The sequence below is a fragment of the Oncorhynchus clarkii genome, chromosome 3 (genome assembly GCF_045791955.1).
Source record: "Oncorhynchus clarkii lewisi isolate Uvic-CL-2024 chromosome 3, UVic_Ocla_1.0, whole genome shotgun sequence".
Lineage (NCBI taxonomy): Eukaryota > Metazoa > Chordata > Actinopteri > Salmoniformes > Salmonidae > Oncorhynchus > Oncorhynchus clarkii.
The window spans coordinates 65,266,146-65,410,324 of NC_092149.1; the positions used below are offsets into that span (position 1 = coordinate 65,266,146).

Consider the following 144,179-nt stretch of genomic DNA (forward strand, 5'->3'; position numbering starts at 1 on the left):
ACGGAGTTACAGAGACAAAGAGGGAGAGGCACGGAGGTACAGAGACAAAGAGGGAGAGGCACGGAGGGACAGAGACAAAGAGGGAGAGGCACGGAGGGACAGAGACAAAGAGGGAGAGGCACGGAGGGACAGAGACAAAGAGGGAGAGGCACGGAGGGACAGAGACAAAGAGGGAGAGGCACGGAGGGACAGAGACAAAGAGGGAGAGGCACGGAGGTACAGAGACAAAGAGGGAGAGGCACGGAGGGACAGAGACAAAGAGGGAGAGGCACGGAGGGACAGAGACAAAGAGGGAGAGGCACGGAGGAACAGAGACAAAGAGGGAGAGGCATTAAGGTACAGAGACAAAGAGGGAGAGGCACAAAGGGACAGAGACAGAGGGAGAGGCACAAAGGGACAGAGACAAAGAGGGAGAGGCACGGAGGGACAGAGACAAAGAGGGAGAGGCACGGAGGTACAGAGACAAAGAGGGAGAGGCACGGAGGGACAGAGACAAAGAGGGAGAGGCACGGAGGGACAGAGACAAAGAGGGAGAGGCACGGAGGTACAGAGACAAAGAGGGAGAGGCACGGAGGTACAGAGACAAAGAGGGAGAGGCACGGAGGGACAGAGACAAAGAGGGAGAGGCATGGAGGGACAGAGACAAAGAGGGAGAGGCACGGAGGGACAGAGACAAAGAGGGAGAGGCACGGAGGTACAGAGACAAAGAGGGAGAGGCACGGAGGGACAGAGACAAAGAGGGAGAGGCACGGAGGGACCTAGACAAAGAGGGAGAGGCACGGAGGGACAGAGACAAAGAGGGAGAGGCACGGAGGGACAGAGACAAAGAGGGAGAGGCATTAAGGTACAGAGACAAAGAGGGAGAGGCACAAAGGGACAGAGACAGAGGGAGAGGCACAAAGGGACAGAAACAAAGAGGGAGAGGCACAAAGGGACAGAGACAAAGAGGGAGAGGCACAAAGGGACAGAGACAAAGAGGGAGAGGCACAAAGGGACAGAGACAAAGAGGGAGAGGCACGGAGGGACAGAGACAAAGAGGGAGAGGCACGAAGGGACATAGACAAAGAGGGAGAGGCACGGAGGGACAGAGACAAAGAGGGAGAGGCACGGAGGGACAGAGACAAAGAGGGAGAGGCACGGAGGGACAGAGACAAAGAGGGAGAGGCACGGAGGGACAGAGACAAAGAGGGAGAGGCACAAAGGGACAGAGACAAAGAGGGAGAGGCACGGAGGGACAGAGACAAAGAGGGAGAGGCACAAAGGGACAGAGACAAAGAGGGAGAGGCACAAAGGGACAGAGACAAAGAGGGAGAGGCACAAAGGGACAGAGACAAAGAGGGAGAGGCACAAAGGGACAGAGACAAAGGGGGAGAGGCACGGAGGTACAGAGACAAAGAGGGAGAGGCACGGAGGTACAGAGACAAAGAGGGAGAGGCACGGAGGGACAGAGACAAAGAGGGAGAGGCACGGAGGGACAGAGACAAAGAGGGAGAGGCACGGAGGGACAGAGACAAAGAGGGAGAGGCACGGAGGTACAGAGACAAAGAGGGAGAGGCACGGAGGGACAGAGACAAAGAGGGAGAGGCACGGAGGGACAGAGACAAAGAGGGAGAGGCACGGAGGGACAGAGACAAAGAGGGAGAGGCACGGAGGGACAGAGACAAAGAGGGAGAGGCACGAAGGTACAGAGACAAAGAGGGAGAGGCACAAAGGGACAGAGACAAAGAGGGAGAGGCACAAAGGGACAGAGACAAAGAGGGAGAGGCACGGAGGGACAGAGACAAAGAGGGAGAGGCACAGAGGGACAGAGACAAAGAGGGAGAGGCACGGAGGGACAGATCAGACAACAGTATCCTATGGTCGGTAAAATAGTTACTTGTCCTGGATTCATATCTAATGAGTAAAAAAAGAAAAATGCTTACTTTTGCCAGTTACGTAAGTGGGATCCTGTTGAATATTTAATATGATCTGGTGTTGTTCTAAACTCAGCACTGGCGCTGAAAGTAGTATTACACAAAGTAGTATTTTCTGCATATGAGCTCATTCCACACATTCTCCCAATGATGACATTATCACCCATTTGCCCTCTAGTCTCCTGTAAGATGTAGATTTTACAAAGGCGTCAAGAGACTGGTTGGGTTTTAGATTGTCATCAATAAATGTATTCTAAATGAGCTTCTCAGCCATGGAACTGATTCCCACGATTGTATCATTATTGTAATTTCAAGACAATGAGTCCTCAATCTACCTACATAGTACCTCTCGAAACATACACAGATCTGTACAGCAATAACTTAAAGATGATCCTCACTACCATCAAAATTAGAGCTAGTACAACCCAAGTGTACTGGGTCGTGAGATGGCAGCAAGAGAAATAAAGAACTTAACCAGTGAGCAGGACAGCAGGCTTTTTTAGACTTAAATTTATCTAGACATTAAAATCATGTCATGTCGGCCGGTAATAACCTTCATCAGAATCAATAGAACTACCGCAGTTTTACCAGATGAAATGTAACTATTTTACACAGTACCGGCCCTCATTGCTAGAATTAAGAACAGAGAATACAGGCTTGAGGTAAGGCCTTACAGGAGTGTGCAGGGAAATCTCTCTCTCCATAGTCATCTGAATACTAAAAAAAAACTGTCTCTATTATGTGTAATTGCACTTTATCCAGCTAAACAAGGGACTTGATCAAACCCCAGCATTGTTTTGTTATGCAAATTGCAAAATTCGCAAAAAAATAAATAACTCCCCTTGAAACTTTAAAAAGGGAAATGGCTGAACGCATCGTCTCCCTTTTCTCTGCAAAGTATAGCTAATTAGAATGGAACGTAAACACAAAGACTGTCATTTGAAAAGACAAGTAGTTTAAGTGTTCAAGTCAAGCATGCTAAAGAACATGGTAGTTAGGTATGATGATTCAGAGGTAATTACAGTAACATGTGAACAAAGAGTGTGGGCATCCCAAACGGCACCCCATTCTCTAAATAGTGCACTACTTTATGGTCAAAAGTAGTGCACTATATAGGGAACATGGTGCCATTTGGGATGAAGCCAGATTACCGAATTCGAGGGATGTTGTATATGGATCTGGATGGGCTGAGTTCAGCTCAGTAGCAGAAAGGATACACATGGAACAGGCAGCTGTGGTCTATTACAAAGGTTCACCCATTCGCCCTCTAGTCTCCTGTAAGATGTAGATTTTACAAAGGCGTCAAGAGACTGGTTGGGTTTTAGACTGTCATAAATAAATGTAGCCTCAATGAGCTTCCCACCATGGTTCTGATTCCCATAATCGTAGCTTGGGAGAAAAAAAAGACCCAGCAACTTCCCAATTGCACCCTATTCCTTATGCAGTGCACTACTTTCGACCAGGGCCAATAGGACCCATATACTTAAGACAAACAGGAATGTATTCAGATGAATTGAATTCCAACACATACAGATGTTCTTATCATACATGTACACTATGGTTTATGTTAGATCTTAGCTCAGTATTATTATTTGCAGAGCTTAGGGTCAGTGTGTGTGTGTGTGTGTTATTAACGATGGCAGGAAACGTAAGTTTGAGCTCAATATAACCTGTCAAACAGCAGGTGGCTGTGCTGTTACAGCAGAGACAGGCATATGGCAAACCTCCCTTTGCGTAGGTAAATGTGATGGAAAGTCTAACCCTATGGCAGCTGGGGAAACGTCTACATTCCAAATGGCACCCTATTCCCTTTATAGTGCACTACTTAACCATAGGGCCCTGGTCAAAAATAGTGCACAATATAGGGAATAGAGTGCCATTCGGAACACACTATAAACGTGCAATCATCATTGCTGGGGTAAAAGCATCAAAGCTCATGGCTAGCGTCTGAAGTCAGTGTGACTAGCGTCTGAAGTCAGTGTGACTAGCGTCTGAAGTCAGTGTGGCTAGCGTCTGAAGTCAGTGTGGCTAGCGTCTGAAGTCAGTGTGGCTAGCGTCTGAAGTCAGTGTGGCTAGCGTCTGAAGTCAGCGTGACTAGCGTCTGAAGTCAGCGTGACTAGCGTCTGAAGTCAGCGTGACTAGCGTCTGAAGTCAGTGTGACTAGCGTCTGAAGTCAGTGTGACTAGCGTCTGAAGTCAGTGTGACTAGCGTCCGTCAGTAAAAGAGGTATTTACTGAGAGCATAACAAGACTCACACAGGGACTGACAACAAAAGCCACATGGAACACTACAGGCAATGTAATCTTCATGCTGTTGTATTAAATTGTCATTAAGGCCTGAGTGTGTGTGACTAACCTGCTAATGAAGAGGTCAGAGGTTGTTCTCCACTGTATCTAGTCATTTGTACCCTCACACAAATAGCTTACATGTATCTAATTTCCTCTTAATATGTTTTAATTCATAATGAGTATAGCATGCAACAGATCTGCAAAAAGCAGAGACCATCTCTGTGGCTGGCCCCGGCAAGGCTCCATGTACAGTACGTTCCCCTCCCCCCTCCCCCCCTGTCCTACTCTCCTGTGATTGGTCAAAAGACTTGGGCTGCCTGTCTAAAAGCAGCTAAAGTGATAGTGATCTCCTCCAAGCCCCAGGCAAAGCCCGAGGCAAAGCCCCAGGCAAAGTACAGTCATTTACATGTGGTAAACAAAAGTGTTTGAAAGACACTTTGTCTTTGAAAAACATCTGAAAGCCAAACAAAACAAATCAATAAATATTGGTGGGGGATAAGGTGTTTCCCACTTAGCGCTTTGTGCAACTGAAAAAGTGCTACTTAAACCCAATCAATCAATCAAACATGTACTCACCTGATTAGTAGTGTTAATTCCAGGTCAGGGGAGGGAGACTATAACAGCCCTCTATGGTCCTGCAAAACCTGATTCCCTAGGGCACTGAAACTGTCTAACTTCTATACAGCAGGGTAAACCCAGGGATACAGTCAAATAAACATAGACTGCAGCTAAAACATGGTGAATATTGCTTTTATTACATTTGTATGTATGCAGAATGCAGATGTTTAGAAAAGGGAGAGTACTTTGTAATGTAAGCTCATGTTATTTATAAACATGGACACACAAATACATGTAAAATATAACTAATCAGCTGTTAGGATCGTTAACTAAAATTGTCCCCAAAATAACTAAAAACTTTCAGATAGTTTTTTTTTAAAGACAGAAGCACTTTGGATACATTCATAACTTGATATCGGCCTCAAAATATCAAGAATGTAGAAGCTATCTCGAAGGGTGCCTAGTAAAACACACTCAACACACACACACTCAACCAGTGGTGCAAAGTATTTCAGTAAAATACGTTAAAGTACTACTTAAGAAGTTTTTGTTGGGGGTATCTGTACTTTACTTTGCTATTTATATTTTTGACAAATTTTACTACATTTTACTACATTCCTAAAGAAAATAATGTACATTTTACCTGACACCCAAAAGTACTCGTTACATTTTGAATGCTTAGCAGAACAGGAAAATTGTCCCATTCACGGACTTATCAAGAGAACACGTGGTCATCCCTGCTGCCTCTGATCTGGTGGAATCACTAAACAAAAATGCATATTTTCAAAATGATGTCTGAGTGTTGGAGTGTGCCCCTAGTTATCTGTACATTTTTAATACAAGACAATGATGCCGTCTGCTTTGCTTAATATAAGGAATTTGAAATGATTTCTACCTTAATTTTAGACACTTAAGAACCAAATACTTTTAGACTTTTACTTAAGGGGGGTGACTCACTTGTACTTGAGTAACTTTCTAAGTATCTATAGTTTTACTCAAGTATGACAATTGGGTACTTTTCCCAACACTGCACTCAACACACACATACAATCCTAGTTGGGTCCATAGCACCATCTTTAGTCCATAACCAAAATGCATGAAGCAGTAGTGTGGGTCACTGGCCAAACTGAGTCCTTTAATGTAGCAGGCATTACTACGTACAAATCACACCGTGCCGACCAACGGCTGAAAGCAGCGGCTGGCCGCAGTGGGATAGTTAGAGACGATCAGTGGTGAGTCAACATGTAGTCACTGGAACAGAAAATGATGCCCGGTGTTCTGGTCAGAGATAATAGGATGGCCACCCGCTGCTTTTAAAAGTTTGTCAGCAAGGTCTGTTTTAGACTTTAAAATGTTGAAGGCTTCTGAACTGGAGAACAAAATATCAAAGGTGTTTTATGTGTTTTCAGTATGAGGAAAATACAGCCATACTATGATAAAGAAAATGTGTTTGTGGAGTGTAAACAGGAAAGATACTGCCCTTGGATGTGGTTAAATGAGATCACAAACAAACATACTATGTCCTCTATCCCTAGATGAGAAATGTCTTTAAAACACATGTATAAAGATTTGGCATATAATTATGGGCTACATTTACAGGTGTCAATAACAATGGTTTACCCCCTTTAACTTCTGGTACAGTAACTATCTTTGCTACAGTAACTATCTATGCTACAGTATCCGCCAGACATCACAGAGGAAAAGAGACAGGCAGCAACAGTTGTCATGGAAGACGAGCCCTGTGTCCAAATCTCTGTCCTTTCTCCTAAAGTGTTTGCTTCCCTTCAAGGATTTCAGAGGAGTTGACTGATGTAAGAAATATGGTGGAAACTCCCTCTGGCCCAACATTCTTACACCAATCCAACACTTTAAAATCAATGGGGAGGAGTGTGTGAGTGCACACTTCAGGGGAAAGGGGACAAATACACCTCTACTCTGTAAAGAAGCATGTCACGTGAAAGGTCAAGGGTCATCATGGTCTTTCCTGGTGTTGGAGGACCCTGATGGAGTGGGCTGTGCTGTACTGTGCTGTGTCTGGGCCCTGTGGGGGAGGGATGGGGGGAGGAGGATGAGGGATAGAGGGAGGGTCAGAGATAGCGGAAGAGATGAGAAGGGGGGGGGGGGGGGGTACAGCTCTAGCTCGGCAGTCTGGTGGCAGTGTCCCTAAGGCGGTCAGCTTCCTTTTCGAGGTCAGCGTCCCGTTGGCGATCAGCGTCCCGTTGGCGGTAGTGGAACAGGCTGGTGGTGTCCAACTCGCTGGCATACTTTATGGCCTCAGCAAACAGCTTGACCACCTGACGGGACCACAGGGAAAGGTTCAGTGATGGGGTCAATTCAATTCGGGAAGTACTCCAATTCCAAATAATGCTTTTCTATGAGTAAAACTTGGAATTGCAGTTAACTTCCTGAATTGAAACTGACCCTGGAAAGGTGTCTCAATCTGTTTAAGACATGATTGTCAGTTCAATTCTTGAAAGTACTGTAAGTTGCGTTGGATGTGTGTGTGTGTGTGTTTGAGTGTGAGAGCTTGCATGTGTCTCTGTGTGTGTGTCCCTGCGTGTGTGTGTCTGTATGGCGTGGAGTATGCATGTTTGTGTACCTGCATTTGTCCCTCTGAGTGTGTGTGTGTGTGTGTGTGTGTGTGTCTTGTCACTGTGTCTGTGTACCTGGTGGTTGGTGATGAGAGGCACCCCGTGGTCCACAGCCATCCTGCGAATCAGGAAATTGTCCCTGAGGAACTTGCTGTTGTTGTTAGGAAGGTTTATCACCAGGTCAATGTGGCCCTCATTGATCAGCCTACACACATACACAGAGAAAGGTTACAGTGAACCGAGGAGAAGAGAGAAAGGGAGAGGAGAAGAGAGGAAGAAGAGAGAAGAGAGGGCTGTGGATAAACAGACGAGGTAAAGCATCTAAAGATACATTTATATCTGAAGCCTTTCAGATGACAACCACATTAAAACAAAGGTGACATCAAATCCTGTCCACAATCACACACACATCACGTGCCTCTCCTGAGGCTAACAGCAGCACTGTGTAAGGAGGAGTAGTGTGTGCACTCCTTGTTGTTATATTTCATAATTCCTTATAATGCTGTGTAATTGGACTGTGTGTTCTGAGACATTATTCAGAGTTTAATCACACACCAAATATATTATAGTGATGAAGCACCAAGAGCTGTAAGGAGTGAGATGTTATCAAAATACTAGGGATGTGCATCTTTCCCTTTCAAGACAATTCCATACGCATCTAGATACTGTACATGGGCTCCGATACGATACAGGATTGATACGTTTTTAGCTTGAAACGATTTGTGGGATTCGTTTTGATTAGAGAACGAATCGTTGCGATTCAGTTTGATGCACTAACATTCGTTGCATAAACACATTAAATTTCCAAATCCTCTGCTGATTAGCTCATGAGTTGGGCCTCTCTGATCCGGATCTGTCTGAACTGACTTCTGCGTGTGTGTGTGTGTAAATGATGCATGTCTAGGGTGTATCTACTATTTTGGCACCTGAGCTGAGCCATAAGGGAAACTAGGCACCACCTCACTACCAATATGAGATTAGTGGGGGCAACATGTTTTTAGTCCCCCCACTTCGGTTCTGAAATCACCATCACCCACTAAATTAACTTGTCATTTTTGCAGATTAAGTGTTTGAGCTAGTATTGTATCAATACTTACCGTTTACAAATGAGCTATGACATAGCCAATTAATATATAGCCAACTTTGGATTTAACCCCCCCACCCACCTCAAAATCGAATGGTTATGACCGTTGACGTTTTTACGGAGTAACCTTATTTTTCCTCCTGCATCGGCCATGCAGCGTGCCTCACAAAACTTGATTGTTGTTCTTGTTATGAAAATATGAACTTTACCCTGTATATCTAAAAATGACCATATACACTGATTGTTTAAAACCAAACTACCTAAAAAACTATTGCTGTTGGTGAACCTGAACAAGCTAAGTAAAATCTATACTAAGCCTGTTCATCAGGTACAGTGCCTTGCGAAAGTATTCGGCCCCCTTGAACTTTGCGACCTTTTGCCACATTTCAGGCTTCAAACATAAAGATATAAAACTGTATTTTTTTGTGAAGAATCAACAACAAGTGGGACACAATCATGAAGTGGAACGACATTTATTTGATATTTCAAACTTTTTTAACAAATCAAAAACTGAAAAATTGGGCGTGCAAAATTATTCAGCCCCTTTACTTTCAGTGCAGCAAACTCTCTCCAGAAGTTCAGTGAGGATCTCTGAATGATCCAATGTTGACCTAAATTACTAATGATGATAAATACAATACACCTGTGTGTAATCAAGTCTCCGTATAAATGCACCTGCACTGTGATAGTCTCAGAGGTCCGTTAAAAGCGCAGAGAGCATCATGAAGAACGAGGAACTCACCAGGCAGGTCCGAGATACTGTTGTGAAGAAGTTTAAAGCCGGATTTGGATACAAAAAGATTTCCCAAGCTTTAAACATCCCAAGGAGCACTGTGCAAGCGATAATATTGAAATGGAAGGAGTATCAGACCACTGCAAATCTACCAAGACCTGGCCGTCCCTCTAAACTTTCAGCTCATACAAGGAGAAGACTGATCAGAGATGCAGCCAAGAGGCCCATGATCACTCTGGATGAACTGCAGAGATCTACAGCTGAGGTGGGAGACTCTGTCCATAGGACAACAATCAGTCGTATATTGCACAAATCTGGCCTTTATGGAAGAGTGGCAAGAAGAAAGCCATTTCTTAAAGATATCCATAAAAAGTGTCGTTTAAAGTTTGCCACAAGCCACATGGGAGACACACCAAACATGTGGAAGAAGGTGCTCTGGTCAGATGAAACCAAAATTTAACTTTTTGGCAACAATGCAAAATGTTATGTTTGGCGTAAAAGCAACACAGCTGAACACACCATCCCCACTGTCAAACATGGTGGTGGCAGCATCATGGTTTGGGCCTGCTTTTCTTCAGCAGGGACAGGGAAGATGGTTAAAATTGATGGGATGGAGCCAAATACAGGACCATTCTGGAAGAAAACCTGATGGAGTCTGCAAAAGACCTGAGACTGGGACGGAGATTTGTCTACCAACAAGACAATGATCCAAAACATAAAGCAAAATCTACAATGGAATGGTTCAAAAATAAACATATCCAGGTGTTAGAATGGCCAAGTCAAAGTCCAGACCTGAATCCAATCGAGAATCTGTGGAAAGAACTGAAAACTGCTGTTCACAAATGCTCTCCATCCAACCTCACTGAGCTCGAGCTGTTTTGCAAGGAGGAATGGGAAAAAATGTCAGTCTCTCGATGTGCAAAACTGATAGAGACATACCCCAAGCGACTTACAGCTGTAATCGCAGCAAAAGGTGGCGCTACAAAGTATTAACTTAAGGGGGCTGAATAATTTTGCACGCCCAATTTTTCAGTTTTTGATTTGTTAAAAAAGTTAGAAATATCCAATAAATGTCGTTCCACTTCATGATTATGTCCCACTTGTTGTTGATTCTTCACAAAAAAATACAGTTTTATATCTTTATGTTTGAAGCCTGAAATGTGGCAAAAGGTCGCAAAGTTCAAGGGGGCCGAATACTTTCGCAAGGCACTGTATAGCCAAATGTCTCCAATAGTTTACATTTATTCCGGTAACATACAATACAACACATACAACTGCACATAGATAACAATAACAACCTAGCAGATTTCCTAGGTTGTCACTAAACTAATAAAGCAGAATATCGCGCAAGCCAATTTAGCATTTGAATGCTGAAGGTGCCGTGCAGATGTTCAAGATCAGGCCGCCTACCTCGCGTTGGTCAGTGTGTGAAGCTGGGCACAGTGCACAGTTTTACTACAGTAGGCTACTGATATTCATTGACTACAGCTCAGCATTCAACACCATAGTACCCTCCAAGCTCGAGGCCCTGGGTCTGAACCCCACCCTGTACAACTGGGACCTGGACTTTGTGACGGGATGCCCCCAGGTGGTGAAGGTTGGAAACAACACCTCCACTTCGTTGATCTTCACAACTGGGGCACCACAAGGGTGCGTGCTCAGCCCTCTCCTGTACTCCCTGTTCACCCATGACTGCGTGGCCACGCACGCCTCCAACTCAATCATCAAGTTTGCAAACAACACAGTAGTAGGCCTGATTACAAACAATGACGAGACAGCCTACAGGGCGGAGGTGTGGGCCCTGGGAGTGTGGTGCCAGGAAAATAACTCACCTGACGTCAACAAAACAAAGCTGATCGTGGACTTCAGGAAACAGCAGAGGAAGTACCCCCCTATCCACATCAACGGGACCGCAGTGGAGAAGGTGGAAAGCTTCAAGTTCCTCTGCTTACACATCACAGACAAACTGAAATGGTCCACCCACACAGACAGTGTGGTGAAGAAGGCGCAACAGCGCCTCTTCAACCTCAGGAGGCTGAAGAAATTTGTCTTGGCACCTAAAACCCTCACAAACTTTTACAGATGCACAATTGAGAGCATCCTGTCAGGCTGGTACGGCAACTGCACTGCCCACAACTGCAGGGCTCTCCAGAGGGTGGTGAGGTCTGCCCATCGAATCACAGGGGGCAAACTACCTGCCCTCCAGAACACCTACAGCCCCCGATGTCACAGGAAGGCCATAAAGATTATCAGGGACAACAACCACCCGAGTCCCTGCCTGTTTACCCCGCTTTCATCCAGAAGGCGAGGTCAGTACAGGTGCATCAAAGCCGGGACCGAGAGACTTAAAAACAGCTTCTATCTCAAGGCCATCAGACTGTTAAATAGCCATCACTAGCACATTAGAGGCTGCTGCCCCATATACATAGACTTGACATCATTGGCCACTTTAATAATGGAACACTAGTCAATTTAATAATGTTTACATATTTTGTATTACTCATCTCATATGTATATTAGTGGGGCGGCAGGTAGCGCAGAGGTGGTTACAGCGTTGGACTAGTAACCGGAAGGTTGTAAGATCGAATCCCCCGACCTGACAAGGTAAAAATCTGTCGTTCTGGCCCTGAACAAGGCAGTTAACCCACTGTTCCTAGGCCATCATTGGAAATAAGAATTTGTTCTTAACTGACTTGCCTAGTTAAATAAAGATTAAAAAATAAAATAATAATACACTGTATCTACTATATCTTAGTCTATGCCCCTCTTGTCACGACTCCCGCCGAAGTCGGCTCCTCTCCTTGTTCGGGCGGCGCTCGGCGGTCGACGTCACCGGTCTTCTAGCCATCGCCGCTCCACCTTTCATTTTCCATTTGTTTTGTCTTGTTCATCCGCACACCTGTTTTACATCCCCTCATTCTCTACGCATATATTATCCTCTGTTCCCCCCCATGTGTGTGTGTGTAATTGTTTGTTACGTGTCATGTCTGACGCTTCATGCTGGATTTTTGCCGGGTCTTGTTTGGAACCCGTAGAATTATATGCTGTACATTATTTGTGTGACGACTGCGCTATTCGCCTTTTGCCTTTAGCGGGAGTGTCGTTACGCAGTTGCGTCCGACTGTTTTCCTTCTGCCAAATAAAGTGTGCCTGTTCACTCATCTCTGCTCTCCTGCACCCGACTTCAGTTAACCAGTTGCGCACACTTTTGACAGCCCTGACATGGCTCGTCCAAATATTTATATATTCTTAATTCTATTCCTTTACTTTAGATTTGTGCGTATTGTGTGTATTGTTGTGAAATTGTTAGATATTACTTGTTAGATATTACTGCATTGTAGGAGCAAGAAACAAGCATTTCGCTACACCCACAATAACATCTGCTAAACACCAATAACGTTTGATTTAATTGCCTGGGGTTGTTCGGGATGCAAAATGACTTGTTGATCAATGACTGTCAACACAGTTACATGCTTAATTCCACACTGAAGGAGAGGACGCATCAGTTGTCACAAAAGATGAGAGGTATTTTCGGAAGGTAGATTAATAACGTTTGAAAGGAGGGTGCTCCGATCCACATCAAACTAGAATGCAGTAGAGAGAGTCACAAGTTTTAAGTTATTCAGTGTCCACATCACAGAGAACTTGTCATGTACCAACAATACCACCACTCTTGACAAGATGGTGCACCAGTGTCTCTACTTCCTAAGACGGCTAAGGAAATTTGGCATGCTGCCCCGGGTGTTCTCCAAATACTCCCGCTTCATCATCGAGAGCGTCCTGACCGGTTTCATCATGGCCTGGTACGGGAATTGCTCCGTTCACGACCGCAAGGCCCTCCAGTGGGTGGTGAAGATGGCCCAGTCCATCACTGAGACCGTGCTCCCACCCATCCAGGACATCTACTCAAAACAGTGCCTGAGGAAGGCACGTAGCATCATCAAGGACCCCACACACCCCAGAAACAAGCTGTTCTCCATAATGATGACGGTACTGGAGAATGAGGTCTGATACCAACAGGCTCAGAGACAGTTTCTATCTACAAGTCATCAGACTACTTGAATTGGACTGATCACCTGCTCTGTTACTACACACCTTAGCACACACCCACACAGACATACACATATACATTCATACTACACACCCACATAGACATACAAACACAGACATACATTCATACTACACACCCACACACATTTATACTACACACACACAGACATACACATCCATACTACACACACACACACACACATATACATTCATACTACACACCCACCCACACAGACATACACACACATATTCATTCATACTACACACCCACACAGACATATACACACACATATGCATTCATACTACACACACACACACATTCATACTACACACACACACAGCCATACACACACACATATACATTCATGCACACAACCACACAGACATACACACACATATTCATTCATACTACACACCCACACATCACAACTGCTGCTACCAGACTCAGTTTATACACTGGCCCCCTATCCCCCTCTTCCCCAATACACATGTTAATATTGGACTAGAAATTGTACCATCCTGTATTATAATTATGCAAAATGTTTATTCTATTGAAACATTTACTTCATGTTCGTATTTTTATCTTTTATTATTTCTTATTGCTGTTGCTTTGTTGAGAACTTGCAAGAAAGCATTTCATTGGACGATGTATACCATGCGTATCCTGTACATACGACTAATAGAACTTACTCTTTATCCCTCCCTCTCTTCATCCCTCTATTCCAGACAGTCGCCCCTTGCCCTTATCCCCTCACCTGATAATACTGGGCAAGCTGGCGTCTCCTCCCTCCTGGCTGGGCCATGCCACAGGGGTGGCGGGCACGTCATTGGCAGAGAGCCAGGCCGAGGTGGCCTCTGTAGCAAAGAGCTGGAGGAGAGACCACACACACACACACACACACACAGAGGGGGAGAGAAGCAAATGTCAGTTTGTTCTCTTTCTCTTCAGTGTTTTGGTGAGTTGTTTTGGGTTGTGCATAGACTATCAGGTCGACTAGCAGTCTAACTCATGACTGAACTTCCAATAGGAGAGAAGAATTTTGCTAGACCCGCAATAGCATCTGCTAAACACGTGTATGTGACCAATAACATTTCATTTGAAGAGTAGTAATTGAGAACGAACAGTAGTACTCACCTTAAAGCCTTCTTCATTCAGCTGGTGTGCTGTGGCTAAGAAGTTGGGCCGGAACGAATGCTGAGGGAGGTAAAAATCTAATCAGAATCACAAACTAAGCCCTGGTCAAAAAGTAGTGCACTACATAGGGAATAGGGTGCCATTTGGGACGCATATGGGTCTCTGTCCCTTGGTAGCGTTTGCTTTTGAACATCAATAGAGGAGAAACAGAAGAAACACCTCTCTTAAGATTAAATCTGTACATTCTTTCCTCCTCTTCTCCCCTGTGAGCCAGATCAACAACCTAGTTGTGTCATCACACTGTGTTAAACAGGACCAAGTAATCAGGTTTGTAAAGGCGTGTCAGATTCACAGCCATGTAGGCTGGTCATTAGGAGGGAAAGGTAGAAGAGAAACACAGCCTCGGTCGCTAATTCTGATTTCACACCACCCTCCGCTCTGTCCCTAGTACCTGCAGACACACACACACACACAGATATTCCGATTTCACACTAGTGTCCACCCTTTGTTGAAGTCTTATTAGAAACGGACATGGACAATGACCCTATAACAACCTCTCTCTTCATTCCTCTCTCTCCCTTCATTCTTCCATCTCTCGCAGGGTTTCCGTAAGCCGGTAATTGACGGCTTTTGGCCGATAAAATAAATGAAAAGTCGATAAATAAAATTGTAGCTGGCCAAATTGTCCATAGCAGCATATCATACATCCCGATTTCGTGCTTCAGCACCATTTTCTCACTGTCTTCTGCGCTGCCTTATGCGCCTGCTGCTGATGATGGAGCGAGAGAGCAAGAGAGGAGCCTCGGGCTACTGTTTCTTGTGAAGATGGATGCCTTTTTCATTGAAGTAAAACAAAAACGGTTTAAACCAGTTTGCAAGTGTTTTGTTTCATTTTGTTCTCTTGGAAAATGTTTTCCAAATGTAATGTTGTGTTTGTTGCAATATAATATCCTGCAGCCGTTTTATAGGCGCAAGACACTAATCTGGACGCTTATAAGAAATCCCACTACGCCCTCTGAGGAACCATCAAACCGTCTATTCAGGACCAAGATCGACACTTAATACACCGGCTCTGAAGCTCGTCAAATGTGGCAGGGTTTGCAAACTATCACGGATTACATAGTGAAATCCAGTCGCGAGCTGCCCAGTGACACGAGCCTACCAGACGAGCTAAATGCCTTCGATGATCGCTTTGAGGCAAGCAACACTGAACCAACCATGCATGAGAGCACCAGCTGTTCCGGATGACTGTGTGATCACACTCTCCGTTGCCAATGTGAGTAAGACTTTTAAACAGGTTCACCAGCTGGCAAGTGTCTTCACTGATATTTTCAACCTCTCCCTGACAGAGTCTGTAATACCTACATGTTTCAAGAAGACCACCATAGTCCCTGTGCCCAAGAATGCTAAGATAACCTGTCTAAATGACTATTGCCCCGTAGCACTCACATCTGTAGCCATGCAAGGCTTTGAAAGGCTGGTCATTGCTCACATCAACACCATCATCCCAGACACCCTGGGCCCACTCTAATTCAGATATCGCCGCAACAGACCCACTGATGACGCAATCTCTATTGCACTCCACAGTGACCTTTCCCACCTGGACAAAAGGAACACCTACAGCTTCTACCCCCAAGCCTTAAGACCGCTGAACAGATAATTAAATGGCTACTCTGACTATTTGCATTGACCCCCCCCCCCCCCCTTATACATTTTTCTGCACTGGTTCTACGTATACTCACTGGACTAACCACACACTGACACTCCAACACACACACACACACAGTCTACTGTCCCCTGGGCGCCGAAGACGTGGATATCAATTAAGGCAGCCCCCCGCACCTCTCTGATTCAGAGGGGTTGGGTTAAATGCGGAGGAAACATTTCAGTTGAATACATTGTTGGACAAATGACTAGGTATCCCCCTTTCCTTTACACTGCTGCTACTCTGTTTATTATCGATCCTGATTGCCTAGTCAGTTTTACTCCAGCCTATCATACAGTGGAGTAGCGTGGCACGGTATACTGAAACTTCGGTACTTCTTCGATACTAGAAAGGTTGTTACTTTCGGTAATTCTGAATGTGTCTGACGGATCATGCCGGTCAATCAGCACAGTGGACCCCTTATTATAGCGTGCGCTGTGCCTGCTCCACTTACTCACTGCCAGTCTGCACTGGGAGGCTGCATCATGTTAGGTCCACTTACTCACTGCTAGCCTGCACTGGGAGGCTGCATCATGTTAGGTCCACTTACTCATTGCTAGCCTGCACTGGGAGGCTGGTATGTCACCGGTAATGCTGCACAGAAGTTAACACAGTCTGGAATAATGCGACATGCCATGTAGAAATGTTGAAACTGTTCATTAAAAAGTTCGGAAAACTATGTTCATTCAGGCTTTACAACGGAAGATGATACCGGTGACTTCCAGCTTGTAGACTAACTTTCCTTGCTAGCTGACAGCTAAAGCTAACATCAATTCACTACCCTAGTACTTTGTTTGTGATAATATACAAACAATAACGCAAAACATGTTGATTTCTATTCATTCCCTTATTTGGTCACTCTCTCACGTTTCTCCCAAAGATGATCCTATTATCATTATTTTGATTGAACCTTTATTTAACAAGACAATTGTGCGCCGCCCTGTGGGACTCCCAACCACGGCCGGTTGTGATACAGCCTAGAATCGAACTAGGGTCTGTAGTGACGCCTCTAGCACTGAGATTGAGTGCCTTAGAACGCTGCGCCCCTCGGGAGCCCTAAATATTAGCCTCAGCGAATAGACTGCCTTGTGAATGACGTCATTACTGGTTTTATCTGAAAACAATCTCAGACTGCGATGTCTTCCTAGCAGCAGACGGTTGCAGCAAACTCAAACTAACATTGAAAAACAATGTAGAGTGTGAAGTAAATGATATACAGTGCCCTCCGTAATTATTGGGACGGTAAAGCATTTTTTCTACTTTTTGTTCTAAGTTACAGATGCACAAATATCATAACCTCAAGACATGCTAACCTCTCACCTTTACAATAACAGGGGAGGATAGCATGTTTTTGGGGGGTATGATACACTACATGACCAAAAGTATGTAGACACCTGCTTGTCAAACATCACATTCCAAAATCAGGGGCATTATATGGAGTTGGTCCCCCCTTTGCTCCACTCTTCTGGGAAGGTTTTCCACTAGATGTTGGCACATTGCTGCGGGGACTTGCCTCAATTCATCCACAAGAGCATTAGTGAGGTCGGGCACTGATGTTGGGCGATTAGGCCTGGCTCACTGTCGGAGTTCCAATTCATCCCAAAGGTGTTCAATGGGGTTGAGGTCAGGGCTCAGTACAGGCCAGTCAAGTTCTTCCACACCAATCTCGACAAACCATTTATGTATGGACCTCACTTTGTGCACGGGGGCATTGTCATGCTGAAACAGGAAAGGGCCTTCCCTAAACTGTTGCCACAAAGTTGGAAGCACCGAACTGCGTTAAAATTTCCCTTCAATGGAACTAAGGGACCTAGACAGAACCATGAAAAACAGCCCCAGACCATTATTCCTCCTCCACCAAATTTTACAGTTTGCACTATGCATTGGGGCAGGTAGCGTTCTACTGGCATCTGCCAAACCCAGATTAGTCTGTCGGACTGCCAGATGGTGAAGAGTGATTCATCACTCCAGAGATCACATTTCCACTGCTCCAGAGTCCAATGGCGGTGAGCTTTACACCACTCCAGCTGACTCTTGACATTGCGCATTGTATTCTTAGGCTTGTGTGCGGCTGCTCGGTCATGGAAACCCATTTCACCAATCTCCCAACGGCCAGTTATTGTGTGGACGTTGCTTCCAGACGCAGTTTGGAACTCGGTAGTGAGTGTTGCAACCAAGGACAGATTATTTTTAGGCTCTACGCACTTCAGCGGTCAGGTTCTGTGAGCTTGTGTGGCCTACCACTTCGCGGCTGAGCCGTTGTTGCTCCTAGACGTTTCTACTTCACAATAACAGCAATTACAGGTGACCGGGGCAGCTCTAGCAGGGCAGAAATTTAACTAACTGACTTTTTGAAAAGGTGGCATCCTATGACGGTGCCACGTTGAAAGTCACTGAGCTCTTCAGTAAGGCCCTTCCACTGCCAATGTTTGTTTATGGAGATTGCATGGCTGTGTGCTCAATTCTATACACCTGTCAGCAATAGGTGTTGTTGAAATAGCCAAATCTACAAATTTGAAGGAGTGTCCACATACTTTTGTATATATAATGTATTTGTGCATCTAACTTTCTCAGTAATCCTTATTCACGATTCATTCAGAATTATCCGTAATCATAGTAGCATCCACATTCATGTAGAAGTATTTAGAAACATATTACATGCCTATTTACAATAAAAGTGACTCCAAAATGACATGAATTTCTACTGAGAACAAAATAATCTGAAACACAACCAAAACAAACAGCAAATACATCCAACAAGTTTGTACAGTCACAAGCGTAATGTGGTCATTGCGTGCTAGGAATATGGGACCAAATAGCTAACTTTTTACTACTTTAATTCACATCAGCACATTTTTCCCAATACTTTTGCTCCTCTAAAATGGTTCACCTGATATGAATGAAAATTCTAATTAAAGCTGACAGTCTGCACTTTAACCTCATAGTTATTCTTTGAATTCAAATCAAAACTTTTGAAGTATAGAGTAAAAATAAGAAAAAATGCTTTACTGTCCCAATAACTACGGAGGGCACTGTATCTGGCCAAGAAACACGAGGACAAAGCCACACTTTAGTAGCCTTTCTAGTCAATTTGACCAAACCTCTACATGTGGCCTTGCTCTGTGTGACCACCCAACTGGTGGCTGGTGAAATAGACATTCTTACCCGCCAATGTAAAAATATACCCAATTTGGCGGGTGTTAATTTCTAACCCTGACTATAGTGGATCACTAAGCCTATAGGCCTATGCATGCAATGTGCTGATGCATTTAGTGCTCAAATCTCCGACAGCTGAACTGTGAGGTGGACAATTATTGTTTTAGGAAAGTAATATCCCTGGTTTATTGATGCTGTTGGCTGCATGGATGGACACCCTAATGGGTTACAAACCCAACACATATGGATGACCGGTCCATTTCTCAACTGTCCGGCCCCAAATTCTCCTAATGGAAACCCTGCTCTCCGGGTGGGTGAAGAGAATCCAGTGGTCATTTGGACATCAGTAAGTTCCATAGTGGCGAGGCGGAGGAGAGGAGGATAAAAGGATGGGACATGACATTGGTACTGTCAGATCTTTAAGCAGTAACAAGGCAATTCTATATTGTGATTGAATACTGTGATTTTAGTGCAATTCGCTGTTCAAAACATAGTGCTCACCATTTCTGCTGCAGAAGGACAAGACAGAGACATGAGACAAATGTTGATCAGTAATGGAAATAAAAGTACTGAAAAGTATCTAAGTGTGCGTTCTCTAATTCTCTCCTTCTCTCTTTCTTTCTCTCTCTCGGAGGACCTGAGCCCTAGGACCATGCCCCAGGACTACCTGACATGATGACTCCTTGCTGTCCCCAGTCCACCTGGCCGTGCTGCTGCTCCAGTTTCAACTGACCTGAGCCCTAGGACCATGCCCCAGGACTACCTGACATGATGACTCCTTACTGTCCCCAGTCCACCTGACCGTGCTGCTGCTCCAGTTTTAACTGTTCTGCCTTATTATTATTCGACCATGCTGGTCATTTATGAACATTTGAACATCTTGGCCATGTTCTGTTATAATCTCCACCCGGCACAGCCAGAAGAGGACTGGCCACCCCACATAGCCTGGTTCCTCTCTAGGTTTCTTCCTAGGTTTTGGCCTTTCTAGGGAGTTTTTCCTAGCCACCGTGCTTCTACACCTGCATTGCTTGCTGTTTGGGGTTTTAGGCTGGGTTTCTGTACAGCACTTTGAGATATCAGCTGATGTACGAAGGGCTATATAAATAAATTTGATTTGGAAAACAAATTGGCTCCCTATTTAGAAAGAGGATGGGAAACAAGCTATGAAGAAAATACTGTTTCAGTGCAGGTGCAGCCAACTAGCACAAAAATAATATTGCGATAGTCAAAACTATACGATATATCATCAATAAGAATATCCTGATATGTAACTGTATCGATTTTTTCCCCCATTACTAGGTACTAGGCCTTCATAACGCAACACATATTCTCCTGGTGGGTAGCAGGCCTTCATAGTGCTAGACATATTCTCCCATCAGACCTGCACTGAGCACTTGTGACATGTGGAGCTGAATGCCATGATGAGAAATAACCACTGTCAACTTTCATCTGGCCCTCAAAGGACTTCCTCACACACAGACAGTCTGTCACTGGAGACAGGAAGAACGAGTGAGAGGAGAGGGGGGAGAGGGGAAGAGAAGGGAGGAGGAAGAAAGGGAGGGAAAAGAGAAGGAGAGAGTGAAAGGAAGTAGAAAGATGGAGAGAAGAGTCTGTCACCAGAGAGAGGGAGAAGACAGGGAGGAAGAGAGAGAGGACAGGGGGAGGGTAAGAGAGGGGAGGAGACAGGGAGGAAGAGAGAGAGGACAGGGGGAGGGTAAGAGAGGGGAGGAGACAGGGAGGAAGAGAGAGAGGACAGGGGGAGGTTAGGAGAGGGGAGGAGACAGGGAGGAAGAGAGAGGACAGGGGGAGGGTAAGAGAGGGGAGGGGACAGGGAGGAAGAGAGAGAGGACAGGGGGAGGTTAGGAGAGGGGAGGAGACAGGGAGGAAGAGAGAGGACAGGGGGAGGGTAAGAGGGAAGGAGGGAGAGAGGGAAAAGAGAAGGAGAGTGAAAGGAGAGGAGGAAGAAAGAGGGGAAGAGCGAGAGGGGGAAACATTTAGAGGGAGGATGTGGGAACTCTACAGAGAGCTCATAATGCCCTGTTTATCCATATCTCTCTCTACCCAATGAAAACATAGACACAGAAGACTTTATAAACAAGACCTTCCTCTCTCAATTTCAAGACATCTATGTAAGTATCTGATGTACACACAGGCACAGACATACACGCACACACTTTTAACTTTCCATCAGAAGTGCTGTCGTAGCCATGGGAGACCAGTCCGTGGATCGATGATCATTTATGATATGAATGCATCAGCCTTTTACAGATCCTGCTATTCAGCTTTAGTGTGGCTAGCTAGGAGCAGGCCTGAGGCACTCATTCATAACCCCACTGACTGGCTCGTTGAAGAGCGCTAGCTACGTATTACACATGAACACTACATTAATCTTACTAGCTGCACACGCATGGCTGTTTCTGACACACACATGAGAAACAGCAACCTTTTTAAGCTGCGTCCCACATTGCACCCTATTTCATATATGGTGCACTTCTTTTGACCAGGATAATAGGGCTCTGGTCGAAAGTAGTGCACTATATAAGGAATAGGGTGTCAACCGCTTTTGTCTACTCTGTTTTAGTATCTGACATGTACCTGAAAACAGCTTTTTACAGAGCAAAGCACTTTGGCAAGAGACTTGGGAAGAAAAAACAAATCCTGACAATTGTGAGATTATGGATTAAACAATTTGAGAGTGTTTGAAAAAGGGAAGTGTCAGTGGACTGAGGCTTGTTAACCCTGATGTGTACTCTCTTGAACCACACACACACACAGACCTGGATCCCGATGAGGATTCCTTTTGTAGGCAGCTTGAAGCCAGTGGATAGCATAGCCTTGAGGAAGGCAGAGTAGATGTTTGGTCCAAAACAAGCCACCTGCAAGGAGGGACACAGACACCTGTTAAGTGTATATATGTGCGTGTGTGTGCATGTACATACATGTGTGTGCGAGCACGTCTGTGTGCGTACATTTGTCATCTGTGTGTGTGTCTGTGTAATGTATGTGTATGCGTGTTAGTGCCTATATATGTGTGTGTTTGTTTATTCACAGTTGTTTGTGTGTGTGTGTGTCCGCACGCACACACACCTCTCCTGTGGAAGCCATTTCACAGCGCAGGACTGGGTCGGCATCACGAAGGCGAGGCCAGGAGAACATAGGAGCCTATCACAGAGAAGATACAAACAGACAGACCATTTTGGTATTTTAACCTGTGGAGCTCAGTGGTGGAGACCTCCCCCAACCCTGATCTTAACCATCAGTGGGGGAAATGCTAAACTGACCCAGAATCAGTGTTTAGGGGCAACGTCACCCTATATTGTGGCTGGAAGAATGGAATGGATGGAAAGGTATCAAATGTGTTTAGTGTAACCTAAAGTATAGGCATTACTGAAAAAAGCAGTGCAAACTTTTCTTCTGCAATCACATATGTTCTGGTGATTTAAATCCTTATATCAGCATTATAATACCTTTTTAATGGTGTTAAAGGATGTGTCTACAGAAAGCTATTGATAAAAAGACATGGGACTACCTGTGAGTAAGAAATGTTGCTTTGGTTGGAAATTCAATCACACTTTGCTACACTCAACAACCGAGAGGAAATGGAGCATCAGGACTAGTGCTTCAAATCAAACAGGTTGTGACAAGGCTGCCATCTAGAGGTGGAAAATCTCTCAAACCCCCGGATCAACCATGTTGATCTAAAATCCAGCCTCCCGCTCGTGATGTCAACATCTTTACCACTTGGCCAAGAGGGTATTCCCCATCAACCCGTGTCAACTGATGGTTATTCAAAGTTACGGTTGCTGAATCTTTGTAGTGACTGCACCAAAAAGAGAGTCAGAAAGAGAGACAGAGGGACAGAGAGAGCGAGAGAGAGATAGAAAGAGAGAAAAAGTGTTAGAGAGAGAGCAACACAGAATTGTCATACCCTCAACTCTGATGTAAATGTAAGAAGTTAGAGCTTGGCTCACGTATAGACAGCAGACGAGACTAGACTATTCACTACTGTTTAATATTCTCTTCTACGCAAGCCTGGATATTGAGAAGTTAGAGAGGAGACAGGGATTATACCTAGCCCATTGCCCCCTCCCCCAACCACAGCTATTGTGCTGCCTCTCCTTTGTAATTACAACAGGAAATTACTTTGGGAGAAAACAGCGTTCAAGCACCAGCTGGCTGGCTGACTCCACACTCCACTCACACATTTCAATCTACCAGTAACAGTTTAGTTAGTCACTGCCATAACCAGGGCCTAAAATTAAGACCAGCCAAATGCGGGTATATTTTTGCCACTGGCGGGTAAGAATGTCTAATTCACCAGCCACGTTGGCGGGTGGTCAGACTCAGGGCTTAACAGTGCGAGCATTTCATAAAAAGTCAATAGCAACATTTCTGGGATTTTTTATTTCAGCTCATGAAACATGGGACCAACACTTTACATGGTTGTGTTGATATTTTTGTTCAGTATTCTAAAGTTAAGACTTTATCCTTGGCTTTCTTGGCTATTTACATTGTTTTTGTTTACAAGTTAGGTTGTTTTTAAATGTTTGAGTTTGCTTCCACTGCTATCGAAGAGATGTCGTCGGCCTCAACTAGTCAAGATTCTCAAAGGCACAGTGACCACTCGAGTGGCCCCGTTACCACGTTGCCGTGACGTGACTATCATTATACTGATGACTGTTATTTATTGAATCAAACTAACTATGTTTAATTGTTACTCAATTAAATTAATCATGTAACAATTAACTCATTAGGAATTTGGGGCACCATGGGAAAAGTTGTTTAACGAGTTACTATCTCCCGACTTAAACTCTAAAGATATCTGTATATCTCTTTTATCTCTTTCTATAGTCCATTATTAATTATTACCTCAGTCTTATTCTGAATGTCGCATAATCCGTGGACCCGCAAGAACCCCAGCCCTTTTGAATATTCAGTACTACACAAATCGATTTAATTATTTATTTATTAACTAACTAACTAACAACACAATACAATACACACTTACATGAGATAAAAGTCCCTAGTGGACTGACACGATATGACGGCTTGTTTCACAATGGAAGGGCGGTGGGGAAAGATACATTTGAAAACTACGGTCAGAGTAACCAGAATACTTAGCCCCCTAAAGACTGCTCATTCAGATTAGAAATGCAATATATATTTACGCATAGACGTCTTTCTCTGTCGTCTCTGTTGAAACCAATCGATCCGTCTATGGGTAGTGGCTCAATATAAGGTTCTGGTTGTCTACCAGAGGTCACAATGTCTTTCTTAGTTGTAGAGCTTCTCTGGTCTTGGAGTGTTCGTTAGAAAAGATTGTTCAGACGTACCAACAGTTGTATCAGTGGGGATTGTCTTCCTTCCTCGTGTCTTTAGTCAAAGTTCTAGGAGCACTTTTTCATGCACAGCTGCAGACTGTGAATGTTCTGGTCTAGTCTACCTTCTTCACTTGTGTTGAGAGTTTGTAACCATTTCGTAAAGTTCAGCTTGCGCTGTACGTCGGCTGGTCTGTAGAGTTTAAACCATTTTCAGCCATGTAGCCACTGCTCCACGTTGTCTGGTGTCAGTACAATGTTTCTAACCATTTCGTAACGTTCAGCACGCGCTGTACGTTGGCTGGTCTGTAGTGTTTAAACCATTTTCAGCTGTGTAGCCACTGCTCCACGCAGTCTGGCGTCAGTACAACATTTCTAACTATTTCAACGTGTAGCCACCTCCCTACGCTTTCTGGTCTGTATGTTAATTCTTAGCGAGTCCTTTAAAGCACTCTGGCCAAAGGGACATTCTGAACTCTGAGCTCACTTGGGCGTGGCTACAGACTTGACACAAGTTTATATAAAAAAAACTCATTTAGAAGGCTAAAATCACATTTCTGTCTTCACAAAAGTATTCTCATATCTAATCATATCATTTTTACAACATTTAGATGTAAACCTGATACATAGAAAGCGTACACTTTCAGAGTTACCGTTACTTTGATATACCATCCTTAATGACATCACAAAATAATAAACAACGTGACATGATTATTATTTAAGTCCCCACCAACCATTCCAAACATTTGGATTTCAGAAATAATGTTCCAATGTCTAATCTTTTGATTTTAGAGTTTTTAGGTTGGCCACACTCTCTGTAACAAAGGAGTTTCAGTCCTCCAATACTGCGGTGCAAGAAAGAGAACATTTCTGCAAACTATTTATGGTCGGCTGTTAACTTCTTATGGATGGGGGGCAGTATTGAGTAGCTTGGATGAATAAGGTGCCCAGAGTAAACTGCCTGCTACTCAGGCCCAGAAGATATGCATATTATTTGTAGATTTGGATAGAAAGCACTCTGAAGTTTCTAAAACTGAGAAAAAATCCAACCAGGAAGTGGGAAATCTGAGGTTGTAGGTTTTCAAGTCTTTGCCTATCCAATATACAGTAGAAATTTGGTCCGATTGCACTTCCTAAGGCTTCCACTAGATGTCAACAGTCTTCAGAACCATGTTTCAGGCTTCTACTGTGAAGGGGGGTGAATAAGAGCTGTTTGAGTCAGGTGTCTGGCAGAATCCCATGAGTTCAGTCTCGTGCATGCCCGTGAGAGTTAGCAGCGTTCCTTTTCCTTTCTAAAGACAAAGGAATTGTCCGTTTGGAATATTATTGAAGATTTATGTTAAAAACCTCCTAAAGATTGATACTATACATCGTTTGACATGTTTCTACGAACTGTAATATAACTTTTTTGACTTTTCGTCTGTACTAAGTGTGCCTGTGCCTCATGAATTTGGATTTGTGAACTAAACGTGCGAACAAAAAGGAGGTATTTGGACATAAATGATGGACATTATCGAACAAAACAAACATTTATTGTGGAACTGGGATTCCTTGGAGTGCATTCTGATGAAGATCACCAAAGGTAAGTGAATATTTATAATGCTATTTCTGACTTCTGTTGACTCCACAACATGGCGGGTATCTGTATGGCTGGTTTCTGTGTCTGAGCGCTGTACTCAGATTATTGCATGGTGTGCTTTTTCCGTAAAGCTGACACAGCGGTTGCATTAAGGAGAAGTATATCTTTAATTCCATGTATAACACTTGTATTTTCATCAACATTTATGATGAGTATTTCTGTAAATTGACGTGGCTCTCTGCAAAATCACCAGATGTTTTGGAAGCAAAACATCACTGAACATAACGCGCCAATGTAAACTGAGATTTTTGGATATAAATATGAACTTTATGGAACAAAACACACATGTATTGTGTAACATGAAGTCCTATGAGTGTCATCTGATGAAGATCAAAAGTTAGTGATGAATTTTATCTCTATTTCTGCTTTTTGTGATTCCTCTCTTTGGCTGTGTTTTTCTGTGACTAGGTGCTGACCTCAGATAATCGCAATGTATGCTTTCGCTGTAAAGCCTTTTTGAAGAAAAAAAACTGTGGTGGGATTAACAACAAGTATATCTTTAAAATGGTGTATAATACTTGTATTTTTGAGGAATTTTAATTATGAGATTTCTGTTGTTTGAATTTGGTGCCCTGCACTTTCACTGGCTGTTGTCAAATCAATCCCGTTAACGTGATTTCATCCGTAAGAAGTTAAGTCATAAAACCAGCCCCCTCCTATCTGTCAGCCATGTGCCAAGCTGATATGGCACCTTTGATCCTCATCAAGGAGAGAGAGTCATGACAACGGTAATGTTAAATGGGCAGCTGAACATTGTTGTCTCATTTGTGATATTTTGGTTAAAAGACTCAGGTCACAAGATATTACATTAAATTGAGCAATGTGTGACTCGTTTCAGGAAACTAGGCGTATGTCGCACGTCATTACTTCACAGGAGCAGCATTTAAACGTAAATATAATTTAAGCCATGATTGGCTGAGATAATGTATGGTCTGGACATTCCAGGAGATGAGTTTGGATTGAACTGAGATGCAGCGCGCTTCTGTCTATAACGTGAGCTTTTCAGTACGTGTTGACAGCCCTTTCTACCTTGCCGTTTTTGAAAGATATAACGTTAGCCATCGAGAACTACAAACGTTTTGCTACTTTTCTCAACAACATTTGATGCCCTGAATTTAGCAGGTGCTATCGACAGAGCAGTAGGATAAAGTGATGGGCTACTTTCTGCACACGCCACGGTCAGTGTGAACCGGAGTGACTTGACACAAAGCTGGCCAAACAAGAGGTAGCTACAAACAAAATGGAGTTAAATGGTTCCAGTCTGCAGTGAAGCGTTCATCCATGTATACGAGTAAGAGTACATGTCTAGACAATAGTGACACATCCACTTGTGGGTGAGGGGTGGTTATAGCATTTCCTCCGCATGAAGGAAACACAAGTGTGTCAGGTAAGCGTCATCTAATAACGATCAAATATTTATAAAATATTTTTATCTGGACACACTGTTTTTGATATCGCTACTATGCAAGTACTATCGCTGCAACGTTTAACACCTTCTGTATCCTGTGCATGTGACAAATAAACAGATTTAATTTGATATAGCGTGTTTACCACATGGCCTCACATGTGAATCCTTAAAGAGATGGTTGGGGCTAAGGCTTAAGCGGGTGTGAACGATGCTGAATGGGTGTAGACAAAGAAGAGCTCTCCAGTCGGTTTACCAAAACATTCAAGGGCCATTTTCTCAAAAGTGGGGTTACAAGTTTATCAACTTTCAAAGCAAAATTACTTTCCCATTGTTCCTCAACTGCAGTGTATGATATAGAGTCTAGCTCTGAGTCTCTACTTTTATCCAATGTAAAAAACACAATTTCAAATATCACTTTACTTCTTACTAGTAATACATTACTTGTTTGAGAAACATTACTAAGCATTCTCATCCACTTTGTTTTGTGTTTTTTGGTGTAATTAATGAGAAAATATTTTGGCTGGTAAAAAATCTGAGTGGCCCCTGGATTATTGTATCTACCTGCTACAGTGGCTGGTAGACAAACAAATGTAGTTTTAGGTCCTTGCCATAACACTTAACAAGTCTTAAATAGCACCCTATTACATATATTACATATCTATTTTTAACCATGTCCCTGGCAGCTTAAGTGCACTACTTTTGAACAGAGCCCATTGTGTCCACTATACAGGGAATAGGCTGAGTGCCATTTGGGAAGCATCCTTAGGGTCTAGGCAATTCAGCACTAAACTACAGAGATGTATTTAGCTTAATTTTGATTTACATTTTTTTATTTAACCTTTATTTAACTAGGCAAGTCAGTTAAGAACAAATTATTATTTACAATGATGGCCTACCCCGGCCAAACCCAGACAACGCTTGGAAAATTGTGTGCCGCTCTATGGGACTTCCAATCACAGCCGGATGTGATACAGGCTGGATTCGATTCGGGGACTGTAGTGACACCTCTTGCACCGAGATGCAGTGCTTTAGACCGCTGCGCCACTCGAGAGCGAGTGTCACCTTTCCACCCCATATTCATTGGAAGGTCCCTGTGTTTAGGTTGTCACATGACCTGGATTTAAACTTTATTTTAAGCCTTTCCCGAAATTAGAATTAGACAAAAAATAAAAGCAATTGTCATGAAAAGAAAATGAGACTGTTTGGTGAAAAATCTCTATAAATAAAGGTTAAACTCCAGGTCATGTGACATGATTAACCAAAACACAGGGCCTAAATAATAGGCTTCATATGGCTAATCATACTTATTGTACATATATCACCCTCCTCCCTGTGTGGGCCGGGACTGTTCTACCATGCCTAAAGCAGTACAATAGTCCCCCCACAGTTTACTGCAGGCCAGGCCACAGAAGATATGGTCATTATTAAGACTATTATGGAGGGTATAATAGGTGAAAATGGCAATAGGAGAGGTTGGTGCTATTACTACTTTTAAATCAGGGTCCCTCTGCTACTCTTTAGTCTATTGCATAGTAAGACACCTATGATAGCAACAAAAAAAAATTGATTTATTGCTTCATTCTAAGTAGTGTGCTAGTGTGGATATTGGGACAAAGCACTGTAGTCACAGAGCCTCACCTTGATTCCCACATAGTCAACGGGGATGATGGGGTTCTCCAGAGAGGGCAGAGCAGCCTCATCCTGGGGTTCACCCACCATGACCCGTGTAGCCACACTAATGAAGTCCACACCGATGGTCTTAGATACGAAGGGGAAGGAGCGTGATGCTCGCAGGTTACACTCTATCACCTGGCGGGGAGGAACACACACACACATTGTCATTCTAAACCAGTACAGTTGGAGGAGGATGGGCCGAGTTACTATTACCATTAAGCACTTAGTGGCAACTGTAAAAAAAAAAACAATTTCATTGATTAATTGAATGATGTGTCCTAACTATTTCCACACATCAAGCTTTGATTATTTGAATCAACTGTGTAGTGCTAGGGTAAAACCCAAAATGTGCGCCCAGCGGGGGCCCCAGTAGTTTGGGAAAAACTGCTCTAGTGTGCTGTGAAAAGAGTATTACGTCACCTCTTACCTTAACATTTTATTTTTGTTGCTTTTACATGTTTATCGAATTCCTAAAATAACATTTCAAGAAAGAAACTATGATCTCAATCTGGGATTTTTCTGCCATTTTAATTCGCCTAAGCTTTTTTTCCCAAATCGCCTAAGTCCAAACAGTGTAAAAAATAAAATACATAAATAAATCATTTTTGGGATGGAAAAATGCTTTTGGTGTAAACCAAATACAGTGCATTCAGAAAGTATTCAGCCTTATTCTAATTGATTAAATAAATACAAATCCTTATCTACACACAATACCCCATAATGACAAAGCGAAAACAGGTTTTTAGAAAAAATAATGGACCTATTTATTTTTTATAATATAATCTCTGATAACCAAAATAAAAGCTAGACAGTCAAGGAGAATTGAAAACCCATAAAGCAATGGAATTTGTGGTTAAGAGCAGTTAAGAGTGTTGGGGCAGTAACCGAAATGTTGCTGGTTCAAATTCTCAAGCCGACTAGGTAAAAACATCTGTCGATGTGCCCTTGAGCGAGGCACTAATTGCTCCTGTAAGTCGCTCTGGATAAGGGTGTCTGCTAAATTACTAATATTTTTATGTTGAACACCAGTTTTAATTTTGTTAATATATTTGAGCAAAATAACACAACATTAGCCATGTTAAAACACACAGAATTGCAGGAAACTAGCTTAAAACAGCTCCATGGCAACTAACAGGAATTGTGCTTCAAAACTACAACATTATTTCTCAGCTGCATGAGAAAAATGTCTAGATTTGCAGGAAATGTGGTTTAAACTGATAAAAATTCTCAGCTCCATGGTGAAGTGTGTAAATTGCAGGAAATTGGCTTAAAAATGCAACAAACAAACAAAAATCTACATTAGCAAGACGAAACCTCTAAAAAATTTTCTAAAATTTTGACTTCACTCATTGCTATGACCTCTGCCACGCCAACCACCGAAAGCACTTTTTGATCAAGAAAACAGACACATTTGACAAATTAAATTGAAGAACAGTATTCATAATGAAATCTACATGCGTCTTCAAAAATTATTCACACCCTTTAGATGGCAAAAAAAAAACGTAAAAAAAAAGCAGACATTGAATATGGTTTGAGCATGGTGAAGTTACAAATTACCCTTTGGATTGTGCATCAATACACCCAGTCACTACAAAGACACAGGTTTACTTCCTAACTCAGTTGCCAGAGAGGAAGGAAACCGCTCAGGGATTTAACCATGAGGCTTAAGGTGACTTTAAAACAGTTACAAAGTTCAATGGCTGTGAGAGGAGAAAACTGAGGATACTCAGTGTAAGATACTGTAGTTACTCCACATTACTAACCTAAATGACAGAGTGAAAAGAAGGAAGCCTGTGCAGAATACAAATATTCCAAAACATGCATCCTGTTTGCAATAAGGCAAAAAGATCTGTCAGAGAAATGCACTTTATGTCCTGAATACAAAGCCTTATGTTTGGTCCAAATCAAACACCACCATATTTTCAAGCATGGTGGTCCTGCATCATTTTATGGGTATGCGTGTCATCGGCAAGAACTAGGGAGTTTTTTAAGGATAAAAAGAAACAGAATAGAGCTAAGTACAGGCAACATTCTAGAGGAAAACCTGGTTCAGTCTGCTTTCCAACAGACACTGGGAGATAAATTCACCTTTCAGTAGGACAATAACCTAAAACACAAGGCCAAATATACACTGGAGTTGCTTACCAAGATGACATTGAATGTTCCTGAGTGGCCTAGTCACAGTTTTTTTTGTTTGTTTGTTTTGATTTTTTTTAACCATTTTTCTCCCCAATTTCGTGGTATCCAATTGTTTTAGTAGCTATTATCTTGTCTCATCGCTACAACCCGTACGGGCTCGGGAGAGACGAAGGTTGAAAGTCATGCGTCCTCCGATACACAACCCAACCAAGCCGCACTGCTTAACACAGCGCGCATCCAACCCGGAAGCCAGCCGCACCAATGTGTCGGAGGAAACACCGTGCACCTGGCAACCTTGGTTAGCGCGCACTGCGCCCGGCCCGCCACAGGAGTCGCTGGTGCGCGATGAGTCAAGGATATCCCTACCGGCCAAGCCCTCCCTAACCCAGACGACGCTGGGCCAATTGTGCCTGGCGCGAACCCAGAGTCTCTGGTGGCACAGCTGGCGCTGCAGTACAGCGCCCTTAACCACTGTGCCACCAGGGAGGCCTAGTTACAGTTTTGACTTAAATCGGTTTGAAAATCCATGGCAAGACTAACAATGATCAACAATCAACTTGACAGAGCTTGAAGAATTTTTAAAAGAAAAATGTGCAAATATTGTACAATCCAGGTATGCAAAGCTCTTAACAGACTTACCCAGAAAGATCGCTGCCAAAGGTGATTCTAACATGTATTGACTGAGGGGTGTGAATACCTACGTAAATGACATAATTCTGAATTTAATTTTCATTAAATTATCAAACATTTCTAAAAACATTTAACTTTGTCATTACTGGGTATTGTGTGTAGATGGCTGAGAATTCAGGCTGTTAACAACAAAATGTGGATTAAGTCATGGGGTATGAATACTTTCTGAAGGCACTGTATCCATCTTTTCATCTTTGGAATTCACTGTGACCATACCACACCGAGATTCTGTATTTCAATTCATGACAAAATTGCTTCTTTTTTTTTTTTTACGACTGTGAAAACGTCAAGTGATCATTTATAGCTTTCTCCAACGTATTCCGTCATGCGTCACACACACGCACACACACACTTACCATGACATCGTTGCCTTTCACTAGGAACTGAGTATTGAATGGACCAGAGATCTCAAACGCCTTAGCAATTTTCCGTGTGGCACTCTTCACCTGAGAGTAATGGAGGACAAATACTAAATATGAAGCTTCCATCAAAGATGAACCTATAACTCAGTATAAATTATTTACATATTCACAGCCTGGGCAATGGATTACAGTAGTGAAAAATCAATATAAACCACAGCCCAATAATGAATTCCCTGTCAGGAGTCAGTGATGCTAAATATAGGCAGGCCAACAGACTAACAGTCTAACAAATAAAATGTGGAAACTTTTCATAACGATGCACACTTTCATGATTGATGTGAGACATGTTTTGAGTGAGTCAGCCCCTAGTAGGTGGGTAAAAAAAACAGCATGATACAACACACACACACACTGACCTTCTCTAGGGCCCCCTGGCTGATGCTCTGGGTAGGTAGCATGAGGGTGGCATCTCCAGAGTGGACCCCAGCATCCTCCACATGCTCTGTTATAGCATGGCACAGCACCTGAGAAGAGGTTATAACTAGTGCTGAGCGATTAACATAAATTATTATTTTCAGTTTTTTAAACAACTAATTGATCAACGTTGGATCAATTATTTGAACATTCGATTTTGTTCTGTGAGATCAATGCACAGTTTCTCTAGACAGAACTCAGATCAAGCCCGAACTGTGCAATGTAGTAGGGAGTTGTAGTTTCCAACAGGCCAATATTCTACATAGTTTAGCACAAAAAAATTGGTAATTAACTGCAATCCATTGCGCGCTTACTTGTCCGGTCTATGTGGGGCAGTCACAGAGAGGGAGGGTTTCCACTAGTTAGGCATCAGGTTAGCAGTGTGGTTAAGAGTAGGGTTAGGTTTAAAATCACATTTTAAGAAGATCAATGGTAGAAATATGCAGGCTTTATGACTATGTGGCTGTGGTAACTAGTGACAACCGAGAGGGAGGTATCTTTACCTGAAAATACATGAAGTCATACATGTATAACTAATGTATAAATGTATGCAGGCATGACTAAGTCGCTTTGGATAAAAGTGACTGCTAAATGGCATATATTATAAAAGTATGCCTTATTTACTTTGAAGAACTGCTAAAAATAGGGATTTTGTCAAACAGCAAAGGCAGCAAAACTATAGAGATGAGAAGATGACTTTGAATTAAATAATAAATTCATCAAATAAAACAAATGTAATATATTATAGACAACAACTTACATATTTTATTAAAGTAAATAAAATAAATGATGGTTAACAAGTGATAAGCAGTAATGGGCAGTCACTACCATAATGAGTCTTATTAATTGTTTTATTCTGTGTTGTTTCAGCCACAAGAGCATTGGTGAGTTTGGTCGATTAGGACTGGCTCGCAGTCTGCTTTTTCATGAAGCTCTCAACGAACAGTTATTGTGCTGACGTTGCTTCCAGAATAGGGCTGTGGCGGTCACAAAATTTTGTCAGCTGGTGATTGTCAAGCACATAACTGTCGGTCTCACGGTAATTGACTGTTAATTAACATAAACATATTTAGCATCTCCTGGCTTCCACACATAGCTACAAGCCATTTAAAAAAGTCTAATAAATCCATGTAATATAGCCTACACCTTCACAATAAATCCATTATTTATTTTAGACAGGTCTAAAGAAGCATGATATGAAGAAAATGTAGTTTGTTTCAGAAGAAAAGAATAGCATACACGGCTGTCCTTATGTTAGGTCCTGATGTGGCTATGCAAAATGGCTGTGGGCTACACTAGTTCATTTAGCAGACAACATTTGCTTATAATTCCGTGGCATTATTTTATTATTTTAGGTTATACTCCCGTTGTAAAGCTAACAATGTGCTTAACATTAGGAAAGTTGAGAAATAAGTATAGCAAGCCTAGCCTATAGAAAGCTGATGGGATCCTCATATTTTTATTAGCGGCCATCACTGCGTTTTCTCCCGCAATTGCATAGCCTATAGAAATGTTGTGCAACATGAGCTCATGGGCTCTCATGAAGTGTTTGATTAGATTTTCTAATACATTTGCATGGATGTCAGAGTGATTAGAGGGACAATAGAGTGCTGAGTACCAGGCAGTTAGCAAGTTTGGTAGACTACTAATGACCAGCAGCAGCAAGAGAGCTTGGAGAAGCCTAATTAGCGTGACAAAACGGTAATGTGGAATATGACTGCGTTCATGACTCGTGACTGCTGGTGGCAGTAATACGGTCACCACAACAGCCCTAATCCAGAGGCAGTTTGGAACTAGGTAGTGAGTGTTGCAACCGAGGACAGACCATTTTTAAGCGCTTCAGCACTCGGTGGTCCAATTCTGTGAGCTTGTGTGGCCTACCGTTGTTGGTCCTAGACGTTTCTACTTCACAATAACAGTACTTACAGTTGACCAGGGCAACTCTAGCAGGGCAAATATTTGACAAACTGACTTGTTGGAAAGGTGGCATCCTATGACGGTGCCATATTGAAAGTCACTGAGTTCTTCAGTAATAGCTGAATCCACTCATTTGAAGGGGTGTCCACATACATACACTATATATGCAAAAGTAACACTATTATTTCAAGTCATTACGATAAGCAGCCCTTTTCACACACAAGTGTATAAAGGAATTCATCAATAGATAAACTATATAATTGATAGCAGGTAATACGTTAATATAAAACCTTAAATGGATGAATTGCTGAAAGGGCTCTGGTCAAAGGTAGTGGACTATAATCGGGAGCCATTTGGTACGCTACACTTAACTCTCCCACCCCTTCCCCTTCCCACCAATCAAAAGGGAGTAGTGTTTCAATGAACTGCGTTGTCGTTAGTACATATTAAACCCCCGATAACTGCAGCACTCATTAGCAACACACTAATTGATGAACACACACAATCCTGGAGGAACACACACTCTTGATAAAGCCTGTAGTTAATACGGGGGAATGCATATGAAGAGCACACGCGCGCATGCACACACACTGAATAATGAGCCCCATTTGGCATTCAGTCAATGGATGGATCTGTAATGTGGGAGGAAAAAGAGAAGACCGACAAATACAGAATATAAGGAAACCAGATATCTTTATAGCAGATTGAGAAATCCTTTGATACAGTATGCCTAGAATCTGTTTATGAGTGCCTTGATTTTTTAACTTTGGAGAATCTCTCATAAGATGGGTAAAGGTAATGTACAACAACCCTTTATGTAAAATAATCAACAACGGATACTTCTCTGAAAGTTTTGAGCTGTCAAGAGGTGTAAAACAAGGTTGCCCTTTATCACCATACCTATTTATTATGGCCTTTGAAGTGTTAGCGATAAAAGTCTGATGATAACATTAAGGGACTAAATGATTCAAGTTCTCTTGAGTCCTTCAACCTTGAAGGGCCTTATTGAGGACATGGATAATTTCTCAAATTTATCAGGGTTAAAACCTAACTATGGTAAGTGTACTATATTACAGATTGGGTCTCTCTCTAAACACGGGACTTTTTATAGTCCCATACCCCTTCAAACATTCAACCTCCAGCTGCGTACCCCCTCCAGCACCAGGGTCAGCGCACTGTCAAATGTTGTTTTTTGCCATCATTGTAAGCCTGCCACACACACAATACGATACATTTATTAAACATTAGAATGAGTGTGAGTTTTTGTCACAACCCGGCTCATGGTATGTGACAGAGCTCTTATAGGACCAGGGCACAAATAATAATAATCAATCATTTTGCTCTTTATTTAACCATCTTACATATAAAACCTTATTTGTTCATTGGAAATTGTGAATAACTCACCACAGGTTAATGAGAAGGGTGTGCTTGAAAGGATGTACATAACTCTGCAGTGTTGGGTTGTATTGGAGAGTCTCAGTCTTAAATAATTTTCCACACGCAGTCTGTGCCTGTATTTAGTTTTCATGCTAGAGAATCCACTCTCACATAGGTACGTGGTTGCAAAGGGCATCAATGTCTTAACAGCACGATTTGCCAAGGCAGAATACTCTGAGCGCAGCCCAATCTAGAAATCTGGCAGTGGCTTCTGATTAAATAAAATGTTCACAGAACCGCTCGTTGCAACTTAGATGAGGCTCTTCTGTTCAGATATCAGTAAGTGGACTGGAGGCAGGGCATGAAAGGGATAACGAATCCAGTCGTTTGTCTGCATTAACAATCCAAAACGGATGACACAAAGAAGAGCTCCAATTTCTTAATCATAGTATCAATTTTGTCCCGCACATTGAATATAGTTGGAGTCCCTGTAATCCTAGAATCAGATCATTCAAGAGAGAAAAAACATCACCCAGATAGGCCAGTCGTGTGAGAAACTCATCATGCAAGCGGTCAGACAAGTGAAAATGATGGTCAGTAAAGAAAACTTTAAGCTCGTCTCTCAATTCAAAAAAGCGTGTCAAGACTTTGTCCCTCGTTAACCAGCGTACTTCTGTATGTTGTAAAAGTGTTACATGGTCACTTCAAATATCATTGCATAGTGCAGAAAATACACAGGAGTTCAGGGGCCTTGCTTTAACAAAATTAAACATTTTCACTGTAGTGTCCAAAACGTCTTTCAAGCGGTCAGGCAATCCTTTGGCAGCAAGAGCCTCTCGGTGGATGCTGCAGTGTACCCAAGTGGCATCGGGAGCAACTGCTTGCACTCCACAATATCTCTCTGTCATGGCTTTTGCGCCACCGGAACAGATACCAACATATCTTGACCACCAAAGTCCATTTGATGTCACAAAGCTGTCCAGTACTTTAAACATATCCTCTCCTGTTGTCCTGGTTTCCAGTGGTTTGCAAAAGAGGATGTCTTCCTTAATTGACCCCCCATAAACGTAACTGACATACAGTGGGGCAAAAAAGTATTTAGTCAGCCACCAATTGTGCAAGTTCTCCCACTTAAAAAGATGAGAGGCCTGTAATTTTCATCATAGGTACACTTCAACTATGACAGACAAAATGAGAAAAAAAAAATCCAGAAAATCACATTGTAGGATTTTAAATTAATTTATTTGCAAATTATGGTGGAAAATAAGTATTTTGTCAATAACAAAAAAGTTTCTCAATACTTTGTTATATACCCTTTGTTGGGCAATGACAGAGGTCAAACGTTTTCTGTTAATCTTCACAAGGTTTTCACACACTGTTGCTGGTATTTTGGCCCATTCCTCCATGCATATCTCCTCTAGAGCAGTGATGTTTTGGGGCTGTTGCTGGGCAACACGGACTTTCAACTCCCCCCAAAGATTTTTTATTGGGTTGAGATCTGGAGACTGGCTAGGCCACTCCAGGTCCTTGAAATGCTTCTTACGAAGCCACCCCTTCGTTGCCTGGGCGGTGTGTTTGGAATCATTGTCATGCCGAAAGACCCAGCCACGTTTCATCTTCAATGCCCTTGCTGATGGAAGGAGGTTTTCACTCAAAATCTCACGATACATGGCCCCATTCATTCTTTCCTTTACACGGATCAGTCGTCCTGGTCCCTTTACAGAAAAACAGCCCCAAAGCATGATGTTTCCACCCCCATGCTTCACAGTAGGTATGGTGTTCTTTGGGTGCAACTCAGCATTCTTTGTCCTCCAAACACGACGAGTTGAGTTTTTACCAAAAAGTTATATTTTGGTTTCATCTGACCATATGACATTCTCCCAATCTTCTTCTGGATCATCCAAATACTGACAAATTCTCTAAAAATAAGTTGGAGATGGCTTATGGTAGAGAAATGAACATTCAATTCTCTGGCAACAGCTCTGGTGGACATTCCTGCAGTCACCATGCCAATTGCACGCTCCCTCAAAACTTGAGACATCAGTGGCATTGTGTAGTGTGACAAAACTGCACATTTTAGGGAGACTTATTGTTGTAAGCAGCCCAAAAAAGGAGAAATGCTCACCGACAGGGATGTAAACTAATTTGTGTGCAAAATCTTTTGTACGCACGCATGGAAAAAAACTGGGATCTTTTATTTCAGCACATGAAACAAACTCTATACACGGTGTTTATACTTGCGTACTATTGTTTGTACAGATGAATGTGGTACCTTCAGGCATTTGGAAATAGCTCCCAATGATGAACCAGATTTGTGGAGGTCTACAATTTTTTTTCTGTTTTTCTGAGGTCTTGGCTGATTCTTTAGATTTTCCCATGATGTCAAGCAAAGAGGCACTGAGTTTGAAGGTAGGCCTTGAAATACATCCACAGGTACACCCCCAATTGACTCAAACAATGTCAATTAGCCAATCAGAAGCTTCTAAAGCCATGACACAATTGTCTGGAATCTGTAAGCTAGTTTTTGTCTGAAAGAGACAGACTGAAACAAAGAGGGATATATACAAAAGAGAAAAAAAGGGAGAGGAGGAGAAGAAGAAGATTACCATGTATATAGAACATATGACTACTCTTTCCTTGATAGTTGTTAGGATTTAGGCTACAATCAGAAATCTAAACATGTCCATACAGGGTCTCAATCATATATAAGCACAGCTGAGTGGTCAAAACTTCAGTATTTATTAAATGTATTGCATTGGATCCATCCATGTGTGGCTTTTTTTCTTAATCATGTTTCAACATTAAAATATTACAATGGCAGATTTAGACACATGAAACTAAGGCAATAATGATGAGCTCTTCAGGTTGAACTAAGGCGTATATACTCATACCTATCTCCCTGGCACCATGTTAACTTCTTAACCAATCCCTAGCTTTGACATGTCTAATAAGGCCTCTTAAGCGGTTGTTTTCGTGATGTCGGAGGTGGAACTGCTTTAGAGCTGTCAAATCCACAAGCGGCTCCTGGCATTATGCCACTGGAAAGAACATTGGAATGTGACATGTGCTCTACACCTCGATTAGGCTGATAGAAATCCTCATTATTTAGTTAAATTATTTTCTTTACAGAACAAAAATATAAAATCAACATGTAGTGTTGGTTCCATGTTTTAGGAGCTGAAATAAAAGATTGCAGAAATGTTCCATTTGCAAAAAAAAGCGTATTTCTCAGAAATGTTGTGCTCAAATGAATTTACATCCCTGTCAGTGAGCATTCCTCCTTTTCCAAGATAATCCATCCACCTGACAGGTGTGGCATATCAAGAAGCTGATTAAACAGCATGATCATTACACAGAGGCACCTTGTGCTGTAAACAATAAAAGGCCACTCTAAAATGTAAAGTTTTTTCACAACTCAATGCCATAGAAGTCTCAAGTTGAGCAAGCATGCAATTGGCATGCTGACTGCGGGAATGTCCACCAGAGCTGTTGCCAGAGAATTTTATGTCAATTTCTCTACCATAAGCCATTTCCAACGTCGTTTTAGAGAATTTGGCAGTTCGTCGAACCAGCCTCACAACCGCAAACCACGTGTAACCACGCCAGCCCAGGACCTCCGCATCCGGCTTATACACCTGCGGGATCGTCTGAGACCAGTCACCCAGACAGCTGATAAAACCTGTGGGTTTGCACAAGAATTTCTGCACAAACTGTCAGAAACCGTCTCAGGGAAGCTCATCTGCGTGCTCGTCGTCCTCACAGGGTCTTGACCTGACTGCAGTTTGGAGTCGTAACCGGCATCAAAGGGCAAATGATCACATTCATTGGCCACTGGCACGCTGGAGAAATGGTCTCTTCACGGATTAAGCCAAGGTTTCAAACTGTACCGGGCAGATGGCAGACCGCGTGTACGGCGTCGTGTGCGAGGGTGGGAAGTGGCAGGACACAATGCAAATAGTCCGGGTAGCCATTCGATTAGTTGTTCAGTAGTCTTATGACTTGGGGGTAAAAGTTGTTGAGAAGCCTTTTGGTCCTAGACTTGGCGCTCCGGCACCGCTTTCTATGTGGTAGCCGAGAGAACAGTCTATGACTGGAGTGGCTGGGGTCGTTGACAACTTTTAGGCCTTCCTCTGACACCGTCTGGTGTAGAGGTCCTGGATGGCAAGCAGCTTAGCCCCAGTGATGTACTGGGCCGTACGCACTACCCTCTGTACTGCTTTGCGGTCGGAGGCCGAGCAGTTGCCGTACCAGGCAGTGATGCAACCAGTCAAGATGCTCTCGATGTTGCAGCTGTAGAACCTTTTGAGGATCTGAGGACCCATACCAAATCTTTTCAGTCTCCTGAGGGGGAATAGGTTTTGTCATGCCCTCTTCACAACTGTCTTGGTGTGTTTGGACCATGATAGTTTGTTGCTGATGTGGACACCAAGGAAATTGAAGCTCTCAACCTGCTCCACTACAGCCTTGTTGATGAGAATGGGGGGGGTGCTTTGTCCTCCTTATCATGTAGTCCACAATCATCTCCTTTGTCTTGATTACGTTGAGGGATAAGTTGTTATTCTGGCACCACCCGGCCAGGTCTCTGACCTCCTCCCTATAGGCTGTCTCGTCGTTGATCAGGCCTACCACTATTGTGTCATCTGCAAACTTAATGATGGTGTTGGAGTCGTGCCCTGCCATGCAGTCGTGGGTGAACAGGGAGTACAGGAAGCCATTAAAGTCCCTGGCAACTAGGAGCGCCGCCTCTGGGTGAGTGGTTTCCTGTTTGCTTATTTCCTTATACAGCTGACTCAGTGTGGTCTTAGTGCCAGCGTCCGTCTGTGGTGGTAAATAAACAGCCACAAATAATAGATGAACTCGCTTGGCTGTGGTCTACAGCTTATCATGAGATACTCTACTTCAGGCGAGCAAAATCTAGAGACTTCCTTAGATTTCCTTCACCAGATGTCGTTTACAAATGTACACTCCGTCTTACCGGAGTGGGTTGTTCAGTCTAGCCGGTGCAGCGTATATCCCGCTAGCTGAATGTTTTACATGTCGTCATTCAGCTACAATTCGGTGAAACATAAGATATTACAGTTTTTGATGTCCCGTTGGTAGGATATTCGTATCGTACCTCGTCTAATTTATTGTCCAATACGTTGGCCAGTAATATTGATGGTAAGGGCAGATTTTCCACTCACCGTCGGCGGATCCTTACGAGGCTCCCCGCCCTGTGTCCTCTATACCTGCGTCTCTTTCTCTTGCCAATGACGGGGATTTCGACCTTGTCGGGTGTCTGAAGTACATCCTGTGCATCTTTGTCTAATCCGAGGTGAGTCACCACTGTCCTGATATCCAGAAGCTCTTTTTTTGCCGTAAGATACAGTGGCAGAAACATTATGTACGAAATAAGTTACAAAAACTGAAGAAAAAAAACACATAACAGCACAATCGGTTAGGCGCCTGGAAAACGGCTGCCATTTCTTCCGGCGCCATTGTAAATGTTTGATCACCACAGTTCGTCAGCACCCAGCAGGTGTTCATGTCAATGTTCGTGTTGGTCTATCTTCCCTCGTACAGTATGTGAGTGAGAGAGTGGTCAAATCTAAGGCTTTATTGGATCAAAGGTCAATGGAGAACATTATTATGCAGTTTCTTTTAAGAACTGGCCTCAAAATGTTATAAAAAAGGTTAATTGACTCCAAAATACTTTTCAGTACTCTTTACACAACCTACAAAACAACCCAGGATTTTTGAAATTTGTTTTCCCCCACCCATCTTTCAATTGAATATATTCCATTTCCACTGTCTGTCTGATATATATCTGCCAATCCTCTGTTCCTTTCAAAGCAGCTGTAATATGTTTCCCTGCTGATAGGATGGGAGAAATGATCTAGTGTCTACTTAGGTTGCATCCTAAAATAGTGCCCTACCTTTGATGAGTGCCCTAGTAGTGCTCTATGTAGGGAATAGGGTGCCATTTGGAACTTGGCCTCATCAGACTGAGGTAATATAATGGAGGAATAAAATGCTACATTAAAGCAGAGTGGAGTAATGCTCCAGCGTGGCTCAGTTGGTAAGAGCGTGGAGCTAGCAAATGCAAGGTCGTGGGGTTAAATTCCCCCAGAGGTCACATCCACATACTAAAGACTGAGTCATGAATGTAAGAAGATATAATGAGACAAATGTGAAGGTAAAAGTACAAAACTGCTTTAGTACTAGGATTAGGACATACTATGTTGATGTAGAACTGATTAAATTCATTACAGTCTAAATGTGATGCTAAGTAATATAGCCTGTGAGTGTTTTGCTTGCTGAAGCAAATAATTCACCTTGCCCTTCATTCAGGAAATAAGAGAGGAGAGGAGGGAGGAGGGGGATGAGGAGGAGAGCTCCTATAAAAGCCCCCCACGTGTTCCACCTGCTCCATCACGTGAGGCAGAGAGATCACACACCTAGGTCCTGTATGGCTCACTTGATAAAATGGGTTCAAAAAAGGTCATGGGTTCAATTCCAGTAGGAATCACATACACATACTGAAAATATGCACATGCACTCACTGTACTGAAAGGCACTGAAAGCAAGTGTCTTCTAAGTAGCATATAGCGCACATAGCATAATGATGTGAGGTGTGTGAGGCATTTCAAACTGGCTTACTTTTCCCATCTTGGCCACTGCATCCACCTCCACCTCTCTGGCTCCACGGATGAACTTGGTGATGACCACTGGATGCTCCTGTAGGAAAAATAACAACATCAGATATCTAACTCTCAAATGGCACCTATTCCCTATATAGTGCTCTACTTTCAATCTGGGTCCTTAGGGCTCTCAACAATAGTGCACTATATAGGGAATAGGATTCCATTTTGGATGCACAGTGCAGCAGAGCACACTGTAATTATGTTGGAGTAGGGGGCTGCATCCTGTTTATATTGGGATTCTACAGCAGCCCAGCTCAACTCCCCAGCTTCCTTATACATACTATTATACCAGTTACACGTGTGATTTGTACAGCTAGCCGGATGGGCACGGTGAGTCGAGTAGAGTAGAGCTCAGTAGAGTCTGCTGGGGACAGGACGGCTCATAATAATGGCTGAAACGGAGTGAATGGAATGGCATCAAACACATGGAAACCATATGTTTGATCTATTTGATACTATTCCACTCCAGCCATTATCACAAGCCTGTCCTCCCCAATTAAGGTGCCACCAACCTCCTGTGATAGAGCTCCTCTTGGCGTGGTGAGTGGTATGTGTGTGTGTGTGTTGCCCCTGAGAGACAGGTGTGTGATGCTGTGTTCTGTCAAAAGCCAGGCAGGCCATGTCTATTCAGGTCACAGGCCAGAGGGCTGTTTCTCCTCCTCCTGGCTAGAGAAGTGCTGCTTAGCTGACAGTAAGCAAGGGGAGGTGTACGTGTGTGTTTGTGTGTGCATATGACCAGGACTGGTTTAGTGTGAGCAGCATGACAGGGAGGCCGGCTGCTCTGTCAGCCCCAGGCAAGGGCATGTTGAGGGGCCAGGTGGACCACCAGCACCCAGAGGGAGTGTGTTTGTATGTGTGGGCAGAGAGACAGGTAAACAACAAAATCGGCTCTGCCCCACAGCCAACATACTACACTCATCCATACTGAGAAGGTGCCAGTGAGGGGCACGAGCTGATTGAGCTCAGAGGAACTGTGTGTGTACAGTAGGTGAGTAAACATTAGACAAAGGTTGCATCCCAAATTGCAAACTAGTCCCTATGTAGTGCACTACTTTTGACCAAGACCCAATGGGCTGTTTAAAAATAGTGCACTATATAGGGAATAGGGTGCCATTTGGGACACAAATAGATAAAACTATCTGTGGTTGGCTAGGGAGAACAAATACAAGGAGAAATGAAGTGTAAGCCTTTTTATAAGAGAGGGGGTTATATGTGTGTGTGCATAATTAAGAAATTGTATTTGTAACTCACAGGGTGGGTGAGTCTGAGTGTGCATGTGTTAAAAGGATTTTGTATGTTGAGTAGGAAGAGGTTTTCAACTGATTACTTCAAGTAGTGCACCATATAGAGAATAGGGTTCAAGTCAGAACACAGATAATAAAGTTCCCTGGATCACCTGAGACACCTGAGTAGCCTCGTCCAAGAAGCCCCTCATCTCTTCTTCACCGTATGCCACGTTCATTGCTGAGCCACTGAAGAGGAAGAGGGAGCGAAAGAGGAAAATAATTAGAAAAATAACAAGGTTTTTTAGCTCAAATGTTGATATCTCCCAGTTGCATCATTATAATCTAGATGAAGAAAGGTTTTAAACAGCAAAACAAAAAAGTGGAGAAAAAGAAAAAGAAAGATGTAGGTCAGCAAACACTCCAGGCTCTACAGAATGAGTTTGCTTTCTGAGCTGAGTCATTAAAAAATAAGTATTCGGGGTATTTATGTTTTTCTCCCTTCTTCTTTTGGCCGGCTAGTTGGGCATCCACATGCTCCTGAACGCAGCCAGAGGGAGAGTGGATAGTCTCTGTCCCAAATGGCACCCTATTCCTAACATAGTGCACTACTTTTAAACAGAGCCCTATGGGTTTCACTATAGGCCCTAGTCAAAAGTAATGCACTATAAATGGAATATGGTGCTATTTGGCACACAGGCATAGACTAGAGGGACAGGGGAGGGTCAGGCTCAGTCACAACTCCTACCTCCTTTGGCCTGACTGCTACAAGGCACACATATGGCCAAACAGCCAGACACCACACCTGTCTTTAAAAAGCCATGGACATTATACGGGGTTCAAGGAAAAAATATTCCTCTTTGACTCAGTTGGTTGCAGCGCCAGGATTGTTGGTCTGAATACCGCTGGGACCACCACCCATATGAAAATGCATGCACGCATGACTAATCACTTTGGACAAAATCATTGGCTAAATGGGCATATCACAATCATTGGCTTAGTGAGTTCATTCTTTGAATAACAACATACTCAAACAATCAATGGATATCTAGTGTGAGTGGCTGAACTGCATTTAGAGATCAATCATCTTCCAAGCTAATCATAATTAGTAATGGTCTGATGAGAGGTAGGCCCAAACACACTATGCACAATGACATAATAGAGAAAGACAGACAGATGGACAGCCAGGCAGTCAGGCAGGAGAGGAGAAAGGGAAGAGGAAGGGAGGTGAGGGGAGAGGTTCATTCTCCATGTACACAAACCAATAAGGTAATACAGTTAACAGGGTGGTGCCTCCAGTTCCTACAAGACCATAGACAGCCATTGGGGACCTGAGATTCCTAATCACTCCATCATGGATGACTGTTTGCTAACTAAAACAAGAAGCAGCAGCCTAACAGCCTAACCCACCTGTCTGATGCTGGTCTTCTCCTAAGCATGCGAGCTGGGGGGGTTGTGTGTGTGTGTGAGCTGTGTTGACTCGAGTTTTTTTTTTTTTTTTTTTTTTTTTTTTTTTAACCTTTATTTAACCAGGCAAGTCAGTTAAGAACAAATTCTTATTTTCAATGACGGCCTGGGAACAGTGGGTTAACTGCCTGTTCAGGGGCAGAACGACAGATTTGTACCTTGTCAGCTCGGGGGTTTGAACTCGCAACCTTCCGGTTACTAGTCCAACGCTCTAACCACTAGGCTACGCTGCCGCCCCAAAGTACCAAAATTAGCCACCCAATATGCTTTCAATACACTTTCAAAATCAACGCTGTTGCTTGATTATGTGCAAATTAGCAATCCAGACCTCCCCAATACCAGCACCGCATTAACACACACACACTGTAATAAGTTGTGTTGTGTTCTTCTCAGGATGTAGGCTATCTTTTCATTCTGGTAATTGAGTAGCATCACAGTGGTAGCCGTGACAACATTTTAAAGGCTAAATTGAGCCTCTGCTTTAGCTAATCAGTCTCTTGCTGTTTTTTATACCCTCCCTTCCATATTTCATTTTGCGTTTCTTCACGCTGACTGTCGTATTTATTTATTCTTCTGAGATGCATTCAATTACTCAAAAATGTGTTTTCTAATTGGACATATGGTGTGGCTGTATAAACAAGTTATCATATTAGAAAATACATCCCATTACTGTGGATATACTGTAAAGGCCTGGCCAACATAAACAAGGAAAGATTAGTCATTCCATTTCAATTCAGTTCATACAGGAAGTAAACTGAAATTGCAATTACTGATTTGAAATGGAGTTGACTCCAACCTATGGTTATGAGAGTGCTGTCCCCTCCCCAACACTTAGCTGAGTACATAAGAGGGGCGCAGGAGACAGGAGTAGCTTACCTGAGTACGTAAGAGGGGCGGAGGAGACAGGAGTAGCTTACCTGAGTACGTAAGAGGGGCGCAGGAGACAGGAGTAGCTTAACGGAGTACGTAAGAGGGGCGCAGGAGACAGGAGTATCTTAACGGAGTATTAAGAGGGGCGCAGGAGACAGGAGTAGCTTAACGGAGTACGTAAGAGGGGCGCAGGAGACAGGAGTATCTTAACGGAGTATTAAGAGGGGCGCAGGAGACAGGGGTAGCTTAACGGAGTACGTAAGAGGGGCGCAGGAGACAGGGGTAGCTTAACGGAGTACGTAAGAGGGGCGCAGGAGACAGGGGTAGCTTAACGGAGTACGTAAGAGGGGCGCAGGAGACAGGGGTAGCTTAACGGAGTACCTAAGATTGGCACAGGAGACATGGGTAGATTACCTGAGTATGTAAGAGGGGCGCAGGAGACAGGTGTAGCTTACCTGAGTACGTAAGAGGGGCGTAGGAGACAGGGGTAGCCCACTTTATTGGCAAAGGCAAAGGCATCTTCCTGAAACACACAGAATCAGAGGAGATGAGGGTTAAAGCATTGGTTCTAATTACAACTTATATTTATAGCATCAAATGCCTGTCTGCCTGACCCTAGGTCATTCTCTCTTTATTTCACTCAGTCTCTTTCTGTCACAATCTCTCTCTCCATTTCTCTCTCGCTGCTCTTTGTTTTCTCCATCATAATACAACAGCTCCTGGTGGGATGAACAGAGACACAGATTGGTTCCTAGGGATACTGTGCTCTGTCGGCTCTAAGTCAAAAAACGACTCACCACTTAAAATACAAGTGAGCGCTAGAAAGAAGTAAGTAGATAATTAGGGAGAGAGAAGGTGTGAGAGAAAAAAACAAATATGGAATGTGTAGGAAGTGTCTCGGAGGAAGTCTAGTCCTCTGTTTTTCTTTCTCTCACTGTCTCTTTCCTTCATTCTAATATCAGCATGTCTTCTCTAACTGTTGTTTCCTTCTACAGTACATAGCCCTGTCTAAGCCAAGACAGCCTATCCCCTTTCCACTCCTCTCCCTGTAGGTCCAGGAGAGACAGGAGCAGTACAACACTAAGGGAATGGAGAGTCAGACACATTTCAGCAAGTCAGTCGATCTACACGTCTCTGCACTTCTGACACTAAGGGGACAGTTTGTTTGTGTTGTGTGCATGTCTCACCAGTGAGCTGAGGGCCTTCCACGGGGCCTGGGCCACCCCCAGTTCATCCAGGATGGTGGAGAACACTGACCTCTCCTCGGCTCGGTCAATCTGCTGGGGGTTGGTTCCTAGGATCTTGACCCCGTTCAGGTGCAGAGGCATGGCCAGGTTATTGGGGATCTGACCCCCTACAGACACGATGCTGCCTGTACAGCCCTGGAAACTCACGGTAGAGAAGTAGGACTTTAGTCAGGTTACAACATTATTTATATCTATAAATGAAATCTGCCATTTTTCTCATGTTTCTGGAATCACAGACTAAAATGTGTTTTATTTTTATAATAAAATAAGTGAAATAAGATGGTTGTGAATAGGCTACTGGGTGCTTGTTGAGATGTTTTGTATTTGCCTGATAAAAGGTTTCATACATTTCAATAAACCTTCATCGAAGAGAGCAAAGGACAGGAGGGATGGTGGTAATGTTATCTCCCTGAATCAACAACCAGTTAATCACCAGGCTGATCTCATATCCACTATAACTGGAGTACATTCCTCTGGAGGGAAAGTCAACGGTACATCCCAAATGGCACCCTATTCCATATTTAGTGTAGTATTTAGTACACTACTTATGAACCGGGCCTATAGGGCTCTGGTCAAAAGTAGTGCCCTATATAGGGAATATGGTGTCATAACAGCCGCTCACTGAAAACAGGCTACAAGGCTTTGGTGTAACTAGCAGAGCCGAGAGCGTCATATTGATTCAAAAACAAATGTACTTTTTAATTACTCTGCCATTTTTAAAGTCACGTCACCCCTCAACCATAACTTTTTCTTAACAAGTCTATATAACACAATGTCATTGTTAGAATCTGAACATCACAAACATCATTTGTGTTATAAGCGGTTTTAAGAGGCTATGTTTTCCCCCTGTCCCTCAGCGCAAGTCATTCACTGGCAGTCAGCCTGACGAGGTCAGGTACAGAATTATTGGCACCCATGATAAAGATGGGCAAAAAAAGGCTGTATAAAATAAATTATACAAATACTGGGCTGTATTGCATGCAATTTGGGGGAGGGGGGATTATATTATTTTATACTAATACAATTGCTCAGAGAAAGACATTTTGTTTAACAATTTTTTTTTTAAGTGTCAAAATTATTGGCATCGCTGTTTTTAGTACTCAAGCACCATACCCTACCCAAGGATAACAACACTGAGCCTTTTCCTAAAACATTTTATGAGATTGGAGAACAGATTGGGAGGGACCTCAATGTGTTCTCCAATGGGAGGGATCCATACAGAATCTTTCCAGGTCCTGGATATTCATCATCTGTACTTATGGATTGCCCTCTTCAATACAAACCACAGGTTTTCAATGGGGTTCAATTCCGGAAAATGTTGAGTTTGTGGTCAATAAACCATTTATATGTGGATTTTGATATGTGCTTGGGGTTGTCGTCTTGCTGGAAGATCCACTTGTGGACAAGTGTCAGCCTCCAATCAGAGCAACCAAGTTCATGACTAAAATGTCAGGTGCCATTGTCAGATGAGATGAAAATAGAGCTCTATGGCCATGCATACCAGTGGTGGGTTTGGTGTTGTAAAACAGATGCATATGCAGAAAAGTACATCCTACCTACTGTAAAATATGGTGGTGGATCTTTGATGTTATGAGGCTATTTTGCTTCCACTGGTCTCCAAATCAAATCAAATTTTATTTGTCACATGCGCCGAATACAACAGGTGTACCTTACAGTGAAATGCTTACTTACAAGCCCCTAACCAACAATGCAGTTTAAAAAAATTAAATAAGAATAATTCCGGACAAGAACAATAAATAAAAGTAAACAAGTAATTAAAGAGCAGCAGCAAAAAAATAACAATAGTGAGACTATATACAGGTACAGAGTCAATGTGCGGGGCACCGATTAGTTGAGGTAATATGTACATGTGGGTAGAGTTATTAAAGTGGCTATGCATAGATAATAACAACAGCAGCATAAAAGGCGGGGAGGGGGCAATGCAAATAATCTGGGTAGTCATTTTATTAGGTGTTCAGGAGTCTTATGGCTTGGGGGTAAAAGCTGTTTAGAAGCCTCTTGGACCTAGACTTGGCGCTCTGGTACCGCTTGCCGCTCGGTAGTCTATGACTAGGGTGGCTGGAGTCTTTAGAAAATGTTTTAGGTGGTTGGAGTCCATTTTTAGGGGCTTCCTCTGACACTGCCTGGTATAGAGGTCCTGGATGGCAGGGAGCCTGGCCCCAGTGATGTACTGGGCCGTTTACACTACCCCCTGTAGTGCCTTGCGGTCGGAGGCAGAGCCATTGCCATACAAGGCAGTAATGCTCTCGATGGTCAGGATGCTCTCGATGGTGCAGCTGTAGAAACTTTTGAGGATCTGAGGACCCATGCCAAATCTTTTCAGTCTCCAAGGGGGAATAGGTTTTGTCGTGCCCTCTTCACGACTGTCTTGGTGTACTTGGACCATGTTAGTTTGTTGGTGACGTGGACACCAAGGAACTTGAAGCTCTCAACCTGCTCCACTGCAGCCCCATCAATGAAAATGGGGGCGTGCTCGACCCTCCTTTTCACTGCAGCCGACGTGAGTAAAACATTTAAACGTGTTAACCCTCGCAAGGCTGTAGGTCCAGACGGCATCCCCAGCCGCGTCCTCAGAGCATGCGCAGACCATCTGGCTGGTGTGTTTACGGACATATTCAATCAATCCTTATCCCAGTCTGCTGTTCCCACATGCTTCAAGAGGGCCACCATTGTTCCTGTTCCCAAGAAAGCTAAGGTAACTGAGCTAAACGACTACCGCCCCGTAGCACTCACTTCCGTCATCATGAAGTGCTTTGAGAGCATAGTCAAGGACCATATCACCTGACACCCTAGACCCAATCCATTTTGCTTACCGCCCCAATAGGTCCACAGACGACGCAATCGCAACCACACTGCACACTGCCCTAACCCACCTGGACAAGAGGAATACCTATGTGAGAATGCTGTTCATCGACTACAGCTCAGCATTTAACACCATAGTACCCTCCAAACTCGTCTCGACCCCGCCCTGTGCAACTGGGTACTGGACTTCCTGACGGGACGCCCCCAGGTGGTGAAGGTAGGTAATAACATCTCCACCCCGCTGATCCTCAACACTGGGGCCCCACAAGGGTGCGTTCTGAGCCCTCTCCTGTACTCCCTGTTCACCCACGACTGCGTGGCCAAGTACGCCTCCAACTCAATCGTCAAGTTTGCAGATGACACTACAGTGGTAGGCTTGATCACTAACAACGACCAGACGGCCTACAGGGAGGAGGTGAGGGCCCTCGGAGTGTGGTGTCAGGAAAATAACCTCGCACTCAACGTCAACAAAACAAAGGAGATGATCGTGGACTTCAGGAAACAGCAGAGGGAGCATTCCCCTATCCACATCGACGGGACAGTAGTAGAGAGGGTAGTAAGTTTTAAGTCCCTCGGCGTACACAAACTGAATTGGTCCACCCACACAGACAGCGTGGTGACGAAGGCGCAACAGCGCCTCTTCAACCTCAGGAGGCTGAAGGAATTTGGCTTGTCACCAAAAGCACACACAAACTTTTATAGATGCACAATCGAGAGCATCCTGTCGGGCTGTATCACGGCCTGGTACGGCAACTGCTCCGCCCACAACCGTAAGACTCTCCAGAGGGTAGTGAGGTCTGCACAACGCATCACCGGGGGCAAACTACCTGCCCTCCAGGACACCTACACCACCCGATGCCACAGGAAGGCCATAAAGATCATCAAGGACAACAACCACCCGAGCCACTGCCTGTTCACCCCGCTATCATCCAGAAGGCGAGGTCAGTACAGGTGCATCAAAGCAGGGACCGAGAGACTGAAAAACAGCTTCTATCTCAAGGCCAACAGACTGTTAAACAGCCACCACTAACATTGAGTGGCTGCTGCCAACATACTGACTCAACTCCAGCCACTTTAATAATGGAAAAATCTATGTTAAAAATGTATCACTAGTCACTTTAAACAATGCCACTTAATATAATGTTTACATACCCTACATTACTCATCTCATATGTATATACTGTACTCGATACCATCTACTGCATCTTGCCTATGCCGTTCTGTACCATCACTCATTCATATATCTTTATGTACATATTCTTCATCCCTTTACACTTGTGTGTATAAGGTAGTTGTGAAATTGTTAGGTTAGATTACCCGTTGGTTATTACTGCATTGTCGGAACTAGAAGCACAAGCATTTCGCTACACTCGCATTAACATCTGCTAACCATGTGACAAATAAAATTTGATTTGATATCGTCAAAAATAACATCCCGATATGCAACTATTGATTTCCCCCCCACCACTAATGTGTGTGCGTATACGTGTATGTGTGCTTGTGCGCATCTGTGAGTCTCTGAACGTTCATGTGTGTGTGTTGACTTCTCACCTCTTGCTGTGTGATGTCCAGAATGCGTTCCAGAGTCAACTCTTCAAAGTACAGGCGGTCACATTCGTCAAAGTCTGTGCTGACAGTCTCAGGGTTGTGGTTTACCACCACTGTCCGCATGCCCATCTGACGCAGGGCTCGGATACTGGACACTGCACACCAGTCAAACTCCACACTGCTCCCTAGTGGACAGGAGGGATAACAAAAACGTAATTATTGTATTACTTTAACTCACAACTTTCAAATATTGATTTGATTTATTTTGGTTTGATACATGTAAGTTACGACAAACACACATGACAGAGGAGTTGGCGGCTCGCAAACAGATCTGCTACCATAGAAAAGGTTCAAAAAAAGACCAAATAGAAATATGTCTGCTACCACCAGGCTAGAGTAAACCATTCATTAGTATGTTGAAAATACCATGATAATACATCTCACCAATGTGATAGGGACCACATCCCAGCACCATGACACCCTGGTCCTTGAACTCCAAGTCATGCTCCTGTTGAATGGACACAATGACACAGGTTAGAAAGATTGAAAAAGTATCTAACTAACTTTGACAAACACAATGCATGGGAAAAAAACATTAAGGACTACATACTCATATCTTCTCAAATAAAGGTATTGCTTATACTATTAAGAATTGCAGTGTGTTTACATCCCTCAGCCGTTTACCAAAAAAGTGGCGGGGTGTCCACTTTGTTGTTGTTTATACTGCAGATTAAAACATTTTTTCTAAATCAGGAGCTAACGTACGGCCCCAAAAAATTACTGGACATTGGACAAATACATTATGAATTCACATCGGTTAAGCAGGATAAGGACTCACCTGTCCATGGTAGGTACAGTACAGGTAGTTGGTCACAGCAGGGTACTCTGCAGCAAGGGTGTCAATCTGAACAGAAAAGAAAAACTGATGTCTCCTACAATACAGAACCTACTCATTAGAATACTATGAACAAGGGCCTCCCGGGTGGCGCAGTGGTTGAGTGCCATCAGAGTCCCTGGGTTCGCGCCCAGGCTCTGTCGTAACCGGCCGCGACCGGGAGGTCCGTGGGGCGACGCACAATTGGCCTAGCGTCCCCCGGGTTAGGGGAGGGCTTGGTCGGTAGGGGTGTCCTTGTCTCATCGCGCACCAGCGACTCCTGTGGCGGGCTGGGCGCAGTGTGCGCTAACCAAGGTGGCCAGGTGCACAGTGTTTCCTCCGACACATTGGTGCGGCTGGCTTCCGGGTTGGATGCGCGCTGTGTTAAGAAGCAGTGCGGCTTGGTTGGGTTGTGTATCGGAGGACGCATGACTTTCAACCTTCATCTCTCCCGAGCCCGTACGGGAGTTGTAGCGATGAGGCAAGATAGTAGCTACTACAACAATCGGATACCACGAAAATTGGGGAGAAAAAGGGGTAAAAAAAAAAAAAAAACATATATATATATGAACACGTGACAATGTGATATTTCTGTGCACAATGCTTTTATTTAGTAGGCCAAGGTAAGTCTGAGGGTCTGTCGCTAGGAGAGCAATGTCAGAGAGGTGCCACGTGGAGGTGAGGGACGTTGTTAGCCTGAAAGTTCATTTCAACTCTTGTGGGAAATACTCAACGCGTCCCAGATGACACCCTATTCCCAATATAGTGGACTACTTTTAAGAAGTACACTATGTAGGGTAGTGAAAAGGGTGCCATTTGGGACGCACAACATGGACCAGGACCCAGGGGCGGCTGCTCACCTGTTTCACCCAGGGTTTAATGTTCTGACCCAGCCTCAACACTCTGGCCTCCCCCTCACTGGAGCCAAGGGCCTGGCCCACCTGGCGGTCTGAGAAGCCGTCCTGTTTAGCCTTCAGCAGCAGGGTCTGGGGTAATGTTGCACTGAGGAGAGAAACCAAGATCTGAGCTTAAAGGTTAAATACATATACACACTGAATGTAGCACTTGGAAAACATGTGTGTTGGGCCCCTCCCTCTGCACCAGGTCAGTGATTGGAGCCGTTTAACCCTCTAGTCTAAGCCGGGGGAGGGTTCTACTTAGCTAACATATGAAATTGTTTTAAGATGGTCATACCATGGATCATTAAGCTTTTTGATTTAGAATTTTAGAATAAAAAACTAATAATAAGTGCCATAATAACTAATAATAAGTGCGAAAGTATTCGGCCCCCTTGAACTTTGCGACCTTTTGCCACATTTCAGGCTTCAAACATAAAGATATAAAACTGTATTTTTTTGTGAAGAATCAACAACAAGTGGGACACAATCATGAAGTGGAACGACATTTATTGGATATTTCAAACTTTTTTAACAAATCAAAAACTGAAAAATTGGGTGTGCAAAATTATTCAGCCCCTTTACTTGAACCTTCACCCCAGTCTGAGGTCCTGAGCGCTCTGGAGACGGTTTCTATCAAGGATCTATGTACTTTGCTCCATTTATATTTCCCTCAATCCTGACTAGTCTACCAGTCCCTGCCACTGAAAAACATCACCACAGCATGATGCTACCACCACCATGCTTCACCGTAGGGATGGCGCCAGGTTTCCTCCAGACGCGACTAGGGCTATTACGGTGACCGTATTACTGCCACACCGGCGGTCAAGAAGGCAGTCAAATTCCACGAGACCTTTTAGTCATGGTAACTAGGCTTCTCCAAGCTCTGATGCTGCTGCTTGTCATTAGTAGCCTACTAAACTTGCTAACTGCCTGGTACACAGCACTCTATTGTCCCTCTAATCACTCTGACATCCATGCAAATGTGATCGAAAACCTAATCAAACACTTCATGAGAGCCCATGAGCTCATGTTGCTCAACATTTCTATAGGCTATGCAATTGCAAATTGAGAAAACAAGAGTGATGGCCTCTATTAAAAGGAGGATCCCATCAGATTTCTATAGGCTATTATATTTATTTCTCAACTTTCCTAATATTAAGTACATTGCTTATATTTCCAACAGGAGTAAAGCCTACGTGAAAATAAACCATGGGGAAAAGTGTCCTCCATTCGGTATTTAAGTGCATAGATGACATGTATTTTTTCCCGCTGCCCCTGTTTCGAGACAGGTGAACAATATTCTATATAAAAATACATGTCACATATATTATTTAGTATATGTAAAGACAAGATTAAATCAAGACTACTCTGATGATGACAATATTACCCTATCACTTGTGAATGACATATTATCACTTGTGAATGATGTCCAGAGTAAGGCAAGAAGCAATGCATAACTTTTTTTGCGACTTGTAGCCTAGCCCATAGGCCAATATGTTTTCATTAGGTTTGTATCACAACTAAAGTGGCCAAATAACTTCTTAAAATGTATCCACAATACGGGGGATAGTAGATTGACATAATGAACAGCAAAGCACTAGCCTAAGTACAAAAGCTATCTTGTGTCTTGTGGTCTGAGAGTCCTTTAAGTGGCTTTTGGCAAACTCCAAGCGGGCTGTTATGTGCCTTTTACTCGGGGGCTTTCCTTCTGGCCACTCTAACATAAAGGCCTGATTGGTGGAGTGCTGCAGAGATGGTTGTCCTTCTGGAAGGTTATCCCATCTCCACAGAGGAAGAGTTCCGTCAGTGACCATCGCGTTCTTGGTCACCTCCTTGACCAAAGCCCTTCTCCCCCGATTGCTCAGTTTGGCCAGGCGGCCAACTCTAGGAATAGTCTTGGTGGTTCCAAACTTCTTCCATTTAAGAATGATGGAGGCCACTGTGTTCTTGGGGATCTTCATTGCTGCAGACATTTTTTGGTACCCTTCCCCAGTTCTGTGCCTCGACACAATCCTGTCTATGAGCTCTATGGACAATTCCTTTAACCTCATGGCTTGGTTTTTGCTCTGACATGTACTGTCAACTTTGGGACCTTATATAGACAGGTGTATGCCTTTCCAAATCATGCCCAATGTATTGAATTTACCACAGGTGGACTCCAATCAAGTTGTAGAAACATCTCAAGGATGATCAATGCAAACAGGATGCACCTGAGCTCAATTTCAAATCTCATAGCAAAGGGTCTGAATACTTACGTAAATAAGGTATTTCTGTTTTTAGTTTTTTATAAAATTTGCTAACATTTCTTAACCTGTTTTCACTTTGTCATTATGGGTTATTGTGTTTAGATTGTTACGTTACAGCCTTATTGTTCCTCATCAATGTGGAAAAAGTCAAGGGGTCTGAATACTTTCCAAATGCACTGTATGTCCAGAGAAAAAAAATCTAAAAAGGTAAAGAAAATAATAAGTGAATCACAAGATGTGCTTAAGAGTACACGATGAGAATAGCCCTGGTGGTATGGTGTGTGTTTCTTCTGTGTAGGATTGTGGCCGTTCGTGGGTGTGTATATAGGGACTATCTGCTGGTAGAGTACAGACAAGCACACACACACACACACACACACACACACACACACAACAGCCAGGCCATGGGTTATATGACTAAGGTAATTGACGTGCCTGCTCTGCTCTCCTCCCACAGGGCCCAAAATCTCCTTTATCCCTCCATCGCTCCTCTCTAGCATCCCTCCGACCTGGGCAGAGCCATGGCAGGAGGGTCATACAAATATGAATGGACGATTGAGACGGAGGGTGGACGGAATGAGAGACAGACTGGAGAAGACGATTGGTGGAGAGAGAGAAAATAAGTGGAGAGAGGTGCTAAGACACTTGAGGAGAGGAGGACAGAGACTGGAGGAGAGGTGGACTGTCTGAGAGGAGGGAGTAGGAGTATATTTCTACAGCAGGAGGGATAGAGTAGTGGGTGAGCTGCTAAGGGGCATCAAGAACACATCCCCATTGGACTGACAGTCTCAGTTTAACTGTGCCCTCATAGCATCACCTAGTGGTAGAAGTGTTAAATGCATCAAGTTTTTTTTCATAACAGTGAAATTTGTGAGTTTGTGTGTGTGTGTGTGTGTGTGTGTGTGTGTGTGTGCGCGCATGCATGAGTGTGCGCGTGCAACGATGCATATGTATGTTTGCGTGTGTGTGTGTGCATGCATGCGTGTGTTCCTACCTGTTGAACTGGCTCAGGTGCTGCTCCAACTCTGTGATGCGTCGTAGCTTGTGTAGGAACCACTTGTCTATGGCAGTGAGATGGTGGATGTGGTCTACAGTCACACCACTGTGAAGGGCCTAGAGAGAGTCAGTCAATACAATACGGTTTTACTCATATCACCTTACTTTCTGCTTTACTCTCAACACACACACACACACACACACACACACACACACACACACACAGAGAGAATCAAATCATTCTAAGCACTCATGATAATAACACAATTCAACCTGTTTTAACACCTGTGCTTTTAAATGTGCTACCAACTGCTGGTAAGAACAACCAGTCAATCAATTATGATGAGACAGTCAAGTCTCATGACTGACAAAGTAAGTTGCATGAATATCATGATGATAAAAACACAACCTATTGCAGAACATAAGAAAACATTCAGTTGAGTTGTGCGATGGAGTAATCAGGCATTGTTGAGTGGAGTCCTTCTCATACAGGGAATGATGCAGTGTAATTGTGAGCTGTGTCTGCTGCGGTGCCTTCGGAATATAAAGCAGGGCCCAATGAGGCGTGACGGGCCCAGCTCCAACACCCACACACACGTTCCAGCACTGCTCTGTCTGTTACCTGGGCATGTGTGGGACGCAGTACAAGACAGAAGGACACACGCAGCACTAAGTGGTGCCTTTCAGCCATGTGTGATTCACATGGACAGGCTGTTTAATAGAAGACATAACCAGCTCAAAATGAAATTAGGCACTGAGAGAAAAAAAATGCTGAAATCTCACACACACACACACACACACACACACACACACACACACACACACACACACACACACACACACACACACACACACACACACACACACACACACACACACACACACACACACACACACACACACTGCTGCCAGGCTAACCTTGAGTGTTATTGGCGTCTCATAGCGTGATACGATTGGGCCCATTACTTCTTAATACATCGTACAAGCATCAATCATTTTATCCTGCACTCAATGAAGGAGTCCTCACTCTGTTCCTCTCCCACACATACACCCGGGTTCCAGACTGCCACCATTTGACTTGGCTGTACAAGTTCCATTATTATTTTAATATTGTTTTTATTTATATTTTTATTCTTCAAGCTCTGTCATGTTGGTTGTTGATCACTGCTAGACAGCCATTTTCAAGTCGTGCCATACATTTTCAAGCCAATTAAGTCAAAACTGTAACTAGGCCACTCAGGAACATTAAATGTCGTCTTGATAAGCAACTCCAGTGTAGATTTGGCCTTGTGTTTTAGGTTATAGTCCTGCTGAAAGGTGAATTTGTCTCCCAGTGTCTATTGGAAAGCAGACAACCAGGTTTTCCTCTAGGAAGTTCTTGCCTGTGCTGAACTCTATTCCCTTCATTTTGATCCCAAAAAACTCTGTGGTCCTCGCCGATGTAAGCATACCCATAATATGATACAGACACCACCCTGCTTGAAAATATGAAGAGTGCTATTCAGTGATGTGTTGGATTTGCCCCAAAAATAACACTTTGTATTCAGGCCAGAAAGTGTATTTATTTTTTACTTGAGTGCCTTATTGCAAACAGGATGCCTTATTCTGTACAAGCTTCCTTCTTTCACTCTGTCATTTAGGTTAGTATTGTAGAATAACTACGTTGTTGATCCATTGATCCATCCTGAGTTCTCCTATCACAACCAAGAAAACTGATTTAAAGTCAACACTGGCCTCATGCTGAATTCCCTGGGCGGTTTCCTTCCTCTCCGGCAACTGAGTTAGGAAGTACGCCTGTATCTTTGTAGTGACAAGGTGTGTTGATATACAATCCAAAGTGTAATTAATAACTTCCCAATGCTCAAAGGGATCATCAATGTCTGATTATTTTTTTAACCCATCTACCAATAGCTGCCTTTATTTGTGAGGCATTGGAAAACCTCCCCTGGTCTTTGTGGTTGAATCTGTGTTTGAAATTCACTGCTCGACTGAGGGACCTTACAAAGATTAGGTAGTCATAAAAAACATGTTAAACACTATTATTGCACACTGAGTGAGACCATGCAAGTAATTATGTGACTTGTTAAAAAAATATTTACTCCTGAACTTATTTAGGCTTACCATAACAGAGGGAGTGAATACTTATTGACATTTCACCTTTTCAAAAATGTCTAAAAACATAATTCTACTTTGACATTAGGGTGTATTGTGTTTAGGCCAGTGACACAAAATCTCAATTGAATCATCTTTTAATTCAGGCTGCAACACAACAAAATGTGGAAAAGGTCAAGGGGTGTGACTACATTCTGAAGGCACTGTATGTGGTGTCTCTACCTTGGCCAGGGAGAAAACCCGTGTGCTGGAGGGTACAGCCAGCTCCTGGTGTAGGTCCTGCTGAGCAGACCAAGGCTTGTTGAGGGGCAGGCGGGGCATGAACCCGTCCACAGAGGGGTGGCACATTCTCAGAGCCTTCTGCATGCTCTCCTCAAACGTACGCCCAACCGCCATCACCTGAGAGGACAGGGGGGAGAGAGAGACGTTAAAACTAGAAGATAAAGTGACAGACAGGTTTCATTTAGAGTCATCTCTATCACTCCCTACATCTATTAATGGAAGGTAAACTGAACAGAAGTAAGTCAAGATTAAGTAGGCTATCCCTGAATCCCAAATCAACCCCTAGCTCCTACCCCCTAAGCACTACTTTAAGATATGAGAGGATAAAATAGGTGTGAAAGCAACATGGTAATATCCCCTTGAAGCGGAGCGTGTGTGTGTCCCGTACCTCTCCAACACTCTTCATGGAGCTGCCTATTTCTCGGGACATGCCCTGGAATCGGTCAAGGTCCCAGCGAGGGATCTTAGTGACAATGTAATCCAGGCTTGGTTCGAAACAGGCTGTGGTTTTCTCTGACACCGTGTTCTTGATCTCCGGCAGAGGGATGCCCAAAGCCAGCTTGGCTGCAACAAACGCCAGGGGGTACCTTGAGGGAGCATGGGGAGTGGGTTAGGAGAGAGTTGAGATACTGTTGTACTGCGATACTGCACTTAAGACAGACCCTATGGGTCCTGGTCAAAAGTAGAGCACCGTGAAATTAATATTTTATGGATTACCCTTTGTTTCGGGAGGGGGGGGGGGGTCAGCATTAATATTGTAGCTAGATTGTGGCTTCCATCAATGTAATTGTCTGCATCATTTCCAATCCCCCATATATATTTTTGTAACTATATATATTATTTTAAATATATATTTTATTTATTTTCCACTAACCCTACCCTAATTGGGGTAAACGATTTCGATATATTTTCCTTCTTTATTATAAACGTCTATTTTTGACACATTAATTCTGAATGGTTACAGGGTTGAAACAGAAACAACATTTTAGGCATTAAAACTTCATAACATCAACTATTCTCACAGCTTGCTAAAGCATTTTCAACTGTCGTAGCAGTGGTCTAAACAGTGCACTTCGGTTCCAGGCAAACTCGTGTTTGCTGGGCAACCATTTTTATTTTATTTTGTGAGCGCCGAGGAAGGAATACAGTGAATTTGGAAAGTATTCAGACCCCTTGACTTTTTCCACATTGATGAGGAACAATAAGGCTGTAACGTAACAATCTAAACACAATACCCCATAATGACAAAGTGAAAACAGGTTAAGAAATGTTAACAAATGTATATAAAAAAACTAAAAACAGAAATACCTTATTTACGTAAGTATTCAGACCCTTTGCTATGAGATTTGAAATTGAGCTCAGGTGCATCCTGTTTGCATTGATCATCCTTGAGATGTTTCTACAACTTGATTGGAGTCCACCTGTAGTAAATTCAATACATTGGGCATGATTTGGAAAGGCACACACCTGTCTATATAAGGTCCACCAGTTGTCAGTGCATGTCAGAGCAAAAACCAAGCCACGAGGTCGAAGGAATTGTCCGTAGAGTTCAGAGACAAGATTGTGTCGAGGCACAGATTTGGGGAAGGGTACCTATACATATCAGCAGCATTGAGGGTCCCCAAGAACACAGTGGCTTCCAACATTCTTAAATGGAAGACGTTTGGAACCAGCAAGAATTTTGCTATGAGCTGGCTGCCCGGCCAAACTGAGCAATCGGGGGAAGGGCCTTGGTCAGGGAGGTGACCAAGAACGCGATGGTCACTGACGGAACTCTAGAGTTCCTCTGTGGAGATGGGATAACCTTCCAGAAGGACAACCATCTCTGCAGAACTCCACCAATCAGGCCTTTATGGTAGAGTGGCCAGATGGAAGCCACTCCTCAGTAAAAGGCACATGGCAGGCTGCCAAAAAGGCACCTGAAGGTCTTTCAGACCATGAGAAACAAGATTCTCTGGTCTGATGAAACCAAGATTGAACTCTTTGGCCTGAATGCCAAGCATCACATCTGGAGGAAACCTGGCACCACCCCTACAGTGAAGCATGGAGGTGGCAGCATCATGCTGTGGGGATGTTTTTCAGCGGAAGAGACTGGGAGACATGATGTCCCAGATGTGCTCAATTGGATTCAGGTCTGGGGAACGGGCGGGCCAGTCCATAGCATCAATGCCTTCCTCTTGCAGGAACTGCTGACACACTCCAGCCACATGAGGTCTAGCATTGTCTTGCATTAGGAGGAACCCAGGGCCAAATGGTCTCACAAGGGGTCTGAGGATCTCATCTCGGTACCTAATGGCAGTCAGGCTACCTCTGGCGAGCACATGGAGGGCTGTGCGGCCCCCCAAAGAAATGCCACCCCACACCATTACTGACCCACCGCCAAACCGGTCATGCTGGAGGATGTTGCAGGCTCCACGGCGTCTCCAGACTCTGTCACATGTGCTCAGTGTGAACCTGCTTTCATCTGTGAAGAGCACAGGGCGCCAGTGGCGAATTTGCCAATCTTGGTGTTCTCTGGCAAATGCCAAACGTCCTGCACGGTGTTGGGCTGTAAGTACAACCCCCACTTGTGGACGTCGGGCCCTCATACCACCCTCATGGAGTCTGTTTCTGACCATTTGAGCAGACACATGCACATTTGTGGACTGCTGGAGGTCATTTTGCAGGGCTCTGGCAGTGCTCCTCCTGCTCCTCCTTGCACAAAGGCGGAGGTAGCGGTCCTGCTGCTGGGTTGTTGCCCTCCTACGGCCTCCTCCACGTCTCCTGATGTACTGGCCTGTCTCCTGGTAGCGCCTCCATGCTCTGGACACTACGCTGACAGACACAGCAAACCTTCGTGGCACAGCTCGCATTGATGTGCCATCCTGGATGAGCTGCACTACCTGAGCCACTTGTGTGGTTTGTAGACTCCGTCTCATAATACCACTAGAGTGAAAGCACCACCAGCATTCAAAAGTGACCAAAACATCAGCCAGGAAGCATAGGAACTGAGAAGTGGTCTGTGGTCACCACCTGCAGAACCACTCCTTTATTGGGGGTGTCTTGCTAATTGCCTATAATTTCCACCTGTTGTCTATTCCATTTGCACAACAGCATGTGAAATGTATTGTCAATCAGTGTTGCTTCCTAAGTGGACAGTTTGATTTCACAGAAGTGTGATTGACTTGGAGTTGCATTGTGTTGTTTAAGTGTTCCCTTTATTTTTTTGAGCAGTGTATATAATATATATATATATATTTATAGCCAAGAGGCCCATGATCACTCTGGATGAACTGCAGAGATCTACAGCTGAGGTGGGAGACTCTGTCCATAGGACAACAATCAGTCGTATATTGCACAAATCTGGCCTTTATGGAAGAGTGGCAAGAAGAAAGCCATTTCTTAAAGATATCCATAAAAAGTGTCGTTTAAAGTTTGCCACAAGCCACCTGGGAGACACACCAAACATGTGGAAGAAGGTGCTCTGGTCAGATGAAACCAAAATTGAACTTTTTGGCAACAATGCAAAACGTTATGTTTGGCGTAAAAGCAACACAGCTGAACACACCATCCCCACTGTCAAACATGGTGGTGGCAGCATCATGGTTTGGGCCTGCTTTTCTTCAGCAGGGACAGGGAAGACGGTTAAAATTGATGGGAAGATGGATGGAGCCAAATACAGGACCATTCTGGAAGAAAACCTGATGGAGTCTGTAAAAGACCTGGGACTGGGACGGAGATTTGTCTTCCAACAAGCCAATGATCCAAAACATAAAGCAAAATCTACAATGGAATGGTTCAATAATAAACATATCCAGGTGTTAGAATGGCCAAGTCAAAGTCCAGACCTGAATCCAATCGAGAATCTGTGGAAAGAACTGAAAACTGCTGTTCACAAATGCTCTCCATCCAACCTCACTGAGCTCGAGCTGTTTTGCAAGGAGGAATGGGAAAAAATTTCAGTCTCTCGATGTGCAAAACTGATAGACATACCCCAAGCGACTTACAGCTGTAATCGAAGCAAAAGGTGGCGCTACAAAGTATTAACTTAAGGGGGCTGAATAATTTTGCACGCCCAATTTTTCAGTTTTTGATTTGTTAAAAAAGTTTGAAATATCCAATAAATGTCGTTCCACTTCATGATTGTGTCCCACTTGTTGTTGATTCTTCACAAAAAAATACAGTTTTATATCTTTATGTTTGAAGCCTGAAATGTGGCAAAAGGTCTCAAAGTTCAAGGGGGCCGAATACTTTCGCAAGGCACTATATATATATATATATATATATATATATATATATATATATATATATATATATATATATATATATATATATATATACACATTTTCAAACATTTATAAAAAAAAAAGGTTTTGGCTTTGTCATTATGGGGTATTGTGTAGATTGATGAGGGGCAAAACAATTAATGAATCAATTTTAGAATAAGACTGTAACAAAACAAAATGTAGAAAAAGTAAATGGGTCTGAATAATTTCCGAATGCACTGTATATCGATGTTCTCAGGACCTTTTCAAGTGTCCGAAATCAAAGTGTATTTTTAGTGATCAGGCAGAACAAGCGTCTTACCCGGTGGCCTTGGATGCAAGGGCAGAGCTGCGTGAGAGGCGAGCGTTGACCTCTATGATGCAGTACTCTAGAGAGCCAGGGTGAAGGGCGTACTGGATGTTACACTCCCCCACGATGCCCAGGTGACGCACTACCTTGATGGCCGTCTCACGCAGCATGTGGTACTCCTCATTGGACAGAGTCTGGCTGGGGGCCACCACAATAGAGTCACCTGGGGGAGGGAGAGTGGACAAACAGACCAATGAGAGGATAGATTCTATGTATAGTCACTTTACAAATTACCTCGACTAACCTCTACCCCCGCTTGCCCCCTGTATATAGCCTTGATATGATTACGTAATTTTCTTTAAGGGCTTGTAAGTAAACATTTCATGGTAAGATCTACACCTGTTGTATTCAGCACATGTGACAAATACAATTTAATTTAATTTGATTTAGAGTGGAAAGAATGTGTATGCGTCTGTCTGTCAAAATCAAATCAAATTGTATTTGTCACATGCTCTGTAAACAACAGGTGTAGGCTAACAGTGAAATGCTGACTTACGGACCCCTCCCAACAATGCAGAGAGAAAAATTTACAAATAATAACACAAGGAACAAACACACAATGAGTAAAGATAACTTGGCTATATTGATGTAGATATGTACATATAGTTAAGGGTAAAGTGACTAGGCAACAGGATCGATACAGTAGCAGCAGCATATGTGATGAGTCAAAAGAGTTTGTGCAAAAAGGGTCAATGCAGATAGTCTGAGTAGCTATTTGGTTAACTATTTAGCAGTCTTATGGGTCTGGGGTAGAAACTGTTCAGGGTCCTGGTGGTTCCAGACTTGGTGCATCGGTACCGCTTGCTGTGCGGTAGCAGAGAGAACAGTGTATGACTTGGGTGGCTGGAGTCTTTGACCATTTTTAGGTTCTTCCTCTGACACCGCCTGGTATAGAGGTCCTGGGTGTCAGGGAGCTCTGCCCCAGTGATTCCAAGCAGTTGCAATACCAAGCGGTGATGCAGCCAGTCAAGATGCTCTCAATGTCGCAGCTGTAGAACCTTTTGAGGATCTGAGGGCCCATGCCCAAACTTTTCAGCCTCCTGAGGGGGAAGAGGTGTTGTTGTGCCTTCACGACTGTGATGATGTGTGTGGATCATGTTAAATCCTTAGTGATGTGGACACCGAGGAACTTGAAGCTCTCGACCCGCTCCACTTCAGCCCTGTCGATGTGGATGGGGGAGTGCTCTGCCCCGTTTCCTGTAGTCCACGATCAATTCCTTTGTCTTGCTGACATGGAGGGAGAGGTTTTTGTCCTGGAACCACACTGCCAGATCACTGACCTCCTCCTCGTCTGTCTCGTCGTCTGTGTGTGGGTGTGCGTGCGTGCGCGCATGTGCTTGTAATACCTGTGTGAATGCCGAGGGGGTCAAAGTTCTCCATGTTGCAGACAGTGACACAGTTATTAGCGATGTCCCTGACTACTTCATACTCCACCTCTTTCCAACCCATCAGAGACTTCTCCACAAGGATCTGACAGCTCATCGCCAGGGCCTAGTCATACAAACACACATGTTTTCTACTTCATAACTTTTTGAAACAATTTGCTACATTGTGACTGCCTGAACACAACCCAGCATGCATGATTAGGCTAACACTGAATTGATCTTTGACCTACTGAGTAGATTGAGTAGACGGTTTGCCATTCATATGCCCGGCCTAGCCTGCTTGTCAAAAAGATGCATGCCTAAGAGGCCTGAATGGGTCTTGTGTCCTCAACAAGTCTTTTGACCTACCTTCCGAGCGGTCTCCTCCAGCTTGTCCTTGTTGGCACAGAGTCCTGAGCCCAGTCCGCCCAGGGAATAGGCAGAACGTAGCATGACCGGGTAGCCTATCTGATCCGCTGCCTTCAGGGCACCTGCCACCTATAGGACAAACAACGTCCTTACATCACACTACACTATTCAACTCCGCTCTGCAACTTACCAGACCTGGGTTCAAATTTGAAATAATTTAAAATACTTTAGCTGTGCTTGACAGGCTTACCGGACCAATAGACAAGTCCTGGAACTCCAAATGCTACACATTTGGCACTCTGGGAAGGCTAATTCAAAATATTTCAAATAGTATTTGAGCCCAGGTCTGCACCTTACAGCTATAAATGCCTACACCTGGGTTTAATCTCAAATTTCTTTCCTCATGTCCTTTCCGCCGTTCTCTCCTCACCTCCCTTTCACAAAAAGGGAAGCAAGGAGATGAGAGTGGATGCAAGGAAAGAGGGAAGAATTTTGAGATCTACCCCTGAACATTGTTGTTGATGTGGCTTGTGTTTGTCCAGAAGCCTCACCGTCTCCACAGCGAAGCTGGGAGCAATCTTCTCATTGATCTCGTTGAGCTTGTCAGCAAACAGCTGTCTGTCTTCAGTAGCCATAATGGACTCTACAGGGGTCCCCAACACCTTCACCCCATACTTCTGCAGTACCCCACTCTGGAACAGCTCCACTCCTACACATACACACAGACACACAGGGAAACATGCACACACGTGAGCAAACATATGGGAGAATGCATGTGACTTCAGAGTGTAGGTGTAATAGTCAGATAGAAGGCACATACAGTGGGGCAAAAAAGTATTTAGTCAGCCACCAATTGTGCAAGTTCTCCCACTTAAAAAGATGAGAGGCCTGTAATTTTCAGCATAGGTACACTTCAACTATGACAGACAAAATCCTGAAAATCACATTGTAGGATTTTTAATGAATTTACTTGCAAATTATGATGAGAAGCGCTCATCATTTCACATAGGATACATGTTGTATTAAAACAGCACATAAAACACTAAATAAGTCAGGAGAATGAAAGAAAATGAATTGTTTTGGCTACATTATTAGCCTATTAGTTCAAGGCTATAGCCGACAAAGAATTACATTGTGAAGCATTTGCGAGTGCAACACACTAGGCTGGCAGGAACATTAAACGCTCAGCATTTAAACAACATTTCATTGTATTAAATAATTAGTTTATAAATTGCGCATATAGGCTGTGACTTACTTAGAATTAAATAAAAATTAAACAAAGGCTTAATTAGGCTTAATGAAATTGAATTCACTTGTAGAAACATGAGTTTGGCCAGTCTGTAGCTTCAGGCTCATGCGATGGTGCCCGGAGAGCAGGTCAGCAGTGGAGAATAACCTCTCAGTGCTTACAGAGTTGCTTAGATTTATTTTTTCTATAGGTAGACCTAAAGTTTACCTAACCCTATCAAAACAGAAAGCTCCTTGAAAGAGGTAATATGTCAGGCCTACTGGGCAGAAATCAATGATAGACTATCGTATAGATAATAGAACAAAAATGAACGAAACTTAAGAGATCCGATTGCTTGTTTATAAATCATTTTGCTACAATGACACACTTAGCTAGCTACCCACCTTGCTCCTTTCAGTTAGCATGTGCACGTAATACACCATCATGCTTTTACAATAAGTGTATTTTCAGTTTCCCAATGATTCTTTAGTTGTGGACACTACATCACCACTCGCTCTTCTCTTGGTCCTCATCTTATTAACTCATCTTCATTTTGCACCTGTGTGTTTTATCAGTTTCTTTATGAAAATATTTAGTGAAATCCATGGCTATAGCAGCACACAAGTAGCCTACAAATGCAAGTAGTGCCGGTCATGCCCTGAGCTCCTGAAGTGAAATGAGTGCTACTGGAGTGGAACTGGAGTGAAATTGGAGCGGTCGAGAAGGCCAACACTCCAGCTTTTGGGATACTCGCGCCGCGCTCCAGTCCAGGTCCACTCACACACACCCCTAACTCACCACAGTTTAGAGCGGTCTGTCCTCCCATAGACAGAAGGATTCCGTCAGGTCGTTCGGTCTTAATGACCTCTGTGACGAACTGAGGCGTGACAGGCAGGAAGTAGACAGAGTCAGCCTGTTTAGTCCCCACCTCGTTGGTCTGCACCGATGCTATGTTCGGATTCATCAGCACCGTCCTCACGTTCTCCTCCTGGAACACACACACGCAAGGAGGGAAGACACACACACACACAAAGAAATGTTGATGTACGTTTTGACTGAAGACATTTGTGGAGATTGTCATACACATATAGCCTGGTTTAAGTTTGTATTCTCTGCTATCATGACAATGACTATAGGAGTTGGCTGTACTGCAAAAACAAACCAGGCTAAAAAACAAGTAAAATACAGTGCATTCGGAAAGTATTCAGACCCCTTGACTTTTTCCATATTTTGTTAAGTTACAGCCGTATTCTAAAATTGATTAAATACATGTTTTTCCTCATCAAGCTACACAATACCACATAATGACAAAGCGTAAACAGGTTTTTAGACATTTTCGTAAATCTATCAAAAAACAAATACCTTATTTACATAAGTATTCAGACCCTTTGCTATGAGACTCTAAATAAGTTTAAAACCACCACGACTCTCCCTGGAGCTGGCCGCCCAGCCAGACTGAGCAATCGGGGGAGAAGGGCCTTGGTAAGGGAGGTGACCAAGAACCCGATGGTCACTCTGACAAAACTCCAGAGTTTCTCTGTGAAGATGGGAGAACCTTCCAGAAGGGCAACCATCTCTGCAGCACTCCACCAATCAGGCCTTTATTGTAGAGTGGCCAGACGGAAGCCACTCCTCAGTAAAAGGCACATGACAGCCCATTTGGAGTTTGCCAAAAGGCACCTAAAGGACTCTCAGACCATGATAAACAAGATTCTCTGGTCTGATGAAACCAAGATTGAACTCTGGCCTGAATGCCAAGCGTCACATCTGGAGGAAACCTGGCACCATCCCTATGGTAAAGCATGGTGGAGCCAGCATCATGCTGTGGGGAGGTTGTTCAGTGGCAGGGACAGGGAGACCAGTCAGAATCGAGGGAAAAATGAACGGAGCAAAGGACAGAGATCCTTGATGAAAACCTGCTCCAGAGCACTCAAGACCTTAGACTGGGGCGAAGGTTCACCTTCCAACAGGACATCGACCATTCGCACACAGCCAAGACAACGCAGGAGTGGCTTCGGGACAAGTCTCTGAATGTCCTTGAGCGGCCCAGCCAGAACCCGATCGAACATCTCTGGAGAGACCTGAAAATAGCTGTGCAGCAACGCTCCCCAACCAACCTGACAGAGCTTGAGAGGATCTGCAGGGAAGAATGGGAGAAACTCCCCAAATACAGGTGTGCCAAGCTTGTAGCCTCATACCTAAGAAGACTCAAGGATATAATCACTGCCAAAGGTGCTTCAACAAAGTACTGACTAAAGGGTCTGAATACTTATGTATGTGATATTTCCTTTTTCAAATTTTGCAAAACTTTAAATACATTTGCAAAAATGTCTAAAAACCTGTTTTTAGCTTTTTCATTATGGGGTGTAGATCGATGAGGAAAAACAAATATTTAATCAATTTTAGAATAAGGCTATAACGTAACAAAATTTGGGAAAAGTCAAGGGGTCTGAATACTTTCCGAATGCACATGTGAGCCTCTGCTTCTTTGTTTGTTGTAAAGTAACTATTTTCTTTCCTGTAACTTTTGGACAAGCTTGATCAGATCTGGTTCTCCTAGAGCTGGTTCAGCCTCTCCTGCTGACTGGCTCTCCTAGAGCTGGTTCAGCCTCTCCTGACTGGCTCTCCTAGATCTCGTTCAGCCTTGATGAAAACCTGTCTCTCCTAGATCTGGTTCAGCCTCTGGCTCTCCTAGGCCCTCTCACCTTCATGGCTTTGACGGCCTGTGATCCAGAGTAGTCAAACTCCCCAGCCTGACCAATGGACAGACCTCCAGACCCCAGCACCAGCACCTTGGAAACCTGCATTAAGAAAAACACAAAGACACATTAATAATACAGTATTAGCAGCGCTTGACTTGGGCAGGAGCTCACCGGAGCGGAGTTCAGACACCTCAAATGTTCTAACTGCTTGAGTTTCTGCACCTATTATAAAATATTAGCTCAAAAGTATTGTGGAGCTCCTGCACCTAAATATACACAGTACCCACACCCAAAATGATTAACGGCACCTATTTTAGTCCAAGTCAAGCACTGAGTATTACTACATACATGTTAGTATGTTTATATACTGTACATCACCCTTAATTGGGGAGGATGCGTTTATGGTAATAGTGGAACGGAATCAGTGAAATGCTATCAAATACATGGTTTCCATTTGCTCCGTTCCAGCCATTATTATGAACCGTCCCTCACCTATGACCCTGGCATTTCAAGCGCCATGCTCTTGTCAACTGAGCCACAAAGTAGAATCGCTCATGAAAAATGATACATATTTTTGGGCTTCTATCTTGATGAAGTAGAATCATTTTTGACTGTGTTGTACCTTTCATTAGCTAGTATCTTACCTGAGTCCTAGGTGGGATAGCAGGCTTCTTGGGCATGACTGACACAATGTTGGCCTCCTTCCCATTCTTTATCAGGGATATGAACACATCAAATAGGAACTGCAAAAAAGACAGTGAAAATGAACTATGAATCACAGAAAAGATAGTTTTGTCTGAATTCTACTGTGGACTGTCCATCCTCCGCAGGAAAAAGTATTTCCTGTGTACTTAACAGGCCAAGGCACAACAGGGGCTTATAATGGATGCAGAGGCGTTTTGCAGTGATCAATAGTTTAATTGTATCCGTTTGTAGAGCAGCTTTACCTCAGTGTCTGTAGGTCCTCCTTTAGCTTCTGGGTGGAACTGAGCCGTGAAGACTGGCTTGGTGTCGTGCATGATACCCTGGGACACAACAAGAAGATAAAGTTTTCAGCGCCTAAGTTTGTTGTAAAAAGAACATAGCTATAAACTTAGGTAGAAGTTCACTTCATCTTTCTTTAACCAGTGTAGTGTTTCCAAGAGAGTACGGAGCTAAGACAAATAAATACAACTGAACCTAATCATTCAAAACAATCATGCTGTATCTATCACAAAACCCAAGAGAGTGTGTTTTGTGTCGTCAGTGGCCTATGCTCCCTGAAGAGTGATGGGCCCCCTAAGTAAGTAATTAAGAACACAAAGCAGACTTCGTTGGTTCCGTCGTTGGCGTTAACAAACAGCGGGCTCCATCCAGGTGGTAGAGAGGTGCTGTCAATGCCATAACCATGGTTCTGGGCTGTGATGAAGGCCTGACCCGTCATCACGTTGAGTACAGGCTGGTTCTGACCTCTGGAGAACAATAAACATAATTACAAATTACATGTAGTTATATATTAGTAGCCACAGACTTAGAGGGCCAGTTTCCCAGACCAAGATGAAATCTACTCCAAAACTAAAAATAATGCTAAATAGAGTATCTCCATTGAAAGTGCTTTTTAGTCCAGAATTAGTCTTAATCTAGGTCCAGGAAACCAGCCTATAGAGTTCTAATATCTCTTCAATTCAACTAAGGTAGAGGGTTAACTTCAACAGAGGAAGACCCTAATGAAAGAATCAGCTGGCAAGGAGGACACTAATACGTGTCCTGCGGTGGTCATGGAATTGATCAGAGGGCCTTCAAAAGGGGGGCCGCAGGCCACCAGTTGCCCATCCCTGGGTTATAGGGTCAATGGAGCCCTCAGTATCAGGCCATTAGCGACATGATGGTCGTTGGGTACGACCAACACATCTCCATTGAGTCAGAGGAGAACACTGACTCAACGGTCACATGGAACTTGAATGCGGTCATAACTAATGACTGTCGGTAATACGGTCACTGCAACAGCCCTACCTGCAATGCATGTGTAGTTTACCTGTTACCCATGGGCAGTTTGTAGGACTGGGCCCCTGCAGCCAGTGCTGTGATCTGGTTGCCCATACAGATACCAAAGACAGGCTGTGGCCGGTCACTCTCCAGAACCTAGGGATGAACAACACAGCCAGGGAGGTGGTAAGATGAAGGGGAATAGACCAGAGGGAGAGCAATAATGAGAATAATGTAGTCGTATGAAACCACTTTCCAACTAGTTTATAACAATTCGTTTAAAAGAAATCAAAAGGTGGCAAGCACATACTAATAAAGTATGACTCAGATGTATTTTGAGCAATCACAACACAAATGTTGCTCTGTAGTCCAATGGGCAGCTGGTACCTTGAGGATGTTTTGGATGAAATTTCATCTGGTAATGCTAACATCTTTTATCATGGTAACACTTCACACCTAAATGGTTTTAGAAGTCCTTTGTAAACTGTTCTCTTCATCTAATTCTCTTCCCTCTGTAGTGCAATGGGCAGCTGGTTATGTTACCTTGCGGACGTTCTGTATGAGGTCTCCTGCCAGAGAGGGATCCCCAGGGCCGTTGGAGATGAACAGGCCATCGTACTCCAGACTCATCAGGTCCTGGTTCCAGGGCACCAGATGGACCTCAGCACCACGCTACAGCATACAGACAGAGAGAGACATTTATTATCATCAATTCTATTCATGCTGCTATTAGTGACTAGCCCAGGGTCAGTATTTATGGTTCTCTAAAATAACATCTTTCATTCTTTATTTCACACTCAAACCCACAGGGTCATACTATGTAGTCTAGGGCTGACCCCAATTAGTCGACGTTGAGACTTGTTGAGGACTTGTCTGTTTCTCAAACTTGACACTCTAATGTACTTGTCCTCTTGCTCAATTGTGCACCAGGGCCTCCCACTCCTCTTTCTATTCTTGTTTGAGACAGTTTGCGCTGTTCTGTGAAGGGAGTAGTACACAGCATTGTATGAGATCTTCAGTTTCTTGGCAATTTCTCATTTCTCTAGAATAGCCTTCCTTTCTCAGAACAAGAACAGACTGACGAGTTTCAGAAGAAAGTTATTTGTTTCTGGCAATTTTGAGCCTGTAATTGAACCCACAAATGCTGATGCTCCAGATACTCAATTAGTCTAAATAAGGCAAGTTTTATTGCTTCTTTAATGAGCACAGCAGTTTTCAGCTGTGCTAACATAATTGCAAAAGGGTTTTCTAATGATCAATTGGCCTTTTAAAATGATAAACTTGGATTAGCTATCAAAGCATGCCATTGGAACACAGGAGTGATGGTTGCTGATAATGGGCCTCTACGCATATGTAGATATTCCGTTAAAAAATCTGCCATTTCCAGCTACAAAAGTAATTTACAACATTAACAATGTCTACTCTGTATTTCTGATCAATTTGATGTTATTTTAATGGACAAAAATGTGCTTTTCTTTCAAAAACAAGGACATTTCTAAGTGACCCCAAACTTTTGAACGGTAGTGTATATATTTATTTGCGCCCATCTCAGTGAACTAATCCATTGCGGAGGCCTAGACTTTATTTATCCGAAAATGTGGTCAGAGGCTTCATATGGAGGGTGAGACGCAATTAAAGAGCCTCCAGAGGCATGCAGAGGCCGTATCGAGCTCCGTACCGCATCGCCACATTTTTTTATGCGGAGGGCTCTGTATAGCTCCAGATTGACATGATTGGTTGACAGTAGGTGGGGGCGGTGCATCCTGTATAAACACAAACTCACGTACTTGACAATAGCGCTGCACTGCTCTGCAAAGCGCAAGAAGTATGAATGCCCTGACTATCACAGTAAATGCTGCATGGCCAATGCAGACGTCGGATTGACATGCGCCCAGATGCAGAATGCAGTTCTCTCTCCAGAATGCGCTTTCTCCAGGTAATTTGTGCACATTCATTGTTTCATACCTTAATTGTGTGAATTGTTGGTGTATATCAATTCCAGTAGTACATTTACCATTAGGAATTAATATACAACATGTTACTTTGGCTATGGTAATTTATTTTAATGCATTCAACATTATTTTTCCGTTCTCATTGTGGGAGTGGACACATTGTTTGCAGGTTGCACAACCTATGCTACACTTGTGAGAAACAAGTTTTGGTGTAAGGTCTGCTTCTAGCTCACACTCTCAAACACCTAGATCCCTGAACGCAGCTCACACTCCAGATCCCAAACACCTGAATTCAAATCACCTGTTCACACACCTGTATGTCACTATCACACACTATTTAGTTCAGTTCTTTGCACCCCATCACTGTGAGGTATTGTTTGTTTTGTGACACACTTCTATTCGGAGCTCTGTTTTTCCCGTAATTGAAACCTCCCGTGTATGATAGTGAGGCAGGCAAAAACTAACGACGCCTTTTGCCTATTCCCGGACTGTACTTTAGCCAGATTTCCTGTTATCTAGCTATTGCCTGATCTCCCGGACTACGTTACTAGCCTTTTCCCTGCCTGTACTGTTGCCCTTTTGGACTTGCCTCCTCCTGTGGTCCTTTGCAATAAACACCTGCTGCGCCCTGTGCTTGAAACCAGCTCTATGTCTCCCCTCGTGTTCATTACATTTGGTTTATTTCATTCCATTTACAAGTTTTGTCAATTTAGTCATTGTCTTTTGTTTGGAGCGCTCCTGTCAATATTGAGTCAGGACGCACTCGCATAGAAGTAGGCCTATAGGCTACCTGGCCTGTGCGCAAATTTAGGTGCACAAATTTGCGCATCCAATGAGAATTACAATAGTTCCTCAATGTATTTGAAAAATCTTTCCAGCTCTTTCGCTAATGTTCAGTCTCTGGATAATAAAGTAGACGAGCTCAGGGCGATTGATCTCCTTTCAGAGACATCAGGGATTGTAACATACTCTTTTTCACAAAACATGGCTCTCTCAGGATATACTGTCCCCGTCCAAACAGCCAGCTGGGTTCTCAGTACATTGCACAGACAGGAATAAAGAACCCTCCGGGAAGAAGAAAGGCAGGGGTGTATGTTTCATGATTAACTACTCATGGTGTGATTGTGATAACATACAGAAACTCAAGTCCTTTTGTTCACCTGACCTAGAATACCACACAATCAAATGCCAACCGTATTACCTCCCAGAATAATTATCTTTGGTTAGTCACAGCCATGTATTCTCCCTGTCAAGCCGATACGACGACGGCCCTCAAAGAACTACACTGGATTTCATACAAACTGGAAACCACATATCCTGGGGCCGCATTTATTGTAGCTGGGGATTTTAACAAAGAAAATTTGAGCAAACGCTACCGAAGTTCTACCAACACAATGACTGTAGTACTCACTCTGGAAAAACATTGGACAGCTGCTACTCAACTTTTGGAAATGCCTAAAAGGCCTTCTCCTGCTCTACCTTCTGCAAACCTGATCACGACTCCATTTTGCTCCTCCCTTCCTATAGGCAGAAACTCAAACAGGAAATACCCGTGCTAAGATCTATTCAACACTGGTCTGACCAATCGGAATCCATGCTTCAAGACTGTTTGATCACGCGGACTGGGATATGTTCTGGGTAAGCCTCTGAGAATAACATTGACGAATACATGGATAGGGTGACGGAGTACACCAGGAAGTGTATGACGTTGCCCTGTTGGGTGAGGTGTATGACTGCCCCATAAATACCTTTCACCCTTTTCTCTCCACTCTACAGAATGGACTCTTGGAAAGCCCTTTATTAACATAGAGTGAGTATGGTAACATCAAAAGGTTGGGGAATGGAACAATGTTTCCCTTTCTCAACCAGTTGAAAGTGTCCGTTGGTACTTAAAGAAAATGATGTCAGATCAGTTAGTGTCTGGGACATTATATCTAATGATAGGATGACAGAAACTGTATCTTGGGAACTACATATTCTAGTTATCAGATTCACATGGAATTGTTGTGCAATTTAAATGTTTAAATATGAAACTATTTGTGAAAAGATCAAATGTAATTTTATCTTCCTAAATAAGATAATTGTTTCATAGTAAAACATAGGCCCACTCAGTGGCCCCGCCCAAGTGAACAGACATTGGTTGAGAACTACAAAACACGCCCTTCTCTTCTCCAGTACAAAAGCCCGTTGACAGAAGTCAAACTCAGTTCCCGATTACGTAAGGACTGGTGTCCATACATTTAAAAGGGCTAATTACAACTACAACCTAACGAAATTAACATTTAGTTCCCAACGGCTTGAGGATTGGTGTCCATACGTTTAAAAGGGCAAATTTCAACGTGGAGGCAACGATCGCCACGTTGGAATGGTGAATTTCAACTAGACCAGCCAGAATACAGCATGAGCTGGAGAAAATCGTTTGGAGAAAATATCATTTCTATTTCATTCAGCTTTGTTCAATTGTATTCTTCTATTCATGGTATGAACTTAGAACGATTATTCACTAAAGAAGTGATACATCCTAGACAGCGAGTTAGCAGCTGCAGCTGTAAACGTATGTGGCCTAGGAAAGGACAATCTCCGAAGAACGACAGAGTACTTTAACGTATCCACTCTACAACACTACCACCAGAAAGATTATTCAAAGGACAATGGCGATCTTCCATCTTCGACCCATCTATCGAAGCGCAGCTCAGAGTAAAGTATTTTCCTCTTCCGAATGGGCGGTTATTAGAATGCATTAGATTCTGTATTTAATGTAGCATAGCTTCTCAAGGTCCGATAGAGATTCAATCCTTTTGTCCCAAGTTTACCCGCACTTTCATTCAAACTCAACCCCTTCCTTTGTGTAACCAGCCGTCATATCGGGTTAGCCCACTAGGGGCTTTTCATGACACGATTAGTAATCGACGTGTGATCTATCCTGTGTATATACATGTAATTCTGTGTGATTAGTTAGGTATTTAGTAAATAAATAATTAAGCTAATTTGTGTATTGCTGATTCAACTTATTAGCTAAGGTTCGTGCAGATAACCAAGTACTTACGACAATCAGAATGAGACCGATCGAGGTGACGATTAATAATTGACTGCTATTGATATATAAGATCTTCAGATCTTTAAGAGAGTGGATTCGGGAGATAACCGCTCTATATAAATGAATGCTTCCGTGGTGCCCCAGGTTATTAATGGTTGAATTGTTGCATGGTTTAATTAAATCACATAATCAATTAAATGCTAGGTAACTGATTTGCTAAAATAGCATGTCATATAATTTAATCAGTCAAAGACACGACAATAGGATATATGTTGTACCCACGGTCTCTATTAAAACCTACCCAAACCAGAAACTGTGGATAGATTCCTGCAAAAAAATTCCAGCATTCCTGCAAAACTGAAAGCGCGAACCCCCGCATATAACTATGGCAAGGTGGCTGGAAATATGGCCGAATACAAACAGTGTAGTAATCAAACAGGCAAACGTCAGTACAGAGAAATAGTGGAGTCGCAATTTCAAGGCTCAGACACGAGACGTATGTGGCAGGGTCTACAGACAATCACGGACCACAAAGGGAAAACCAGCCATGTCACGGACACCAACGTACTGCTTTCGGACAAGCTGAACACCTTATTCGCCCACTTTGAGGATAGCACAGTGCCACCGACGCGGCCCACTACCAAGGACTGTGAGATCTCCTTCTCCATGGCCGACTTGAGTAAGACATTTAAGCGTCTTAACCCTCGCAAGGCTGCCGGCCCAGACGGCATCCCTAGCCGCGTCCTCAGAGCATGTGTAGACCAGCAAATATTAAGTCTCATCCTATCCCAGTCTGCTGTGCCTACTTGCTTGAAGATGTCCATCATTGTTCCTGTACCCAAGAAAGCAAAGGTAACTGAATTAAATGACTATACTTCTGTCATCATGAAGTGCTTTGTGAGGCTAGTTAAGGATCATATTACTTCTACCTTACCTGACACCCTAGACACACTTCAATTTGCTTACTGCCCCAATAGATACACAAACGATGCAATCGTCATCGCACTGCACACTGCCCTATCCCATCTGGACAAGAGGAATACCTACATAAGAATGCTGTTCATTAACTATAGCTCAGCATTCAATACCATAGTACCCTCCAAGCTCATCACTAAGCTTGGGGGCCCTGGGTCTGAACCCCGCCCTGTGCAACTGGGTCCTGGACTTCCTGACAGGCCACCCCCAGGGTGGTGGAGGTAGGAAACAACCCCTCCACTTCGCTGATCCTCAACTCAGGGGCCCCACAAGGGTCCCTCCTGTACTCCCTGTTCACCCATGACTGCATGGCCACGTACACCTCCAACTCAATCATCAAGTTTGCAGACGACACAACAGTAGTAGGCTTGACTACCAACAATGACGAGACAGCCTGCAGGGAGGGGTAGAGGGCCCTGGGAGAGCGGTGCCAGGAAAATAAACTATCACTCAACGTCAACTAAACAAAAGGAGCTGATTGTTTCTTCAACCTCAGGAGGCTGAAGAAATTTGGCTTGGCCCCTAAAACCGTCACAAACTTTTACAGATGCACAATTGAGAGCATCACCACCTGGTCCGGCAACTGCACCACCCACAACCGCAGGGCTCTCCAGAGGGTGGTTCTCAGTGCAGCACCGGGGGCAAACTACCTGCCCTCAAGGAAACCAACAGCACCCGATGTCACAGGAAGTTCAAAAAGATCAAGGACATCAACCACCCAAGCCACACCTCATGTAGTAGCCTAGCCAATAGGCCGATATGTTTTGATAAGGTTTGTATCACAACTAAAAGTGTCCTAATAACTTCTTAAAATTAAGCACATTAATCCACTTTACAAGTGGTTTAGCTCCTAACTGGCATACATAAACAGGGTGTGAGTTTCAAGTTTAGGAAGATCATTTTCGAAATAAAAAAGGCACCTTTAAAGTAAAAGCATTACATGCGTATTCGCATTTGCAGTCACTTTTCATAATGGAGTTTTCCTGCTAATGGAACATTTGCTCTTATTTGCTCATGCCATGTAAGCATTGCTGCGCTTATAATGTGAAGAAATAGCCTAAGCTAAATGTTCTGATCTGTTGTGTCAGCCACATTGCATAAAAAGTGTTTTGATGCTAGTGGTTGTATTAATTTGGGATCTATTGCATCCCACTACTATCCCAGACTATGTTTGGAATATTTATTTATCACAGAATAGGTTGACTTTTGTACTATGGGGGGATAATAGATTGACATAGGCTAGTGCTTTCGGTGTTCGTTAGGCCTACTCATCTTGTTGGCTGACGAAAAGCAAATGTGGACAGTTCTCACAATATGCACCTCGAAATTAGATAAGGACGCGTGCAGTTGAGTCCCCGATGTGTCTTTCTTCACTTGTAGCCTGTGAGAAAGACCCCATCACGTGATGGAGAGCCATGTGAGTGGGAGGTGCTTAGGAGCGAGCAGCACTCCGGGCCAAGGGCACAACGGCCACTGGCTGCAAAATAAAACATTTTAGGGTGCAATTTGAGGCAATATCAAGTGCTTCTCAAATGGTGAATAAGAGACTAATGAAGTGTGTACAGCCTGCGCAAAAAAGAAAGCAGAGCTCATTCCTTTCAAGCAACTTTTTCCAAATCATCGCATCATGCAGCCTTGCAATGTATTAAAAATGTTAACATATTGCCCAACATTTGTATCACAACTAAAGTTACATAAATAACTCTAATCATATAGGAGGACCTGTTTCTTTGTTAACCGCTCAACACAGTGCTCACTCCCTCAAATCATTAAGAGAAAATATCCTTTCTATTTTATTCAGCTTTGTTCAATTGTATTCTTCATACTATGAAATAATATAAAATAATGCCATGGAATTCTAAGCAAATGTTGTCTGCTAAATTAACTAGTGTAGCCCACAGCCATTTGGCATAGCCACAGCAGGACAACTCATAGTATGCTATTCTGTTCTTCTGAAATAAACTAAATTTTCCTCATATCATGCTTCTTTAGACCTGTCTAAAATAAATAATGGATTTATTGTGAAGGTGTGGGCTATATTACATGGATTTGTTAGACATAGATGTTCCAAAGGTCTGCATCAGTGGCTTGTAGACTGTGTGTGGAAGCCAGGGGATGCTAAATGTGTTTATGTTAATTAACAGTCAATTACCGTGAGACCAACCGTTATTAGCCCTACTCTGAGGGCCCAGAATAGTTGATACAACGTTTGAAGTTTGTTGCAGACAGACCATGTGTAGCCAAATGTGATTTATAGGATATTTATTTTTATCAGGATATTTTCTACCTGCAGACTGCAATGTTTTATTATGTAGGCTACATAGTTACCAATGGCAATACAAGTTACTTTTTAGGTTTGTATCATTTTCATTTAGATTTTGATCTGATTTTGATTAACCACATGGCAATGATTGAGATATGGAGAAGTTATTATAAATGATATGAAACTGTTTCATGAAAATGTGCATATGAAAACCATAACTGGCAGGCAATCTATTGGTCGAAAGAACAGACCACTTTCAGTCAACCAAGATTTTTTTTAGTTGGGACAGCCCTACTGTAGTCTAAGTTGTATCATCTACGGACAGAAGAGATGAGGTCAGTGATCAATGGTGAACTTTCTCCTCTAGTCTCCCTTTCTCACCTTAACAAGCAGCCTGATGATGTTGTGCTTGATGCCACAGTCAACAGCCACCACTTTGATGGGGTTACCTTTCCCAAACACTCTGGTCTCCTGGAAACATACAAGAACAATGAAAGGATATCATCATCATCAACAGGGGGGAATATGTTTTGCAGCAGAATCATATCCATAATAACAGCATACACTTGATCGTAAAGCAGTCAGAACGTACCTTTGTTGAGACTTCTGCTAAAATGTTCTGCTGGTTAGGGTCTGATATCTCTATTGGATGGCCCTCAAACTCTATCTTCCCCAACACTGTACCCTGGTCACAAAATAAAGAGAGACACATTTTCTGTCAAAAACAGCTTTTTCTTCAATAGTCACATTTCTTTAAACACAATAAGAGTAAAGCAGTAACAAGACTAGCTTCCTGTCCAGGGAGTATACTTGTACATCAAGCTGCCTCAAGCTACATAGGAGATAGGCTCCTGCCCTATAGGCCATTCTGGCTTTGACAAGGCTTAAAGTAAAAACACTTACCTTGTCTCTGATGATCTTGGTCAGCATCCTAGTATCCACTCCAAACAATGCAGGGACCTTTCAAACAATATGAGAAAATACTAATTGCCATTTGACAACATTAAAATTGCAGTAAGACTTGTGCTGTTAGAAAATGAGTCGAAGTGCCATGTTTTCAAACGGTTCTTTAAACCACTGTAAATCAGAACTGGTGCATTAGCCAAAAGTAAAACATCAAATTCATTAGTAGTGGGTCTGCACTCAAAAAAGTGATTTTATTTCTCAATTAACAAAAAGAAAATCTCCCTCTTGAGGGCGGACCCACCACTAATGAGAACTGTAACGCTTATGTTATGTTGACTATGTTAGAAGGCGATGAAGCCAATGAAATCCCCCAAACTCTCCCCTAACCCAGACAACGCTGGGCCAATTGTGGTGCTCCCGGCTGTAGTGGCGCTTCATCACTGCAATGCAATGCAGTGCCTTAGACCACTGCGCCACTCAGGAGGCCCCAGAATAATACATTCATTAATTAATTTGTTTCATTTTGTACCCCTTTATCTCCCCAATTTTGTGATATCCAATTGATAGTTACAATCTTGTCCCATCGCTGCAACTCCCGTACGGACTCAAGAGAGGCGAAAATTGAAAGCCATGCGACCTCTGAAACACAAACTCGCCAAGCCGCACTGCTTCTTGACACACTGCTCGCTTAACCCGGAATCCAGCCGTGCCAATGTGTTGGAGGAAACACTGTACAGCTGGGGACTGTAATGCTGTCTCTACTACCTTCTCCTCCTGTAGCCACTGTCCCAGGGACTTGACAGAGTTCCAGTGACTGTACTCATGACTGTAATCCTGCACCAAGAGTCCAGATACCTACAGAGATCACAACACAAACCCAACATGAGTCACAACACAAACCAAACACTTGAGTTATCAACCTAATAAAGCTATTATTTCTCTGTAGAGAGACCTTGTAATATGCACTTTAAATACCCTAAAATATTTACTTGACTAACAGCGAAGCAAAGGAGCAGTCAACTTTAAAATATAGCATAACATAACACTGCTCTTTTACCACATCTTTCCCAAACATTACTATTTGGGAAACTATACTATTCTGGCCCTCCTATTTCATTTCAACTCTCCATTTCGCAGCTTTTCTCTCATTGAATTAAACTCTGACATTGTCCTTTTTGCCTCAGTGGATCAACGTTAACTTTTTCTGCCCAAATTCCCAAAAGCATTTGGCGTGCATTTTCGCCAAGCCTCGCTGCTTCTTAACACACGGCTTGCTTAACCCGGAAGCGGGCCAAACCAATGTATCGGCTTGCAGGCGGTCGGCCCGACAAGGAGTCACTAGAGCGAGATGAGCCAATGAAATCCCCCAAACTCTCCCCTAACCCAGACAGCGCTGGGCCAATTGTGGTGCTCCCGGCTGTAGTGGCGCTTCATCACTGCAATGCAATGCAGTGCCTTAGAACACTGCGCCACTCAGGAGGCCCCAGAATAATACATTAATTAATTAATTTTTGTTTCATTTTGTACCCCTTTATCTCCCCAATTTTGTGATATCCAATTGATAGTTACAATCTTGTCCCATCGCTGCAACTCCCGTACGGACTAGAGAGAGGCGAAAATTGAAAGCCATGCGTCCTCTGAAACACAAACTCGCCAAGCCGCACTGCTTCTTGACACACTGCTCGCTTAACCCGGAATCCAGCCGTGCCAATGTGTTGGAGGAAACACTGTACAGCTGGGGACCGAAGTCAGCATGCATGTGCCCGGCCCGCCACAAGGAGTCGCTAGAGCGCGATGGGACAAGGACATCCCAGCCGGCCAAACCCTCCCCAAACCGGGATAACGTTTGGCCAATTGTGCGCTGCCTCATGGGTCTCCTGGTCACGGCCGGCTGTGACACAGACCACTGCGCCACTCGGGAGGCCCACAATTATACATTTGTGATATTTTTTTCTCTTTATTGAACCTGCCTGCCACCCACCTGCCCTTCATACACACAATATTTCATGACCCTAAACCCATCCACCCGCGGATATACCCACTGGGACTGTGGGTTATGAGTCAACCCACACATCACTAACACAGACATGCTCACACACACACACAAACGATTACATAACAGACCCACCTGTATACGGTCTGACTCAATGTTCCTCCTCAGGCCCAACTCATCTAGCTCCTGAGTGTTTGGAACGCCGTAGTTCCCCACTATGGGGTAGGTCAGGGTCAGGATTTGACCTCTGTAGCTGGGGTCAGTCAAAGCCTCTGGGTACCTTCAGAAATGTGGAGTTATTATAGATATACATAGGTAACCTATTTGTGCTGGTTGTTGTCATGTTTGGTATGAGAGTGAAAATAGGAGTTGGAAAAACTGCTTACCTGTCCCCTGGTTAGGACAAAATTGTCTCCCCACAATGTAAACATACTGTGATCCATGCACTTTAGCAATGATGATGACTGACTGTTAATGGTGATTTAGACAAGACTGATCTCTTACCCCACCAGGCCAGTGTTGAAGACCAGCTCCCCAGCAGCAGATCGTTCATCCCCAAAGGAGAAGCCCTTCATCCGGGTACCATCCTCCAGGACCAGGTGGGCTATCTGGGCCTGGGAGAGGAGGTGAAGGAGGAGGAGCAGGAGAGAGACAAGGATGAAGAAAAAGAAGAAACCGTTGGTATATTACTCTTCACGTTAGCCTACACAGTACAAAACACATCCAAGAGTTGGACTGGTAACTGGGCTACTGAGTAAATACAAGAACGTGGTGGAAAAACTACTATGATACATTCACAGACCTATTATATGGCAGTGGCACCTTTTTATACTACAATGACCCTTTGTTAATAATTCAATAGAACCAGGTCAGGCTATAGTAAAAAAGTAGCCAGCCTTGCACAAGCCTTGGTTTGTGCTAGCTGGAACAGCTCATAGGAACAGGAGCCTATGTACAAGTACACCCTTGGACAGGACAGTAGTTTATCGCAGGGCCTTACCTCCCGTCTATCTCTTTAATGCTGAGTCTCAAGCAGAGACGCATCAGATCAAACTCCCAACCTTAGGGTGGGCATTTTAATCACAAGGCCACTGAGCCAGGCTACACAGTGCATTCAGAAAGTATTCAGACCCCTTGACTCTTTCCAAATTGTGTTATGTTACTGGTACCTAACAGTACTAGAGATGCACCGATACTACATTTTTGGCCGATACCGATATCCGATATTTTCCTTGGCATAAAAACAAAACCTATCTGATATAAACAATTTTGTGGCCTTTAAGCATTCTAATAGTTAAACACACACACACGGACGCAGCAGTCTAAGGCACCACATCTCAGTGCAAGAGGCGTCACTACAGTCCCTGGTTCGAATCCAGGCTGTATCACATCCAGCCATGATTGGGAGTCCCATAGAGCGGCGCACAAATGGCCAAGCGTCCTCCGGGTTTGGCCAGAGTAGGCCGTCATTGTAAATAAGAATTTCTTCTTAATTGACTTGCCTAGTTAAAAAGGTAAACACACACGCCACACTGACCAAAAAGTTATTTTGTTTGCATTTACTTATGTCCCCATTACCAGTAAAACATCATCAAAACCTATTTCTTTCACTTACTTGCTGTGCTGTTTCGTTGTTCATTTGTTCAGTCATTTCATTCTCAACCAGGATTTCATCATACATGTCAAGCAGTGAAGCTACAGCTCTGTCTGTCCTTGGTGTGCACTGTCACTGTGTCCATTTCCATCTTGTCCAGCTGTGTCTAACATTTCACGTAAACCTGGTTTCTTATCTGCATCGAAGTAGTGGTCCTTGTACCTAGCATCGAGCATGGTGGCGACACAGTAAAGAGAGACTGCCTGTGAAAGAAGTAGCGGCCCTTGTACCTAGCATCGAGCATGGTGGAGACACAGTAAAGAGGCTCAAATGACACCGAATCGCTTGTTCACAGCCTCGAGTACTTTTGTACGTTTTAACCCCACGGTCTGTGTCGGCAGTTTTGTTGAGCATGCATTTTAATTACATGACAGAGGGTATCACGTCTTCTGCAGATGTACTTGATTAGCTTATTTCTCGAGTCAGTTGTTCGAATGGGGCTAGGGATGTGTTCATGTTTCCAAGTTTCAAACATGTTCTCAAATGTCATAGAAATTGCAGCAGTGGTGTGAGAACCAGTACATTCTTGAGCATGCAATACGGCTTTTCTCAGTACAAAATCCTCGACCCACATGGGGCTGACATCGCTGGTCCAAATGTCAGTCGTGAAGCTAATAGCAGTGACGCCCATAGCAAGTAGCTCATGGATGTGTTTCAACATTACTGTGTAACTCCGGTAGGGCAACATCTGAAAAATAGTGACTACTTGGTAGTGTGTACCGGTGCTCGACCATATGGCAAAAGCCAACATCATCCACGACAGAGAACGGTTGATTGTAAAGGGCAATGAATTCCATTATCTTGGCATTAATGGATTTCACCTACGAGTTGTCTCACTGAAATTCTTACTCTTTCAAATGACTGCTCAACTTAAACTTGTTTGTTGGAAGTGTGCGCTTACTATTTTTCTGCTTTTGTTCTGTGTAGTGCTGTATTTTTTGTGGCGTCAATACATCATCTACCTACATTATGTAGGTATGCACATCAGCTTTGTCATCGGTTTTGCACACCGGCGTTAAACTAGACATCGGCCGATGCCGATGTTGGCATTTTTAGCAATTATCGGCCGCGTGACCGCGGCATTCAAAACAAGGCTGCAATGAAAACTAATGGGACTGTAGCGACTGTGTTGGCATCAAAATCTGGGGTGTAAACCACGTTTCCATTCATGCGTTGATCGACATGGTAAAGGACCAATAGTTTGAGGAAATATGAAAAAAACTGACACCTCTGACGCTCATTATGTGCCGAACAGCGTCTTTCCACCGTCGGTGGTGCTTCTCTCCCAGATTAAAAACATGCTTAACCATAACACGGTGCACAAACCTTCATTATTCATGACTTATATTAGTATTAATATTATTATGGCTAATATTCCATTATCGCCTTGTTCAGGGGTGGCAGGTAGCCTAGTGGTTGGAGCGATGGACTAGTAACCAAAAGGTTGCAAGATCAAATCCCCGAGCTGACAAGGTAAAAATCTGTCGTTCTGCCCCGGAACAAGGCAGTTAAATATTAATATTAATAATTTGTTGTGTGCTAATAGCAATGTGGTCATCAATTACACAAACACTGAATCAATAAATAATGAATTGCATAAGACTGATGTGTAGAATCTTAAAAAGAATACCACTGCGCCATCCTCTGATCTGCATTTAAACAAGCAAACCTGTCACCTGCTGACAAAGATATGTTATTTTTTGCTCTCACGTTTGCTGTGTTAACTTTTTGAAATATATTTGCTGTGCCAACCTATTCACGACAGCTGTGTGTTCAATAATTGTGAAATCTCAATAACGCATGTCCCAAAATCTTAAAGGGTGCTATCTATTAAACTTGTTTGCAAATGTTATGCTCGAACCCAAATTGAGACGCCACATTCCTGCGTGCCTCTCTTTCTGCTCTTGATTGTGCACAGGTGAAGAAAATGAACTGAACTTCCAAAAGGCATGTTTACCCAACTGCAATAGTTGTGGAACTATATGGAATGTTTTTGTACAATTGGCTACCCTGTAAACAGGTACTGACAGGAGGCATGAGCCACCTCCCTCAGGCTGCTCCCTGCCCTCACCTCCCTGTAAGGAACCTGTAGCTGTTCAAGGGTGTAGCAGTGCGGTTTCTTGGGCTCGTTGGGCCTTTCCCTTCCCAGACATCTCCTGTCATAATACAATTACATTTTTTTGTTGTTGTTTTGTTCATGCAATACCATGTATTAAGATGGTGCCACGGAAATGGACTCACAAATATGGATATCATTTCCATGTAATCCAACATAACGTTATTGCATATTTCATGGAAAGAGCAGGGGTTCATGTACACTCAGTGTGTATGATGGAGTGAGAGGACAGAGGTGAAATTATGTTAGAACTGTTGTTAGTTGTTATATTGATTTTTTATATTAATATTGTTCCCTTACAGTAATTTACTAACGTTAAGTCGTTTATAAAAGTATTTACAGTTGAAGTCGGAAGTTTACATACACTTAGGTTGGAGTTCTTAAAACTCATTTTTCAACCACTCCACCCATTTCTTGTTAACAAACTATAGTTTTGGCAAGTTGGTTAGGACATCTGTTTTGTGCATGACACAAGCAATTTTTTTGAACAATTGTTTACAGACAGATTATTTCACTTATAACTCACATTTTCACAATTCCAGTGGGTCAGAAGTTTACATACACTAAGTTGACTGTGCCTTTAAACAGCTTGGAAAATTCCTGAAAATGATGTCATGGCTTTAGAAGCTTCTGATAGGCTAATTGACATAATTTGAGTCAATTGGAGGTGTACCTGTGGATGTATTTCAAGGCCTACCTTCAAACTCAGTGCCTCTTTGCTTGACATCATGGGAAAATCTAAAGAAATCAGCCAAGACCTCCATAAGTCTGGTCCATCCTTGGGAGCAATTTTTTAATGCATGAAGGTACCACATTCATCTGTACAAACAATAGTACGCAGGTATAAACACAATGGGACCACGCAGCCATCATACCGCTCAGGAAGGAGACGCGTTCTGTCTCCTAGAGATGAACGTACTTCAAAAAGTGCAAATCAATCCCAGAACAACAGCAAAGGACCTTGTGAAGATGCTGGAGGAAACAGGTACAAAATAATCTATATCCACAGTAAAACAAGTCCTATAATCGACATAACCTGAAAGGCCACTCAGCAAGGAAGAAGCCACTGCTCCAAAACCACCATAAAAAAGCCAGACTACAGTTTGCAACTGCACATGGGGACAAAGATTGTACTTTTTGGAGAAATGTCCTCTGGTCTGATGAAACAAAAATAGAACTGTTTGGCCATAATGACCATCGTTATGTTTGGAGGAAAAAGGGGGAGGCTTGCAAGCCGAAGACCACCATCCCAACCATAAAGCACAGGGGTGGCAGCATCATGTTGTGGGGGTGCTTTGCTGCAGGAGGGACTGGTGCACTTCACAAAATAGATGGCAACATGGAGGAAAAGTATGTTTATATATTGAAGCAACATCTCAAGACATCAGTCAGGAAGTTAAACTTTGGTCCCAAAAGGGACTTCCAAATGGACAATGACCCCAAGCATACTTCCAAAGGTGTGGCAAAATGGCTTAGAGACAGAGTCAAGGTATTGGAATGGCCATCTCAAAGCCGTGACATCAATCCCATAGAAAATGTGTGGGCAGAACTGAAAAAGCGTGTGCGAGCAAGGCGGCCTACAAACCTGACTCAGTTACACCAGCTCTGTCTGGAGGAATGGCCCAAAATTCACCCAACTTATTGTGGGAAGCTTGTGGAAGGCTACCCGAAATGTTTGACCCAAGTTAAACAATTTAAAGGCAATGCTACCAAATACTAATTGGGTGTATGTAAACTTCTGACCCACTGGGAATGTGATGAAATAAATAAAAGCTGAAATAAATCACTCTACTACTATTCTGACATTTCACATTCTTAAAATAAAGTGGTGATCCTAACTGACCTAAGACAGAGAATTTTTACTCTGATTAAATGTCAGGAATTATGAAAAACCAACAACGCAGTTATAGAAAGAGTTAAGAAAACATTTACTAGATAGCCTAAAGTTTTTTTTTATTAATAAAAACTAACATTAATGAGGCTTTATACAGGTGGTACCGGTACACATGTCAATGTGCGGGAGTAGCAGCAGTGTAAAATCAATGTAAATAGTCCAGAATAGAGGTCGACTGATTATGATTTTTCAACACCGATACCGATTATTGAAGGACCAAAAAAAAAGCCGATACCGATTAAAATCGGCCGATGTTTATATATACACACAACAATACTGAATGAACAATGCACACATTTATTTTAACTTAATATAATACATAAAATCAATATTAAATAAATAATGAAACATGTTAAATTTGGTTTAAAATAATGCAAAAACGCAGTGTTGGAGAAGAAAGTACAAGTCCAATATGTGCCATGTAAAAAACATTTAAGTTCCTTGCTCAGAACATGAGAACATATGCTAATATAAGCTAGTTAACCTAGTAATATCAACCATGTGTAGTTAACTAATGATTATGTTAAGATTGATTGTTTTTTATGAGATAAGTTTAATGTTAGCTAGCAACTTACCTTGGCTCCTTGCAGCCACAGGTCCTTTTGATACTGCACTCGCGTAACAGGTGGTCAGCCTGCCACACAGTCTCCTGGTGGATTGCAGGCTGGTTGTATTGGTGCTAGTTATGTACCAAACTAAAGCTAGCTAGCTACCACAGCAGTTGCGGTTGAACAAATAATGCTTTATTACCAATGCGGTATTGTAAACACATCGCTCATGGCCGGTGTTGGCAGACTTTTTTGTACAGCTATGACAGTGCTACTGATAGTAGTGGTGACGCTTGGCTTGCACGTGCAAATTCAGAACAAACAACATTCTATAATAAAACTGTGTTATTTGACGTGTCAAATTAAAAGCGTATTTAACGTGTTATTTGACGTGCATCTTTTTTGACACGCAAAGACCCAAACAGCGTTCCAAAGTATGTCGTGAAGGTAATAGCAGTGATGTCATTACTGTGTAACTCCGGTAGGGCAACATCTGAAAAATAGCGCACTTGGTAGTGTGTACCGGTGCTAGACCAGTTACGAATGCCAACATCGTGCAATGAATACCATTATCTTGGCGTTAATGAATTTTGCCTTTTGAGTTGTCTGGCTGAAATGTTCTTACTCTTTCAAATGACTGCTCGACTTGTTAACTGCTCATCCACACAGCAGACATTGTGGGCTAGGTTAGGAACGCTGTGTTGCACGTGTAGTGAAACTTTTTACGTGGCGTCAAATAGGTGTGCACGTCAGCTTTGACATCAGTTTTGCGCATCGGCGCTAAATTAGACATCGGCCCGATACCAATGTTGGCATTTTTAGCTAATATCGGCCGATTCTGATATGTTCACTGATATATTGTGCATCCCTTATTCAGAACCTTTACTCAGTACTTTGTTGAAGCACCTTTGGCAACGATTACAGCCTCGAGTCTTCTTGGGTCTGACGCTACAAGCTTGGCACACCTGTATTTGGAGAGTTTCTCCCATACTTCTCTGCAGATCCTCTCAAGCTCTGTCACATTGGATGGGGAGTGTAGCTGTACAGCTATTTTCAGGTCTCACCAGAGATGTTCGATAGGGTTTAAGTCCGGGCTATGGCTAGGTCACTCAAGAACATTCAGAGGCTTGTCCCCGAAGCCACTCCTGCGTTGTCTTGACTGTGTGCTTAGGGTCATTGTCCTGTTGGAAGGTGAACCTTGCCCCAGTCTGAGGTTCTGAGCGCTCTGGAGCAGGTTTTCATCAAGGATCTCTCTGTACTTTGCTCCGTTCCTCTTTCCCTTGATCCTGACTAGTCTCCCATTCCCTGCTGCTGAAAAACATCCCCACAGCAGGTGCCAGGTTTCCTCCAGATGTGATGCTTGGCATTCAGGCCAAAGGGTCAAATCTTGGTTTCATCAGACCAGAGAATCTTGTTTCTCATGGTCAGAGTCATTTAGGTGCCTTTTGGCAAACTCCAAGCGGCCTGTCGTGCCTTTTGCTGAGGAGTGGCTTCCATAAAGGTCTGATTGGTGGAGTGCTGCAGAGATGGTTGTCCTTCTGGAAGGTTCTCCCATCTCCACAGAGGAACTCTGTAGCTCTGTCAAAGTGACCATCGGGTTCTTGGTCACCTCCCCGATTGCTCGGTTTGGCCGGGGGCGGCCAGCTCTAGGAAGAGTCTTGGTGGTTTAAAACATTTTCCCATTTAAGAATGACGGAGGCCACTGTGTTCTTGGGTACCTTCAATGCTGCAGACATTTTTTGGTACCCTTCCCCAGAGCTGTGCCTCGATACAATCCTGTCTTGGAGCTCTATGGTCAATTTCTTCGACCTCGTGGTTTTTGCTCTGACATGCACTGTCAACCGTGAGACCTTACATAGACAGGTGTGTGCCTTTCCATATCATGGCCAATCAATTGAATTTACCACAGGTGGACTCCAATCAAGTTGTAGAAACATTTCAAGGATGATCAATGGAAACAGGGTGGACCTGTGCTCAATTTCAAGTCTCAGAGCAAAGGATTATTTTTTTTTATCTAACATTTCTAAAAAAACAATTTTTTCTTTGTCTTTATGGGATAGCTTGTGTGTAGATTGATGAGGGGAAAAATAATGTAATCAATTTTAGAATAAGGCTGTAACGTAACAAAATGTATAAAAGGTTAAGCGGTCTGAATACTTTCCAAATGCACTGTAGGTAATCCTTACTGTTTGTATGAGGTGTTTTTACAATGCAAGGAACATTTCTGTTTAGATAGACAGTAACATGCTATCTTAAATCGGTATGAGAGAAGGCTTAGCCTAATTCACCGATAACAAAGGAAACTAGAGGTAGCTATCTACCACCAGCCCCTGACCCACTCAATGAGGGGCCATATTCTCCTGGTCAGTAGTGAATGCTGAGGTAGACTATTCTCTTGTTCTATTTTTCATGGCCTAGCCTAGGATTATCCAGTGTGTGTGTGTGTGTGTGTGTGTGTGTGACCGTGTGGTGTTAAAGCCCAATACCGTATCCTACACATATTTATAAAAATCACAAAATGGCATTTAATGTTATGCCAACATAACTAATAAAGTTGATTGAAATATATTGCATTGAGTAATCATGCAATGTTGAGAAATTTATTTGCTTAGCCAGATTTGCCAAACTGCACCCCAAACTAGTAAATCAACATGACGCAACACCACACGGGGCTTGGCCACCATATGCATCCATTCATTTTATTGGCCCCACTGCAACTCAAGAACACGACTGTTTCCATGACATGTGTTTCTTCTCCAAATGCAAAAGAACGTTGACCTGTTGTCAACTGCATTTAGCTGACTGAAGCAAGTTCGAGCACGCTTTATTAGTGGGATAGCTAGCTAGCTAACGTTAGTTACCTCGACAATAAATTGTTTTCGCTATTATTGACAATGAATGACAACTTACGTTAGCTTATTCCTAGCTAGCTATAATTCATGGTCAATGACAAAACTTTCGCAAACTATTACAAGCTGGTAAAAGTAAGTTGTTTACTGTTCAATTAACATGTTTTAGAATTAAAGAAAAGCAATATAGCTAGTTAGCTAGCTGGCGAATGTATTACCTTAACACTGAAGAGCCTAGCAGACCTCAAACAAGCAGGGTTGCTGCTTCTTCTGGCTGCGAGCCATCCTTGCCTCAGTGATTTGACGACGTTGCAGGCTGTCAATATTTTTGTCATATTCCGTCTTAAATTCACTTATTCTGATGTTGTTCTACAAGGGAAAAATGAATCCGTGCAGAATGTGTTGTTGTCAAAGTTGTTCTATTGAGAAAGAGCGGTCCACTGAAATGAATGAATTTGGGCTCATGCAGCCCGCGTGTCTCATCCAAAGGATTCCAGACAGATAACTCCGAATGCAAACAGCCGATCAACGTGGGTTGGCTGCAATTGGCTGCCACGTTGTTTTCTTCTGCGCGTTTCTTTCCGCTCAACATTTTGATTGGCTGCGAATCGGTGAACATGGTGGCTGAAACCATGTAAAAAATTCTGCGCTGTTAGCGTTGAACCAACCATGCTTGCTTTGCATGATGCATATGTCAGTCACATAATATTTGTATTATATACAGCATGCTCTTCTACGACTACGTTCCAACATATTCCTAGTATGCATAAACTCCCAAGGAAAATATTACTTTCATGTGAACTCAGTCCACTGTAACATGACTAACTTGACCATTTGCTCCATATAATTAGGTTACAGATGCTGATCTTAATTTGAGCTAGTTTGCAACCGCAGCAGGAAAATAACTCTACAGCCACAGGAAATATTCATTATTATCTGGATTATAATTAATGGACACTTTTGGAGGGGTTAGGGGTTTGTTAGGTCAAATCATAGGGTGACGCACAATTGGCCCAGTGGGTTAGAGAAGGATTTGGCCTGGGTAGGCCGTCATTGTAAATAAGAATTTGTTCTTAACTGACTTGCCTAGTTAAATAAAGGTTAAATAAAATACATTTTAAAAATCCAGTCTGAAATATCAAAGTGGTCATTACAAACTTTAGAAGCCCTTTTAAAACTAAAATACACTACAGGTTTACATCTCCTGCTGCGCAGGACATTTCTCAGCAACAAAAGAGTGATAATATTAAGATCCTACATCTGAGTATAACCTAAGAGCAGAAAGGTTCCTTCTTTATTTAGTGAGTTCCATCAAACATGGCACTTTATTACATGTGTGGTACATGTTTATATGTGATTGCGTTTCAGGATGGTTCGTCTCCATGGGGAATCATCGGCTATAGTCTAATGGAGCAGATAACAAGAAAATAAGCCCAATTAACCATATATTATTAACACTGCTTTGGTGCTTTGACATAAATTGCATTTTACTTTTTCCACCAACCTTTGGTAATTTCTCTATAGCCCCCAGCTGCTGTCTGGCAATGAAGAGCCACCACCACCACTGACCACTGGTCTGAAGCAGGATGGGGGGAGGTACCTCACTGGGTTTGTTGAACATGGCCAGTCAGTCAGTCACTAGAGAGAGCTGCCTCTGCCTGCCACTCTGCTGGGTTCAGCAGTCTCTCTCTCCCTGTATCTGTGTGTGTGTGTCCATGTTAGAAGCCGGTAAAATGGTTCAATTTTGACATTTGGTTCTGCATAGGGAGTTTTTCTCTTGTTATGTTAGTCACTCAATTAGCCCTTGTCAGCTAAATTTGTTTAGATTGGTAAAATAGTCCAACCAGCTATTAAAACTCCAATCAAATCAAATGTTATTGGTCACATACACATATTTAGCAGATGTTATTGGTCACATACACATATTTAGCAGATGTTATTGGTCACATACACATATTTAGCAGATGTTATTGCGGGTGTAGCTGAATGCTTGTGTTCCTATCTCCAACAGCGCAGTAGGATCTAACAGTGCAGTAGTATCAAAAACAATTCACAACAATACACACATCTAAAATTAAAAGAATGAAATTAAGAAATATACAAATGTTTGATCAAGCAATGTCGAAGTGGCATTGACTAAAAAAGCTTGGGTACAGTAGAATAGATTACAGTATATACATATGAGATGAGTAACAGAATGATAACATTATTTTAACATTATTAAATTGACTAGTGTTCTATTATTAAAGTGGCCAGTGATTCCAAGTCTATGTATATAGGGCAGCAGCCTCTAAGTTGCAGGGTTGCATAACCGGGTGGAAGCCGGCTAGTGATGGCTTTTTAACAGTCCGATGGCCTTGAGTTAGAAGCTGTTTTTCAGTCTCTCGGTCCCAGCTTTGATGCACCTGTACTGACCTTGCCTTTTGGATGATAGTGGTAACAGGCAGTGACTCGGGTGGTTGATGTCCTTGATTATCTTTTTGGCCTTCCTGTGACATCGGGTGCTGTAGGTGTCCTGGAGGGCAGGTAGTTTGCCCCCGGTAATACGTTGGTCAGACCGCACCATCCTCTTGAAAGCCCTGCGGTTGTGGGCGGTGCAGTTGCCGTGCCAGAGGGTGAGACAGCATGACAGGATGCTCTCAATTGTGCATCTGTAAAAGTTTGTGAGGGTTTTAGGGGCCAAGCCAAATTTCTTCAGCCTCCTGAGGTTGAAGAGGCACTGTCGTCAGGGATGTGTACGCCGAGGAACTTGAAGCTTTTTCCTCCTTCTCCACTGCGGTCCCGTCAATGTGGATAGGGGTGTGCTCCCTCTGCTGTTTCCTGAAGCCCATAATCAGCTCCTTTGTTTTGTTGATGTTGAGTGAGAGTTTATTTTCCTGGCACCGCTCTCCCAGGGCCCTCACCTCCTCCCTGTAGGCTGTCTCGTCATTGTTGATAATCAGGCCTACTACTGTTGTGTAGTAGGCCTTGACGATTCAGTTGGAGGCGTGAGAGGCCACGCTGTCATGGGTGAACAGGGAGTACAGGAGAGGGCTGAGCTGAGGATCAGCGAAGTGGAGGTGTTGTTTCCTGCCTTCACCACCTGACGGCGGCCAATCAGGAAGTCCAGGACCCAGTTGCACAGGGCGGGGTTCAGACCCATTGCCCTGAGCTTAATGATGAGCTTAAAGGGTACTAAACTTGTAGCAATCATGGTCGGATTACCGACCGGGGTACCCCCATAGTTTTTTGGGTCATATTAAAAACTGCAAACATTTCTCTCCACCCTATGACAAAATGTGTAGAAATGAACTGTAAAACTAAAATAAATTATCTCCGCTGTCAAGAGGGGGCCATCCCTGATCTAGAGGGTGTCATTCATGTGTTAACTTCATGCAGGGCAGAGGCAGCCATGATTATATTTTATTTTGGATCATTATGTAGTGTGGAGATTGATTCTTTTCAGTTTGACCTTTCATACCTACTTTTTTTATTGGAACAGTTTTTAACTGTGTATGTTGTTGGTTATTATTACAGTATAATAACTGTATTATAAGTTGACAATATTACATTAAGTTTCAAACCATACAGTATGTAGAGCAGCAGTTTTAACAACCTGACACAGGGGAAATGAGAAAATATTAGGAAATGATTCATACAGCAGCAGAGTACAAAATGGTTGTTAAATATAATATATCCACATTAACAGTCACACTGGTATTCAGTACAGTATGAATGGTCATGGTCCTAAAACAGGTTGGACTGTACCAGAATAAGTGCTCCTCTGCAAGGCCCCTTTTTGGCCATTTGCAAGTGCATCCTTTTCTTTAAACCCTGTTTTAAAGAGGGAGGGGGAGAGAGAAAGAGTAAGAGACAGAAGAGAGACATAGATAGAGAGAGTGAGAAAAAGAGATTGGAAAGAGTGAGAGAGAGAGACAAAGGTAGAGAGGGAGACAGAAAGAGAGAAGAAGAAAGACACTCAGGACAATGAGTGGTCAGTGACCCCCTTTGGTCCAGGTCACCTGGTCACCAATCCAGGTCACCTGACCTGTGACCCTTAGGTAGACATCATGATGATGAGAAACAAGTTCCAATATATCAGTTGCAGATTCAAAAGTTGCTCCCTCCTTCTTTGTTCAGATCCACTCCAAAACAGATGGACAACGAAAATCCAAATAAATTCTGAGTGACTCACCTATACAATCCTCCATGTTTTGCTCTCACACCTACTTTGAGTGAATAAAAAAGGGCTAAGAAAGATTAAATTCACCAACACTATCTGGTATTAGTTACTATATAAATGTCAATACACTCATCATGTACCTTGCATCCTTAATAATCTCCTTCTCTCATTTACTGTCCACCTTCCATTCTCTCAGTAACAGTTTTTATGGACCTCTAGAGACATGGGATCACTTATAAACCCTAGTAGACTTCCACTACACAGGTCAGGTTTCCCCTTGTATCTAAGTTTATCCACATGGATTCAGTCCCAAAAGGCACGCTATTCCAAAGTAGTGCACAATAAAGGGAATAGGGTGCCATTTGGGAAGCAAATGGAGTCAATTCACTTGTAGTGCACTAGTGTCCTCCAGTGGCCATTCTCAGAGAAGACTAAATAACGAATGGTCAGTCTGGCCACTGTCAGGTACAATGGCAGCAATGTAAAGAAAAGTAGAGTAAGAGATGTAAAGATAAGTAGATTAATTAGTTATAGGGTGAAAATGAAGAGGCTACTTATATAGCTGCCAGCTTGTCACTATGACAGATTTGCACATGGACCTTCCCTTCATACTCAAGACTGTAAGGTACAGTTGAAGTCGGAAGTTTACACACACCTTAGCCAAATACATTTAAACTCAGCTTTTCACAATTCCTGACATTTAATCCTGGAAAAAAAATCATTTTTTAGGTCGGTTAGGATCACCACTTTATATTAAGAATGTGAAATGTCAGAATAATAGCAGAGAGAATGATTTATTTCAGCTTTTATTTCTTTCATCACATTCCCAGTGGGTCAGAAGTTTATATACACTCAATCAGTATTTGGTAGCATTGCCTTTAAATTGTTTAACTTGTTTAACTTTAAAATTGTTTAAATTGTCAAACGTTTGGGGTAGCATTCCACAAGCTTCCCACAATAAGTTGAGTGAATTTTGGCACATTCCTCCTGACAGAGCTGGTGTAACTGAGTCAGGTTTGTAGGCCTCCTTGCTCACACACCCTTTTTCAGTTCTGCCCACACATTTTTTCCAATACCTTGACTTTGTTGTCTCTAAGCCATTTTGTCACAACTTTTGGAAGTATGCTTGGGGTCATTGTCTATTTGGAAGACCCAAGCTTTAACTTCCTGACTGATGTCTTGAGATGTTGCTTCACCTCCAATTGACTCAAATGATGTAAATTAGCCTATCAGAAGCTTCTAAAGCCATGACATCATTTTCTGGAATTTTCAAAGCTGTTTAAAGGCACAGTCAACTTGGTGTATGTAAACCTCTGACCCACTGGAATTGTGATAATGTGAGTTCTAAGTAAAATAATATATCTGTAAACAATTGTTCAAAAATGTACTTGTGTCACGCACAAAGCAGATGTCCTAACCAACTTGCCAAAACTATAGTTTGTTAACAAGAAATTTGTGGAGTGGTTGAAAAACGAGTTTTAATGATATCTCTCCACATACTGCTATGTTTTACTATCTTGGGACAATACTAAATCATCGTAAGACATTCATAAACCTACCGTCTCATCTATCATTTCTCCAACACCAGACAAGGCAGTGCTAGGAAATCTGGCAACAAGGAGGAACAAGCCTACCCTGATTTATTTTCAGGCACTCACGCATGACAGACATCTGAAAACTGTAACTTGGCTGACAGATAATGTGAATGGGCCTCCAATAAGACACTGGACCCTCATTAGCACCAGGGCCAACCAATCAACACAGGGGGATCAGTCCATTGCTAACAGTTGCTAATTACAGCTAGGCTTCCTCCAAATGGTGCCTTATTCCTTACATTGTGCACTACTTTTGACCAGTGCACTATACAGTATATGAGCCCTGGTCAAAAGTAGTGCACTGCAGGGAATATGATACCATCTAGACACAGGTCCTACAGTCAGTAAATGCCCTATGCGTTTCAGCTCTCATCCTTCTCCATCCAGTCACTAAGCAATTTTCCATCTTATGAGCAGCATTATGGCCAGCCTTGAATTTGCTGGTAGAGAAGGGCTCAGTCGCAAATGGTACTCTATTCTCTATGTAGTGCACTAGTTTTGGTCAAAACCCTGGTCAAAAGTATGCCACCTGGGATGCAGAGAAGGGATACAGACATAGGGTACAGTCACAGTGATAATAGTAGAATAGTAACAGCAACAGGGAGTAGAGAAGAGAGCCTTCAATACTCTGTGGTATGTTCTGCTATGCTCTGCTCTCCGCTCAACAACAAGCTCCCTAATCCCCTCTATCCCCGTCTTCCTCCCTCACTGACCATTTTGCTGCTGGGTTTGGCATGAATTATACAAATTCAGTGACAGGACATTTTACCAGCATACATAACATACAGTATAATACACCATCATTTGACGTTTCATAGAACATTTAGCCTCCTTTTCAATAATGTCCCTAATTTCAGTAAGGAAATTCAGGTTGAACAGGAATTCAAGTTATATGAATAGTAGACAATTATTGAAGACAATACAGGAATGTAACGGCAGGGGGAAACTTGCACAAGGATAATATCTGGTTAAGCATGGTAGCAACTGACAGGGAACCGTTTGGAGATTATGGGAAAAGTATTAGATCAAAATTGAAGACACAACATTTCACCTGACACAAGACTGGCTCCAAAAATGACCTGTTGATTTGATGTGCATTTTACATTTACTGTACTTTTCGCCGTAATTGTTGATAACTAAATCTGAAAATACTCTGGATACGTTCAGTAACATGATAAGAATATTCCCAGACAATGCGGGGTAAGTGCAACGTAAGACAAAGAAATGACCAGGGTGCGAGGACTAACTGGTGTCTTCAAGTAGCCACACACCTCTCCAAAGTTTGTACAGTTTCTAAGTAATTCCAATGCACTTTTGTTACTCAAAGAAGAGTCTTAAACCATGAGGTTATTTTTTAAACTAGCCTAGCTGTGCTGTTGGGGAACTAGAGCAAGCACACTTGTATTTGTTTTGTTTAGAACACAACCCTGCATCCCGTCATCACACAATTACTGTTGTTTACACAATCCAGAAACAACCCATTTTAAATCGCAAACTGGGTCAGGGGGGGAATCATTTGAAAGCTTGTTCTATTTCCAACATAGTTATAAGTTATAAAACATGATCTTACAGTTTTAGGCTTTAATTTACAGCATTTCCCTGCAAAGGTTGCCCAATTAGTGAGAGGGATGGTTGCAACTTCTTGTTGCGTGCGGTGCTGAAGTTCAGAACGACTGTCAGTCAAAACCCCTACAGAGCTGTGAAGTGCAGAGCCTGAGCTCTGATGTCATTTGTCGCATGTTACCGTACAGCCACTGTGCTCCAATTTAGGTGCTTATCAGTGCCCAAATCTGCCATTTTCAACCCATATACGGGTATGAGTATAACTTAAGTAGCTTTTACTTCTCTAAGTACTGAAACCATCGGATACAGGACTGAAGTACAGCACTAGATGGCAGCACTTAGATTAGGCCTGTTGTCGGTTAGAGTTGGTTTGACTGCACCACAACAGGTGAGGCCGGCGCAAAAGCAGGCAGCATCCTGTGAAGATCCAGTGTGACATTAACCTAGCAGAAATAAGGTACTCTTAACACTATGATGTCACACTGGTGGGCCTAGTTGCACTTACTTACTTGTTGCAATAGTTTTTCAGTACCTGCAGCAGCTGATACCATCAATAGCTGCATACATGTGTCTCGTGCTCCTCTTAATTGTGTTTCATTGTTTGTTTTTCATGATCATTAGGGTTCTATAAAAAAAATCTAAGTGATTGAATGGAGAGCCTCTCTTATCTTCTAACTTGTGCACAAGTACCACTAAAACCAACCTTGGATTTCTGTGAAAGTCTGAGTTGTACATGAGCCAACATAAAGTTAGGATCAAGCCCTGTGTGGTGACTAGAGGATAACATCAAGGGAAGCATCCAGAGGACATCATTTATACCCAAAGGACCTCAGGTAGTTCTTGGAGTGAAAGATAAAATCACTTGTGGTGGTGGATGTCCCTCCCTCCGACCATTCCTCAGTTTAGTGTTAGGTTACCACTGCCCCCCCCCCCCCCATTTCTCAATTCAATTTCAATTTAAGGGCTTTATTGGCATAGGAAACATATGTGAAATAGATAAACAAGTGAAATTGATAATAAACAAAACGTGAAAAAAACAATAAAAAAGAAACAGTAAACATTACACTCACAAAAGTTTCAAAAGAATAAAGACATTTCAAATGTCTTATTATATCTGTATACAGTGTTGTAATGATGTGCAAATAGTTGAAGTACAAAAGGGAAAATAAATAAACATAAATATAGGGTGTATTTACAATGGTTTTGTTCTTCACTGGTTGCCCTTTTCTTGTGGCAACAGGTCACAAATCTTGCTGCTGTGATGGCACACTGTGATATTTCACCCAATAGATATGGTTGTTTATCAAAATGTGATTTGATTTCGAATTATGTGTGGGTCTGTGTAATCTGAGGGAAATATATGTCTTTAATATGGTCTTACATTTGGCAGGAGGTTAGGAAGTGCAGCTCAGTTTCCACCTAATTTTGTAGGCAGTGTGCACATAGCCTGTCTTCTCTTGTGAGCCATGCAGGTCTTTCTCAAAAGCAAGGCTATGCTCCTTGAGTCTGTACAGAGTCAAAGATTTACTTAATTTTGGGTCAGTCACAGTGGTCAGGTATTCTGCCGCTGTGTACTCTCTGTTAAGGGCCAAATAGCATTCTAGCTTGCTCTGTTTTTTTGTAAATTCTTTCCAATGTGTCAAGTAATTATCTTTTTGTTTTCTCATGATTTGTTTGGGTTTAATTGTGTCTAATCTCTAATTGGCTTTAATCCCTCCCTCCCTCCCTCCCGCCGCTCTCTCTCTCTCTTCCCCCCTCTTCTCTCTTTTTCTCCCTGTCAGTCACAGGCTAAGGGCAGATTTGTACTTTGTTTAGCCTGGCCCTGTTTAATCACTGTCTGGCCAGTTGAGGGGCTGTGAGTGTCACAGTGAGCCACCAGCCCACCAGCCCTACAGCAGGCCAGAGAGACTGCCCCCTTAAGGAGTCATGGCCCCTTTCTTAGAAATCCCAAGAAACTTCACACCTCTCCGCAGTGCCCTATAAATAGGTCCCATCTGTCCCCTAGACTCAGTTACAGCCTCATTCCTTTTGGAGTGCCTGAATGGCTTGGGGTTTGGAGTTGGGAGTTGATGGGGGGCATGAAGGCAGGTGGTGGTGGTGGAAGGGGAGGGGGGAGAACCGAAACACAGTCCAAAAGCAATACAGCAATATACCCACCACTCACCACCAACAACTCAACACAACAAAGATAGAGGGCTGACTGCTGACTCGTCTAGTCCTTATTGTACTGTACACTCAAATCGAGTTTGGTGTTTTGCTTGCATGGTTGGTAAGTTGGCATACAAAACCTGAAACACTTTTTCATCTAGCCTGATATTCCCTAGCCTGGATGCCGGACTGTTTCTGCTCTCTTGCTCTCCTCCAAACATTGGTGTGACAATGAGTGACAAGGAGTTGGCAAGACAGCAGAAAAAGATCTTTGGTAACCAGGCTAGGTGTTCACCATTGTGTCTTAACCCTAAAAGCGCCAATATATTGTTTGCTTAAATGTCAACTGCCCCTAAGAACCAACTTCTCGTGGCATCGATATGAGTCAAACACTTTCATTCCAGTGTCAAAATTGACCAAAGTGTAAATAGGATCATTTTGATCAGTCTCATCCAAAACTGAGTTTTGTAAATTAGTTTGTCACAACTTACTGGAGAGTTGGGTATGGATTACTTACACTGAGTGTACAAAACATTAGGAACATCTTCTTAATATTGAGTTGCACCCCGTTTGCCCTCAGAACAATTAATCAGGGCATGTACTCTACAAGGTGTGAAGGTTGCCAGGTGGCAACGTCGTTTTAGAGAATTTGGTAGTACGTACAACTGACCTCACAACTGCAGACCACTTGTAACAACGTCAGCCCAGGACCTCCACATCCGACTTCTTCACTTGCGGGATCGTCTGAGACCAGCGACCCAGACAGCTGATAAAACTGTGGGTTTGCACAACCGAAGAAGTTCTGCACCAACTGTCAGAAACTGTCTCAGGGAAGCTAATTTGCGTTCTTGTCGTCCTCATCAGGGTGAAATCAAAATCAAATGTTATTTGTCACATGCGCTGAATACAAAAGGTGTAGTGAAATGCTTACTTTACAAGCCCCTAACCAACAATGCAGTTTTAAGAAAAATAAGTGTTAAGTATGTACTAAAATAAACTGAAGTAAAAAAAGTAAAAACATGAAAAAGTAAAAATAACAAATCATTAAAGCGCAACAATAAAATAACAGTAACGAGGCCATATACAGGTGGTACAGGTAGAGAGAGTCAATGTGAGGGGCACAGGTTAGTCGAGGTAATTGAGGTAATATTTATATGTAGGTAGAGGTAAAGTGACTATGCATAGATAATACCAGAGCGTGTGTGTGTGTGTGGGGGGTGGGGGGTAGCCATTTGATTAGCTGTTCAGGAGTCTTATGGCTTTGGGGTAAAAGCTGTTGAGAAGCCTCTTGGACCTAGACTTGGCACTCCGGTACCGCATGTCGTGCGGTAGCAGGGAGAACAGTCTATGACTAGGGTGGCTGGAGGAAACTTGGCCCCAGTGATGAACTCGGCCGTATGCACTGCCCTCTGTCGTGCCTTGCAGTCGGAGGCCGAGCAGTTGCCATGCCAGGCAGTGATGCAACCAGTGCTCTCGATGGTGCAGCTGTAGAGCTTTTTGAGGATCTGAGGACCCATGCCAAATCTTTTCCGTCTCCGAGGGGGAATAGGCATGCCCTCTTCACTATTGTCTTGGTGTATTTGAACCATGATAGTTTGTTGGTGTTGTGGACACCAAGGAACTTGAAGCTCTCAACCTGCTCCACTACAGCCCCGTCAATGAGAATGGGGGCATGCACGGCCCTCCTTTTCCTGTAGTCCACAATCATCTCCTTTGTTTTATTCACATTGAGGGAGAGGTTGGTATCCTGGCACCACACTGCCAGGTCTCTGACCTCCTCCCTATAGGCTGTCTCATCGTTGTCAGTGATCAAGCCTACCACTGTTGTGTCATCTGCAAACTTAACGATGGTGTTGGAGTCGTGCTTGGCCATGTAGTCATGGGTGAGCCGGGAGTACAGGAGGGAACTGAGCTCGCACCCCTGAGGGGCCCCCGTGTTGAGGATCAGCATGGCAGATGTGTTGTTACCTACGGCCCGTCAGGAAGTCCAGGATCCAGTTTCAGGGGGAGGTGTTTAGTCCCAGGGTCCTTAGCTTAGTGATGAGCTTTTTTTGCCTGTAATCCATGGCTTCTGGTTGGGGTATGTATGTATGGTCATTGTGGGGACGACGTCATTGATGCACTTATTCATGAAGCCTGTGACTGATGTGGTGTACTCCTCAATGCAATTGGAAGAATCCTGGAACTTTTTCCAGTCTGTGCTAGCAAAACAGTCCTGTAGTTTAGCATCTGCGTCATCTGACCACTTCCATATTGAGCGAGTCACTGGTACTTCCTGCTTCCGTTTTTGCTTGTAAGCAGGAATCAGGAGGATAGAGTTATGGTCAGATTTGACAAATCGAGGAAGAGGGAGAGCTTTGTACGCGCCTCTGTTTGTGGAGTAAAGGTTTTATTTTCTTCTGGTTGCACATGTAACATGCTGGTAGAAATGAGGTAAAACAGATTTTAGTTTCCCTGCATTAAAGTCCCCGGCCATTAGGAGAGCCACCTCTGGATCAGCATTTTCTTTCTTCTTATGGCCTTATTCAGCTCGTTGAGTGCGGTCTTAGTGCCAGCATCGGTTTGTAAAGGTAAATAGACAGCTATGAAAATATAGATGAAAACTATTTTGTTAAGCAGTAAAATAAGCAGTAAAATAAGATTTAAAAAAACATCTTATGGAACAGCGGGGACTGTGAAGCAACACAAACATTGGCACAGAAACATGCATACACACACACACACAGACGGTAACATATGCACTATACATTCACATGGATTTAGTACTGTAGATAAATCAAATCAAATCACATTTTATTGGTCACATACACATGGTTAGCAGATAATGCGAGTGTAGCGAAATGCTTGTGTTTCTAGTTCCGACCGTGCAGTAATATCTAACAAGTAATCTAACAATTCCTAACAATTTCACAACAACTACCTTATACACACAAGTGTAAAGGAATGAACAAGAATATGTACATATAAATATATGGATAAGCGATGGCCGAACGGCATAGGCAAGATGCAGTAGATGGTATAGAGTACTGTGTATACATATGAGATGAGTAATGTAGGGTATAAGGTGGTATTGTTGATAGTGACTAGTGATACATTTATTACATCCAATTTTGAATTATGAAAGTGTCTAGAGATTTGAGTCAGTATGTTTGCAGCATGAACAGGGAGTACAGGAGAGGGCTGAGAACGCACCCTTGTGGGGCCCCAGTGTTGAGGATCAGCAGGGTGGAGATGTTGTGTCCTACCCTCACCACCTGGGGGCGGCCCGTCAGAAAGTCCAGGACCCAGTTGCACAGGGCGGGGTTGATACCCAGGGTCTCGAGCTTAATGATGAGTTTGGAGGGTACTATGGTGTTAAATGCTGAGCTGTAGTCGATGAACAGCATTCTCACATAGGTATTCCTCTTGTCCAGGTGGGTTAGGGCAGTGTGCAGTGTGATTGCGATTGCGTCGTCTGTGGATATATTGGGGCGGTAAGTCAATTGGAGTGGGTCTAGGGTGTCAGGTAGGGTGGAGGTGATATGATCCTTGACTAGTCTCTCAAAGCACTTCATGATGACGGAAGTGAGTAATATGGGGCGGTAGTGGTTTAGCTCAGTTACCTTATCTTTCTTGGGAACAGGAACAATGGTGGCCCTCTTGAAGCATGTGGGAACAGCAGACTGGGATAGGGATTGATTGAATATGTCCGTAAACACACCAGCCAGCTGGTCTGCGCATTCTCTGAGGATGCGGCTAGGGTGCCGTCTGGTCTGGCAGCCTTGCGAGGGTTAACACGTTTAAATGTTTTACTCACGTTGGCTGCGGGGAAGGAGAGCCTGCAGGTTTTGGTGGCGGGCCGTGCTAGTGGCACTGTACTGTCCTCAAAGCGAGCAAATAAGTTGTTTAGTTTGTCTGGGAGCAAGACATCGGTGTCCGCGACGGGGCTGGTTTTCTTTTTGTAGTCCGTGATTGACTGTAGACACTGCCACATGCCTCTCTGTCTGAGCCGTTCAATTGCGACTCTACCTTGTCTCTATACTGACTCTGAGTTTGTTTAAATGCCTTGCAGAGGGAATAGCTACACTGTTTGTATTCGGTCATGTTTCCGGTTGCCCTGATTAAAAGCAGTGGTTGCTCTTTCAATCCATGTTCATTGTACAGTATGTGTTTTTGAGCTTTGACATGATTGATGTATGTCCATTTTAAAGTGGTTAAAATTCATACATAAGTTGATGACGTTAGCCACAACAAATTGGAATTCATAACATAATATATGTTTTGCAAATTTTTGAAAACACATTGTACAAATTGCAATTCCCAACATATTTTCAAAATTACAATTCGTAACATATCATACAAATTGTAATTCATAACATATCATTAAAAATTGATGATGGTCTTCCACAAATGAATACATAAAATACGAAATGTAACATATCATTTTCAATGGAGTGTCTCGGGTGTACGTATAGAATAATACGAAATGATCTGAGACCACATTTCCCCCTCACAAAAAACAGTGGCACTTGACATTCGCCCGTACTTGCATTGACTTTGCTGACAGCTACTTTGAGGGAAAAATGTACTTAGTGAGATATGTGATTGTCCCACCTAGCTATCTTAAGATGAATGCAGTAACTGAAAGTTGCTCTGGATAAGAGCATCTGCTAAATGACTAAAATGGAAATGTACAATGTCTAGCTAATCATAGGATTTAGCCAGCTTGCTTTCAATAATGTTTCAACTCGAACTGGCAAGCTAACGTTAGTTAGCTAGCCAACTCCTTTCTACTCGGACAAAGATATGATAACTAACCCGGGTTTGCAAGCTAGCATTTGGGGGCTTCGTCTGCTAACTCAAAACAACATGCTTGTTCTCATTAAAGTTTATTGCATATTTTCTAGGGCAGAAATAAATGAAGGATGGTAGTTGTCTACTACAATTATAGCTATTGCTCTGGCAGCAAATAGCAAAACGTATCAGCAACCATTCAGCAATGTACACAGATGGTTGCTTAGTAACAGCATCAGCGTTACCTGCCTGAATCTATTCTGTAGGTACAGTCCCTCTATTAGCATATACATTACTTCTAAACTAGATAAAGTTATTTTCTCACTATATTTCTTCAGTGTTGATATTTTATTTAATTCCCAGGTTACGTACAAAACCTGGTGGATTTGTTGTTCAGCAGTGTCGTGGGAAGCCCCTACCAAATCGCGAGATGTTACAGAAGGCTGAGGCAGTGGCCAGACACTAGTCCTGCTTCAGAGTAATGGAGGACACTTGAATCAGGTTGGCCACATTTGATCTGGTCAATGGTCAAAATACTATTTGTCCTGGAATTCACCTAACCAAATCACACTAACCAATTCACCTGTAGTCAGTGCTGTGTGTATATGTGTGTCTTGTATGTTGTAAGGTGGTGCTACAATGTATATGCCGGGAGTCAGGAAGCAGGTGCAGAAGGTGAGTTTAATGATGAAACAATGCAAATGAAAAAACATAAGAAGCGTACTGAACGTGAAAAGAAACAATACAACCTAATGAGTGATACTACTGAAGGGCTAAATAAAGGGAGAGTAATCAGGGTAATGATGAAGTCCAAGTGTGCATAACTATGGGGAGCAGGTGTGCGCAAATATGGTTGCCAGATGTGCATAATGTGGGTTGCCAGGACCGGTGGTTAGTAGACCTGCGGGAGGGAGAGAGCAGGAGTAGGGGAGACAGATCCCCCCCCCCCCCCCCCCCCCCTTCCACTTGTGCAAATTAAGTACTCTTGGAATTAGCTGTGAATCAGGATCTCTGATTGGCTATGTTCAACTGTTACTGTTAGCATCCATGACTGTATGGTAACAGTCTTTCTCTCACTCTCTCCCTATCCCTCTGTGATACAGGAGCTGAGTCAGATATAGGGGCCAAGGTCGGGCTTATTATTACCAGTATCTGTGACGAGAAGGGACTGGAGCTGATCTATGCTGCCATGCCCGTCAGGCGTTGGCAAACACCACCGAAGGGACAAAAGGTGATTACTAATAAGACAGTACATCATACGTGTTTAGTAATATCACTCTTTCAATAGGTGTCACTCATCAACTCCCACCTCGCTTTTCTACAGATGGGCAGAAGAGATAGTTTTGAAATGGAATCCACTGACTGAAAGAAAGGTTGATACTGATGTCTGGAATAGGAGAGACCTTGCACTCAGTATTAAAATGATACAAGACACATCTATTACTTTTTATTGTCTTTTGTTATTATTGAATCGAATGGTACTATCTTCAAACATGTCAGGGAACACCTGTCTTATATGGGACACTATACAGAGAGGTATATTATTTGCACGTTGTTATATTAGCAGACCACTGCGTCTACAGTATTATGTGAAGTGTGATTTATTCTACATGGAACTGTTACACGAGACAAATAGACATACTATAGGATATTGGTCAAGATGGCGCAGACAGACATGGCAGCTCTGCTTCTAGCTCCTAAGCAACTTTGCCGTATTTTGTTTTTTGTGTGGTATTTCTTACATTACTTGCAGCCGTAAGTAACTTTTGGATGTCAGAGCGGCGGTAATTACGACCAGGAATACGACTTTCCCGATTTGGATCCTTTGTTCCGACCCCCCAAGGTAATTGAACTTACCTTGGAGTGGACTTCTAATCCGACTCAGGAGGCGTGCACACCGTCCAGATCATGACTCCATTATGCTCATCCCTCAAACAGGAATTACCCGTGTTAAGGTCTATTCAACACTGGTCTGACCAATCGGAATCCATGTTTCAAGATTGCTTTGATCACGTGGATGTAACGGATGTGAAACGCTAGCTTAGTTAGCAGTGGTGCGCGCTAAATAGTGTTTCAATCGGTGACGTCACTTGCTCTGAGACCTTGAAGTAGTGGTTCCCCTTGTTCTGCAAGGGCCGGGGCTTTTGTGGAGCGATGGGTAACGATGCTTCGAGGGTGACTGTTGTTGATGTGTGCAGAGGGTCCCTGGTTCGCGCCCGGGTATGCGCGAGTGGACGGTCTAAAGTTATACTGTTACATTGATGCTGTTGACCCGGATCACTGGTTGCTGCGGAAAAGGAGGAGGTCAAAAGGGGGGTGAGTGTAACGGATGTGAAACGGCTAGCTTAGTTAGCGGTGGTTCGCGCTAAATAGCGTTTCAATCGGTGACGTCACTTGCTCTGAGACCTTGAAGTAGTGGTTCCCCTTGCTCTGCAAGGGCCGTGGCTTTTGTGGAGCGATGGGTAACGATGCTTCGTGGGTGACTGTTGTTGATGTGTGCAGAGGGTCCCTGGTTCGCGCCCGGGTATGGGCGAGGGGACGGTCTAAAGTTATACTGTTACACGGACTGCGACATGTTCAGGGTAGCCTCTGAGAATAACATTGATGTATACACTGAAAGCGGTGACTGAGTTCATCAGGAAGTGTATAGCGGATGTTGTTCTCACTGTGACTATTAAAACCTACACAAGTCAGAAACCGTGGATAGATGGCAGCATTTGCGCAAAACTGAAAAACGCAAACCACCATATTTAACCATGGCAAGGTGACTGGGAATATGGTTGAATACAAACAATGTAGTTATTCCCTCCGTAAGGCAATCAAACAGGCAAAACGTCAGTACAGAGACAAAGTGGAGTCGCAATTCAACTGCTCAGACACGAGTCATACGTGGCAGTGTCTACAGACAATCACGGATTACAAAAGGGAAACCAGCCACGTTGCGCATACCGCCGTCTTGCTTCCAGACAAGCTAAACACCTTCTTCGCCTGCTTTGAGGATAACACAGTGCCACTGACTGTGAATGCAGTTCATTGACTATAGCTCAGCCTTGAACACCATAGTACCCTCCAAGCTCATCATCAAGCTAGGGGGCCCTGGGTCTAAACCATGCCCTGTGCAACTGGGTCCTTCCTGATGGGCCTCCCCCACGTGGTGAAGGTAGAAAACAACACATCATGTTCTTCGGCATACACATTAATTGCGATCTGAAATGGTCCACCCACACAGACAGTGTGGTGAAGAAGGTGCAACAGCGTCTCTTCAACCTCAGGGGGCTGAGAAATCTGGCTTGGCCACTAAGACATTCGCAAACTTTTACAGATGCACAATTGAGAGCATCCTGTCAGGCTGTATCACCGCCTGGTATGGAAAATGCACTACCCGCAATCGCAGGGCTCTCCAGAGGGTGGTGCAGACTGCCCAACGTATCACCAGGGGTACACTGCCTTCCCTCCAGGACACCTACAGCACCCGATGTCACAGGAAGGCCAAAAATATAATCAAGGACAACAACCACCCGAGCCACTGCCTGTTCACCCCGCTACCATCCAGAAGGCGAGGTCAGTACAGGTGCATCAAAGCTGGGACCGAGAGACTGAAAAACAGCTTCTATCTCAAGACTATCAGACTGTTAAATAGCCATCACTAGCTGGCTACCACCCAGTTACTCAACTCTGCACCTTAGAGGCTGATGCCTTATATACATAGAGATGGAATCACTGGTCACTTTAATAATGGAACACTAGTCACTTTAATGTTTTCATACTGCTTTACTCATTTAATATGTATATACTGTATTCTATTCCACTGTCCTAATATGTATATATTTCTTAACTCCATTCTTTTACATTAGATTTGTGTGTATTGTTGTGAATTGCTAGATAGGAGCTAGTAACACAAGCATTTCGCTACACCCGCAACAACATCTGCTAAATATGTGTAAGTGACCAATAACATTTTATTTTATTTGAAAGTTAATGAAACACTTAGTTTAGAATATCTACATGAATTCAGCAATTGCTCTCTTCTCATAAAACTCTGTAGGACACTGTCCGATGCAAAGCTTCTTTGAATTGGTCAGTAGCCCTTTATTTCCATTTGATTGATTTATTTCACCTTTATTTAACCAGGTAGGCTAGTTGAGAACAAGTTCTCATTTGCAACTGCGACCTGGCCAAGATAAGTTAAGTGTAGGCATACTGTCTTTATAAGCACATACTTTTCTAGCAAGGTGTTGTAGAAGGAGTGTCTTATGAAACACATTCCAGACATTGACTCTTGCTATCTGATTTGACAGAGAAATATCAGATAGATAGGATAGCCAGCTGCAGCTATCACCAAGCTATGCTAGCTAGCTGCTATCAGCTTGGGTAGCAACAAAAAATGAGTTGTGTGTAGAGTACAACTTCAACTGCTATCAGCTTTGCTAAACACAAGGTCAGCGCATGCTTTAGGATGAATTAGCAGACCATCGTGAGATGGCGACTCAAGAGGGGAGGTCCTCAACTTCAAAACTTTGTTCTCTCCATAGCAAAGCTAGTTCAGTTTACCTCACTGTACTCACTACTGGCCTTGTTTGTTGTAATTGAATGGCAAAGACACACCCAATAAATGTCCACATCAAACCACACAGTCATGGGCACTAGCAATTCTTAATGAGCTTTGATAAAAAAACAAGGCTAAATCAAGAAGTGCTGTAGCCCTTTAAAAGCGCCAAATTAGTAATGATTTCAAAGAGACACTGTCTTGTCAATCAGTAACACTTTTTATTTGGTAAACCTTTTGTAGCACAATAGAATAGTTTAAATGATCCGAAATAAGCATATACAGTACCAGTCAGTTTGGACACAAGGTTTTTTTCGTCTTTGTTTTACTATTTTCTACATTGTAGAAAAATAGTGAAGACATCAAAACTATGAAATAACACATATGGAATCATGTAGTAACCAAAAATTTGTTAAACAAATCAAAATATATTTTATATTTGAGATTCTTCAAAGTAGCCACCCTTTGCCTTGATGACAGCTTTGCACACTCTTGGCATTCGCTCAACCAGCTTCATAAAGTAGTCACCTGGAATACATTTAAATTAACGGGTGGGCCATGTTAAACGTTCATTTGTGGAATTTCTTTCCTTCTTAATGCGTTTGAGCCAATTAGTTGTGTTGTGACAAGGTAGGGGTGGTATACAGAAAATAGCCCTATTTGGTAAACGACCAAGTCCATATTATGGCAAGAACAGCTCAAATAAGCAAAGAGAAACGACAGTCCATCATTAATTTAAGACATGAAAGTCAGTCAATCCGGAAGATTTCAAGAACTTTGAAAGTTTCTTCAAATGCATTCGCAAAAACCATCAAGCGCTATGATGAAACTGGCTCTTATGAGGACCGCCACAGGAAAGGACCACCCAGAGTTACCTCTGACGCAGAGAATAAATTCATTAGAGTTACCAGCCTCAGAAAATGCAGCCCAAATAAATGCTTCACAGAGTTCAAGTAACAGACATCACAATATCAATGTTCAGAGGAGACTGCGTGAATCAGGCCTTTATGGTCGAATTGCTGCAAAGAAACCACAACTAAAGGACACCAATAAGAACAAGAGACTTGCTTGTCCAAGAAACATGAGCAATGGACATTAGACCAGTGGAAATCTGTCCTTTGGTCGGATGAGTCCAACCGCTATGTCTTTGTGAGAGTTTCCACAGTGAAGCATGGAGGAGGAGGTGTGACGGTGTGGGGGTGCTTTGCTGGTGATACTGTCAGTGATTTATTTAGACTTTAAGGCACACTTACCCAACATGGCTGCCACAGCATTCTGAAGCAATACGCCTTCCCATCTGATTTGCGTTTAGTGGGACTATCATTTGATTTTCAACAGGACAATGACCCAACACACCCACAGGCCATGTAAGGGCTATTTGACCAAGAAGGAGAGTGATGGAATGCTGCATCAGATGACCTGGCCGCACAATCACCCGACTTCAACCGAATTGAGATGGTTTGGGATGAGTTGGACTGCAGAGTGAAGGAAAAGCAGCCAACAATCCTTCAAGACTGTTGGGAAAGCATTTGAGGTGAAGCTGGTTGAGAGAATGCCAAGAGTGTGCAAAGCTGTCATCAAGGCAAAGGGTGGCTACTTTGAAGAATCTCAAATCTAAAATATATTCTGATTTGCTTTTAACACTGTTTTGGTTATTTTCATAGTTTTGATGTCTCACTATTGTTCTACAATGTAGAAAATAGTAAAAATAAAGAAAAGCCCTTGAATGAGGAGGAGCAGTGTTGCATATGAATATGTATCTTAAAGAATATACTATGTTTACTACTTATAGGATGTTTATTGATGGTTGACACTTGATTCTTCGAAGGTATTAAAAGAATCAAGTAACTACAAAGTAACAGTAAATAACTTCCTAACAGATGGTATGCGAATGCTGTATTATTTTCAGGGCTTTAAAAAATATCAAGACAATTCTGGCTGAGCAACAATCATACAAAACCACCCTCAGTGCATTGAATAAAAGTAAAGACATTTTTAACATAACACTTTAATAGTCTGGGAGGCTCTAGTTTACAAGCCCCCATTTTAGGAATGCACTGATTTGTAATTTCTCCCCTGCCCATAATAACATAGCAGGTGTTCGTCACTTCAGTTTGGTGATGGCTTGCGACTGTTTATTTTTAAACCCATTCCACTTTAGTGGACAATTCCGGTGGAATACCGGGCAGAAGCAATCTTGGGCCACCAGGTGTTAGGTGCGCTACTCCCCCCCCTGACCCTAGGGACAGGTGCAGGCCAGGGAGAGAGGGGGTAAGGTTTGGGGGAGTGGTGGAGGTGGGGATCCTGTTGGAGTAAGGTGCTGTAGGATGCCAAGGGGGAGGACTGATGACAGCTGAGGGAGTGAGCCTTTCTCTGGCTCTGCCTCCATGCAGCCATGGGGTCAGGGAAAGCGGGTGAGCAGGGGGCGGAGGGTGAAGGGTGGAGGTATTTCTTCAGTATCGTATTTACGAGGCCCTTGTAATGGGTGGGGTGGGGTTAATGCCCCAGCCGGCCTCTTCGGACTGATATAGACAAGAGGAAGGAGCTAGAATTCGCTCTGTTGGTCCTGCCTAGTTACTGGCATCGGCAGCTGAGGCTCCTACCCCTAATACCTCACACATCTCCCAGACATGGAGGACACCCAAAGCTCAGTGGTCATTCTGACCCACACCCTTGCCTTGCGACCCCATATGGGATCATTCAAAGGGAGCTGGCCAATCCTCCCCTGCCTCCCCTGGTCTAGTCATGGGTGACTATGGCCCTGGTCCAAAAGTAGTGCACTATAAAGGGGTGTCATTTGGGTCATAGCCCTAGTCTTGGTTCTGGGTTCCCAGATTACTAGCCTACCCCTGTCCACCCTCTTTACTTTCATCCCCAGTAGACAGATCATTGAGGTGGATCATTACCCCATTCACAGGCTATCAAAATGTACTGATGAAACTCTCTTCCATTGCAGCAAGTGTCTAAAACATGTATTACTCTATCTGGACACCATTTCATTTTTGTAATTTTTTTTATCTACTATGTGTGTTAGTGTGTTTTTTATCTACTATGTGTGTTAGTGTGTTTTTTATCTTCAAAGATAAACTAATAGTCTACAATAAAGATAAAGGACACAGTTTGTGAAGTCCATACAAACATAATATCATAAAAAATCTAGTTGAAATAGACATTTGCGCATACTGGTAGCCTAGACCTACTTGTGTGACCCATTTCCCCCATCATCCCCTCAGGTCAACTGCAGGAAGTGCCATGCCCCTGTCATTAGGTCAGCTACAAATAGAAACTGTTCCCTTTTTAAAACTGAGGTCTTCTGATTGATTTCTACCAAGTAGAGTGATTGCCTTCACATAATCATTTTGACAACCCATGAAGCATGACTGAGTGAGGAGCTGATTTCACTGTCATTAATCATAGAGAGATATAAGATGTGTCACCGAATGTGGGATTGTATGTCTCTGACTGTGTGTGCGTGTTTGTGTGCGTGCGTGAGAGAGAGAGAGAGAGAGGGGGGGGGGGGGGGGGGGGAGTAGGCATTTACATTCCGGTTTTACATTTCGTCTCAAGACATGAAAATAGCCTAGGCTATACTAGAAGTGATAACATAACAGGGGCAGTGACATCAGATATAGACCACATTAGAAGTAGTCATATCCCAGATTTGTTATTCTCTACTTGGGCCTATTTGACTCTATTCTCTATCTTTTGTAGTTTTAAAAATGAAGGTTTGGTGAAGCCCATGAAAGAAATCCACCCTTGGCTGGTCAAAAAGTTATATTCTATTCCCACTTATTGTAATGCTTTCTATTCTATTCTATTTATATTATGTTCATCAAGTAGCCTTGACTATAGGGAAAATGCACTAATGAGAAAAAGGTCAGAGATAAACAAATGTGCATCTCACTGCATGCATATAACCCACATCTGACTGGAAGAATAGAACGCTTACATTTTATTAACTTTGAAAACTGAACCATCTTATTGTCACTGATAGCCCTCATAGATACATTTCCTCATAACGAGAGACACGGGAAAGATAATGAGCGATGTTGTGTGTCATCACACACAAGACTGATGCATTCCTTGGCTCAGCCGATACACAGTGGCTGTAAAAATTAGGCTATCGTTACCGGGCGGCTGCCCTTTAGGCTACCGGGTAACCCCGGAGGACCTCACTCACCGCTTCCCATGTTTTTATTTTTTTCCACAGCTAGCATCGTTTTAAATAAACATCTTCTGACGCTCATCCTCGGCCGCGACTTACATGGGGTGTCCCTATTCCATGTATAGAACAGCCCCCCACGCCTCTCCTGGTGCTGTCCAATCCCGTCCCTTGGGCTGCTTTGACGAGGGTACTTTGTAAAATATACTCATATATATATACGCCCAGATGCTCCCTTCATGCTCCGAGTCTTCTCCAAGCTTACGCGGGAACTGTCTGAATTATCGGTGAAGTAGCTAACTAACTTACTCTCTGCTAAAATGGCACCCAAGAAGGACGCTAAGGCGGCACCCGCCAAGAAAGCCGAGCCTGCAAAGGCAGCCGCACCTGCTCCCGCACCCGAGCCTGATGTGGTAGCTGCTCCCCCTGCACTTGACTTGTCCAAAGTCAAGGTAACTATGTTCTTTCTGCCTTTACCCTGCCTCCCCTAGCCTATGCCCTGCATCCTCCCGCTATCCTATAGGGTACTTTGTCTGTCTGCAAAATACATTTTTTGATTATGCTATTCTTTCATGAGTCCCAGTATAATTTAAATATTTACATTTACTAGGCTTTATTTGTTACTATGCTTCTTTATAGTCTCTCCGTTGCATATGTGTGATATAGTCGGTGTTTGGCCTGGTCGTTCGTTGGGAGTGTGTTTTTCTGAAGCTACAGTATGGTATGGTTGACAGTGAAGGGCCATTATCACTACATGCTTGATGCTACAATCATATGGGCCTAGACTACATATTATATGGGAATGTAAATCCCTACTAAATTGAAATATACAAATTGATAACCAATATATTTGTGTGCTGTTAGGATATTGTAGGCAAATATTACTTATTAGGCTACCTATTTCAACCTATGGAGTTACCACAGTTTCGAAATAGTTTAATTAACTTGAACAAAGTAGGCATACTGTTGTATTTTGACAAATAATTATGTTGGGATTATTTTGTCATGTTTTCCATGTTTTTCTATGGCAAATGTTATGAGTGCTCTCTGAGACGGACCTAATTCTGAAGCAGGATTAAAAATGAATCCTACAGACGAAGAACCATATATGTGACAATTTTTCCATTTTAAGATAATCAGTTATTTTTATATTATTAATTGTGTGTACCACATTAGGTGTTTTATGGTTGACAAATAATTCACCATACCCATATCTTCCAACAACAATTTATATTTATTTGTTATTTCAAAAAATATTTTTTTTATTGCCGTTTTAATTTTTAGAATGTGGAAGAACAGTATATCTCCAGTGATGATTTCAGTTTGTGGAAGAACAGTGTGACATTTTGCATGACTCTTGTAAGATGTCCTGTTTTAACACCTGATATGATGTTTTAAGTACTTTCAAGTACAGACGCCCTTCATGTAAATAACTTAAATGCAATATGCAGTTCATTCATTTGTATGGAGGTTCATTTAAAGGTGGTCTATCAACTTTAGCAATGATGACTTTTCTTAAAAGTTGAGTCATGAAATCTTAGTCTCATTTAAAATGAAGCCCTCAATGTGAACATACCATAGAACTACAAAACACTCCCAATCTATACAGAGAATGAGTTTGTATTGCACCATTGTGTAACACAGCACTTTTAGAGTTAACGTTAATGTACGTATCATTACTGTCAAAGTTAAACTATGCAAGTGTTCAATATAGCTATTGTAATAATAGGCGTTTTGTCTTATTTCTAACCTGTTCTAAGCCGGAGAGAATCAACGCTTGTTGTTTCTCGTATGGGGCAGTGTAGAAACTGTTGAACAGATGCCGCTTGCGCTCATCAGTCACTTTCCACACTCCTTTCTGCACGTCGTGGAACACGCTCTTCCCTGCAGGATACAGTGTAACTAGCTACTGTAGCCATGTCGAATCATCCGGTGGACGGAGAAAAAGTAGCTAGCTATGTTTCTTCTATAATCTAGCAATAACATTTGTAACGATAATGAATGAGTTAGTAGCCAACGAACTTTAGCTAATATGTTTTCTCTATAGTTACAAATTAGACAACCCACAACATACATGTTAGTTACTGTACTCTATAGCTAGCTAGCTTGATTGTTTGATATACGGTTCTTCCACATACCTTTTTTGGACAGCTTTTCCCAGTTTTTTTCTTGACCCTTACGATTTGTATAGGGTTTTCCCGCATCCCGTAAGATCTTCCTTTGCCTGTCTTTCCATTCTTTTAGTTTTGTTTTACGTTTCTTTCCCACATTTCTGCGATTTTCATCAGCAACAGAAAGGTTGTGCGCTTGTCCGTCCATTCTGAGTGGTGCACATAAACGGTTATTCCACGAGAGCCTATCTTTAAATTTAAAATTATTGTTAATTAGCGCGTGGAAAGCTTGTGAAACCGGTTCACTATAGAAAAAGGGTGTCCAATAATGATTGTTCATGTATATCTCATTTTTTTTGTAAATGTCACATATATGGTTCTTCGTCTGTAGGATTCAAATGTTGAGACAGAACCTCGGACAGCTCCGGAGACGCGGTGCTCTCGCTCATCTAAGCCACGCCCTAGCCCCTCGGCTCCCCTGATAGGCTGTACGAGTTTGTAACAAGGTGAAATGGCAATGGAACTTGTCACCAAATGTGGACATGTTCAAGTATCTAAAGATGGACCTCAAAGACCGAGTACCATCATAAGAGTATAGCTGTGGAGCTAATTTTGTTTCGAGGATTGGTAGGGGTAATATTTCTTAGCTGATGGGAGCATGGCCCCAGTGCTTTCCACTGGGCCACGCTTGTTGAATGAACGTTGTTTCACATAATTTCAACGAAATTACTTTGAACCCATGTGGAATCGATGTATGTCTTTGCAGAGTGGGATATGTGGTGTTTTTGTTGGATTAGTCCAATTTATAATCCAATTGACTGTGTTATTTTCAAGCAAAATCCAATTGTCAAAATAACCTACAATACAATCAGTATTGTTTAAGCAGCAATACAAGATTAAGATATGCATATTAGGCTATATATCCCTTTTGCAGTTAGTCATTTGCAAAATTATTGTCAAATGTTTTTCTACATTGTAAGGAGTCAAAGGAAAATCTGCTGGTACATAATCACTTGAAAATGTTATGTGTTTGATCTCAAGGTAGTGAGCCTAGTGTGTATAGCCTAGGCCTACTCCAACAGCCCAATAGCAGATGGCCTCACATTTTAGACAGTATGAGACCTAAAGTAAAACTGGGAGACTATTGCAGACGGGTACCCCAAAACCCCATCCCCTTCTTATGGCACTCTGTTTCATTGGTGTGTGAGATGGACTGTAAAATAGTAAGGAGATGACCCAAGCCCCCTGTAAGTCAGGAACTGGAGTTAAGTAAAGTGGAGTTAGCGAACTACACTGGTATTCTTGCGATACCAAGACTCTCGTTCCAGAATCAGGTTTAGGAGAGAAACTGTTCTGGGGAGATATAGAAAGGCTGTAGTCAAGGCTACTCATCAATTTCCCTAGACAGTATAATAGGAGGGTTTAAGTCCATAGAAAGTCTCAGATCTGATATAGCAGACAGTGGAATTGTGCCGAGATGGTATTACTACACTGGCTGTAAATGTTCCAAAGTGGGCCCCCACTTTCTTTCAATGTTCTGATTGTTTTTCTCTGCTTTCCTCTACAGGTGGAGTTCACTCCTGACCAGCATGAGGGTATGTTCACTAAACCATATTACTAAGGGGCAGTTTAAAAGGCATGTTAAATGATCTATTGAAAGTGTTTCTTAGGCCAATACTATAAGCTAAATATGTGTCTTGAAAATCGGCCATATTACTATTACTGTAAAAAAGAAATAAAAATCTGATATCGCTGTCACTGCTGTAAAACGTTATCACTATCACTGCTGTAAAACGTTATCACTATCACTGCTGTAAAACATTATCACTGTCACTGCTGTAAAACATTATCACTGTCACTGCTGTAAAACGTTATCACTATCACTGCTGTAAAACGTTATCACTATCACTGCTGTAAAACGTTATTACTATCACTGCTGTAAAACATTATCACTGTCACTGCTGTAAAACGTTATCACTATCACTGCTGTAAAACATTATCGCTGTCACTGCTGTAAAACGTTATCACTATCACTGCTGTAAAACGTTATCACTATCACTGCTGTAAAACGTTATCACTATCACTGCTGTAAAACGTTATCACTATCACTGCTGTAAAACATTATCACTGTCACTGCTGTAAAACGTTATCACTATCACTGCTGTAAAAGAGATCACTAACACTGCACCTTCGCAGACCTGGGTTAAAATACTATTTGAAATCATTTCAAATACTTTTTTTGAGCGTGCCTGGCTGAATGGACCAATAGAATAATCCCAGAACCGCAAACCTCGCTCACCTGGCACTCCAGGCAGGCTAGAGCAAAGATTTCAAATAGTATTTGAACCCAGGGCTGTACCTCTGACGGCTAATAAAACCCACTTTAATAAATCCACTTTAGGTCTTTTTACATAGTATTTATCCAACATGGATTAGCTGCCACTGATTTCTATCTCAATGTTACTTTTCCTACACCTGGACTAAGTAGTGTTTAAAAATATAACAAATACCAAACAAAATGCAATAGTAATATTTTGACTAGGCTTACTTTTGATCTGAATAACCCAAAGAACTTGTAACATTAAACAACCTCGGGAGGGTATTTACAACTTAATAGCAGCCAATCTCAATACATTTTCCAAAATTTCAATGGTCAATCCTCTAAGGTTCTCAGGACACAGTTCACCCCTCTATATGAATGTAAAAACATTATGGCTAAATTAACACTGGGCAAAAAAGCCTGATATATTATATAAACAAACAACAAAACTATTCAATTAAATTCATGGTATCTGATATCTGTTTGGACCACAGATTACGGCACCACAGATTAGGGCACCACTTGACCCCGTTATAAACTGTCACAATGAGTTATATATAACCTGTTATAACATAAGGCTAGTTGCAGTCAACTGACCAAATCTCCCCCTAGTGGCCTCATGGGTGGAATGTTATAAATATTTGTAATAATTTCATAATCAATTAACATTATTTTTTTAAACGCTGAATATCCGGTGTTTCTATGTTAATTGGTTTTGTGATATTAAAGTATTCTGTGATGTACAGTACCAGTCAAAAGTTTGGACACACCAACTCATTCCAGAGTGTGCAAAGCTGGCATCAAGGCAAAGGGTGGCTACTTTGAACAATCTCAAATATTAAATATATTTTGATTTGTCACTTTTTTGCTTACTACATGATTCCATATGTGTTATTGCATAGTTTTGATGTCTTCACTATTATTCTACAATGTAGAAAATAGTCAAAATAAAGAAAAACCCTTGAATGAGTAGGTGTGTCCAAACTCTTGACTGGTACTGTATATAAAGTGTCATATTGGGATGCAAACTCAAAATTGAATACATTTCAACTCTATATCTGACATGGTACAGGCATGCTCTTTTTTAAAGCCAATAACCATGTGTTAAGCCCACCTTGATTTAGCTCACAGCAGTAAAATGTTTTAAAGTTGTCAAGCAATATGGAACAGAATTTTTTTTAATCCATAGGCCTAATAACACATGTAGGATTTCCAATTTTTTTATTCCATTCTCATTGACATTCTAAATGTCAAAGACTTAAATGCATCCTGTCTCATATTGTCACCCTTTGATAAAGCTGAGCTCATTACCAAAGAATGCCCTGGAGCACATATGTCAGAGTCAAGGCCCGCGGGCCACATCCGGCCCGCAAGAAGGTTTTTTACGGCCCCTGGGATGATCTTGATTTATTATTAGAACCGGCCCGCAGCAAGCCGGCAGCCCGCAGATCTTTTACACGCACCAATACTACATTTCCCACAATGCAAAGGTGACGCACCGAGCAGTAGGCTGCTTCATTTCAATATTTATTGGCACAGCAGTCGTCAGCATCACAGTAAAATTAACTTTCAGATACCCATCAAAAATGGCAAAACGGAAGGTGGATACTGAGAACCGGGGGTTTCAAACAAGGTGGGAGTCGGAGTATATGTTCACGAAGGTAGCTGGAAAACCTGTGTGTCTTCTGTGTGGAGAAAGTGTGGCGGTACTGAAAGAGTATAATCTGAGACGACATTATGAAACGAAACACGCGGACACACACGCGGACGCAACTGTCAAGGCCAGTTTTATTTTGGCAGAAGAGATCGCTAAATCAGCCCGGCCATTTACGGAGGGGGATTTCATCAAAAACTGCATGATTAAAGTTTGTGACGAAGTTTGCCCAGAAAAAAGGCAACTCTTTTTAAATGTGAGTCTGAGCAGAAACACCATTGCCGAGAGAGTAGACCAGTTGTCCATCAATCTAAAAGAGCAGCTTGTGAAAAAGGGAAAAGATTTTATTGCATATTCCTTGGCTGTGGATGAGAGCACCGACATTTCTGACATTGCCCAGTTGTCAATTTTCATCCGCGGAGTGGACTCCAACCTAAGCGTGACAGAGGAGTTTTTGGCTTTACGTCCTATGCATGGCACAACTACGGGGCATGATTTGTATGAAGAGGTGTCAAGATGTGTAAATGAGATGGAGCTGCCTTGGGAAAAACTCGTGGGTTTGACAACCGACGGAGCACCTGCGATGTGTGGACACAGGAGCGGACTGGTGGCGAAGATACGGGAAAAGATGCAAGAGGAAAACGCGACAGGTGAGCTGACAGCTTATCATTGTATCATACACCAGGAAGCGTTGTGCGGTAAAGCCTTGAAAATGGAGCATGTAATGAGCATCATCACGCGCACAGTTAACTTTATCAGAGCCAAAGGTTTGAATCACCGCCAGTTCAAGGCATTTCTGACGGAGTTAGAAACGGAGCATGGTGATTTGCCTTATCACACAGAGGTGCGATGGCTAAGCCAGGGAAAGGTGCTTCAAAGATGTTTCGAGCTTCGTGAGGAGATTTGTCTGTTCTTGGACAGCAAAGGGAAAGACACAACACAACTCCGAGACGAAATGTTTCTGTGTGAAATGGCTTTTCTGTGTGACATTACGAGTCATCTGAATGCAATAAACTTGCAGCTGCAGGGTCGGGATCGTGTCATCTCTGATATGTACAGTACAGTGAAGGCATTTAAAACCAAACTGACTCTGTGGGAGACGCAGATGCGGAAAGAAAATTTGAGCCACTTTCCCAGCTGCCAGACCATGAAAGAGAAGCTCTCTACCAGTGCGTTCCCGAGCACACAGTTGGCTGATAAAATAGGTATGCTTGCCGCTGACTTTCGACGCCGATTTGCTGACTTTGAAGCACAAAAAAGCAGGTTGGAACTGCTCGGTAACCCATTTGCTGTTGACGTGGAAAGCTCACCACCAAACCTCCAAATGGAGTTGATTGACCTCCAATGCAATGATGCACTGAGGGCAAAATATGCGGCAGTGGGTGCTGCGGAGTTCGCCCGTTTCCTCCCCGGCACAATGCCCCAGCTGCGCATCCAGGCTGCTCAAACGTTGTCTATGTTTGGCAGCACATACCTGTGTGAACAACTGTTTTCTTTGATGAACCTGAACAAAACATCACACAGAAGTCGACTTACTGCTGAACACCTCCACTCAATTCTGAGGATTTCTTCAGCTCAGAGCCTTACCCCGAACATTGATGAACTTGTGGAAAAGATGGGACACCACCAAGTATCACCCTCAACCTCAAACAAGTGAACATTACTGTGCAATCACATATTTAGAGTTTTTACTCAGTTCAAGTTTAAAAGTTAAAATTTAATATTTGTTTTCACTGCATGTTACTTCTCCTTAAACAAAGTGTTGTTTTTGATTAATAGATTTTTGCACTTTATTTTTTTGTATTTCAATCCAATTATATTTTAAAAATATTTCAGTTGAGTGGATGATAGAAAATTGCTATTATTGTTTTTTCTTTGAAGTAAATTTAGCCCACTTTTGCTAAAATAGAAAATATAGTCTACTGATGGTGCCTTGAATACCGGTTTCTTTCATTTAATGTTCATGTTATGGGGATATTTATATAAAGGAAATTTGTCTTTTGTGTCTGTTGAAAATTAAAGATTACTGACAGAGCCATAAGAAAATATTGCTTTATTTATCTGATCATATTGTAATATATTTGTTAGGTTTTCAGTAGGTTCAATTAGGTTCACTAGACTATATGCGTCATTTAAAAATTTTTCAATGAACATTCGAACAGTCCGGCCCTCGTCTTGTAGCTGATTTTTTTATTTGGCCCTCCGTCCATTTGACTTTGACACCCCTGCCCTGGAGGATGCCAACTGAGATCCTTTTTAACTCCTAAATTCGGAAATCCATAGTTGCTTCGCCCTCATGTTGGTGCTAGCAAGCTAGCAAGCCTCTAGGTAGTGCTAGATTTCAACAGCCAATCCAGTAGGGGCTGGAAACTATAGTGAGCTTCGATTGGTCAATAGTAACACGATGTTGTGGAATATTTGCATAAAGTTAAACGTTGGTCACCGCACCCTGTTCACGTCCATCGTCAGCAGGCGATAGCGCAGTCATCGCCCTGGCTGGTTGTTGGTTACGCTACTGTCAGCATTCTCTTGGTTTACTCAGTCCATTCACATCATTGCCTTATAAAGGAGCGGGGCTCATATTCTCTCTTCAGTATCGATTCCAAGTTGGTCCCGTCCTGTGCTGCCCGCAAGAAATAGAGAGAAAGAGACAGCTGGGGCTCGCGCGGAGCAGGAAATCACAATATAACTATTAATCTTTCAACGGATCAGTTTCAGTCGAGTTCCATCACAAGCCCATATAAATGTAAATTTCCATCATAAGCCCATATAAATGTTTAGGCTAGGTAGGTAACTCTTGTTATCTTCTCCCCGTGCTGATGTTGTCTCTCCCCATTGCACGTGCGCAATTGTTAGTGAGCAGTGGTGTAAAATACTTAAGTAATAATACTTTAAAGTACTACTTAAGTCGTTTTTGGGGGGTATCTGTACTTTACTTTTACTATTTATATTTTTGGCAACTTTTACATTATACTTCACTACATCCCTAAAGAAAATAATGTACTTTTTACTCCATACATATTCCCTGACAACCAAAAGTACATTTTGACAGGAAAACGGTCCAATTCACACACTTATCAAAAGAACATCCCTTGTCATCCCTACTGCCTCTGACCTGGCAGACTCACTAAACACAAATGCTTCCTTTGTAAATTATGTCTGCATGTTGGAGTGTGCCCCTGGCTATCCATCAATAACAAAAACAAGACAATTGTGCAATCTGGTTTGCTTAATAATAAGGAATATGAAATGATTTATACCTTCACTTTTGATACCTAATGACATTTTAGCAATTCCATTTACTTTTGATGCTTAAGTATATTTAAAACTAAATACTTTTAGACTTTTACTGAAGTAGTATTTTACTGGGTGACTTTCACTTTTACTTGAGTCATTTTCTATTAAAGCCTTACTTTTACTCAAGTATGACAATATAATATTTTTTCCACCACTGTTAGTGAGGATGAAGAGTGAAGTGCGCACCCCACCTAGTAGATAAGTGCAACAGCTTGCTGCTGCGCAAGTGCGCATGTGCTGACACAGAAAGCAGCCCTACAAAGATATTTCTCTCCATTTACCTAGATCCATTCTCAAACATTACCTGCTCTGCTTGATTGAAATGATATATTCGGCCAGGTATCCCTTGTAAAAGAGGTATTCTGACCTCAATGGGACTTCCTGGATAATTACAGGTTAAATCAAATATAAACAGGAGGCAATTCTACATCCAGTTACAATAATAAAAAGGATAGGACGAAACTCTCATCATTGATTTGAGATATTTACAATAATCCCTGCAAAAACACCAAAGACCAAATGGTCTGCATGTTTGTTTCATAGATCTCTTGGTTTGTTATAATAGCTTCTGTTGGCCTCTAGCCCAGGTACTCTGAGGATAATAAAACCCTCTCTCTCTCTCTCTCTCTCTCTCTCTCTCTCTCTCTCTCTCTCTCTCTCTCCCCCTCTCTCCTCCCTCTCTCTCCATCTCTCTCCCTCCCTCCCTCTCTCTCTCTCTCTCTCTCTCTCTCTCTCTCTCTCTCTCTCTCTCTCTCTCTCTCTCTCTCTCCCTCTCATCTCACCTCACCTCACCACACCACAGACTACAAGGAGGCTTTCGGTCTCTTTGACAGGGTGGGTGACTCGAAGGTGGCTTACAACCAGGTCGCTGATATCATGCGCGCCCTGGGACAGAACCCCACCAACAAGGAGGTGCGCAAAGTCCTGGGCAACCCCTCCGATGAAGGTAAGACACACACATATACAATACGTAAACGGATACAAGGACACACAAGTGCAGGCATACACACACGCACACACACACAAACGGATACAAGGACACACACGTTTGTCCTTATATAGCACACTAGGGAAGAGAACATGTCCTTCAGTAAGTAACCACAATAGAGATAGACAGAAGACAAAAGACGGTTTTGGTATGGGCTGCGCCATTGAGGACTTCCACCATTTTGAAGTAGTCAACTGAGTAGGACTTCCTATGGGTTAGGAAAGGATCATATAATTCAACCGAGGTTATCAGGAGGGATCAGCCAATGAATTATACTCGTCAGCAAACATTCCACAACTGCAGGTGGCAGTAAATCGCCAACCTTGGCTTTATACCTGTTCAAACAACATACTTCGGAGGTAGTATGCACCGTTTCAGTTTGTTTGCCAACTCATAGAAGTAGTAGAAGGAGAAAGCTGACTACCGTTGCTGCTCGTGCTCTCACAGACGCCTTAATGGGACAGATACAACGATGCGATGTCTATCATAGTCAATGGACTAGGCTTTGGCATTTGTCAGATCCATTTTATAGCACATTGTAACAATTCAGCACCTGTCATGATGGACAGATCCCTCCATTGGTGGTGTTAAGCCTGAATAGCTGACAGATCCCTCCATCGGTGCTGTTAAGCCTGAATAGCTGACAGATCCCTCCATCGGTGCTGTTAAGCCTGAATAGCTGACAGATCCCTCCATCGGTGCTGTTAAGCCTGAATAGCTGACAGATCCCTCCATCGGTGCTGTTAAGCCTGAATAGCTGACAGATCCCTCCATCGGTGCTGTTAAGCCTGAGTAGTTGCAGAAGGTCTTTGAAGTAGGGTTACAATACCTGCCAGTGTGAACCATTTTTTAACATTATTTAACTAGGCAAGTTGGTTAAGAACAAATTCCTATTTTCAATGATGGCCTAGGAACAGTGGGTTAAGTGCCTTGTTCAAGGCCAGAACGACAGATTTTTACCTTGTCAGCTCAGGGATTCGATCTTGCAACCTTTTGGTTACGAGTCCAACGCTCTAATCACTAGGCTACCTGCCGCCCCATCTATGTATGTACTTATATTTTGACGCACGCACGCACTCACGCACACACACACACACACACACACACACACACACACACACACACACACACACACACACACACACACACACACACACACACACACACACACACACACACACACAGAGTTTAGTCTCAATGGTATAACTGCTAGTAGTGTATTGTATGATGTGGACCAGGGTGAAGTTGCCCACACACTGATCTGGAGTCAGTTTGTCATATTCCCCACTAATGTTTAAGGTTAGGACAGGGGGAGAAAAAGCTGATCCAAGGTCTGTACCTAGGCAAAACTTCACCCCGGAGCGTACTGTATACTTATAGTGCATTTCCTCTCACTCTGGCTACCCACAGACATGGCCGCCAAGAGATTGGAGTTCGAGGCCTTCCTTCCCATGCTCCAGCACATTGTCAACGACCCAAACAAGGGAACCTTCGATGACTACGTTGAGGGTCTGCGCGTCTTTGACAAGGAGGGCAACGGCACCGTGATGGGAGCTGAGCTGCGTATTGTTCTTGGAACACTGGGTGAGTGGCTGCCTTGGTTTAGTTGTAACATGAAGTGTGTGTGTATGAGTGCATGCGTTCCTGTCTGCATATATTATATGACACTAGACCAGCTGGTGACCTGACCTCTCTCACCTCTCCCTCCCTCTAGGTGAGAAGATGAGCGAGGCTGAGATTGATGGCCTCATGCAAGGACAGGAGGACGAGAACGGCAGTATTAACTTCGAGGGTAAGCTTTCAAGTCTTCCAAGTATTAGGTCACATCCCAAATGGCACCCTATTACATATAGGGAGACATTTTCGTAGTGCCAAACCAATGTCAAACAATTACCATAAACCTCATTATAATCTGGCAGCGTGATTTGATACTTCTCTTCAACAATATGCATTATAAGTCGGTGACTTCCCACTGGGCACAGACGTCAGTTCAACGTCTAGTTTGGATTTCAGTTTATGTGACAAAACAAGCAAGTATAGTGTAAAGCAGTGATCATCAACTGGATTCAGCCGTGGGATGATTTGTTCTTTCATGGAAGGTCAGGGGGCCTGAACATAATGACAAATCATTTGTAGACTGCAAATTTACTGGAAGAAGCTCAAACAGATATATTATTTGACTAAAACATTATCATTTCAAACTTTCCATACATTTGCATACGATCACATTGATTCTATATTATGTGTGGGAATACTTTGGAAGAGATTTCCTAAACTTGGAGCTGATTTGCTGGTGTTTTTACAGTCTTTAATGTCCAACAAGTAAAAATAAAATATATATATATATATTTTACTTGTTGGATATATATTTATATAGATCTATATATATATCTATATTTATGCGCTTACTCACTCCTCTGTTTCAATCTTTTTTATTTCCCCTGTGACCACCTCCTAACCCTCCCTCCTCACCCCTCTACTCCCCCCCTCCTTTGCCTCCCCTCACTCCTTCCTCCCTCCTCACCCCTCTACTCCCCCCCCCCCTCCTTTGCCTCCCCTCACTCCTTCCTCCCTCCTCACCCCTCTACTCCCCCCCCCTCCTTTGCCTCCCCTCACTCCTTCCTCCCTCCTCACCCCTCTACTCCCCCCCCCTCTCCTTTGCCTCCCCTCACTCCTTCCTCCCTCCTCACCCCTCTACCCCCCCCCCCCCCTCCTTTGCCTCCCCTCACTCCTTCCTCCCTCCTCAACCCTGCAGCCTTTGTCAAGCACATCATGTCTATTTAAGGATCCTCCAGCTGCAGTGGCTAACGAGGAAGCTAACGTGTTATCTGCAGACCCAACGGTATCAGGACATCCACTCCCCCACGGTTCTTCACCACCACCTGATAAAGAGACAGGGGGAAAATGGACTATGAGATGTAATTTTTGTTGTTAGTTTCATTATTTTTCTTTTGGTCTGACTCCGACCTCCGACTCTGCTCTCTATTTTCCTCGATTGGAAGCTGTCCTTTTTTCTCTCCAGCCAACCGTCAGATGCTCTTGTTGTCTTGTCCCCTGGTATGCCTCTCCACCGTGGGTCGGTGAGGGAAAAGAGGTAGGGATGACTCACTGAAACGTTGCAGTAGTTAAGATAAACCTTCCATCACTTACTTACTGCCTGGATTGGGCCAGTAGAGGTGACTGGCTTTGCTCAAGACTGGCCATCAAAACTCACTCTCCCTATCTATCCCCTCAGTCTTAATTTATTTATCTCCTCTGCTATTTCACATAATAAACTTTTCAAAAACCCTCTGGTGTCGCAGCTCTTATTCTTTGCTCTGCGGGAGAGTGCAGACAGTGAGGTTATGTCCCAAATGGTACCCTATTCCATATATAGTACACTACTTTTGACCAGTACCCAATAGGCTGCTCTTTGGGATGCATCTTGAGTGTAGCTACAGGGTAGAGGTTAAAACAGACCAACACTGATGGTGGCCTAGCAGCCGAAACATTTGTTTTCTTGTTGCATCTCAAATAATGATTAAAAGATTTTAAAAATGTGTCACTCTCTTTTTTTAAGTATGGGTCCTGTACTTTAGAGGGGGGTAACCAAGGTTATTATATTATTATTATTATATCAGATCCACTTTTGATTTTGTTTAGTTAAAGTTTTACAAAAACTTTTCTATGTCATTTTTATATTATTTAGTTTCAGTTTTAGGGACAGAAAGAAGCCTAAGGCTAGGAGCCTTTTATGTTTTGTATAGTGTTTGTGTTTTTTGGGATGTAATTTCTTGCCACTGTGGGGCAGTAATGCATAAGGTGATGGGTCAGGTCATAGGTTCGGTTTAAAGATACAGTCGACGAGATAATGTAGATCAGGGGTTCTCAAACCTCTCCCTAGAGACCCCCAGCCGTTCCATGTATTTCAACTATTCCACAGGTAGCATACCTGATTCAAAATGTCACCTAATCATCAAGAGCTTGACTGGGTGAATCAGGTTGGTTTGTTCAGGGTTATAACAAAATTGTGAAACATCTGGGGGTCCCAGAGGAGAGGATTGAGAACCACTGACGTAGATGCACAAGTTAACAGTAGTAGTGGGTCAATTTCCACAACAACCAGAAGCGTTGAAGTGCGAGACTAAACTTCTCCACAGTTTTGGTCCCGTAGCTACCATGTTGTAGCAGCATGAAGCGCACCCGTGCACATGCGCAGATATTACAGTGCCTTGCGAAAGTATTCGGCCCCCTTGAACTTTGCGACCTTTTGCCACATTTCAGGCTTCAAACATAAAGATATAAAACTGTATTTTTTTGTGAAGAATCAACAACAAGTGGGACACAATCATGAAGTGGAACGACATTTTATTGGATATTTCAAACTTTTTTAACAAATCAAAAACTAAAAAATTGGGCGTGCAAAATTATTCAGCCCCTTTACTTTCAGTGCAGCAAACTCTCTCCAGAAGTTCAGTGAGGATCTCTGAATGATCCAATGTTGACCTAAATGACTAATGATGATAAATACAATCCACCTGTGTGTAATCAAGTCTCCGTATAAATGCACCTGCACTGTGATAGTCTCAGAGGTCCGTTAAAAGCGCAGAGAGCATCATGAAGAACAAGGAACACACCAGGCAGGTCCGAGATACTGTTGTGAAGAAGTTTAAAGCCGGATTTGGATACAAAAAGATTTCCCAAGCTTTAAACATCCCAAGGAGCACTGTGCAAGCGATAATATTGAAATGGAAGGAGTATCAGACCACTGCAAATCTACCAAGACCTGGCCGTCCCTCTAAACTTTCAGCTCATACAAGGAGAAGACTGATCAGAGATGCAGCCAAGAGGCCCATGATCACTCTGGATGAACTGCAGAGATCTACAGCTGAGGTGGGAGACTCTGTCCATAGGACAACAATCAGTCGTATATTGCACAAATCTGGCCTTTATGGAAGAGTGGCAAGAAGAAAGCCATTTCTTAAAGATATTCATAAAAAGTGTTGTTTAAAGTTTGCCACAAGCCACCTGGGAGACACACCAAACATGTGGAAGAAGGTGCTCTGGTCAGATGAAACCAAAATGGAACTTTTTGGCAACAATGCAAAACGTTATGTTTGGCGTGAAAGCAACACAGCTGAACACACCATCCCCACTGTCAAACATGATGGTGGCAGCATCATGGTTTGGGCCTGCTTTTCTTCAGCAGGGACAGGGAAGATGGTTAAAATTGATGGGAAGATGGATGGAGCCAAATACAGGACCATTCTGGAAGAAAACCTGATGGAGTCTGCAAAAGACCTGAGACTGGGACGGAGATTTGTCTTCCAACAAGACAATGATCCAAAACATAAAGCAAAATCTACAATGGAATGGTTCAAAAATAAACATATCCAGGTGTTAGAATGGCCAAGTCAAAGTCCAGACCTGAATCCAATCGAGAATCTGTGGAAAGAACTGAAAACTGCTGTTCACAAATGCTCTCCATCCAACCTCACTGAGCTCGAGCTGTTTTGCAAGGAGGAATGGGAAAAAATGTCAGTCTCTCGATGTGCAAAACTGATAGAGACATACCCCAAGCGACTTATAGCTGTAATCGCAGCAAAAGGTGGCGCTACAAAGTATTAACTTAAGGGGGCTGAATAATTTTGCACGCCCAATATTTCAGTTTTTGATTTGTTAAAAAAGTTTGAAATATCCAATAAATGTCGTTCCACTTCATGATTGTGTCCCACTTGTTGTTGATTCTTCACAAAAAAATACAGTTTTATATCTTTATGTTTGAAGCCTGAAATGTGGCAAAAGGTCTCAAAGTTCAAGGGGGCCGAATACTTTCGCAAGGCACTGTATGTGTGAATGTGTGATAGCAGTCTTGCATCTGCTCATTTCAATGGACGCGTTCGAGCGGATCCTTTTTGTCAAGTCAGTGGACCCTTTCGAAGTTTGTTGCATTCTGGAGATAAAAAACAGGTAGACTGAATGAACTTTACAAAAAAGCGTGATCAAAACTCATTAAGTTTTGTCTGCAGTCGACTGGAGGTTCCTGCAGCTGCTCTTCGCCAAAGTCATCCTGCAGCCATCACCTGCATTGTGGGAGACTTTGTCAACCAGTCATTAGGGTCATTTTGTTTGACTGTAATAACATTGGTGGTAACTATAAGTTCAGCAAAGTGTGGAAGTACTCAAAACGAGAGTGTTCTTCGTAGTTTTTTTATTGTCATTAATTGTTAAGAGCATTTTTTAATATTAGTACCTTATCAACAGGAGAAAAAACTGTGTACATCTAATTTTAATGACATTAACAGTTGCTGTAGGTTGGGGTAGAGGATAGGGGGATGCAGAAAGTACATAGAAGCAAACAAACATCAGGAATACTAGGAGAGGAAGGAGGGCTGAATACCACAATGGCAACAGAAAAAATACACCGTAACACTTTATCAAACAGATGCAACAATATTTGTTGAGTTTCCTTTTTTTAAGTTTGTTTATATGAAATGTATTTTTTTATGCATTTTCCCCCTTTATTTGCCCACCATAAATGTTTTACACAAAACAAACCTAGCGTCTAGAAGTGAACTGTAAGGACACAGGGTCCAGAGTTCCACAGCTGCTTCCTAAATTGAATATTTAAATAATAGTCATAGTTTCATTCACAATATTGTTCAGACAACTGCAAGCCCTCTTGAGTGCATTCTCAGCCTGCTCTAAGAGCCTTGGGTTGTTCATCAAACACTTAGGACTAAAAGATCTTATGGCCATCCAATGCCTACTGTAGCTAGCGTTAGTGAATGGATCGTGATCACAGCTTCTGTGAGCTTTCAGCTACATCAAAGTTTCTTTTGAACCGAGATTTGTGAGATGAGAATCACTGCAGCATCCTCTTAAACTTAACCAGGACTGGCAAACCAGCCTTCTAGAAGAAAAACTCCCAGAGAGAACTCTTGAGAGTAGCATTATTTAGTTCTCTGAAAGTAAAATATATTTTATAATCAGAAATATGTCATGTGTATCTGAGAATTGTATTATGGCATTGCCATTGCCATTGAGATTTTATGTTGGGACTCTTAATATGAAACTACCCTTCCCAGACTCACCTGCGTGTGAGGAGGATTCACGGGAGAGATGTGTGAGTGACAGAGAAGTGAAGTAATGGAGATGTAGCCTAATGTGTTGTGCTACTAAAGTATGTGCTGCTGCAACTTGGAATGATTCAACTCTAAAAAATATCTTGATTGTAACCTGACTCTTTATTATCGAAATCCACGGGCTCTCGGACAAGGTGATAGATAGTTAAGTAACATAGTTAGGGTACATTTAATACTCTAAGTAAAATAAACCCTGTTCGAGCCAGAATGGCCCATATGGGCAGGAGCCTAACTCCTGTTTCTGTAGTGTGAGGCAGCTTGATGTACAAGTACACCCCCTGGACAGGAAGCTAGTCTGCCACAGGGCCTTTAGTACTCTATTGCAGGCCTGAAAGATGCACGTCTTAACAATATCAGCACAGTTGTCTGAAGTCAACTTCAACAAGCATAACATACTAGTCAACTAATATCTACAAAAACATGAAGAAGTGTTCATATCTTTATCCAATGATTCAGTAAATAACTTACTCAAATCCTTTTATTTCAAATAGAAAATAGCCTCTTTCCGTAACTAGAATTGATACATGCTCATCATACCATTATCTAGTGCTTGCAGTAATGCAATTGTACAGGTATATGTTAAACTTAAAGGACTTGTCACTTTTTTAAAATAGTTTTTTGAAGAGATGTTGTTGCTGACAAAGAGCTGGCATATACATATATATACAGTACCAGTCAAAAGTTTGGACACACCAACTCATTTAAGTTAGAATTTTTTTTAAACTATTTTCTACATGTTAGAATATTAGTGAAGACATCAAAACTATGAAATAACACACATGGAATCACGTAGTAACCAAAACAGTGTTAAAAGCAAATCAGAATATATTTTAGATTTGAGATTCTTCAAAGTAGCCACCCTTTGCCTTAATGACAGCTTTGCACCCTCTTGGCATTCTCTCAACCAGATTAATCTGGAATGCTTTTCCAACAGTCTTGAAGGAGTTGCCACATATGCTGAGCACTTGTTGGCCACCTTTCCTTCACTCTGTGGTCCAACTCATCCCAAACCATCTCATCCTTCTTGGTCAAATTGCCCTTACACAGCATGGAGGTGTGTTTTGGGTCATTGTCCTGTTGAAAAACAAATGATAGTCCCACTAAGCACAGACCAGAGGGGATGGAGTATTGCTGCAGAATACTGTGGTAGCCATGCTGGTTAAGTGTGCCTTCAATTGTAAATAAATCACAGACAGTGTCACCAGAAAGCACCCCCACACTATCACACCTCCTCCTCCATGCTTTACGGTGGGAACCACACACATGGAGATCATCCGTTCACCTCATCCGTTCACCTCAATTGTAAATAAATCACAGTGTCACCAGCAAAGCACCCCCACACCATCACACCTCCTCCTCCATGCTTTACGGTGGGAACCACACACACATGGAGATCATCCGTTCACCTACTCAAACCAGATGGGATGGAGTATCGCTGCAGAATGCTGTGGTAGCCATGCTGGTTATGTGTGCCTTCAATTGTAAATAAATCACAGACAGTGTCACCAGCAAAGCACCCCCACACATCACACCTCCTCCTCCATGCTTTACGGTGGGAACCACACACATGGAGATCATCCGTTCACCTCATCCGTTCACCTCAATTGTAAATAAATCACTGACAGTGTCACCAGCAAAGTACCCCCACACCTCCTCCTCCATGCTTTACGGTGGGAACCACACACATGGAGATCATCCGTTCACCTACTGCCATGTCTCACAAAGACATGGCAGTTGGAACCAAAAATCTCAAATTTGGATTCATCAGGACAAAGGACAGATTTCCACAAGTCTAATGTTCATTGCTCATGTTTCTTGGCCCAATCAAGTTTTTTCTCTCTTTAATGGCGTCCTTTAGTAGAGGTTTCTCTAAAGCAATTCAACCATGAAGGCCTGATTCACACAGTCAACTCTGAACAGTAGATGTTGAGATGTATCATTAACTTGAACTCTGTGAAGCATTTATTTGGGCTGTAATTTCTGAAGCTGGTAACTCTAATGAACTCTGCAGCAGAGGTAACTCTGGGTCTTCCTTTCCTGTGGCGGTCCTCGTTAGAGCAAGTTTCATCATAGTGCTTGATGGTTTTTGCGACTGCACTTGACGAAACTTTCAAAGTTCTTGAAATCTTCCGGATTGACTGACCTTCATGTCTTAAAGTAATGATGGACTGTCATTTCTCTTAGCTTATTTGATCTGTTATTGACATAATATGGACTTGGTCTTTTGCCACCCCTGCCTTGTCACAACACAAACGCATTAAGAAGGAAAGAAATTCCACAAATTAGGCACACCTGTTAATTGGCACACCTGTTAATTGGCACACCTGTAAATTGAAATGCATTCCTGGTGACTACCTCATGAAGCTGGTTAAAATAATGCCAAATGTGTGCAAAGCTGTCATCTAGACAAAGAGTGGCTACTTTGAAGAATCTCAAATATAAAATACATTTTTGTAACACTTTCTTGGTTATATGGTTCTATATGTGTTATTTCAACATTTTGATGTCTTCACTATTATTCTACAATGTAGAAAATTGTTTAAAAAAAATCAAATGTAATGAATAGATGTGTCCAAACTTTTGACTGGTACTATATATATATATATATATATATATATAATATAGTTGTTTATATATTTATTATATATTGGATGTTGGACAAGCATGATTTGCCTCAAGGATGCTTGATGTATGGTGAATGTTGAGTCTGGCATCCATTCACTTTACTGAGAAAAACAAGACGTGTTGGCGAGTAGGCACGGGCATTGTATGGGCATGGCCACGTGACTTTCTACCTATGGCAAGAAAAAGCTGCTTCTAAGCACTGAACAGAGACCACCCCACCCTATACCTGGCCCTTACCCAGATTATTTTGTGCAAACAGCTAAAGCCGATTTGGGGTCAGTGCTTCGACACCATCTAACTATTTATATACCTATCTATCTATATGCAGCATAAAGAAATAAAAATACACCAAATACAGGTACTTGTAATGGAAATATCAAGAAAAATGGACCAAAAGTACTTTCTAAATAGTCTGTAGTTCCCTCAGGGTTGTTGTTTCTTCATTTATCTTGATGACATAGGGCAGGGTAGGCAGCTCCATCGGGCGGCGGATATGAGGCTGCTGCAGGATGGCAGTGTCTGAGTGTCTGGGCTGGGGTTGATGAGTAAGCAGGGTTGAGGAAGTCTGAGGGCTGGGACAGGGTGAGGGAGTCTAGGGTGGACTGGAGGTTTAGTGGGGCGAGGGTGTCTGGGATGGACTAGCAGGAAGAGTAGAGGCTGAGTGGAGGCAAAGGGAAGGTGTCCGGGGGGCTGAGCAGTCTACAGGCAGAGTGGACTAGAGGCAGAGTGGACTAGAGGCAGAGTGGACTAGAGGCAGAGTGGACTACAGGCAGAGTGGACTAGAGGCAGAGTGGACTAGAGGCAGAGTGGACTAGAAGCAGAGTGGGGTTGAGGCAGGGTGGGCTGTTCGGTACCCGAGGCTGGAGGTGGACTTGAAGGAAATTGAAGGCTGGGTGGAGGCTTGATGAGGGAGCCTGGGCTGGACTAGAGGAAAGTGAGGGAGTCCGAGGCTTGGGGTCAGGTTAAACTGGAAGCAAGTTGAGGGTGTCAGGAGTCTGGGATTAGTCGTCTGGAGGCAGGGGAAAGCGTCCGGGGCTGGGGTGGACTGGAGGGAGACTGTAGGCAGGGGGAAGGTGTTCAGGGCTGGGGTGGACTGGAAGGAGACTGTAGGCAGGGGGAAGGTGTTCAGGGCTGGGGTGGACTGGAAGGAGACTGTAGTCAGGGGGAAGGTGTTCAGGGCTGGGGTGAACTGGAAGGAGACTGTAGGCAGGGGGAAGGTGTTCAGGGCTGGGGTGGACTGGAGGGAGACTGTAGGCAGGGGGAAGGTGTTCAGGGCTGGGGTGGACTGGAGGGAGACTGTAGGCAGTGGGAAGGTGTTCGGGGCTGGGGTGGACTGGAAAGAGACTGTAGGCTGGGGGAAGGTGTTCAGGGCTGGGGTGGACTGGAGGGAGACTGTAGGCAGGGGGAAGGTGTTCGGGGCTGGGGTGGACTGGAAGGAGACTGTAGGCAGGGGGAAGGTGTTCAGGGCTGGGGTGGACTGGAAGGAGACTGTAGGCAGGGGGAAGGTGTTCAGGGCTGGGGTGGACTGGAAGGAGACTGTAGGCAGGGGGAAGGTGTTCAGGGCTGGGGTGGACTGGAGGGAGACTGTAGGCAGGGGGAAGGTGTTCAGGGCTGGGGTGGACTGGAGGGAGACTGTAGGCAGGGGGAAGGTGTTCAGGGCTGGGGTGTCCGGGTGCCTGGATATCTGGGCTGGGATTGACTGGAGGCAGGGTGGGGGTCAAAAGATCCAGGTAGAGATTGTCAAGGCTCTCACAAACCCTGCATGGTCAGGGCAGCGGTGACATCGTCAGCCAGAGTGGCTAGCTGTGGAGGCTCCAGCAAGTTGATGCTGTCGGAGGAGGACAGGTGGCTGTGGCGGTGGGGGGACAGCGTCCCTGACACACCCGTTCCCGGTGACTGGGTCATGATGATCTCCGCCCCGTGGTCCACCCGGGCCTTGGCCGTGTCACGGAACAACAGCTTGTGGCTCTCGATCTACAAGGAGTTAGCGTAATTGAGATAGACGGGAGGCACACACATAGGGATAAGCACAAACACACAGGTTGGGGATATGAACACACACACACAGGTTGGGGATATACACACACACACACACAGGTTGGGGATAAGCACAAACACACAGGTTGGGAATAGACACACAGATGCACACACACGTGAGGGATACCCACACAGATGTCATACGGAGGGTTCGAGTGGTGCTAACCTTGGAGGAGACTGTTTGAGACTGATGTCCGACTGATCAGTGTGCGTCCCAAATGGGACCTTATTGCCTTTATCGAGCACTACTTTTGACCAGAGCACATAGGGCCCTTTAAAGGAATAAGGTGCCATTTGGTGACAGTATGATGGGACTTACCATAATGAGGCCTCCACCAGGGGTGTGGTGTGCATTATCCAGGGAACCCACCTTGGGCTGGGCCTTGTCTTTGAAGTCCAGCTTCACATTTTCTATGCGCACGTTACCTCCCCCTAGTGGAGCAGATGGAGAGAGGGAGAAGGGGGGCAGAGGGAAGGGGAGAAAGACCCAAGAAGACAAGGGTAAGATGGTGAGAGAGAAAGAGAGAGGTGTTCCAATAAATCATCATACTTTATCATCAATAATTAGTCAAACCGATGAAAAGACAGACAAGACCCTTAGTCCTTATCAGGATTCCCATTAGCTGTTGCCATGATTATAGTCTTCCTGGGGTCCATACCCTGCCAATATATCACTTGATAATGTAATTGAAAAGGTGCTTCAGAAATAAATCATTACCTCTATGGGTTAACTAGGACACAGGGAAATTCAGACATTGTCATCCTACAAGACACATTGTATAGAGGAGACGGACCCATTTGTTGCCCTCTAGGTTACAGAGAGCTGGTAGTCCCATCCACCAAATTACCAGGTGTAAAACAAAACAAATTAAATCAAATTGTATTAAGTCACATGCGCCCGAATACAACAGGTGTACCTTACAGTGAAATGTTTACCTACGAGCCCCTAATCAACAAGGCAGTTAAAAAAATAAGAATAAGAAATGAAAGTAACAAGTAATTAAAGAGTAGCAGTAAAAAAAAATAACGAGATAATATACAGGGGGTACCGGTACAGAGTCAATGTGTGGGGGCACCGGTTAGTTGAGGTAATTGAGGTAATATGTACATGTAGGTAGAGTTATTAAAGTGACTATAAATAGATAACAACAGCGAGTAGCAGCGGTGTAAATAGTCTGGGTAGCCATTTGATTAGATGTTCAGGAGTCTTATGGCTTTGAGTAAAAGCGGTTTAGAAGCCTTTTGGACCTCGACTTGGCGCTCCTGACTAGGGTGGTCTTTGACTAGTCTCTGACATTTTTTAGGGCCTTCCTCTGACACCGCCTGGTATAGAGGTCCTGGATGGCAGGAAACTTTGCCCCAGTGATGTACTGGGCCGTACGCACTACCCTCTGTAGTGCCTTGCGGTCGGAGGCCAAGCAGTTGCCATACCAGGCAGTGATGCAACCAGTTAGGATGCTCTCGATGGTGCAGCTGTAGAACCTTTTGATGATCTGAGGACCTATGCAAATCTTTTCAGTCACCAGAGGGGGAATAGGTTTTGTCGTGCCCTATGCACGACTGTCTTGGTTTGCTTGGACCATGTTAGTTTGTTGGTGATGTGGACACCAAGGAACTTGACGTTCTCAACCTGCTCCCCTACAGCCCCGTCGATGAGAACGGAGCGTGATTGGTCCTCTTTTTCCTGTTGTCCACAATCATCTCCTTTGTCTTGAACAAAGGTCTCTGACCCCCTCCCTATAGGCTGTCTCGTTGTTCTCGGTGATTAGGCTCACCACTGTTGTCATCGGCAAACTTAATGATGGTGTTGGAGTTGTGCCTGGCCGTGCAGTCATGAGTGAACAGGGAGTACAGGAGGGGACTGCTAGGAAAGTGAACTGTGTTTCAGTTATATCAGGGGTGTATTTATTCTGCCTACTCTGTTGTAAAATGTTTGTTAAACAGAAGCAAACAGAACAAAACAGGGATAAACATAACATGATTTGTCAAATAGAAACTCTCGTTTGCAAATGTTGGACTATGATTACACACTAGATCATCTAGATGCAGACAAGAGTTTGCAAGGCGATATTGAACGTGTCACTAACATTTTCCTCTCGGCCTGTGTGCACCTACGCTGTAAACTTTCATTCATAGGCTAGGTTGTAACAACCTCATGATGGGTTTAGGGAAAATTTGATTATCATGTAGTAGCATAAACCTATCGATGTTACATTGAACTGGGTGAATGGAATATGAATGACAATCATCCATTATGCTGTAATAGAAATAAGGCCATGCTCATGAGAAAAAAAGAATCGTCCTGCCTTATCTTAAACGGCATTGACCACCACTGATTTCCTCAGTGAAAACAATGTACTGAGCAAATGTCAAATTGGCTTTTTACCAAATGACTGTATGACTGACCACGTATTCACCATGCACACCCTAAATGACAAACAAACAAACCAAAGCAAAGCAAAATCTTCTCTTGCTTTGTTGATTTCAAAAAATCTTTTGACTCGATTTGGCATGAGGGTCCGCTAAACAAATTGATGGAAAGCGGTGTTGGGGGAATGACATACGACATTATAAAATCCATGTACACAAACAACAAGTGTGCTGTTAAAATAGGCAAAAAGCACACATTTCTTTCCACAGAGCCCTGCCCTCTTTAACATATATATCAATGAATTTGCGAGGGCACTATAACAGTCTGTAGCACCCGGCTTCACCCTACTAGAATCTGAAGTCAAATGTCTACTGTTTGCTGATGATCTCATGCTTCTGTCCCCAACCAAGGAGGGCCTACAGAAGAACCTAGTACCTAGTCAGACCTGCGCCCTGACAGTAAATCTCAAAAATAAAATGGTGTTCCAAAAAACGTAAAGTTACCAGGACAACAAATACAAATTCCACCTAGACACCGTTGCCCTAGAGCACACAAAAAAACAACCTTCAACCTACATCAGCACTATAGGTAACTTACACAAAGCTGTGAACGATCTGAGAGTCAAGGCAAGAAGGGTCCTCTACGACATCAAAAGGAACATAAAATTCGACATCCCAATTAGGATCTGGCTAAAAATACTTGAATCAGTTAAATAACTCATTGCCCTTTATGGTTGTGAGGGCTGGGGTTCGTTCACCAACCAAGAATTCACAAAATGGATCAAACACCAATTTGAGACATGTACAACGTAAAACACCAAACAATGCACGCAGAGTAGAATTAGGCCAATACTCGCTAATTATCAAATTCCAGAAAATATCTGTTAAATTCTACAACCACCTAAAAGGAAGGTGGCGATTTCCAAACCTTCCATAACAAAGACTTCACTTAACCTAGAGAAGAGTCCCCTTAGCAAGCGGGTCCTGGGGCTCTGTTCACATACACAAACAGACCCTACAGAGTCCCAGGACAGCAACAGCAACACAATTAGACCCAACCAAATCCTGAGAAAACAAAAATATAATTACTTGACACATTGGAAAGAATTGATAAAAAAAACAGAGCAAACTGGAATGCTATTTGGCCCTAAACAGAGAGTACACAGTGGCAGAATACCTGACCACTGTGACTGACCCAACATGAAGGAAAGCTTTGACTATGTACAGACTCAGCGAGCATAGCCTTGCTATTGAGAGAGGCCGCTGTGGGCAGACATGGCTCTGAAGAAAAGACAGGCTATGTGCACACTGCCCACAAAATGAGGTGGAAACTGAGCTACACTTCCTAACCTCTTGCCAAATGTATTACCAATTAGAGACACATATTTCCCTCAGATTACACTGACCCACAAAGAATTTGAAAACAAATAGAACTTCAATAAACTCCCATAACTCTACCCACTTGTACATACTACCTCAACTAACCGGTGCCCCTGCACATTGACTCTGTCCCGGCACCCCCCTTTATACAGTATAATGTTATTTTTTAATGCTGCTCTTTATTTACTTGTTACTTTTATCTCTTATTCTTATCCATATTTTTTTGAAACTGCACTGTTGGTTAGGGGCTCGTAAGTAAGCATTTCACTGTAAGGTCTACTACACCTGTTGTATTCAGCGCATGTGACTAATAAAATTCGATTTTGATTTGATCAATTGGGTGAAATACCAGTGTGCATCACAGCAGCAAGATTTGTGACCTGTGGCCACAAGAAAAGGGCGACCAGTGAAGAACAAACATGATTGTAAATACAACCCATATGTATGTTGATTCATTTTCCCTTTTAAACTTTGAACTATTTTCACATCTTTATAACTCTGTACATAGCCATACCATGACATTTGAAATGTCTCTATTCCTTTGAAACGTTTGTGAGTGTAATGTTTACTTTACATGTTTATCTCACTTTTGTTTATTATCTATTCCACTTGCTTTGGCAATGTAAACATATCTTTCCCATGCCAATAAAGCCCCTTTGAATTGAATGTAGCAGTGTGAATGTATTATATTGAACATACTGATACTTATCATCAGTATGACCACCAGATGACGTTGTAGGACTCTGACACAGCAGTCAGTCACCACTCTCTCAGAGCAGGGGAGGATTTGTCCGCATCACACACTACACGTGATTTACTTACTGTACTTACGCATCCTAAATGGCACCATTTTCCTTATAGTGCACTATTTTTGACTACAGCCCATACCCATATGTCTCTGGACAAAAGTAGTGCATTATATAGAAAATAACCTCACACTCAACGTCAACAAAACAAAGTAGATGATTGTGGACTTCAGGAAACAGCAGAGGGAGCACCCCACTATCCACATCGACGGGACAGTAGTGGAGAAGGTAGTAAGTTTTAAGTCCCTTGGCGTACACATCACGGACAAACTGAATTGGTCCACCCACACAGACAGCGTGGTGAAGCAGACGCAGCAGCGCCTCTTCAACCTCAGGAGGCTTGTCACCAAAAGCACTCACAAACTTCTACAGATGCACAATCGAGAGCATCCTGTCGGGCTGTATCACCGCCTGGTACGGCAACTGCTCCGCCCACAACCGTAAGGCTCTCCAGAGGGTAGTGAGGTCTGCATAACGCATCACCGGGGGCAAACTACCTGCCCTCCAGGACGCCTACACCACCCGATGTCACAGGAAGGCCATAAAGATCATCAAGGACAACAACCACCCGAGCCACTGCCTGTTCGCCCCGCTATCATCCAGAAGGCGAGGTCAGTACAGGTGCATCAAAGCTGGGACCGAGAGACTGAAAAACAGCTTCTATCTCAAGGCCATCAGACTGTTAAACAGCCACCACTAACATTGAGTGGCTGCTGCCAACATACTGACTCAACGCCAGCCACTTTAATAATGGAAATTGATGTAAAAAAATGTATCACTAGCCACTTTAAACAATGCAACTTAATATAATGTTTATATACCCTACATTACTCGATATAGGTATTAGTGTTCCATTTGAGATGCATCCTATGATGCTCTATCACTCTTTCCCTTATCTACAGTCAGGTAGAAGTCTAATTCCTATACAAGCCCAACATGGTTCAAGTGCGTTGTAGATTGACTGTAGGTTCCCATATATCTCAACTGTCAGTGTGGGGTGACCCAGGTAGATAAGATCAATATTTTGTCCAACTTTATTGTCCAAGACAGAGAAATATGCCTTGGACATACAAGCACTGCTGCTCCCATATAAATTACTCATCACATAAATAATCAACAGAAACACATCACATACACCTATAATACTGGTACACAGGTAGAGCAGGTTGTTTACCTGGCCGGTGGCGAATGTTGTCCAGGGATCCACACTTGGAGGTCACATGACTCAGGTCAATCTTCTTGGTCTGGATCTGCACCTGTAGAGGAACACCTGGTCAGAGGTGCCTGGTTCTGGTGATCACCTGTTTACCCATTATCCTGTTTACCCATAGTGTCACCTGTTCAATCCACTTCAATCCGTGTAGATGTCTCTCATTCCCACAGGTGTTACTTAGCTAGTCAACTGGATACATAGATGGGTAGATCCAGTCATTTACATCAGAGACAAGAGTGTAGCAAAACCTAATATCTACTACAATATACTGAGTGTACAAAACGTTATCAATACCTTCCTAATTGTTGCACCCCCTTTTGCCCTCAGAACAGCCGAAATTCGTCAGGGCATGGACTACAAGGTGTCGAAAGCGTTCCATATTTTGTTTTGCCAATTCACCTTCTGAATGCACACATACACGATCCATGTCTCAATTGTCTCAAGGCTTAACAATCCTCCTTCAACCTGTTTCCTGCCCTTCATCTATACGGATTGAAGTGGATTGAACAGGTGACACTAATAAGGAATCATAGCTTTCACCTGGATTCACCTGGTCCGTCTGGAAAGAGCAGGTGTTGCTAATGTTTTGTACACTCAGTGTATATATTATTATCAGCCCAAGTCAAGCGCGGACTATTATCCGTTTGTAGTAAACGTCAGGTGCACATGAAGACAATTTACGACTACCCTCTCATTCTGTTATGAAGAGCTGTTGCCTTATGACAACCAACCCAACCGCAGTCAGGAATGAAAAAGATACATTTTACTTCTGGCTTTATCTGTGAAAACTGAGGCTGAAAAGACAAAGGTGCAGAATATTAGCCATAGAATATTAGCCAATATAAATGCACATCTGGAATTAGCCACAGGCAAAGACACAGAAGAGGTTATGCAGCAATTATGCACATAAGTGATATGAAGAGAGAGAGAAGGAAGGAAGGAAGGAAGGAAGGAAGGAAGGAAGGAAGGAAGGAAGGAAGGAAGGAAGGAAGGAAGGAAACCAACACCAACCAACATGCCAACAGGCACAACAGATACAGGGTGAGTGAATGAGTGAATGGGAAAGCAAGCACAACAGAAGCATACGCATCTGTCAATAAAACAGTGACAAATCAGAAGGGAAACATTAAGATGATTTAATAGAACATGACTACTGTGTGGTCTACCATCAATTGACCTGTTTTCTAATCTTGTACGTTCCATATAGGCTTGGGTTGCAATAGTACCTGATAGATACACGCTATACTAGAACCTGACCATGCAGAATGCTAGTGAACGTATTGAGAAAGAAGGAGCTGTGTTAGTGAAAACAATGGGTGTGAGTTGGCTGGCATCTGCATAACTAATCTACCCATCAATCTTTTCATTTTCACATTGTTTACACTAGCTAGCCCT

At 43.1% G+C, this 144,179-nt stretch overlaps 3 protein-coding genes across 3 annotated transcripts in view; 1 reads left to right on the plus strand and 2 right to left on the minus strand.

Moving 5' to 3' along the window:
• Nucleotides 1–4,929: 4,929 nt before the first annotated feature.
• On the minus strand, nucleotides 4,930–92,423 carry LOC139401342 (carbamoyl-phosphate synthase 1, mitochondrial). The gene is made up of 38 exons (XM_071145662.1): nucleotides 92,129–92,423; nucleotides 83,354–83,463; nucleotides 82,985–83,129; nucleotides 81,622–81,711; nucleotides 80,854–80,910; nucleotides 80,543–80,635; nucleotides 80,332–80,421; nucleotides 72,267–72,395; nucleotides 71,773–71,879; nucleotides 71,068–71,209; nucleotides 70,706–70,783; nucleotides 70,403–70,501; nucleotides 69,762–69,857; nucleotides 67,855–68,044; nucleotides 66,380–66,537; nucleotides 65,829–65,957; nucleotides 65,442–65,586; nucleotides 64,048–64,258; nucleotides 59,870–60,068; nucleotides 59,422–59,598; nucleotides 57,086–57,204; nucleotides 53,807–53,948; nucleotides 52,911–52,976; nucleotides 52,517–52,580; nucleotides 52,076–52,257; nucleotides 47,642–47,836; nucleotides 46,910–46,977; nucleotides 44,291–44,366; nucleotides 42,851–42,928; nucleotides 32,860–32,967; nucleotides 32,438–32,527; nucleotides 29,217–29,387; nucleotides 22,301–22,375; nucleotides 21,991–22,089; nucleotides 14,353–14,412; nucleotides 13,973–14,085; nucleotides 7,426–7,555; nucleotides 4,930–7,053 (listed from the first exon to the last, which is right to left on the minus strand). Exons 1-38 carry the CDS (start codon nucleotides 92,243–92,245, stop codon nucleotides 6,895–6,897), a joined length of 4,557 nt encoding a protein of 1,518 aa, XP_071001763.1. The 5' UTR covers nucleotides 92,246–92,423; the 3' UTR covers nucleotides 4,930–6,894.
• A 22,352-nt stretch (nucleotides 92,424–114,775) lies between these two features.
• On the plus strand, nucleotides 114,776–128,517 carry LOC139401355 (myosin, light chain 1, alkali; skeletal, fast). Its single transcript, XM_071145669.1, has 6 exons — nucleotides 114,776–115,311; nucleotides 118,538–118,565; nucleotides 125,044–125,187; nucleotides 126,640–126,813; nucleotides 126,944–127,021; nucleotides 127,985–128,517. Exons 1-6 carry the CDS (start codon nucleotides 115,180–115,182, stop codon nucleotides 128,011–128,013), a joined length of 585 nt encoding a protein of 194 aa, XP_071001770.1. The 5' UTR covers nucleotides 114,776–115,179; the 3' UTR covers nucleotides 128,014–128,517.
• A 7,823-nt stretch (nucleotides 128,518–136,340) lies between these two features.
• LOC139401370 (microtubule-associated protein 2) overlaps nucleotides 136,341–144,179 on the minus strand; it is an 88,576-nt gene continuing 80,737 nt past the window's right edge. Inside the window, exons 16-18 of the mRNA XM_071145672.1 lie at nucleotides 142,746–142,827; nucleotides 137,335–137,447; nucleotides 136,341–136,952 (exon numbers count right to left, since the gene is read on the minus strand). Coding sequence (XP_071001773.1) covers nucleotides 136,728–136,952; nucleotides 137,335–137,447; nucleotides 142,746–142,827 — 420 coding nt within the window. The 3' untranslated portion in view covers nucleotides 136,341–136,727. The remainder of the gene's footprint in view (nucleotides 136,953–137,334; nucleotides 137,448–142,745; nucleotides 142,828–144,179) is intronic.

Bases quoted from the DNA above. Each gene is read 5' to 3' on its own strand.
- LOC139401342 (XM_071145662.1), bottom strand. From the start codon at position 92,245: ATGACAAAAATATTGACAGCCTGCAACGTCGTCAAATCACTGAGGCAA. The intron at 71,880-72,266 runs GTAACATAACCA...GTTCATCCCTAG, and splicing joins TCATACAGAACGTCCGCAAG to GTTCTGGAGAGTGACCGGCC. The intron at 57,205-59,421 runs GTAGAGACACCA...GACTCTCTCTAG, and splicing joins GGGTTTTCTCCCTGGCCAAG to GCCCTTCACAGTGGTGTGAC.
- LOC139401355 (XM_071145669.1), top strand. From the start codon at position 115,180: ATGGCACCCAAGAAGGACGCTAAGGCGGCACCCGCCAAGAAAGCCGAG. The intron at 115,312-118,537 runs GTAACTATGTTC...TTTCCTCTACAG, and splicing joins TTGACTTGTCCAAAGTCAAG to GTGGAGTTCACTCCTGACCA. The intron at 126,814-126,943 runs GTGAGTGGCTGC...CCCTCCCTCTAG, and splicing joins TATTGTTCTTGGAACACTGG to GTGAGAAGATGAGCGAGGCT.